The sequence below is a fragment of the Sorex fumeus genome, unplaced genomic scaffold (genome assembly GCF_029834395.1).
Source record: "Sorex fumeus unplaced genomic scaffold, SorFum_2.1 ptg000026l, whole genome shotgun sequence".
Classification (NCBI taxonomy): domain Eukaryota; kingdom Metazoa; phylum Chordata; class Mammalia; order Eulipotyphla; family Soricidae; genus Sorex; species Sorex fumeus.
Window position 1 is genome coordinate 11625696 of NW_026606083.1, and position 129305 is coordinate 11755000.

A 129305-nucleotide genomic window follows, 5' to 3' on the forward strand; every position below is an offset into this window, starting at 1 on the left:
ACCCAGCAATTCCACTCCTGGGAATATACCCCGGAGAGGCAAAAAAGTATAGTTGAAGCGACATCTGCAGTTGTCTGTTCATTGCAGCACTGTTTACAATAGCTAGAATCTGGGAAAAACCTGAGTGCCCAAGAACAGATGACTGGTTAAAGAAGCTTTGGTACATCTATACAACGGAATACTATGTAGCTGTCAGAAAGGATGAAGTCATGAAATTTACGTACAAGTGGTACTACATGGAAAGTATCATGCTAAGTGAAATGAGTCAGAAAGAGAGGGATAAACATAGAAAGATTGCATTCATTCGGGGAACATAGGTAAAGGTAAAAGGTAAAGGCCCTCCCATTGATCGTCGATTTGCTCGAGCGGGCCCAGTAACGTCTCCATTGGAGACTTTGTTGTTACTGTGTTAGGCATATCGAATACTCTCGGTAGCTTGCCGGGCTCTCCGAGAGGGGAACATAAAGTAACAAAATAGGAGACTAACACCCAAGAATAACGGAGATAAGTACCAGGAGGATTACTCCATGGCTTTGAGGACAGCTGCATATGCTAGGGGAAAAGGCAGCTCAGATAGAGAAGGGAGCACCAAATAAAGGGTGTCGGGAGGTTCCTCTCAGGATGGGAAATGCGTGATGAGAGTAGACTATAGTCCAAACAAGATTGCCACTCAATGTCTCTTTTGCAAACCACAGCACTCAAAAGGAGAGAGATAATGGAGGGGAATGCCCTGCCACAGTGGTAGGGTGGGATGGGGGGATGGGGGTGGGAGGGATACTGGGACTGGTGGTGGTGGAAAATGGGCACTGGTGGAGGGATGGGTATTCGATCATTGTATAACTGAAGCCCAAGCACAAAAATCTGTAAGTCTACAACTGTACCTCATGGTGTTTCACTAATAAAAATTAAAAAAAAAAATTTCCGGGGCCTGGAGAGATAGCACAGTGGGTAGGGCGTTTGCCTTGCACGCGGCCGACCTGGGTTTGATTCCCAGCATCTAAGATGGTCCCTTGAGCACTGCCAGGAGTAATTCCTAGTGCATGAGCCAGGAGAAATCCCTGTGCATTGCCGGGTATGACCCACCCAAAAAGCAAAAAAATATATATATTTTCTTAACCAAAGCCAAGCGGACATATAATATTATATTAGCTTGGGGTGTACAACACAAGCGTTTGGTGATAAGCCTAACTGGCACCCATTCCCATACATATTGGCATTCTTTTTTTGTTTTTTTGTTTGTTTTTTGGGTCACACCTGGCAATGCACGGGGGCTATTCCTGGCTCTGCACTCAGGAATTGCTCCTGGCGGTGCTTGGGAGACCATATGGGCTTAGCTGTCAGCCCTGGCCATGGCCCCTCACCCTACGCCAGAGGAGCCCCTGTCAAAGCCATATGGGATGCTGGGAATCGAACCCGGGTTGGTCGTGTGCAAGGCAAATGCCTTACCCGCTGTGCTATTGCTCCAGCCTCTACATTGGCATTCTTTTTCTCTATGAGAACTTTTAAGATCTACTCTCTTAGCTTTCAAATCAGCACTTCAAAATGGTAAGTGATGTTCATCTTGCTAGCCAGGTCCTTACGTGGAGTTACTTGTTTCATCACTGACAGTTGGCTTGGTTTTTGCATGGAGTGACTAAATGGTACTAAACGTTTGTGTAAGGGTTGTATATGAAAGTCCTTGCACACTGTCTTCTAACTCCAGTTTCAAACCTGATGAGGCTGTCACCTGGGAGGGATGTCCCTGTGAGTTCAAAGAGCTGAGGTTTTGTTTGTTTGTTATTTGGGAGTCATAGCAGGTCTTGTTCAGGGCTTACTCCTGGCTTAGTGCTTTCGGGTCACTCCTGGTGGTGCTCAGGGACCATGCCATGTCAGGGATGGAATTGACACATATGCTTTAGCCCGCTGAGCTCTCTCTCAGGTCCAAGTATGGACCCGTTAGTGTGCTGAGATATTCGGGACCCGCTTAGTTTCTCTGCTTTGCAATCTATTGGCGGCCTGGGACTTTGAGGGGGGAACCTGCAGGGTGACAGGGCTGCGGTGGCTACTGGCACCTTCCTTGTGCAACCCCATGAATGGTGTGGCTGGAATTTCAGGAGACTGACATGCAGGAGTGGGTTTGGGCTTGGGCAGATGCTTCTCATGGTTCTCCTGGTTCTGGAAAGAGCAGAGCCAACTCTCACTGAAAGCAGTCAGCGAGGCTTGCTCCCTAGGTTAGCTTAGTTCTGTCTGTGCCTCTTCGTGGCACACAAGAAGAAACCAGAGAACGGAGTCAAAGTCAGTGTGACTGCCGGTTGCAGCAGAGCCATGGGACAGGAGGAAATGGAGCAGGAAACATTTAGAAAATAAGCAGGTATGCCAAGAGGTTCTTAGGGATTTGGGGGAGCGCCAAGGTGAATATTGGTGAAGGCTGGATCTGTGAGCAAGAGAAACGCACATTGTCAGTTGAGGAAGCGATCCAAAGCTGTGGGAACATAAAACTCTCAAAAATCTCCTAGTCAGAGACTAATACCCAAGAATAGCTGTGATAAATACCAGGAGGTTTACTCCATGGCTTGGAGGCCAGCCGCACACTCTAGGGGTAAAGGCAGCTCAGAGAGAGAAGGGAGCACCAAATAAAGGGTGCTGAGAATATCTGCCCAGGATGGGAGATGCATGCTGAAAGTAGATTATAGACCAAACATGATTGCCATTCGATGCCTCTTTTGCAAACCACCACACCCAAAAGGAGAGAGAGAACAAAAGGGAGTGCCCTGCCACAGAGACAGGGTGGGATGGGGGAGTGGGGGTGGGTGGGAGGGATACTGGGATTGGTGGGGGTGGAGAATGGGCACTGGTGGAGGGATGGGTACTTGGTCATTGTATAACTGAAACCCAAGTACAAAAATTTGTAAGTCTACAACTGTACCTCATGGCGTTTCACTAATAAAAAAACCCCAAAATTTTAATAATCTAAAAAAAAAAATCTCCTAGTCAGGGGACTGGAGTGACAGCACAGCGGGTAGGGCATTTGCCTTGCACACGGCCGACCTGGGTTCGATTCCTAGCATCCCATATGGTCTCCTGAACACCGCCAGGAGTAATTCCTGAGTGCAGAGCCAGAGCCAGGAGTAATCCCTGAGCATTGCTGGGTGTGACCCAAAAAGAAAAAAAAAATCTCCTAGTCAGGCAGAGCTTGGACCAGGTGACAGGTAGAACACAGCTTGGACCAGGTAAGTCCAGAACACTGAGCTAATGGAAAGGAAATGCCTGCAAGAAAATCCAGCCAGTGCCACAAGGGAGATGGGGGTAGGAAATGTCACTCGCGTGCTCGGGAATCCATGGGCGTCCCCCTGTCTGAGTGTGAAGTGGCAGTCTGTGGAGAGCTAATGTCTGTTGCAATGTTGTGGTGCGATGGTGGAGGTGATAGGGGAGGAAGGAAAGAACATGCTAGAACGACTTTGAGGGCGAGGGAGTGCTGGAGGCAGGAAAGTAGGAGCAGAACCTTGGTGGGGTATTGAGGTTGGTCAGAGTCAGTTGAGTAAGTACCTTGCATGGGGTGGGACCTAGAGGTACTGTCCTGGAGAGGGATGTGGGGAAAGGTGTCGCCTTCACTGTCAGGCTGAAAATCTGAATTTAACACGGGGGCCGCCAGGGTTCACATCAATGTTCTACTCACTCGGCTAGGTAGTTTCACCGAGTTTTCCCCACAAGAAGTATCTGGAAAACATCCCTTCCCCCTTGCCTATACCCTAATATCAGTTTTGTTTGGGGGGCCGTACTTGTGTTGGTCTGGCCACTACTCCCAGCTCTGTGCTCAGGAATCCCTGAGAAGTTGGGAATTGAACCCAGGCCTCCTGCATGCATAGCATGCATGCCGACCCTTCCGCTGTCTCCCTGCCCAGGGCTGCAAACAGGAAGTTCTGTGTGCAACACAGTCACGGAGGCGAGGGCTGCTTCTGTGAAAGCTCTTTTTTTTTTTTTTTTTGGCGATTTTTTAAATTTTTCACAACTGGCAATGCTCAGGGGTTTCTCCTGGCTCTGCACTCAGGAATTACTCCTGGCGGTGCTCAGGGGACCATATGGGATGCTGGGAATCGAACCCAGGTCAGCCGCGTGCAAGGCAAATACCCTACCTGCTGTGCTATCACTCCAGCCCCTGTGAAACCTTTTTTTTCAAATGCAGCTATTTATTTATTTATTTATTTATTGTAGGAGTACTTCTATTTATTCAGCCACTGATTAGCTGATTGAATTGTGCATAAACTCCACCTTACTTTTTTTTCCCCGATTTTTTATAATTTTATTTATTGAATCACCATGAGAGCAGTTACAAAGCTTTTGGGTCTAAGTCTCAGTCATACAATGAAACACCCGTACCTTCACCAGTGCCCATTCTCCACCACCAAAAATCCCAGTATACCCCCATCCCACACCCTCCCCCTGCCTGTGGGGCAGATGATTTCCACATTACTCTCTCTCTACTTTGATCACTTTCACTATTTCGACACCACACCCACCATTATTTGAGATTTTACCCCAACACTCAGATCTGCTGAAAAGGCAACAATAGACAATTTGTGTTCTATTGCTGGTTATGAATAACATATGATGTCGCGTGGCTGCAGTAGGGCCATGTGGTTTTGAAATTCCGAAATTTTAACACTTAAATCTGGAGGGATTTCTGCCAAAAGCCACTGAGTTTAGAGATCTGCTCCTGAGTCTCTGGGATCATGACCGTTGAGCAGCTTGATGAGGAGCCAGAGAGGACATTCGTGGGCGATGACTTGGGGTCTAGTTGGGGTGGGGAGGACAGGCCCGGCTCCCTCCGCCCCCCATCCCGTGAGGCCCAACAAGTTTCGTCACTGCGGGCCCAAGCCTGACTGTCCAATGGCCTCTGGAGGATGACAGCCACCAAGTCGCCAAGAGGGAGCAGGTGGAGGGACAACACCCATTCCCCCCTGGGGTGGCCCGGCGACAGTAACCTACTGCAGGGTCCGGACACATTTCTGCCAAAAGTCGCTGGGTTTCGAGATTTGTTTCTGAGTCTCTGGGATCAAGGCCGTTGAGCAGCTTGATGAGGAGCCAGAGAGGCTGTTCGTGGGCAGTGACTTGGGGTCTCGTTGGGGTGGGGAGGACAGGCCCGGCTCCACCCCCCTCCCCCCCCATCCCGTGAGGCCCAACAAGTTTTGTCACTGCGGACCCAAACCTTACTGTCCAATGGCCTCTGGAGGATGACAGCCACCAAGTCGCCAAGAGGGAGCAGGCGGAGGGACAACACCCTTTCCTCCCTGGGGTGGCCCGGTGACAGTAACGTACTGTGGAGTCCGGATGCATTTCTGCCAAAAGCCACTGGGTTTTGAGATTTGTGTGAAACCTTTTTTGATGGAGCATCTGGTTTAAGAAATACAAACTTTACGCAGGGTCATTTCTATTCTGCAGAATCCACCTGCTGCCGGTGACGAGGTTGAAGTGTTTCAGTGAATGTTTCCAGCTGTGCCTAAGGGAGCTGGCGTGGAGCACCCCAGCAGTGAGGGGAACGGGCCAAGGAAGGGAAAAGCATGGCCGGAGAGGGCGGCCCCGCAGAGGCCTCTGGGAGCCCACCACACCCCAACAGTGTTGAAGGTGGAGACTGTCACCACCTCTGTGGGCCAGCTGTCTAAACAATTCCAACAAAGTCCACAGTATTCTCATGCTTACGAGCACAGACTCCATTTTCTGTGGAACACGCGCCTGCCTAGAGCTTTGCACCTGGAAGGTTTCGTCCGGGTCTTATTCGAATAAGAAGTAAATATTTGGATTGTAAAATTCAGAATGGTTCCTGCAGGAGAATAAAATCGTAATCAAGTTTCCTTCTTTTTTAGGTCTTTTTAGATGAGAACATAAAGTGTGTGTGTGTGTGTGTATTTTATATATATATATATATATATATATATATATACAACTATATATGTCTATATACATATAATATTCCTTTTGTTGTTATTTTGGGGGCCATACCTGGGGATACTCAGGGGTTACTCCTGGCTCTGCTCTCAGGCATCATTCCTGGTGGTGCTCGGAGGACCGTATGGGATACCAGGGGTTGAACCTGGGTCAGATGCGTGCAAGGTGAATGCCCTACGTGCTATACTGTTCCTCTGGCTCCTGTTTTTCTTGGTCCTGATTGATTTATCTTTGCAACAAGCCCCACACATCCCAGGGAGGATGAGAAGGTGATCCAGACACAGAAGGAGACTCTCAGAAATGTAGGACCTGAAAACAGATAAAATCCTGTTTAGCAGTAAAATTCCTAAGAGGCTGCTTCCAAGGGTGCTTGGGACTCTGGGGCCTTGGACGGTCCCTGCTGTCAGAAGTCCACACCGTGCTGTGGTTACAGACCCAGAACCCCAGCGGCTTAAGACAACTGGCTGGAGTGTGATGTTAGCCAACCCGCTCCCTTCCACTTTGGGCCCGAGAGTCTGGACCACCTAACAGAGATGGCACTCGAGTCACGTGCTTTCGAGAGCAGGGGACAGGAGAGCCAGAGCAAGCATGATGGCCTGGCAGGCTTCTGGCCAGACTCTCAAGTGGAACCCAGCATTTCTTTCTGCATTGCCTCTGATGAGAATCGGGGTTCCTAAGCTCCGCCTCAGTGCAAGGGAAGCTGGGAGGTGCGTGTCGCCTACCTCGCTTTCCTGCCTCTCATTGCTTGGATTGTGATGCTTGGGGGTTGACCAGGAGGTGGGGTGCTCACACTCCCAGCTGAGGTGTTTACACATCTCATAGTTTGGGTGCTAACCGGGGACTGCACCCTCTTTCATTGCAGTGACCTTTCATGCACCTGGCCGAGCTCCGGAGACAGCAGAAGGGCCAGGAGTAGCTTGTCACGTGTGGGCAGCACAGGGGTTCAAACTCAGGGCCTTGAGCTTCCATAGCAGGGGTTTCCAGCCGCTGAAGAGCTTCCTGTGAAAGCAGGAAGAAGGACATAAATGGGATTTGGTGAACGACCATCATGTCTTGGCTAAACACTCGCAACTTCTACGAGACTTTTCAAATTACCCAGCACACACGAGATGTCAGCAGAGATGCGGAGCAAGTCCTCCCTCGACTCCAGCCTGTTCCCAGTGCTCCTTCCGGTGGCTCTGCCTCACGCTCGCCTTGTCTGGGGAGCTGCAGGCCAGCGGCATGCACCCGCAAACTGGAATCGGGAAACACCTTGCGGGAGGGGGCAGCACTTGGGGCTAATGAAGGTAAATCTCACCCCCAGGTGGCGGAGGGGTGGTTTCTCTGGAACCCACCACCCGGCATTCTGGTTTCTGCTTTGGCTCGTTGCGTTTGGCAGCTGTAGGTCTCAGCCGTGGGCCCAGTGGGCTCTGGTTCACACCTTGCCTCCGCCCCTGGATCTCTGGGATGCTGGACAAGCCCGTGCTCCTCTGTACGCTGTTTTCCTCCATTCGGAAATGGACATTTGGTCCCTCTCCCTCATGGTATTTTATTATTATTTTTATGGAGATGCCGTGATTGACAGTTATGCCTAGGTGGGTTTTAGGCATACAGTGTTCCAGTTCTGGGCCCACCCCCAGTCAACTTCCCTCCACCTGGTTTTCCCCACCCCCACCCCGCCACATTTCAGGGGGCACCTTTTCCTCTGGGTGATAAAATCTGCTCCCCTCCCCCTTCCCCTCCTCCTCCTTCCCCTTCCCCCTTCCCCTCCCCCCTCCCCTCCCCCTTCTCCCCCTCTTCTTTCTCCCCCTCCTCTTCCTCCTCCTCTTCCTCCTTCTTTTTTCTCCTTCTCTTCTTTCTCCTCTTCTCCCCCTCCTCCTCCCCCTCCTCCCCATCCTTCTCCTCCCCCTCCTCCTCCCCCCTTCTCCTTCTCTTCCTCCCTCCCCCTCCTTTTCCACCCCCTCCTTTCTCCTTTTTCTACTCTTTCTCTTCCTTCTCTTCTTTTCCTGCTCCTCCCCTCCTCCTCCCCCTCCCCCTCCTCTTCCTCCTCCCCTTGTCCCCCTTCTCTTCCCCCTCCTCCTCCTCCACTCCCTACTCCTCCTCCCCCTCTTCCTCCTCTTTTCTCTTCTCTTCTCTTCTCTTCTCTTCTCTTCTCTTCTCTTCTCTTCTCTTCTCTTCTCTTCTCTTCTCTTCTCTTCTCTCTTCCTCCTCCTCCTCCTCTTCCTCCTCTTCTCCCCACAGAGTCGTACCCTGTTCTCAGTTTTTGAATTTTATTTACTTGTATTAATTCTTTCTTTTTTTAATGTCCTGCTTTTTGGCAGGAAGGGGGAGGGAAGGGAAGGCAGTGGCCTTCAGCTTATAATACTCCTCCTGCCCCAGGGGCACCTCTTGGCAGGGGGCATGTCCCAGTCCCTTTTGGCTGGCTCTCCCAGGCCGGGCAGGCACAGAATGTCCGTGGTTTGGCCACGCATCAGGCTGGTGGTGGGTTGGGTGGGGAGCTTCTGTGTTGGGTGCCTCCAGGCAGAGGGACACGGCCTGTAGCTATAAAGTGGTGTCTATAAAGGACGCCGTGGCTGACCAAGTTATGCCCAGGTGAGTTTTAGGTATAGTGTTCCAGCCCTGGTCCCACTCCCAGTGGAGTGGTGCCTCCCAGCTGACCCCAGAGGGCTGGTTCCAGAAGACCCAAACCACATCAGCCCTGCCTGGTGAGGACGCCCTTAGAGAAGTCCTCACACCCACCCCACTGCCCCAGCCCGGCTCTCTGCCGTCTGTCCACTGGGCTTACCCCCTGCCCCCCTCCTTTTGGGTCACACACAGCAATGCACAAGGGTTATTCCTAGCTTTGCACTCAGGAATTACTCCTGGTGGTACTCAGGGGACCATGTGGGATGCTGGGAATTGAACCCGGGTCGGCCGCGTGCAAGGCAAACGCCCTACCCACTGGGCTCCAGCCCCCCACTGGGCTTTCTTATCTCTGAATTGGGCTTTGCTTATCTTCCCTTTTGCAAAATCTTGTTTTGCTGCTGGTCATCTCCTGCGACCCTCCCCTGGCCAACTTTGCCCTTTGGTGGCATTTTCTGGGTACCGGGGTTTGGACTGGCCTTTGGCAGCAGCCACAAAGGGACGGGGATTTTTGACAACCCCCTTTTCCTTTCCTTTTTGGGGGCTTTTCCTGCTGTCCAGCAGTTTGGCCAGTGTGCTGGCTTCTGAATTTGCTTGTGGTTGGGGCATGGGGAATTTCCGGGTGGAGATTAGCTGTCCTGGTGTGTCCAGGGGCTGGGGAAGAAAGGAGCTGAGGGTGATGGCGTGCTGACACTCATGCCTGCTGTCGTTGAGGCCAATCGATTTCAATTAAAGAGATTAAAAGCCCGGAGCGCGCGGGCAAGCTTGAGGCTGCTTGCGGGGTTCCTGGGCCACTTGGCTCCCCGGCAGCCTAGGATGGCCGTAGACCCAGAGCGCAGGCAGGTGACCACCTTAGGCCCCGTGCCCGGAGAACAGCATGGGCACAAGAGCCGGAGAAGCTTGTAAAGGGCTGGGCTGCTGCTGCTGCTGCTTTTTTTTTGGGGGGGGGGATTGGGATAGGTGTTGGGTCACCCCCCCACAGTGCTCAGGGCTCACTCCTGGTGGGCTCAGGGGATCATATGGGATGCAGGGATCAAACCCGGGTCAGCTGTGTGCAACCCTCCCCGCTGTACTAGTGCTCGGCCGCTGTGCTTCTTCATGAGACTTGACTAGCTCTGTGGCGGGATGGGTCAGCGCAGAGCAGGGGCTGAGTGAGGGTAGGAACGGGTCCTGGGGACCACCCCCACCCCCAGCCCACTGCTTGCCTCTTTAGAGTTGGTTTCATGGGGGTTTTCCCCAGACTGCCCGCCTGGGGCTTTCTCTGTTGGGGTATACGGTTCCGGGGACTCGGGGGCTGCTCCCACCTTCATCTCTGCCTCTCAGTGGGGCTCCTGCCTCATACGGTCGGGCTGCTGCTAGGGGGACTGATTTTTTTATTTTATTTTAATTTTTTTTTATTAGTGAAACACCATGAGGTACAGTTGTAGATTTACAATTTTTTGTGCTTGGGTTTGATTATACAATGATCAGATACCCATCCCTCCACCAGTGCCCATTTTCCACCACCATGGATAATATCCCCCCACCCCCATCCCCCCATCCCCCCTGCCACTGTGGCAGGGCAATCTAGGGGGACTGATTTGACCCACGTCTTGGTTTGGGGCTTGCACCCTGACAATCCCCCATCTTCCTAAGCCGAAAAATATCCTTCTGAATCCCTGGGACAAGACGTGTCCTATGTCTGGCTGTTCTGAGCAGCGCTGCAGTGAGCGTAGGAGTGCAGATGGCTCTTCTGCCATGTGTCTTGGGGCCGCAAGGGGGTATTCTCAGGAGTGGTTTTGCTGGGCCATTTGGAAGCTCAATTTCTAGTTTATTTTATTTTATTTTTTTTTTTTTTAAGGAATATCCGTATTGTTTTCCAGAAAGGCTGGCCCAGTTGGCGTTCCTACCAGCAGTGAGTGAGAGCCCCTTTCTCCTGCATCCACGCTGGCACTGGCTGTTCTTTTCGGTTGTTGTTATTGTGTGCCGATCTCTGTGGTGGTCCGTGGTAAGAAGCCTGCCAATAAGGGGGAGGGGGAGGGCAGTTGGGACAGAGAAGTGACCACTATGACAATGATAGTTGGAAACGATCACTCTGGACAAGAACTGAGTGCTAAGAAGAGGTAAAGGGATGAGCACGATACCCTTTCAGCAACTGTATTGCAAACCGCAGTGCCTAAAAGGAAAATGAGAGAGAGAGAGAGAGAGAGAGAGAGAGAGAGAGAGAGAGAGAGAGAGAGAGAGTTGGAGGGGGAATGTGGGCTGTGGAGGTGGCGAGAGGGAAACTAGGGACATGGGTGGTGGGAAATGCACGCTGGTGAAGGGATGGGTTTTGGTACATTGTGTGACTGAAACCCAATCGTCAATCATTTTGTCACTGGGTATCTCCTGTGATTCAATAAATAAGAAATAATTGTCCTGGGGCTGGAGCAATAGCACAGCGAGTAGGGCATTTGCCTTGCACGTGGCAGACCCGGGTTTAATCACTGGCATCCCATATGGTCCCCCAAGCACTGCCAGGAGTAATTCCTGAGTGCAGAGCCAGGAGTAACCCCAGAGTATTGCTGGGTGTGACCCAAAAAGCAAAACAAACAAACAAAAAACCCAAAATAAAAGAAATAATTGTCTTAAGCCCAAAATGCATTTAGTACTCTGGAATGCAGTGCTCTCCAAGTCTGCGCTCTCTCTCTGGGGTGCATGGATACATGTTCGCCAGGCCTGGTACATGTGAGCGACAGTCTCGGTGCTTGTGGGGGTCCCTCACAGAGCTCAGGGAAATGAGCTACAAGTGGCACCACCGGGGCCATACCCTTTTGTGGTGCTCACACACACACACACACACACACACACACACGACTTGTTGTGGTTGCCTGTGGTGTCAGGGACAGTAGCTGGCAGAGCTTCCAGGAAAACACGGCAGAGCTCCCAGGATCTTGCTCAGCACATGTGGGGCACCAGGGATTCGAACCTGGGACCACATGCTGGCAAGGTTTAGAACCCCTGCACTTGTCCTCCGGGCCCGCTTTGTGTTCTCACGTTCTGGATGCCCTGGAGTTCGCCTGCATGCCCTTCGTAACTCAAACCAAAGTGGTCTGCTGGGGCAGAGGGCAGAGGTGGGCGCTTGCCTTGCATGTGACTGACTGGTCTGATCTCCGGCACCGCGGTTGGCCCCCTGAGCACCTTTGGGCGCAGCCCCAAACAAACAAAAAAGTGACTTGAAGAAATGTTCCATGAAGTGGCAGTGAAGAGCATCAGGCACTTCCCCACACTCTTCCCAGTTTCTGCTGTGTGGGACCCAAACGTAGAGGTGTTGGGAGAACGCAGTGCCAAGGATCTGCGTTAAGGCTGGAACACAGCGTTTAGGAGGATACATAATCTTTTTTTGGTTTTTGTTTGGGGGCCACACCCAGAAGTGCTCAGGGCTGACTCCTGACTGCGCTCAGGATCACTCCTGGCAGGCTCAGGGACCGTAGGGAATGCTGGGGATTGAACCTGGGTCAGCTGCGTGCAAGGCAAACACCCTCCCCGCTGTGCTATTGCTCCAGCCTCAGGATATGTTATCATTTTCTTCTTTTCTTTTTTATTTTTTTTTTGGCTTATTTTTTGGCCACACCCAGCAGTGCTCCGGGCTTACTCCTGGCTCTGTCTTCAAAAAATCACTCCTGGCAGTGCTCAGGGGACCCTAGGGAGTTCTGGGATTGCACTTGGTGGGCCGTGTACAAGGCAAGTGCTCTACCTGCTGCGTTCTACCTGCTCTGGGTCCCTCCAGATGTTACACAGACTAATGCTCAGCCTAGAGCTACGGAGCCTCCCAGTCAGAGCAGAATGTCTAACCTGGACCCATGCAACCTTTCCAGTTAAAATGAATTTATGAAGCACGGGTAATGAAAATCCCATCTCTGCATCTCCAGAAGCATCCTGTGCCTTCAGTTCCGCTTTCGGCAGACGTCTGGGATTCCACGGAACAAGTCAGTCCTGGACCTGTCCCCCTCAAACAACAGCGGGAAGAACAGGCAACGTGTGCAGAGGCCCTGACAATGGGGCTGCATGGGGAGCCCCGTGTGATTGGCTGGTTCTCCCCAAGATCTAATAATATGCCTGATTCAGCTCCACGTTCCATTCCCTCCACTGGTCTTTGTCAGGAGCTGAAATTCCTGGGGACAGACGGAACTGGTTTTGCTGTCCTTTGATATCTCCCAAGCAGGGCGTGTTTTTGAACACAAAAGATAGTGAGTTTTCTTTTGGGAAACCCAGGCAAATGTTGGGGCGGTGGGGGTGGGGAGGACCCTTCTCACTTCCAAACAAAACAGGAAACTGTCCTCAGAAGCGTTATTTGATCTCCAGTCTTTCTGGGTACTGCTCAGTTTTAGGGAGTCATTCTTCACACTAGTCAGCTCCAAAGAAATCAAAAGAGATGGTTGATTCTCTGGAGGGGGGAAGGAACCTGGGGACACAGGTGCTGGGAAATGCACACTGGGGGAGGATGGGTGTTGGAACACTGCATGACTGAAACCCGACCATGAACAGCTTTGTAAGCTTTGTAAACCCGACCATGAAAGCTTTGAATCAACATCTATCATGGTGATTCGATCACTTAATCACTTAATCACTTAACTTCCCGTTAGTCGTGGATTTGCTCGAGCGGGCGCCAGTAACGTCTCCATTTGTCCCTGTCGCGTGCTAGTGTAGCCCAATGGCATCTGTTCGCTCTGGGAGCATGAAGAGCCTCAAACCGATCGTTCATGATCTTGACGAAGAAGTCTGACCATCTGGTAGGTGGGCGGCCACGCGGTCTTTTGACATCCCGTGGAATCCAGTCGGTAACAGCTCTAGTCCAGCGGTCGTCTTTAAATCTCATTACGTGACCAGCCCATCTGATTTTCGACACCTTGGCAAATGAGACACCGTCCCTGATTCTTGATCGTCGACAGATGTCAGAACTCCGGATTCTTCCTCTCATTTGAGTGAAACGTGATATTCCAAGCATAGCTCTTTTTATTCTTCTTTGGGAGACCTGAATAGCGTTCTCATCTTGTTTGCGTAGGGCCCAGATCTCTGAGGCATAGGTTAATGCAGGAAGAACAGTGGAATCAAAGAGATGTGCCCGGAGCCGGAGGTTCTTCGTCCTCTTAGCTATTTCTTCGACGTTCTTGAAGGCGTTCCAAGCCGCTCTCTTCCTCCTGCGCAGCTCGGGTGCCAGGTCATTTGTCATGTTGACCTCTCGACCTAGGTACACATAGCTGTTGCATTCGGAGATGGTCGTTCCATTGAGAGCGAATGGGGCGTCAGGAACGAGGCTGTTTCTCATAAACATTGTCTTCGTAAGATTCAGCTGTAGTCCTACCTTTCCACACTCACGGTCAACGTCGGCCAGCATTTGTGCCGCTTGGCTGATGTTTGGTGTTATTAAAACAATGTCATCAGCAAAGCGGAGGTGGTGTAGTTGCCGACCATCTATCTTCACTCCCATTCCTTCCCATTCCAGTCGTCGCATGATGTTCTCGAGGGTGGCACTGAAGAGTTTCGGTGAAATGGTATCACCCTGCCGCACCCCTCTCTTGACGTCAACGATCACTTCTTTGTAGAATGGTGAGATCCTGGTAGTGAATCCGCAATACAGCTCACGGAGGATCCTGATGTATTGGGCTTGAATGCCCTGATTGGCTAGGGCTTCAATGACCACTTCCGTCTCAACAGAATCAAAGGCCTTCTTTAAATCAATGAACGTTAAACAGAGCGGCATCTTGAACTCCCGAGAAACCTCAATGAGCTTGGTTATCGTGTGGATATGGTCGATGGTGCTGAATCCTTTGCGGAACCCGGCTTGCTCGCATGGTTGTCCTTCATCTAGTGTTCTGCCAATCCTATTTAGGATGACTCGAGTGAACAACTTGTAGATGACAGACAATAGGCAGATCAGGCGATAGTTGCCAATGTCATGGATGTCTCCCTTCTTGAACAGTAGTACGGTCCTGCTGGTTTTCCATTGGGACGGAACCTTGCATTCAGACAGGTAGCGAGTGAAGAGCCGAGCCAGTGTATTAATGAGTACTGACGGCAGGTTCTTCAGGTGTTCAGGTCTGACCTTGTCTGGGCCGGGTGCTGTTTGTTTCTTTACTGACGAAATGGCGTGTTGGATTTCGGAAGGGAGAACGTTGGGAACGACATATCCATCCTGTGGAATTTGGTATGTTGGCAAGTGGACATGGCTATCGAAGAGATTTGAGTAGAAGTCATGGATAATCTTCTCCATTGCTGTATGGTGATTCGATAACAAAATAAAAAAATAAATAAATAAAGATAGCTGGGCTGGGCTAAGCCTGAGCATTTACCTTGCATGTGTGAGACCTGGGTTCGATTCCTGGCATTACTTGGGTCCACTGGGCAACCCCTGGGAGTGTCCAATCACAGCTTGGTGTGACTCCCAAACAAAACAAAACAGATCAGAGAGTAACAAGCAAAAATATGTAAGGAAAACTAAAATCTGGAAAGAGAGAAGTCATAACACAATAGTTCACAGAAAGAAGGTGTTTATTTTTTGTGTCAAATAAACTGCTTTTCGATTCTGTGGAGTCATTTTACGTAATGCTTCAAGCGCTGTGAGGCATGAACAGAATGGTTAGTGTTCGAGAATAAGTTGTTCCTACCAACTTGTGAAAAATCATCTTGAGAAAGGGTTTCTCCCAGGGGGAAGCTGGTGCTGACATTCAGGCGGTTGAACTGCAGAGCGTAGAGGCGGGCTTTCAAAGTCTTCCTGGTTTTGGGGTTTTTGTTTTCATTTCTGGGCCAATCCTGGTGTTGCTCAGTACTTACCCCAGGCTCTGCACTCAGAGATCACTCCCAGCCGGGCAGTGGGGACCAAATTGAGTGCTGGGGATCAAATCTGGGTCGACGCACTCAAGGCAAAGTCCCTACCACTGTCCTACTGTTCTGAATGAACCCTTAAGTGTCACCACGGAGGGTGAAGAATCTCAGCTCTGGGGCGAGGTTATAAGACTCATCTGCCCACTTTGCCTCCGAGTCTAATTTCTTCCTTTCTAGAGCTGGTTCTAAAGTCGGGCTCTTTATAAACACGAAATGGGATAATGCTGAGAGACAGTTTCACTGAATCCAGAATCCAACAAATGTCAGCACTGGGGCTGGAGCGATAGCACAGCGGGTAGGGTGTTTGCCTTGCACGCGGCCTACCCGTTCGATTCCTCCGCCCCTCTTGGAGAGCCCAGCAAGCTACTGAGAGTATCCCACCCGCACGACAAAGCCTGGCAAACTACCTGTGACGTATTCCATATGCCAAACACAGTAACAACAAGTCTCATAGTGGAGACTTGACTTGTCCACTCGAGCAAATCGATGAACAACAGGAGAACAGTGCTACAGTGCTACTGCTACAGTCCACCCCAGGCCTCCTCTGCGCGTTTACATTTTGTCTGTACAGAAGTCAAGAGAAGAATAACGTTTGTGGAAGAAAAAGGGTAAGTGGATCTGCGTGGCGGGGTCTGAGAGTTTGAAGAGGCTGTGTGGAGCGCATGGCTAAGAGTTGCTGTGGGAAATGAGAACTCTCATCCTTTGCTGGCGGGACTGTGAACGTGGGGCCAATCTTTTGGAAAACTGATGCTTCTCCAAGAGGCAAAGAGACAGCCATGACAGGACCAGCATCCCCACTTCCTTGTGTCCTAATAGAAATCCGGAACCGGGGGCCGGAGCGATAGTCCAGTGGGGAGGGCATTTGCCTTGCATGTGGCTGACCCGAGTTCAATCCCCAGCATCCCATATGGTCCCCCAAGCACCACCAGGAGTAATTCTTGAGTGCAGAGTCAGGAGGAACCCCTGAACATCACTGGGTGTGACCCAAAGAGGAAAAAAAAAGAGAGCAAAAATTTGGAACCGATGTTCCAGCAGTAACTTTTCTCCAGGTGCGGTGCACAGACCCGGCTGGCTCTTAGTGAGGAGTGGATAAAGAAATTGTGGCAAGTGGCACAATGGATGGAATCTCATTTGGCACAAGCAACGATGGAGGCCCGTGGGGCAGCAGGGACCCACCTTGCAAACATGCTGAGAGGAACTGGTCAGCAAGCCGCCCGCTACTTATTTCTACTTTGAGGGAACATCCAAATGGGCAGGTCAGAGGGCAGAGAACGGGTGGTGGGTGCCAGTGACTGGCCGGTCCCTGGGTGCTCACCCATTTCCTGTCCTTCCCTGCTCAGACTTTCTCAGGTGCAAGGGGTGGAGAGTGAAAGTACACCCTCCATATTCCCCCCTCCCCCCCAAAAAAAACCCGACAAAACTAAAACCAGGAAAGGTCTCAGGTCTCCAACTCATAACCAGCTGTTTGTTTTGAGACCAACCCCAAAATGTGAGTGGAAGAAGTTGCACCACGGACCGAACCCAGTTCCAGCCCTTCAGGGCCTCTCCCAGGCCTAAAACAGGTTATTTTTTTGGGTGGGGATGGAGGGCACACCCAGTGGTGCTCAGGGATTCCTCCTCACTCTGTGCTCAGGGCTCACTGCTAGCAGGCTCAGGGGACCATATAGGGTTCCGGGAATTGAAACTGGGTCGACTGCACGCAAGGCAGGTGCCTGATGTCACCCCAACTGTGCTTTTTCCTGAACTGGAACAAGGCGCCTCGCTTCTTCTCTCTGTCCTGTTAGAATAATAACCACATCTGCTTCCCAGGGTGGCAGTGGGTTGTGTGAGATTAACTGTTCTCTGAGGCATCAGAGCAGTGCCTGGGCCTCAACAGTTGTACTCGGTGGGTGTCCAGCCTAGGGCAGGACAAGTGAGGGGCAGAGAGAACAGACCGTGGCCTGAGCTTGAACTCCTGGAATCACCCCAGGGGTCCTTTTTTCCGGGAAAGCCCTTTCTCCAAGTCCCAAAGACTTTTTAGTTTTTTTTTTTTTTTGCACTGATGTGCCAGGTGCCATCATGCCTAGGAGAGGTGTCTTCTTGTCTCGCAACTGACACATCTTTTATAATGCCTTTTCTCTGCTTTCCTTTCAAGCTTCCGAGAGGATATTCTTTTCCTGTTAAGCTGCAGAATGAGTCTTCTGCCTTCAAAGAAAAGCACCAACCTCCAGAGTCTTGTAAATAGGTTCTTGGGGCATGTTGCTGGCACCGTGAGCTGATGTTTCTGTGATGTTTTAGAAGCATATATTAGAGGGTTCACGAGTGTCAAAGACATTCCAAACTGGCCCCAAGAGCAGGGACAACATATATCCACATGTGGAAGTTTGGTTTTGTTTTTGATGTTTGGGTCACACCTGGTGGTGCCTAGGGGTACTCCTGACTCAGTGCTCAGAGAATATGTATTGTACGTTAGAAAGTCAGTTGGGGGCACCACAACAGTGCATTTGGGCTACTGTGAGTTATTTTGGTTTGGGGTCACACTGGGGGTGCTAGGACTTACTCTGGCTCTGTACGCAGAGATCACTCGTGGTGGTGTTTGGGGGCCCTTTGGGATGCTGGAATGTTGCCAGGTGAGTGCCCTCCCTGCTTTGCCATTGCTCTGGTCCTGGGTACTGTGTCTTATAGTCAGCAGCCAGTGTCCAGGACTTAGCCAGACATTCAACGTTTGGCCTCTTCCCCATGATGCTTGAGAGAGTCCCCCTGGGACAAAGTGAGGGCAGAGCCAACATGGCAACTCTCTTGGGGGACATCGAAACCAAAGGTGGGCAGCACCAGGCACAAATCTCTAGAGCCTGAAGCTATAACAAACATTAAACACAGTCCAACTTAAAAAAAAAAAAGAAAAAAGAAATGTCCAGAGTTAGAAAGCCCTGCTGAATGTTTAGTCATACCCAGAGGAAGCACCGTCTAGTAAAATGTCTCCTCTTCCTCCTCCTCCATAAATAGACCAGAGCCAAAACTGTTTCCTCTAACAGAACCTGTAATTGATCCACCTCTTCATTGAACCAATTTAGGATGCTCAATTTCCCTTGTGGAAATTGATTTTTTGCTCTGTAGTTAGAGTGAGGAGAACCCTTTTGGAAGCAGTTATGGCCTTGGGGTGAGGAGTTTGTACAACTAGAGGTCAAGAGAGCTGGTTTTATTTATTTTTATCACTTTTCCACTAATATGTTCATATTGACTTCATTTTGAAAGGGCGTTTTATTCTTTTTTAAATTTTATTTTTGGGTCACATCTGGTAGTGTTCAGGGCTTACTCCTGGCTCTGTGCTCAGGGATCACTCCTGGGATGCCGAAGATTTAATTAACCCCGGTCAGCCACTTAGAAGGCCCTATTCACTGTACTAGCTCTCTGGCTCTGAAAGGGTATTTCATTATTTTTTATTTATTATTTTGCTTTTTGGGTCACATCTGGTGATGCTCAGGGATTGCTCCTGGTCCTGCACTCAGGAATTAGTCCTGGCATTGCCTAAGGAACCATATGGGATGCTGAGGATGGAACCCAGGTCAGCCATGTGCAAGGCAAATGATCTACCAGTTGCATTATCAATCTACCTGCTGTATTATCGCTCAGGCCCTGAGAGTGTATTTTAAAGGAATTATCTACAGTAGCTTTGTTTCAGAGTTTTGCTTTAAAATGCCCTTCTGGGGCTGGAGCGAAAGCACAGCGGGCAGGGTGTTTGCCTTGCATGCGGCCAACCCGGGTTCGATTCCCAGCATTCCATATGGTCCCCCGAGCACTGCCAGGAGTAATTCCTGAGTGTATGAGCCAGGAGTAACCCCTGTGCATCACCGGGTGTGACCCAAAAAGAAAAAAAATTAAATTAAAAACAGCAAAATGCTCTTCCATTTCTTTATTAACATAAAAATGGTCCAAGAAAAGCCCCTTAAGTATCAGACTGTTTGAAACACCAGTGTGTGTCAAATTCAGCAGCAGCCCTGGGCACCCCAGGGTGCAGCAGATCAACCTGAGCTCTGCCTGGTTCCTCAGTTCCTCTGCCCGCACCCTTTCCACCTCACTGAGTGCACAGTGGGAAGGAGCAGCCATTGCACATAGGTGGAGGGGTTGGGGAGGGGGGAGAGCTGAAGTGGGGGAGAGCTTATGCTTCTGAGGTGACAACAAGGTCGGAAGAGCAGATTTGTGTCAATTCAGAGTTTCTCTGACGCCTCAGTCAGAGCATCTCCTTGTTGGTCCCACTAACAGCTCCGGACACAGAGAGCGGAAGTGCCTGTCCACGGGGCAGGGAAAACGGGGAGGTGGAGTCAGTCATCTCTCAAATCCTCAAAGCTCTCAAAGTCGGCGAGGTCCTGGCCGCTCCTCCGGGCACCTTGAAATCAAGTCTTCCCCACGTCTCTGCAATCTGAAAGGTCTTTCTCGAAGGATCCTGCACACAGCATGGCACAGGCTCCGCTGAAAAAGCAGAGAAGCAACAACCAGGCAGATAACCTGAGAGTGTCAGAGATGGCAGAATGGAACTGACAGCGGCTTGATGCCCATGATGGCTCCTTCCGAGCTGATGGTCCTGGGTCCTTCTGCCACGGTGAAGCGATTAATGTGGAATAACTCAAAACTTGCTTTTCTCTGTTTGGGCCAGCATTACCAAGTTCCCTTACAAGTCCTGAGTCCCCTTTCCGCACCCCCCGCCCCCCGCCCTCAACCTCTCCACACACACACCACTTCTGTCGTTCTGGGACACAGTGTGATTTGTATGCTGGCATTCTTTGGGGTTTTACACATTGCATGCGAGCCCCACTCACAAGCAGGAAGGCGGGCTCACGGCTGTGGGGCACCAGCGCCAGTCACACCCCAAGGACCCAGCAAACGCTTATTGAATGAGCAGGTGTTGGGACAGCTCAACAGTGACAACTGTCCTTCCCTCTCCTAATTGCTCCTCCCCTGGTTTCCTTGCCCGGCACAAAACAAAACCCCTGCCCACAGGTGCTCAGTGAAGGCTGGCTCAATTGCCTCCCTCCTCCCTGTAGCTGCACTTATCTTTTCCGTATCAGGACGCCCAGTGCTGGTTTGTTTTCTTATGCGTGTGCATCTGGGGTCCCTGGTGGTCCCTGGTGGTCCCCACGGTGCCTTTGTAGGACTCCCTACCTTGGCTTAGTTAATGTCTCACCCCTGCGGTCAGTTGGGCCCATGTAACAGAACCTGACCAAGATTACTTAAGCTGCCCCCAAGCCTCCCCGCTTGCGTCTTGTCCTGGGAGGCTCTGGCCTGGCACCCCAGCAGTATTGGGCAAGCTCTTCATCTCTCCACGGCAGGGAGCTAGGCTGGACTTGGGGTGCAACCAGGAAGTGAGCCAGGTCAGCGATATCCAGACCCTTAGCTGCTCGTGGGAGCAGGAACTGCCTAGGGGGGCCCTTGGGCCAGCTAACAGCATGGTGGGTGGGGGGGAATAGAGGGGGGCTCCTTCATAAATGTTTTTGTGGCACAAAGGATTACTTGAAGCTTGGAGCCTGGGTTGTGCAGGATGGTCCGACTCCTGCCAGCTCCGAGACCCTACGAGGGCAGGATCTGTACAAGGCTCTGCGGCAGTTAGTATTTTGCTTTTTTGCAAGCAACTCACTCTCACCTTGTCTCCTGAAGTCCAGCCACTTATCACGTATTCCCCTGACAGCGGTGAAGCAGCTCAGGGCAGAAACCAGGAAGCCAAGAGCTGGGTCCTCGGACCCGCCAGGAGGTTGCTCTAGGCTAGGGAAAGGGGCCAGTGCCCTTTGGAGGCGGGAGCAGGTGGACCCCAGAGGCTAGCGCCCTCCGGTGGCAGGAGAGGACATAGAGACGTCAGGGCCGGGGTGGGCACTCTGGAGGCTGGCCTGTGCTGCTGATGTGTTGTTTCCATAGAAGCAGGGCTTAACCTTTTAAGTGCAGATTATCAGGCTCCCTAATTCATTTAAAGTCAGGTTTCAAGCATATTGGTACTTACCGCTCAAGTACTGCCCGGGGGCCTGTCGCAGCACGGATGGGACTGCCAGGCACAGCTCTATGCCTCTCCACCTGCAAGGATGCTCTCGGGTGCAGCCAGGCGGCCCGTTTCTTTAAAAAAAAAAAGGAACTGACTTCATGAGGAGAGCAAACTTTCTGGGGGAGAGCATTAGAATATCAAGAAACGCCTTGTAGGGGCTGGAGCGATAGCACAGCAGGGAGGGTGTCTGCCTTGCACGCAGCCAACCCAGGTTTGATCCCTGGCATCCCATATGGTCCCCCGAGCACCATCAGGAGTAATTCCTGAGTGCAGATCCAGGAGTAACCCCTGAGCATCACCAGGTGTGACCCAAAAAGAAAACAAACAAACAAACAAACAACAACAACAGAACCTTGTAATGATGGACGCTGGACAGTCCCGAGGTACAGAACAGGCCTGTTCAGTTTAAGTCGTTTATTGTATTCTTCCAGAACAAATGTGAAGAGCATCTCGGGAGTTGATCTCACAACACAATGTTATACACCATTTTCCACAACTAGCCTTGCGCTGAATTTTTTAAAAGAACATAGTCATTTTAAAAAAATCTAAATATTTACATATTAATAAAACATATATACATAAGATTGGAGACATTATCCATAGATATGGATTTTTTTGTAATGCTAAGAAAGCTTATAAAAAACGATTTCTGGGTAGAATCTGCACAGTAGTCATAGTCAGTGAAACACAAATACAGTTTTGACTTAGAAAACATAATCTTCCCGTGAGCTGCGTTTCCAATATGTGGTCCCGTGGCACATACCAGGGAGTTGGGCAATGCCCCCTCCCCAAGCACTGAACACTCGAGCTGTGGCCCCGTCTGCCAAGGTTTTTGCCAGTTTCTGATCTGGCGCATCTATCAGGGCCCACAGTTGGAAGATAAATGCTACGGCCTTTATTAGCAACACAGTGATCTCGGACAGGCCACTAATTGATCTTTTCAATTCCCTTGAGAAATACTTCCTTCGGAGAGGCCCAGGACAAGTTTAAAAACCCTTTGCAGAAGAACAAAACCTCTGGTTCCTGGTACTTCATCACATCATCCCAAAAACAAAGGGGCTGGCTTCAGGGGGGAGGAATCCTAAGGGTCCTGAAATGTCCACGGCCAACTAAGGTTGTTATGGAAACTCTTTCCCCCTTCTTCCTGCAAAAGGAAGGCAAGACAGCACAGGTGCAGCAGTCTGGGACTTGAGGCGAGACATGCACACATGTGTAGGATGTAAGTGTCCTTCTGTACTTAGACCCCTCAAGCGGCACCTGTGGCCAGTTTTGTCACATGACAGGGCAACCGGATGGCTGTCTTCAGAGGAACACGGACCCACATAGACTTCTTTCTTAATTTAGGTGTGGCACCGCACCTCGACACAGTAGGAAGGAATTTAGGTTCGAGGCCTGGCTAGCCAACAGGGTCACCAGTCCCTGAGGAGTCCTGGGCCTCATCTGAGCCGATGTGTCCAGTGTGTGTGTGTGTGTGTGTGTGTGTGTGTGCTGGAGGGGTGACTAAGGAACCCTTTCTGATACTGATTTGACAGTGCTAGGGAATGGCGTGGAATTTCTCAGCACTCCGAATCTCTTCCAAGACTTTGGGTCAAGCGTCAACAACTCCAACGAATTTGCTTTGTACCCCAAATGCAGTCATTCTGGATAAACGGTATTTTAAATACGCCATCAAAGAAAGGAAATCTAGAGGTAATTTTTTTTTTCCTGTAGATCAAAGGGCCAAACGTGGCAAGATACCACTTTAAAATTAATTTAACTTTTCATGTCAGTTGTATATCAAGTGAAGGGCAAGTGCCCTAGGAAGCAAATCAAGTATATACTAGTGATTAAGTGTGTTTGTGGCTCATTGCCACATCATGCCAAAGCACTGGCTCATTCAGAGTTAAGCCCTCTGTTAAAACACTTTTTTTTTTCCCTTTATGGGTCGCACCCGGTGAAGCTCAGGGGTTACTCCTGGCTCTGCACTCAGGAGTTACTCCTAGCGGTGCTGAGGGACCCTATGGGATGCCAGGGATTGAACCTAGGTTGGCCACGTGCAAGGCAAATGCCCTACCCGCTGTGCTATCACTCTGGCCACATCTTTCTAAGAATTTATGTATCATTTGCACTTAGTTACAAATAGTTATTTGGAGGGGAATTGATGCCACAGCAGATTTTATTTAGATCAGAGCTGTCCTGTCGCCATGGATAATATTTCATCTTCTAATCCAATAAAGACCTAATTAGTTTTGGCCTTCCCAACTGTTCTCTCAGGACCGGAGACAGACATTCTCCTTTACACTTGCATCTAAACAATTTAACTGAAAATAAATATGCTTCAGAAGTCCACATATTCACATTAAAGGTCTGGGAAAAACAAACAACAGGAAAGAGAACTGCTTTCTTTTTTGTTGTACAATAAACCGGATCACATGTTGGACATTTGAAGGGTGATAAATCAACTCTGAAAATGATCTTTAAAAAAATATACCAAATTGAAGGCTTGATTATCACATGTTACAAAGGAAGTGCATGAAAAAGATTCCAACATGACGGGAAACTTCACAGAACACCCACTCTCTGCGGTCACCAGGAAACGCGCCGTGGCTCTCTGAGGAAGTTCCAAGAGGAATGTTATACGGCGAACGAGCGGCGTCATGGAATGCGGCATCAGGCGGTGAAATCGGGCGCCGAGTTCGCTGTGTTTTCCCTCCTGGTGTCAAACATGTTCCCTACAACAGAGATGACAAAATGAAGGGGCGTCACTTCCAAAGGCACCTCCGATCTTTAATGGCAGTGACCAGAGGCAGAGTTCCGAGTGGACGAGGAAACTGTATTTCCTAGTCCCCTCATGGAGGTCCAGCCTGCGCCCCTGGGAGTTTGTCCTGATTACTGTCAAAGGCAAACCCATGGCGAGGGTTACTACAAGCTGGAGTCCATCCGTTGCATGTGCCGGATTGGAAAACGCCTAAATAAAGTGGTTTATCTGGAAAGCAGGAGCTTTATGCAGATGTTAAAATATGATTGAGGGGGCTGGAGCGCTAGGACAGTGGGGAGGGCGCTTGGCTTGCATGTGGCAGACCCGGGTTATTTTCCTGGCACTGCACAAAGTTCCCTAAGCCCACTAGGAACAATTCTTGAGCAGAGAGCCAGGAGGAAGCCCTGAGCACCGTCAGGTGTGGCCCCCAAGCCCAAACCCAGGCCCCCAATACCACGCAGGGAAATGCTGGCCTTAGGTGGCAGATTTCTGTGTGATGGAAAGGCAGGGAACCCAGAGGCCAGGCCACCAAACCCGCGTGAGAGCCGGGCAAAGTGTTTTCGGTCTCAGGTTCTCCTATCTGGAACCAAAAGGACTGGGTAGACCACAAGCTCTTTAACGTCCTTCTGATTTCCTGAATGTCTTTTCAGTTGCATAAGATGGTTCTCCCATCCCTCCTATACCATTCTGAAACATTTCTCTGCCTTATGGGGTAGAAAAAGGCAAAGGAATCATTTCAGGGGGAATGGCTTCCCGATGATACTATCTTTGGAATCCACTGGGTCAGAGGACCTCAGGAATAGCAGTGCAAATGCCCTGGGGCCCCTGGGGAAAGGTTGGGAGGGTGGGACTGAGAAATCCTGTGGGCACGACTAGAGCAGCTTGGGATTCTTCCAAAGGGCCCCCTGCCACGCAGTTTCATTATTAGAGATAGAGTGACACATGATTTCACTGTCAGAGGTAGGATTTCAGGCCTCTGCTGGGAAATGGCCAAGCTACGGAGAACACGGCTGAGGTGAGCTGTCCTGATATTCAGGGAAGGAGCCCCAGAGCCAGGGCACTGCAAGTCTCTTCATTCATGAACGTGGAAATGAAGCCGGAGAAGAAACCTCATTCATAACAGGACTCTGCACAGCAGGATCCTGGGGGGAGGGAGCTTCTCATCCGCTGCCCACCCACGTGACCAGCTGTCCCTGATGGAGACGTTTCAGACTGTCCACAGCGCTGGGTTTCTCTCAGCTCTGAAGTTCAGTTCTGTGTGCCTGTTCCTCACCGATGCCCTCCGCCATCCTTGCCACCCCAGAAGTGCCATTCGTGAACACAGCTCCCAGCCGAGCCACCCCCGCCCCGACTTCGTAAATACTTACTGAACCTTACTCTCACTGCCCCAAATTGAGAAGAGAAACACTGAGATTTTTCATACTATTTTTTGTTGTTGTTGTTGAGTGGAATTTTTTGTGGGCAGAGACTCATCAGTTATAGGAGGGCAGCCAAGAAGAGCCCCGAGGCCACGCACAGGGAATATATTGCCACTTCATGGGTCATATTCCAGGTGGGGAGCAATGCCAGGAGCGAGGCTGGCCAGAAGCATCACGTGAGCCCTAAGGCAGGAGGAATCCAAGCGATGTGAATGGCTCGCGTCACAGCAAAGGTGCCAGTGAAACGCTGTGTGGAGCCAATCCCGAGACAGCAAGCAGGAAGGGGCCACCCTCTGTGCTACGACCAGCTCATCCAATGAGTTGGGAACATAGCATTTGTTGGCTGCCCGTGTTCGGAGGAGCAGGACAGCCAACCTAGAGCGCTGTGGGGTGTGGGGGAGATCACAGAACTGCACCCTAAACCTGGGATTCCTGTTCTAGAAAGAACAAGTTAATGGGCAAAGGTTTGGGGGAGCAATATGTTGGGCCTCTCAGCTCTCAGGACTCACTAGCCTGTGTTTTTCCCTTTTTTTTTTTAATTTATTTTTTTATTTCTTTGCTTTTTGGGTCATACCTGGTGATGTTCAGGGGTTACTCCTGGCTCTGCATTCAGGGATCACTCCTGGCGGTGCTTGGGGGACCATATGGGACGCCAGGGATCGAACCCAGGTTGATTGCTTGCAAGGCAAATACCCTAACTGCTGTGCTATTGCTCCAGTACCTGTCCTGTGGTTTTTAAGACTATGAAACAGTGAGAAAACTGGAGCTTTTTATATTTAATAGGAAAAATACTGAGGAACATAAGGGCACTGAGCCTGTTGCTTGGAGGGTCGGCGTTTGCACTTGTAGCAATTTGCTGGAGGTCTGCATCTGTAATGTTAGAAACCTTAATGCAAATATTTTCCTGGGCTGTATTTTCCTGCAGTGATAGAAATGTAAATGTGCTTTTACCTGTTGGTGGTAGAGAAATGCTGTCCAGCCTTTCATCACCGTCAGCTACCTCTGCTGGTTACAAACATAAAACACAAATCTCATTAGTTTCGGGGCGCACATTCATTTTACTGAGTACAGTAATACGATTTACAAACTCTAGTATACATAATAGCTTTCACCTTTCTTTTCCCTTCAATAGGCTCACATTACAGATTCCAGTGCCATGTTTAAATAAAATATATTTTAAGATGAGATAAAGTCGCTTTTCCCGGATACAATAGATTTTACGCCTTATAAATCTTATTCCATCAATCGCTGGTAATTCCAATCCATTTTCACTCACTTGCCTCAAGCTTAACATTTGCCCAGAATCAGGAGTGAATTGTTTAAATATGACATAATCAAAGGGCTGGTCAGTGAATTCCTGTGGAAGGATTTTACTTGTTACGCCCAGGGCCATTTTGCTGAGCGGGCTTAGGAAATATGGAGCATGGGTCTCTCCTTGGAGCTGACCAGAAATTCAGATCCTGGCGCTGCTAACCTAAACACTCAAATTCAGTCATAAAGAAAAGCAGGAGGAAGGAGCCTTTCTTCAGGAGATACACTTTATGTTTCCCTGTTATCTGCCACAGCTCCTCAGAAAGTGCCTTGCATGCTCACAATCCCTCTGTGTTTTGAAAGTACAAGCCATCACTCTTCTCTGATGCTTTGATCTTTTTTTTTTTTCCTGCTTTTTGGTCATATCCGGCAGTGCTCAGGGGTTACTCCTGGCTCTGCACTCAGGAATTACTCCTGGCGGTGCTCGGGGGACCATATAGGATGCTGGGAATTGAACCTGGGTCAGCCACGTGCAAGGCAAACGCCCTCCCTGCTGTACTATAGCTCCAGCCCTGATGCTTTGATCTTTGTAGATGTTTCCTCCAGACAGTTACAGAAAAGGGGGTGCCCATGGGGTTCCTGATAACCGTGGGCTTGTCAGTCTTCCAACAAGCTGGCACAGGCTGGCACATTTCCCAAGGCCATGTGTGATGCGCCCCACGTCCCAGCACCCCGTGCCCCCCCCAGCACGTGGGCAGGCACCCACCCCTCTAAGGCACTGCCCTCGGCCGCCCACGGTCAGGCCACACGGGCGGGAGCTCACTGAGGCTGTTTCTGTTTTCATTGCTGTCCCTTTCAGACACTATCGGGGTTCAGCTATGGCTGGCAGCGTCCAGTGATTCCCTCTCTAGCTCACACCTGACATCACGTCCTCAGACAGCTACAGGTGGGCAGCAGTGAAAGGCCTTTTGTCTGCAGGCAGCTAAGTCGGCCCCAAGGAGGGAGCACTGGGCAGAGATTCTGAGCAGAAAGCTCTAAAATCAATGATGGAGATGAGCTGCAGGAGGAAGGGCAAGATGAAAACTCTGACTAGGTCTCTCGGTGAGTCGCTAAGATGTTCACAGCGCTTCCAAATGACAGGCGTAGAAAAAGTCTTTAAACTGTTGGTTTTTAAAAAGTGAATTAGGGGGCTGAGTGATAGTACAGCGGGTAGGGTATCTGCCTTGCACACGGCCGACCCAGATTTGATCCCGGGCATACCATAGGGTTCCCCAAGCAATGTTAGGAGTAATTCCTGAGTACAGATCCAGGAGGAACCCCTAAGCATCGCCAGGTGTCACCCAGAAAGAAAAAAGAAAAAAGAGCACAGCGGGTAGGGCGTTAGCCTTACAAGCGGCCAACATGGCCGACCCAAGTTCGATTCCTCCGCCCCTCTCGGAGAGCCCGGCAAGCTACCGAGAGTATTCGATATGCCAGACACAGTAACAACAAAGTCTCCAATGGAGACGTTACTGGGCCCGCTCGAGCAAATCGACGATCAACGGGAGGGCCTTTACCTTACCTTTACCAGGATCCAGAGAGAGAGTAGAGAAGGTATGGTGCATGCCTTGCATATGACTTGGGTTCGATCCCCCACACCCCATATAGTGCCCGAGCCCTGCTAGGAGCGAGCCCTGAGCACAGAGCCAGGAGTAAGCCCTGAACATCGCCGGGTGTGGCAAAAATAAATCCTATATATTTAAAAATATTGAATCTAGGATTGATTCTTTTCTGGTGAGCAACAAAGTTTTGATTGGAACTTATTTAGAAATATGTGGGGAGAGAAAGAGAGAAGCGTGCGCTTGAGAGAACCCCCACTTTTCTGGGTAGAAACAGGCCAGTGAAGAGCCACGGATGAGCAAGTGGGATGGCGTTCCAGGGAGAATGGGCTGAAGGGTCTCTTGCCATTCACAGTTGGAGTGTTATTTCCTTCCGAGTGGTCTGAGTGACTTTAACAGGGAGTTGAACGCAATCGGACTTGCATCACTGGGATTAAAAAAAATTCTTCAGAAATATTAAGAGCAATGGTAACTTGCATCTCTTATCAGAGGAGTACTTTATCTACATAGTCATTTATCAACCTTGTCATTTAATTCCCCCAACCCCCCGGAAAAAAAAAACCCATGGAATTGGGGTTTTTTAATTGTTTTTTATTATTATAGTTTTTGCTTTTTTGGGTCACACTTGGTGATGCATAGGGGTTACTCCTGGCTCTGCACTCAGGAATTACTCCTGGAGGTGCTCAGGGGACCATATGGGATGCTGAGAATCGAACCCAGATCAGCCATGTGCAAAGCAAACACCCGACCCACTGTGCTATCACTCCAGCCCCTGGAATTGCATTTCTTACAATATTCATTTTCACAAAGGACGAAGCAGAGACTTTAGGAACTTAAGGAACTAAGATATTTCTGCCACTGACACCAGCTGCCTTGAAGTGGGGTGCTACTGGGCTCTCTGCTGTTACCTCTTTGCTATGATCACGTGCATTGCTATCAGCTAAATTTCTATCTACAGCTTTTTTTTTTTTAAACTTTTTGGGTCACACCTGGCGATGTTCAGGGCTTACTCCTGGCTCTGCACTCAGGAATTGGTCCTGGCGATGCTCGGAGAACATAAGGGATGCAGGGGATTGATCCCAGGTTGGCCACATGTATGGCAAATGCCTTCTCCTCTGTGCTATTGCTCTGGGCCCTCTAACTACGTAGTTTAGCAATGCTTTATACACTTTATACTTTAGCAACGCTCTCCTTTGCATGTATAATTGCTCTTCATCTGGCTATAAACACGTGTTCTTCGCATCTGGGTATAAATCGATTTTCCCTTTGTTGTTAAGCTAGACTCAGTTTTGTTGTTGCTTGGGGGCCACACCCGGCTGTCCTCAGGGCTTGCTCCTGGCTCTCTCTGATCAGGAGTCACTCTGGCTGGTGCTCAGGGGATCTTACACAGTGCTGGGTACTCATCCAGGACTGATTGTGTGAGCAAGGCAAGTGCCTTAATTCCTGTACTATCTCTTCAGCCCCATGCTAGGTGCATTTAAAAAAAATGGCCCGTGTCTTGAGCATCACGGGGGTGTTTCAGGTAACCTTGCACCCCAAGGTCTGAGCAGCACCATTGAACCCATGACCTGGCTGGCTGAGAACTGGTAGGAGGGGTTCTTAGACCACTTGAGCACCACTTGGGGGAACTCCCCCCAAAAAAGCTACGCTATCAAATGCTTTAGTAAGAAAACAAAGAACAAAGAAATGTATATTAAGACATAATTATTATACATAAGTTATATGGTACTGTATGAACAGGACAAAGCGTCGTGTTGTCTGAATTTAATTATAACATTGGTCTATAATAACAACAAGCTCAAAATCTTTCTTCCCTGGTGACAGGCAAGTTGTGAAATTTGGAAAAGATGGAGCAAGTTCAATAAAAATTTAATAGCACTGACAACTTTACTTCTAGATCTAATATAGACACAGACACACACACATTCAGCGCTGAGGAAATAATCTAATGAAAATGATAAAAATCCACACCAGGAAAGAAATTATTCCAGTTACAAGAAGAAAATTGTGACATGTCACGAGCGCCCAAATGAATTTCTATTTGAATTCACGTAACCTTTCAAATCTGCACGGGGCGTTTCCATTTTTCCTAGGTGGCAGGCAGTGTGGACTTCTGGAACCAGTGGGTTGATTAGCTTTGCCCACTTAGAGTCGCACCTAATTCTAGGACCTGAGCCAATTAGGATAAATCAGGGTGAACATGCAGAATATCTGTGAGACCCTGTTTCTATTATCCCAGAGACTAAAAAGAATCAAGACAAAAAAAAAAAAGGCACGACAGCGAGCAGGATTACTGACCCTGGGCCCCTGTTTCTGTCTGTGTCATGAGGAACGTGTGGCTGGAGGCTGGGACCCACTTTCAGCTGCTCAGGGCGACAAGGTGTATAAGGGGCTGGGCACCTCTCCTGGCAGTTCCTGATCTCAAGGCAGAAAAGACGTGGGCAGGTGCCAATCTCAAAGGCCGACTCGAATCGACTCGAATCACCCCCACCCCGCTGTTGATAGTGAAAGTGTCCTGCACCAAATACAAAGCTGAGTTTATGGGTTTATGGTGGGTTGGTGGAGAGGTGTAAGTGTGGGGAAAGCTCTGACAGGAGGGGACGTGGGACTGGTCCTGTCTGCAGAACTGGGCTTCCCCCGTGTGTGGGATGGAACTTTTCCGGAACTGCACACGAGGCTGGGACTTGGTTGAGGACTGTGTTCTCCGGACAGTTTGCAGGGGGGAGAGAGAGATCCTCAGGGAAGCCTGTGGGTTTATTGGGGGCGAGGGGAGCAGAGGCTAGGCTGAACTCGAATCGTTCTTCGCATCTGGAAATAGGGCCGAGGGAGAGGTGTGTTCCTGCAGGAAGTCCATGTTTTTTGTTTGTTTGTTTGTTTTTTTGCTCATACCTGGTGATGCACAGGGGTTACTCCTGGCTCTGCACTCAGGAATTACTCCTGACGGTACTCAGGGACCATATGAGATGCTGGGAATCGAACCCGAGTTGGGCTGCGTGCAAGGCAAATGCCCTACCTGCTGTGCTATCGCTCCAGCCCCAGTCCACTGAATTTGGAAAAGAGGAACGTCAGCAACACTTCCTGCCTCAGTCATGGGGTATGTTGCCAGCAGGGTGTCTCTGCATGTGAGAAGAGCCTCTCTGAGAGACACAGTGAGAATAAAGTCCACAGACACCCCTGGCCTGCTCCTTCCTTTTTATGTCTCCTTCCCTCAAAGGGTTCTCTTAGAACTGGACACTGATGGGGTCCTGCAGGAACGTGGACCCCTTGTCCTCTGCTACAGCCACATGTCCTGGAACACAGTCCTTCCCCGTCTCTGCAGCACCTACATGAGCAGAATCAGAATTCTGGATCCAGCTGGTTCTTTCCCGTCCAGTTCCAAGAATTCCTCACACATTCCTTTGACTCTCCCAGCCCCTGTGAATCGGGCAGGAAGGGCCCAGGCATGTACGTGTCTGTGGGTACCCCAGGGAGGGATGGTGCCGGGGATCCAACCTGGGTCAGCCACGTGCAAGGCAAGAGCCCTACCCACCGTGCTATCTCTCTGGTCCCCTACTATGATTGTTTTTACTCTTAGCAACCAGCATCTTTTTATGAAGTCATGCAATTCCAAGCAAACAAAATAAACAAGCAACAGAAGCAACTCATGAGAGAAGACTCTTCAACTGCAGGCACAAGAGAGCACAAAGAGATTAGCAACATGTTCTGTTTGTCTGATTAAAGGTAAGCGGCACCATATAATCTTCACTATTTAATCTTCCAGTCATTTCAAAATGCACTGGAGTAAGACTTTCAAAAAAAATCCATGGCGCAGGCTGGAGCGATAGTACAGCGTGAAGGGCGTTTGCCTTGCATGTGGCCAACCCCAGTTCGATTCCCAGCATCCCATATGGTCCCCTGAGCACCGCCAGGAGTGATTCCTGAGTGCAGAGCCAGGAGTAACCCCTGTGCATTGCCAGTGTGACTAAAAAAAAAAAAAATCCATGGCACATTTTACAGAGCTTCTCCTTCAGAAGACAAGAGCCAGTGAAGAACTCCAGAGCAAAGGAACAGACTGCACAGCCGAAGAGCTTCATCCGGGACCCTGTAATTAGTTTTTGTCGGTATATTCATACCTGAGCCTCTTTTCAACCTTCTTCTGGCCAGTTTAATCTGATCCTGCAGGATCTGGACCCAGTCTCGTGGGCCAGGAAGTTTATCCACATGATTAGCCGTACAGTATTTTTCTGTGAAGACTGAAAGAAAACATGAAATAGTGTTATTTTAACACACAAACTATGCAGATCTGAAACAGGAATATATTCTAAGATGGAAACAGTCTATTTCTAGAGGGTGTCAAGTGCTGTGGTGCTTGTCGATATTCCTGGGGACCCTCCACTGGTGGAGACAGAGCTTGATAAAGGAAAGTTGCATGGATAATACTACGTCTTTCTTAATATCTGATTTAAGCACCGGATGTCGAGTTTTGCTCCTCCCAGACCGGAGTATAAAATGAGACTCCCAGAACCATGCTACCGGACTCCACGCCAGGCTGTGGGGCGGGTGAGAGCCCTCCCCACCCTCCCCAGTCCCATCAGCCGACCTCCACTGTCCAGCCACTGCCATGCTCCAGGACGCTTTCCAGACACATTATAAGACACTTCCTACCCATTTCCCACAATTACTACACCATATCTGATGAAGTTCAGACAGTACAACAAATCGTAGAGAAAAATATATGAATATATGCCTCTCGGAGAGCCCGGCAAGCTACTGAGGGTATCTCGCCTGCATGGGCAGAGCCTGGCAAGCTCCCTGTGGCGTATTCGACATGCCAAATACAGTCATGACAACAGGTCTCATTCCTCTAACCCTGAAAGAGCCTCCAATCCTTGGGAAAACACGAGTAAGAAGAGGCTGCTAAAATCTCAGGGCTGGGAGGAATCTCAGGACATTACTGGCGCCCACTCGAGTAATTTGATGATCCACTGGATGACAGTGATACAATAATGCCGTTATTAATGTTTTGTGGAAACACTCTTTCTGCACCTTTGCACTCGTGTATCTATGTATTGTGAACAGGGAAGGAAAAGCTTCCAATTGGGTCCACTGGCTCCATGGCATTGCTCAGCAAACGCATTAAGAGGTTTCATATCTGGGTTCATTCCAAATTGAATGCAAAATCATCGCACTGCACTGTAGCAATGTCCTTCCATTGTTCATCGGTTTGCTGGAGCGGGCACCAGTAACATCTCCATTGTGAGACTTGTTACTGTTTTTGGCATATAGAATATGCCACGGGGAACTTGACAGGCTCTGCCGTGTGGGTGGGATACTCTCGGTAGCTTGCCGGGCTCTCTGAGAGGGACGGAGGAATAGAACCCGGGTCGGCCACGTGCAAGGCAAACGCCCTACCCGCTGTGCTCTCTCTCCAGCCCAAATATGCAGAATCAAACCCAGAAAAAAAAAAGAGAGACTTTCTCATGATGTCTTTGAACTCAATCAGTACTCATATCAGCACCATGCAGTGTACCTTAGTAAAGTTAATCAAGTTCCTGATCGGGGCTGCAGAGAAAGTCCAGTGGGCAGGGTGCTTGCTATGCATGTGACTGACCTGGGGGCCTGGGTTTGATCCCCAGTATACAGTCCCCCGAGTCCCACCAGCAGTGATCCCCGAGTGCAAAGCCAGGAGTAAGACCTGGAATGACCAGGCCTCCCCAACCAACAACCCAAGCCCAAAGTGCTTCAGATTGTTGCCTAGCCATGCCATTCATAATGTACTAGCCTCCAGGAGAGAGCCAATTCTGAAGCACAAAGACGTGATGGAGAATCATGTGTTGGGACAAAGTGGGGCAAGACCAAGAACTTATGAAAGCTGTACCACATGTGACCTGGAGCACGGGTACTGCTGCTGTTTTGGCCTCCCTTTCCACCCCCGGGCACCTCGACACTCTGACTCGTCATCTTACTCTCTGGAAGGATGGGACCAGATGCGCAGTCACATTGCATTGCTGACTTGTTCTTGAAAATATTGGTCATTTTCAAGTTTTTAAAGGCTTCCTTTAGAGAGAAGTAAGAGTGGCGCATCTTGGCAGCTTTAACGATTGAAAGCTGCATGTTTTCAATGCGGTGAGAAACAAATGTTCCGCTAGAGTGAGCCAAGCTAGTAGCATTAAACCTGGCAGAAAAGGTTCAATATCTACCACCACCTAAAGAGCCCATTCAGAGAAGAGGCCAATTTCAAAAGTCACCATGTGGATAATGAACAAAGTATATTTAGCAAAAAACACATTAGGAAACGTGTTCAACTAATAGGTCAGCCAAAGAATGTTCACAAACATATGCTCAACCAACTAAAACAGTCACTTAGACATGTACACCGGCAAAACCCTGTGGGGGAAATAAGATGGCAATCTGTAATGAGACACATGAAAAGCCCTATGCCCTTGGTAATCTTTCTTCTAGAGACGTATCCTTAGGAATTATTGAAAAAGAAAGGGGAAAGTCAGATAAATATGTAAATAATCCAGTTGAGCCCGAAAAGATGATAGGAAGGAAGAGGAGATTCGAAGCATGTAGCCACTGCAGCCATCTACTGTAGCCATCTGGGAGAGGGAGATGTTAGGGTGGAATGCACATGAGCCATTCTAGATAGTTCTAGATAGTTCTAGGTAATTCCCCCTCAGTTCTTTGCTGCAAGCATCTTCACCACACATATTTTTGCTGCGTGATTGTTTAGGCAGTTTTTCTGCACAAGATAAAACAACAGGGTTGCTAGTTCAGTTGCGTTCAGGTCTGTCTTAGAGAAGATGGTGGTACATCCTTCTCACAGGTCTCACTAAGAACCCAGGATCGAATGTCAGACATAAATTCTTCACACTGCAAAGCAGTCTGCTGTAAATCTTTTTCAATTTTACTGGAAATAAAATGAACAGACAGGATCTTTTTTCTTATCATTCTGCACAACATTTGGCATGTAACCAGCCCTGCTCTCTGCATGCATTAGAATGTTGCGTGAAGTAGAAGTCTTTTGAATTCACCAAATTCTTGAAGTCAGGTGCTGTGCCAAATACCAAAAATTCTGTCCAGAGCATGTTCTTTACTATCAAACAGAAGCAGATTTTGAAGAAGCCACATTAAGAATCACGTAACTATTTGGGGGGAGGGTTGGATAAAGAGGAGGAACTTGATTACTGCCCCCCGCACCCCCGAGTTCTACTCTTGTGTGACAAATTGGGTAAAGACAGCATTCGAGAACAAATGTTGTATCTAACAGACAAGGACCAGATTCAGCTGGGGAAGTGATTCAAAGGGCTGGAGCACTTGCGTGGTATGTGGGAGCAACAGGTTTGACCCTTCATCCCTGACCACCAACCCCCAAGCTGGACATTGCCCCCATGGACTGCAGGGCGTGCCCCTCAGTCTCCCACAGAAAACGAGAATGGATCATTAATGCTCTCAAAGCTTGTGGACTGGGACTAGAGAGATAGGATAGCGGGGAGGGTGCTTGCCTTGCATGTGGCTGTCCTGGGTTCGATCCCCGGCATCCCATATGGTTCCCTGAGCATTACCAGGAGTAATTCCTGAGTGCAGAGCCAGGAGGAACCCCTGGGCATTGTCGGATGTGCCCCTCCCCCCCAAAAAAAACAACAAAAACCAACAATCCAAAACACCACCACAACAAAACTAGAGCAAACCAAACTTTTCCATTGCTAGCTACTCCTTTCGTCCTTGTCAGGGAAACTTTGGGTTTTGGTGACAGGAGTGATGACTGCTCTCTCCATAGACTAGCAAACCGCTAGGCTCTCCTTCTCAAACAGAGTAAGGGAACACGGAAACCAACTGTTATCTTTTACAGAAGAACTGCCTGTAGCCAGTTAGATGGTGAGAATACGAGGAGTGGAGAACTTCCTGTGGTTCTCTCTCCAGGTTGCGGATCAGGGCAGTGTCTGGAAGCAACACCTTCTGCTCTGGGGCGTCACGTGCTCTGCTAGACCCAGAGGGCTCGGGAGGCTGCTGAGGGCACCTGTGGTCTGCACAATGGTGCGTCCACATGGAGAGGGGAGCAGAACTCTTCCTGCGGGAGCTACAGCAAAGCGGAGGCTACCACTCAGCCTGAGAGCACAGTCACAGCAGTGAGAATAGTAAAGTTGAACGCCGTGCCCTGGAGAATGTGTTGAATGCATGGAGCACTGTCTTGGAGAGCTGGCGAAGCCCAGCATCAGAAAGAAGGGCGCATGGGACAGCGAGTGACTGCCTGCCGCCCAGAGCCTGCCGCCTGCTCTGTTTGGGAAGAAGGGCTTCCAGAGCAAGGCAGTACACTTGGAAAACTCTAGAATGATTGGTGTGGGTTGGGCTGGGAGGACAGCAGAGACAGACTCCAGAGCAGTTCTAGGCACGAATGCTGAGCTGAGGTTGGTGGCTTCCGTGGAGGGATCAGACGCTCAGCTGGGGGTCACGAGGGTCTTCCATGAAGCTCTTCAGAGGGCAGTGGGCCTTGGGGGCGAGAGGATAAGGCCTCCTGGAGGAGGGAAGACCGCAGAAACCAGGGGGTACCCGGGCAGGGGTGCTGTCCTTCCCAGCATGAGGAGCTGGACAGCTTTCGGGGTCTTCGTTTGTTTTTGACCCTCTCAGTGCCAGTGAGGAGCCAGTAACATTTGCCACCTAAGCTTGTTTCGCACTGCAACTCCTCACGGAAGCCAACACAAGACTGCCAGTTTCTCCCCTGCAGACCAATTACGGGCGAGGGGCTCCCGAATAGGTAGGAAGTCTTAATTAATAGAATTTTTTTTAAAGAACACCATTGAGTAGATTGCAATGCCCACAATCAAGTTTCCTAATCAGAGAATTGCCGGCTAATTCTTGGAGTCCTGTTTTAATGAAGAGGAAAAAAAATGTTTGTACTTAGCACCTTATTAGTTTATATGAAAATGTGTACCCAGAAAATGACTGAATACATTGTCTTAGCAGGTAAACATCTTCTTTCCTTGTAATACTATTTATATAATCAATTTCCATGGCAACCCCTCTTTCCTGAGATTACAAAATGCATGTGTTCAAATTAGCACACATTAGAAGTAGCGCTTCCAAATTAGCACGGTAGGTTTAGGTTCTGCCAACCAGTGGATGAGTCCCGGCATGTATGTGTGGCAGGCGCCAGGCGTGAGCACTGTGTGGGGTGGGCACTGGAGCATGGCCCTGGCTCTGTGAAGGATTCACAGCGGAGATTTCTGAGAGAATCTTCAGGGGAAGCATCCTATCTGTCACTTCCTGAAAAGGCAACAATTTTAGTTTCCTTTTATTTGGTGGATAGAATGTCCCAAGCAGTGGTTAGGGGTCTTTGGGGATATCTGAAGCCCTGGCAGCCCACTCAGACAGATGTCTCAGTGCTAAGGTGGGTGGGTGCTGAGCCAGGGAACACCAGGACCACCCCAGGGTCAGGATCGAATCAGGGTCCCACACACAGCTCTGCTGAGCTTGTCTTCCCAGCCCCTGTGGCTAATTTATTTCCTCTCTTTTCAATGAAAACTTAGAGGTTGCAGTAAGAAGCCAGGGAAATCTGTCTGCTGGGTCCGCGAGACCTTTGAAGGCCCATGTTAGGCTTTCTGAAAAATACCTGTATAAACAAATATTTCCACTGGGTGAATTCCTGACATTCTATTTTGTGAACTCCATTCACGCTTCAAAGAGACTTTTAACCAGACTGCGCACGGAAGATGAACTCCCGTTCTCTGCAGATTTGTGCAGATGCGCCTTGGAACAAGGTCCAAAGCCTGCCCTTGTATTGATCCAAAAATGCTCAATAAGCCAGGTGAATAGAGGTATCGATGGGCAGAATATATTTCCCCTATCTGAATCTACAGCTAAAGGTCAAGCTATTATCTGGGTAACAATGACGTCCAGTGTAATGAAGTGAAAAGAGGCGGAGCCTTAATGCTCTGGCTTCCCCTTTGTTAATGAGTCATTACAAAGGATAGAATCACAGTTTGCTTTCATCCTTAGAATGCAATAGGTCCGAAGAAACATTTCTCCATTTCCCCTCTCAGTATATTCGGGGGAGGCAAGGGATGTGTTTAAACAAGTCCCAGTAATGTGAACAGAAAGATTGAGGCCAAGAAATAAACTCAATAACAGAGGTAAAGCATCTACTCTGCATAGTCTAATCCGGTGTCCTGAGGCAGGGAGTGTGCAGAGTCACTGGGGAAATGACTGGTCTTCAATTGGATCTGGACATGAATAATGACTTTTCTCAGCTGCCTGCACTCATCTGAACAGTGCCCTTTAATTGTATATAAATAATGAAGAAGTCACCCCGGGAAGGAGGCATTTAACAGACTCTTGGGTGGACACCGTGGTGCAAGGGGAGGGAACGTGCTGAGAACACACGAGAACACAGCTGACCGGCTGAGGATTCCCTTGACAGCTCCTCGTCCCCCAGCACTCCTAGAGATCTCACCACTGGGCAGAGTCGAGCATGGGTCTCTACAGGAAGTCACTCTTGCAGACCCCGGGGAGGCAGGAGAGTGCGGGCAGAACTCCTGCTATCAGTGCTCACCAGGAGAAGACTGGCCAGCAGTGCCAGCCTGGCTCTGAGGCCGGAGCTCACCACGGGGCGAACACAGAGTCAGATTCAGGCAGAACTGAAAGCCGGGTCCTCATTGGATCTGCCCAGCATCTTGCAGGGGGCTAGGGATGGGGTGGGACACAGAGCTCCCCACTGCAAAGGAGCAGGCTCCTGGGGGACAGTCTCTGCTGGGCGCATGTGCAGGGCTGCCAGCCCTCAGGGCCCATGCACTCTCCTCTTTGCTTTTGCAAGCCGTTGTTTGATCTGTTGACACGGCCCCCAAAGTCAGCACCTTCTTTCATTGGGTCTCTGAAGTCACCTGATGGAGCTGGTACTGTGAGCCTGACATTGCAGATGATGTGACCAAAGCTGGGGAAGGAACTGTACCTGGACCGCGAAGCTCAAAGGCATTATTTTCCACATAAATTATTTAATTTTTAATTAAGTCGTAGATGAGCCCATAGATTCTGCAAAAGAAAAATGACTGAACTCCAAATATAAGCAAATCAATAGCGAGTTAATAGTTCCAAGAGAGTTGTGAGCATTGGTTCTACTTTCAGTGACAGGAAACAAGGCCTGGTGGACGTAGGGAGGGCCGGAAAGAACCAGGTGGGGTCTGTGATACGCCCCAGTTGGCCTTGGGCAGGGCGAAGAGCGGGCAATTGGACGAGGCTGGGCTGGTGCCTTTGATTATGACACGGAGGACTCCAATCCACCTGCTTCTAACAGAGCCTGGATTTTCTTTTCTTGTCACTCTTTATTTTTTGTCTCTTTTTTTGGGTCACACTGGTGATGCTCAGGGGTTACTTCTATTTGTATTTGCTTTTTGGGTCACACCCGGCGATGCTCAGGCCTTACTCCTGGCTCTGCACTCAGGAATTACTCCTGGCGGTGCTCAAGGGACCATATAGGATGCCAGGGATCGAACCCGAGTTGGCCTTGTGCAAGGCAAACACCCTTGCCACTGCCCTAGCTCTTGGGCGTGGAGCCTGGATTTTCACGAATGCTATCCTGTGCATCTTTCTCCAGTTTTCCAGACTGGTCATTTATAAATCATTGCTCTGATGTCCTTTCAAATGATTCATCAAAATAACACACGCAGAGGCTGAGTTTCTATAATAGAAAAGGAAAGAGCAGGACTATGATCAGTGTCCGACGCGAGGCCTTCCGGAGCATCCTGAGCCTATTCTCGAGCCAGTTCCTGCCTGTGCAGGGCCAGAAATGCCATCAAAACCCTGGGGGGTTGGGAGGAGGGCTTCACCTACTGAGAAACAGCTCCCTGTAACTCAAGCTAGAGAGAAGGACTAAGTAAATTCGGATGACAGTTGCAATGGGCACCCGTCTGCCTGCACCGAGGAGCAGAGTGCTTGGAGAGCACAGGGTTAATTAACCCAAAGGCAGCCCCAGGGGTAGGGTCCACTCCTGGCCCGGGCTGCCCAGCTGGAGGGGCTACTCATGACAATGCTTTCCAAGCCAGGGTGTGGGCACTGCCCCGTGAGAAGCCTGGCCTTAGGCTGCAGACACAGTGACTTGGAGGAAGGAACAGAGAGGGTGACAAGGTCCATGGCATCAGGACACTTAAAATAAAGATACAGGGAGCCCTGAAGGGAGTATCGTGCCAGCCAGTACCTTGAGGGAAAGAAATGAAGGTGGAGGGAGGTGCTGTGGGGAACAGAGCGAGCCTCCCATATAGGTGGGCCATGAGAGACAGCATGTGGGCAGCCCCACAAGTGGGCAGCACTGCCCGTTTCCCCCTGCAGACGCACGGCCTCCCGGAGCTGTCAGCTTTTTGGCTGCAGATGCTGGAGGAATGTGGCCATGGTGCTGAAGCGGATTTCTGGCTTCTTGGTGCACAGACCAGTTGCACTGCCTCTACACTCTCGTATGTTCGAGATGTACCAGCAGAGTGTCTAAAAAAATGGATGAGGTCCATAACTTTACAACGTTTTATTATAAAAATGTTCTAGATGAGTGTTTAGCCGGTGTCTGTCTCTGGGTGGCCGGAGTCGTTGTTGGTGCTGGTTGGAGGATGGCTGAAGACTCAGGTCACTCTTTCTCCATGTGAGGCAGCAACGGTGTTCACTGCGTGGGTTAATGCATCCTTTCTTGAAAGATTTCTCTGCAGCATGCACTGCTCTGTGCCAGCACTTGACCTCGAGTCAAGCCTCTTTCGGAATTGCAGTCGGCTCGTGCCATATTCAACTCTTCAACCCTGCCGGGGCTCTCTCCGCTCAAGTCGTATTCTGAACCCTTCATTGTCAGTTCAGCAGTGTATTGCTCACAGCCTCTTCCGGAGGGGCTGGGTTCTACCTGACAGACCCATTTCTTTGCTCCTCCATAAACAGCAACTCCTCACCCATCCACATTTATTCTCCAACTGCGGTTCTTCAGTCAGACCCGTGGATTTGCTTCCATATTCAGCTCCTCATTTCTACCACAGAGCCTTGCTCTGCTCAAGTCTTTAGCCCCTCAAACGTCAGCTGGTGCTGTAGCTCTGGGTTTCTCCCATGAATCACAAACGTTCCCTGTGGCATCTGCAAGGCTGAATCCTTTCCAGAAGGTTTTCAGTGGACTTGGCCCAGATCCTTCAGAGGAACTGCCAAGCTGGCAGCTGTAGCAAAGTGCTTTTTCTTTATTATTGTATTATTTTCTTTAGTTTTGGGGCCACACCTGGCAATGCTCAGGGGTTACTCCTGGCTCTGCATTCGGGAATCCCTCCTGGCAGTGCTCAGAGAACCATATGGAATGCCGGGGATCCAACCTGGGTTGGCTGCGTGCAAGGCGAGCACCTTACCCACTGTACTATCTCCCCAGCCCTGAAAAGAATTTTATTTTTCTGAACAGCGGTCTCAATAATAGGCTTAAAAGATTCAGTAAATCATGTGGGCAGTCAGCTGTTTCCAGGCTTTGCTGTCTGTTGGTGGAGTATGGGCAGAGAGTAGGTTTAGCATGACTCCCTACAAGGCTAGGATCTTCAGAATGGCATAAGAGCATCTGTTTCAAACTGAAAATCCTCATCAGCTGCATCTCCTAATGAGACGGTCACTGTGTCTTTTGAAGCTTTGAGGCCAGCACTATCTTCCTGCCAGAGAAGTGTGTCACCCCTGGAGAAAATTTGCTGTTTACGGCGACCCCATCACGGGCACCTTTAGAGCCTGCTGCGGTCCCATCAACACTTGCATGTTAGTTTCAGCTTCCTGCCATCTCTGTCATGCCCACAATTTTCCTCCTTCCTCAACGTCTTCACCTCTTTCAGTCTTTGAAGAACCGAGGAGCATTAGGGCCTTGCTCTAGACTGTCTTGCGTTGGCTTGAGGGACTGTTGTGTACGGTTGGACCTTTAGTCTCCAACCTTTGAACTTTCCCCTTAGTTGCAGAAATGGCTGTTTCACGTTACCATTTCGTGCTCACTGGAGTAGCCATTAAGAACTTTCTAGAACCTTAAGAACCTTCTAGAACCTCTCTTTTGTGTTTATACCATGGTGACGGGTGCTGTTTGGCACAGGGGCACAGTCTTTCAGCCCACCTCAGTGTCGACCTGCCAGCCTCGTACAGCTCTGTAGCTCCCGGCTCCCAGTTACAGTGAGAGACATACCCTGCTTCCTCCCCGACCTGGACACTTGGGTGAAGAGCCAAGCCCTGGAATGGGTGGCAGGTACAAGTAGTCAGCACCCCGTGTTTAGGAGTCGTCTGCCCTCTTATCTGGGCACTGTTTGCAGCACCAGAACAGCCGTGACTACTGACCACAGCCTAGCAGATACAATGAGGTCACGGTCCTCCCGTTATTCATCGATTTGCTCGAGCAGGCCCAGTAATGTCTCCATCGTGAGACTTGTTGTTACTGTGTTTGGCATATTGAATACGTCACGGGTGGCTTGCCAGGCTCTGCCGTGTGGGCGAGATACTCTTGGTAGCTTGCCAGGCTCTCCGAGAGGGGCGGAGGAATCGAACTCAGTTCAGACATGTTGACTGCATGCAAGGCAAACGCCCTACCACTGTGCTATCGCTCAAGCCCAGCAGATACAACGAGAATAAAACAAAAATCTAGACATGGCAGGAGATTGCACAGTATGATGTGAGACATGAATGGCAAGAGGCTGGGGAGAGGTGGGAGAGCTGGTCACCACCCTCTGGATAGCCTCCCCAAGGGGGTTGGGGTGACCTGACTCAGAGACAGCGGTCTCCAGAGGGAGTCGGAAGCCTTTTTGTTTTGTTTCGTTTGGGGGCCCTACTCAGTGCTCACACATGGCGGGCTCGGGGGACCTTATGGGATGCGGGGATCGAACCCTAGGTCCAGCGCGTGCGAGGCAAATGCCCTTCCCGCTGTCCCAGACTGCTCTGCCCAGCCCAGGTCCAGAACCCCAGGTCTGGCTTCTCACCTGCTGTGCCTCATGCCCTGTCCAGGCTGACGGGGAGCTCTCTGCTGCCACTGGCTTTCCTGCACTCCAAGTTTCAGGCATGTGCCACCCTGCCTGGGGCCGCCAAGGGGCTGAGACCCCAGGACCGGGTCTGCCTGTCTGTCCTGAGGCTCACGAAGAGCAGTTCTGGCGCTGGTGATTTCTGCCCCTGCACACCGAGCAGGCCCCTAGTCTGAGAGCAGTCGCCTCCGTGCAGGAAGTGCTGGCTGGGACGTCGCGAGGACTTTGGGAACAAACGGTCCCTTGTCTACAAGAAACGCTCGGTGAAGCGAGGGAAAGGCAGGAGGAGAGAGAGGAGGAGCGGACGGCCCAGCCTGGAGTTTCACACACATGAGGAGACAGGAAAAACTTCACCGGGTGCTGTGTGGGAGGCCCGCTCCTCAAAACGAAACAGGATTTCAGGACTGAATCTCCAGGCCACACGGTGGCAGGGTACCTGGGCTGCCCCTCCCCGGGTCCCTGCCCACCCAGTAGACTGACTGTCATGCCCACAATTTGCCTCCATGTGCCATCTTAGCGCACCAACAGCCCTGGCCCAGAGACTCCCAACTGAATCCCAAAATGGATTAGTGGCATACAGAGATGTCTCTGGAACCCAACCATTTACAATCTAGAAACTTACATTTTACAATCGCGGCCATGCAAGCTCTCATTATATTCAAAACGAGCAATGGAAAATAAATTATCTAGCATCTGCCCCTGGCAGGTAGGCATGAATGGTGATGGGAAATTTCGAGCAAGACATCATGCCCCAAATTAGAGAGAGAGTATTGGGGAAATTGTCTGCCACAGAGGCAGGGTGAGGACTGGGATGTGGGTGGTGGAAAATGTGCACTGGTGGAGGGATGGGTGTTCCGTCATTGTATGGCTGAATCTCAAACATGAAAGCTTTGCAACTCTGTCTCACGGTGATACAATTAAAAAAAAAAGAAAAGTAATGTGGAGTTCACGCCCAATTCAACCAGCTTAATCAATGGCTGAACAAAGAGCAGTACTCCTACATTATTTAAAAAAAAAGAGAAAGAAAGAAGTAGGAAAATCAAGTCATGGACCCGAGTGAAGGGTCAGAATGGAAGCCTGTGGGTCAAATAGAGACTGCCACAGGCCTGCACAGCAGTGAAGGGGTGCGTCTCCCCACCGACGGGGAGCACTGTCCATCTCGCACAGAGGAAGGGAAGTTTCCTCAGAAAACTCCAGGTACTGGGGCTGGAGAGATAGTTCAGTGGGGAGGGCATTTTTCTTGCACACGGCTGACCTGGGTTTGATCCCCAGCATTCCATATGGTCCCCTGAGCACCTCCAGGAGGGATCTCTGAGTGCAGAGCCAGGAGTAAGCCCTGAGCATCGCCAGGTGTTGCTCAGAAACAAAAGAAAACAAAAAAGAAAAACCCAAATGCCTGGACCTCATGCAGGCTTGAGAGCTGAAGTTACAATCTCTCTGTCACTGAACATGTCCCTGGGCCCAAGACTAAAAGCAATGCAGAATCCCTCTGAGGGGAGGCTGGAGCAGCTGGACCACCAGAGGAGACAGCACAGGACGGTTATATCACAAAACAATCCACCACAGGCCCAGGGTCAAGTAACCCCCCCCCCCAAAAAAAAAGGAACAGATGTCCACTAACTTAGGGCAATGGAAGGGAAGTAAATCCACTGAAAGTAGTAAATGAGGGGCTGGAGTGACAGGACAGCAGGGCGGGTGTTTTTCCTGCATGGCAGCCAACCCTGTTCAATCCTCGGCATCCCATATAGTCCCCCAAGCACTGCCAGGAGTAATTCCTGAGTGCAGAGCCATTGTTACCAGGGGTAGCTAATCCCTGAGCATCATTGGGTGTGACCCAAAAATCCAAATAAATGACTTCATAAAGTGGTGAATGAGGTGTCGGAGTGGTAGTACAGATGGTAGGGCGTTTGTCTTGTATGCGGCAAACCCAGGTTTGATATTCAGCGTCCCATACTGTCCCCTGAGCACCGCCAATAGTCATTCCTGAGTGCAGAGCCAGGAGTAACTCCTGAGCACTGCTGGGTGTGGCCCAAAACAAAACAAAACAAAACAAACAAAACAAGATGAATGATATCAAAGAAGGACTTAAAACATCAAGAAAAGAAGGCTGATTTCAAAAAGAACCAGAAGGAAGTTACAGAAAACATAGTCCCAGAAAACTTAAAATCCTCAGGACAGGCTAATCAAGAAATTAATACCCACGATTAGGGAGTTGGAGAATTACTCAGAACGTAGCACAGAGAGAACAGGTGGGAACAATAACAAATTAAGAAATGTGGAGGACAGAATAAGACAGATCAGTATATACCAACAGATGTTTCGGGGGCACGGGGGAGAATGAAGCAAAGGCCAAAACTGAAGAATTAGAAGATGGAACCTTCCATAGTTGGTAAGTCACCAACCACTGGTCTCACGAAGCCTAAGTCCCAAGTAGATTGGCAACAGCAAGTCCATACCTAGACTGACAAGGAGGGACTGGGGCGTCTCAAAGTCAGGGAGGTCATAAGCGATCACGACCATCCTGTTGTTCATCGATTGCCTCGAGCAGGCCCCAGTAACGTCTCCTTCATCCAAGCCCTGAGATTTTTTAAAAACTGCCACATTCAAGGCTCTTTCAGGGTTAGGAGAATGAGACCCATCATTGTTACTGGTATTTGGCATATTGGGTACGCCACAGGGAGTTTGCCAGACTCTGCCGTGTGGGCAGGCTACATTCGGTAGCCTGCCAGTTTGTTCAAAGTAAGAATGAGATAATAAGATGTCGCGGGGCCGGAGACTCTGCAATGATCATAAGCAATGTGTACTGCAAAATGAGAGACCACTTCTCAGCAGTGATGGGGTCTGAAAAGCACAGGATTGCCAGGCTCCGCCAAACAAACACGCCTCACTCCAGGATGTTACCCAGTCAATAATCTCCACATCATTTCACAGTGAGGGTGGGATGAAGAAATGTCCAGGCCAACGATGCAAAGAATGCACCCCAGGACCACACGCACACTTGCACTTGAAGATGACACTGAAATTAGCACAAACCGGCAGGGGCACGTGACTGTCAGGTATTAAGGCCCATCACAGTGCCAAGCTAATGAAGTATATCTAACGGGCTCAGTGAAGACCAAGTTTAATGTTATAATACGTGTGTGTGTGAAGTGGGTATGAAACACAGCCCGGGAAAGGTATGGACAGAGAAGAAAAACATTTCAATCCTGTCCTACATTTATTTATTTTGTTATTTGGACCACGCTGAGTGATGCTCAGGGGCTACCTAACTTTACATTCAAGGGACCGACTGTCTGGGGTCCCAGGGATTGAACCCATGTCGGCAATGTTCAAGGCAAATGCCCTACCCACTGTGCTATCTCTCTGGCCTCACTTCCCCACATTATAGGCAAAAGCCAATTTCAAGTAGAAGAAAGACAAGAATATGAAACTTATAATTATAAAACTCTTGAAAAAAAACCCAAAAAGAAGAATACCATTATATTATTAGAGAAAGGAGAGTTTCTGAAAATGAATGCTCGCAAGACACACAAAGCACAAAGAAACCTGACTGTTAAATCAGAACTCTGGCATGATAAACGACATCATAAGTGAAGTTCCACAAGTTGGAAAACAAGAAAAAATATGCGTAATGTATAAATGACAAAAGAATTCATGTCAGACAATAAAAGTACAACCTGATGGAAAAATCCGAGACGGGTAGAAATTGAAAAAGAAAATCAAATAGGGGCTGGAGTGATAGCACAGCGGGTCGGGCGTTTGCCTTGCACGCAGCCAACCCGGGTTCGATTCCCAGCACCCCATATGGTCCCCTGAGCACCGCCAGGAGTAATTCCTGAGTGCAGAGCCAGGAGGAGCCCTTGCATTGCTGGGTGTGACCCAAAAAGAAAAGAAAACAAATCAAATAAAAGCCAAAGGAGGAAAATCAAATAAAAGCCCTTCCATGAAATGATGCTCAATCTCATTAGTAAGTTGAGAATATCCCTCCCAGTAATTCTAGTATGGGCTATTGGCAAACATGAGAATAAAAATAAAAGGGTTTCTCACACGTTTCTGGTGGGTGCATAAATGCTCTCAGGCTATTAGTCTGATGAAGCTGAGGAAGCTGCCACCTTGTGACTCAGTTCCACCTAGTGGTGTCCCCGACAGAACCCTTCGAGCCCCACCCCCCACCTGGGGGCCTCCAAAACCGTAAGTAATTCCTAGGAACCCTCAGGAAATAGCACAAGTGTTGAGGGAGACTTAGGAGTCTTACCGCCCACCCTGATCTCTGTCTTGCGTTTCCATGTACCTCTCCTTTCTTCATTCTGTAGGGAGATCTGTGCCTGAGGTTCACCGTGGTGAATTCTGGGGCTGTGGGCAGCCTGGGTTGTACTACCCCCACTCGTGACCTCATTTGCCTTTTCAACAACTCTGCTTTGACTTGGACCAAAAAACTAAAAAGGATATGTGAAAAACCAAAATTAGGTCTTAAAGGGGCGGGGATGATAGTACAGTGGGTTGGACGCTTGCCTAGCACCTGGGTTTGATCCCCAGTTCCTGTTATGGTCCCCTGGACCCTCCAGGAGTGACACCCTCGAGCTCAGAGCCAGGAATAAGCCCTGAGCACTGCCTGGTGTGGCCTTCAAATAAAAATATATAGACTGAGCCCAGCTGTTCATTTCTGACTGAATCAGATTTAGCATTAAAAAAAAAAAGGTCTTTTGGTTGTTTTGTGCTGGGATGGAGCCCAGGGCCTCACACACGGGCATGCACTGAGCTGCATCCCTGGCTAAAAGCTAAGTGTTGGTTTTCAGTTTTGTTTTTGCTTTTGAGACACACTTGCTAGGGCACTCAGGGTTTACTCCTGGCTCGGCACACGGGGATCATTTCTGGTAGATTTCAGGGGATTGAACCCGAGTCAGCCAGGTACAAGGTCCTACCTGCTGGACTATTACTCTAATCCCTAAAACATGAAGGCCTGGGTGTGGCTCAGTAGTGGAACGCATACCCGTTCTGGTTCGAGGCCCTGAGTTTGATCCCCAGGACTGCAATGTATGTAAACCAAGGTCAAGAAAGCACAGAAGCTAGAACATATTCGTGGCTGAAGTCGGAATATCCTGCTGAACCATTGCCTCAGAGCACTGCCGGGCTGTCTGACGGCCAGAGGGAGTCAGAGCTGACCACAGCAACATCTAATCCTGACCTTTGGATGGGGCGGCTATTGTAATGAAAAAGGCCCGAGAGAGTGAACTTTTATAGAGTTAATTAAAACCCATTCCCATATACTAAAAGTTAACACTCTAGGCTTACTTCTAAGAATCCGGGCTAAAATTACTGAACCTTGCAATTTCTGAGCTGAACTGAGAGTTTAAAAATTGGCCAAGCCGTACTTTCTCTGCTGTGTTTTCAAGAGAAGGTAGTGTTTCAAGATCTCAAATGGCAGAGAAGAGTAAATCTGCATTCCTTTCATTAACCCCACACCGGTGGGACCTGGAGGTTTGAACAGTCTTGTTTAATCATGATTCTGAAAGATTGGAGGGTGGAGGGAGGCAGAGGGAAAGAAGACTGTTCTGGAACTCTTTCATCCAGCTTTCGCTACAATGGCAGCTCTGTCTAACAAGAAAATGCCTTTAGAGGTTTCTCAAATTAAACCAAGTTAGTTTTAATTTACTTCCACTTAAGAAAGCCCACAGAGGAGCTCACTTATAATATAACTATTGGGAAATAATAACACTTAGGCTCGCTGTGCCAAATGCACCTGCAGTGAACATGTCGGTGTATTTCAAAGCACTGCACTACGTCTGCGGGTAATAACAAGCTTTGGGAGAGTGGAGATTTAGTCTGTGTTTACCATTTTACTCCCTATGACCAAAAGAAATGTTTCAAATCACAGCTGTCCAGACATTTTGTTTGCAGGGCATTTGGTAGATCAGAAACTGAGAATTAAGCCAAATAAAACGACAGAGCCTGAAAGAGGCCAAGGGCCATCAGATCCCACAGTGGGCAGGGGGCCGGGCCAGCCACCTTGACTTTTCTGTTAGAAATGAGCTGGGAGGGAGGACTATTTCCCCTGACTGCCGTTAACACTGGGACAATTTCCGGTTCCAGGAGATTTCCAGATCCTTCCATGAGAAGGCCCTGAGCTCACCCTGGCAGGAAGCCTGAGGGAACTGTAAGAGTAAGTGAGCAGATCTGGAAGCAAGGGACCTCCCTGTCCCTCGCCATCGTCTGTACTCCGAAACAGCCAGTGTTGGCACTGGGTCCTCGGGCTGGGTGCAGGGCCCCAACACGTCCCTCCCCGTCTGTCTGTCTGTCAGCTCTCGGGTGCCCACCCAGGCAGGGCAGGCTAGTGCCTCAGAGGCAGGACGGGAGTTTCTGATCTGTTTGAATGGGTCCAATCCCGCCCCTCCTGGGGAAACAGGAGAAGGAAGCTGGGGCTCACAGTAGGAGGCTGATGAGGAAGGCTTCTAAAGCTTCTCCTGGATGCCTCTGGGAGGCGCAAGCGGGTCTGATTCCGAATGCCAACCACATGCATTCCAGAGGGGTGGAGAGCTGCTGTGCATGCAGGACCCCCAGGCTCTAGAAGGAAGACCCCCTAGAGTTCAGGAGAAAGTGCCACATGCCCCCAAGCTACCCTCTGGCTGGGAGCAGCCCCTACATACCTCCAAGTTCCCCCCCCCCCCCCAAAAAAATCCCAAAATACGAAATCATCAACAACAGCGAAACAGGCATGACGGGTAACTGCACCGACAGGGAAGAAGGCTGTGCTTGTGAACACTGCAGATGGCATACTCAGCCTGGCTGTGGAGCCCATTTTTTTTTGCTAATATTGACGTCTTGGGGAGGTTTGGTTTTGATTTGGTTCTATGTTGGGGTGCTAAGGATTTATTCTTTTTTTTCTTTTTCATTTTTTTGGGGGGGAAGGGGGTCACACCTGGCGATGCTCAGGGGTTACTACTCCTGGCTCTGCAATTCAGGAATCACTCCTGGCTGTGCTTGGGGGAACCATACGGAATGTCGGGGATTGAACCCGGGTCAGCTGCCTGCAAGGCAAACACCCTCCCTGCTGTCCTATAGTTCCTATCCTAAGGATTTACTTTTGCCTCTGTGCTCAGGGATGACTCTTGGCAGGGCTCAGGGGACCCTATGGAATGCTGGGAATCGAACCTGGGTGGGCTCGGGCAAGGCAAGTGACCGAACCCTGTAGGACTGCTCTGGTCCCGCCCTATTTACTTTTCTAAGATGATTCACTCCCCATCATTAGTGAAGGGACGGAAAGCTATCTCTTGCATTTTGTGGAGGTTGCTCTTTGGGGTTCAACTAGGATTGATGCTTTCAGGGACCCCAACAGATAAAAGATTGGTGCTCTGATCAGGACCACTCTGAGGCTTTGGACAGACCAGATGGTCTGGGTGTCCAGTTGCTGGGCACCCTGGGCCGGTTGCTGCTGCTGCTTCTTCTCTTCAAACTTGCTGTCCCCCTTGTCGAATTTCAGCTGCTCTTCTGCAGTGTGAAATGGAGATGTGTGGAGGTTACCGTCTTATTCTTGCCTGAATAGATCCAAGGCTTCACACTTTCCTTCCTTTTCACTGAGGATAAACCTGACTGCCTGATTCCTTTCATCTGCTGCTTTCTGACAATCCTGCAACTGACATTAGATGAGCGGCAGCATTTCAGGTGCCAGGGGACAGGTACAGAGAACAGGACTGACCGCTGCCCCCAGGGAGAGCAACCCTATGGGAAGGGAGATGCTCGAGCAGAAAGGTGATGGCCACAGATCCGGTCTGCCCAAGGTAATTCAAAATACTGTTTTCCTGTTGAAATTATTCCTCCGCCCCTCTCGGAGAGCCCGGCAAGCTTCCGAGAGTATCTCGCCCACACGGCAGAGCCTGGCAAGCTCCCCGTGACGTATTCGATATGCCAGACACAGTAACAACAAAGTCTCCAATGGAGACGTTACTGGGCCCGCTCGAGCAAATTATTATTATATTATGATTATTATGGTTTGGCGTCACTCCTGGTGATCCTTTGGGCTTACTCCTGGCTCTGTGCTCAGGGATCACTCCTGGCGATGCCCAGGATTTGCATGCTGGGGATTGAACCCAGGTCCACCACACACAAGGCACATGGCCAACCCCTGTACTCTCTCCCAGGGCCCTGCAGAAATTATTATTTAAATATATATATTTTTTTGCTTTGGGTCACACCCGGTGCTGCACAGGGGTTACTCCTGGCTCTGAACTCAGGAATTACCCCTGGTGGTGCTCAGGGGACCATATGGGATGCTGGGAATCAACCCGAGTCGGCCGCGTGTAAGGCAAATGCCCTACCCACTGTGCTATCACTCCAGCCCCCCCCCCCCCCCCGTGGAAATTATTAACAGCACTATTTCCACACTCAAAAGTGCCCTGATTTGGGCAATAAACGAAAGAATCTTCCTCCATAAAAGCTGTGAGTAATGGAGAAAAGGGTTTAGGTTTATTGCTAAACTACTCAAAGGGAAGACATGCTAGAGGGATTCTAAGCACGGTGTGATGTCAGCATCAGCCCCCATCTACGAGGTGGGACGTCAGTGGCAGCCCCCCCCCCCCCCCCCCGTAGCCCCTGCCCGTCTCCCGAGGGCACCAACTCTCTCCATTCTGGGGGAATAGCGTAGAACATAACTTTACCCAGTGTGGACTTAATTCACAGAGCAGGTCCTAAGGGAAAGGCTAGATAGCGAGATGGCACAGCCCTGGATGCTGAGAACTCAGTGCAGAAAGGCCGTGCAGATCACGCAGGAGGGCTACGCAGGCAGGGGCAGCTCACGCACCCCCATGTGTGCAACCCTGGGTGCAGCGAGGAGCACCACAAACGACAGTACCCAGTCCTCAGCCAGCCCCAAGGCCAGTTTACAGAAGGCCCCAGCCCGGTGTGGGATCCCGGTGGGCACCGCAGCCAAGTAGGCGAGTCCTGCCACCGTGTGTAGACTTGGGTCACCGCATGAGGAGAACCACACAGACGTCAGAGGAAGGGAAATAGAGTAATACATTCTTCTTCTTTTTTTTTTTTTAAAGGAAGGATGCTGGGCTGGAGTGTTAGCACAGCAGGTAGGGCATTTGCCTTACACGCGGCCGACCCGGGTTCGATTCCCAGCATCCCATATGGACCCCCTGAGCACCGCCAGGAGTAATTCCTGAGCTCATGAGCCAGGAGTAACCCCTGTGAATCACTGGGTGTGACCCTAAAAGCAAAACAAAACAAAACAAAAATAGCAAAAAAAAAGAAAGGATGCTGTGAGGCTCTCAGATCAGTTGCACAATCCTGATCCAGGGAATAAATGGCAAAGGAAATGGGCACAGGGGGACGTGCCCTGGCCTGGAGCCTGGCGAACCCATCCGTACCAGTATGCCGCTGCCTGAAAACTGTCTCCAAGTGCACAAACCGACACCGTTCCCGGCCAGCAGCCCTGTCTGGGCTCTTTCTGGCAGGAGGCAGTTTCCGGTCGACTACTAACAGTCTAAACAGTGATGCTGAGATGCACGCTGTAGAGCCAGAGGGGGAGGGAGCAGGGGCAGGGAGGCCCTGGCAGTGACCACACACCCAGCCATCCCTGCACATAACGAGACAGGCAGGGACAGGACCCTCCTCTCCGTGTGGCCCGAGGGAGCAGGCAGAGGGCCTTGCCCTGGCGGAGGAGGCAAGTCCTATTCGGAGCTTCCGGAAGAGCAGCCAGGATCCCTGAGAGGAAGGGACATTAGGAAGCACAGGGCGGATGAAAACCCGCGTCCACTTCATTGACCTTGAATCCCCTGAGTTATGCTGGTCACGGGATCAGGCCCGTCAGAACTGCTTTCTACCAGGACTGGCGGCAAAAACGCCTCTCCCGGCATCATTTTCGACTTGGATTTCGTAGTTGGCTTTCCCTGTTCTCTCTGCCTTGGATACACTTGTCCGCCATCTCAGGCCAGGCCGGGGGACCCCATGCACTCGGGAGTCTCTTGCGGAGGATTTACATCCCTGAGCCGCTGCCCGCAGGAGGAACACTTGGCCCTGAGCTCATTCCATCAGGGAGGAGTGGGTGGGCTTCTGCCGGGACCATAAGTGTCGCAGCACCAAACCTGGCTCATCTCCCGGGGGCAGCTCTGGCTCTTGGGCGCCAGGCCACAAACACTGTCATCAGACGGTTCCACAGCAGGTGGATCCCTGGAAACACAGCACGTGGCAACTCTCGAGAACAGCAGGCGCGGGAAAGCAGCGCGGGCGCGTCTCTGGGTCATGCCGGGGCCCTGCCTCGCCAGTGCGGTTCCTCAGCTGAGTCCTGGGACGGGTGTGTGGGCACCCCTGGAATTAGGGCCCTCAGGGAACCATCAGCGTCAGACCCAGAGCAGGGAAGGGTGGGAGCTGACATGTGCTCCCCGGCCCACTGGGCTCTGGAGAGCGGAGTGGCCTTCGGGGAAATGGGGTGCTCTCAGGACCCTGGGGAGAGGCACATTGTCCCAGGACACCCGTCTTAGGCCCAGCAAGTGTGGTCTGAAAGTCTTGGGCACTGCAGTGGTCTCACTCCACCTCAGACTTCTGGATCCTACACAGGCTGCATCCACCTCTGAGGACAGGGCCCAGAAATCTGAATTTTGCTTTTGGGCCAAACCCAGCAATGCTCAGGGGTTACTCCTGACTCTGCACTCAGGAATCACTCGTGGTAGTGCTTGGGGGACCATATGGGATTCCAGATTGAACCCAGGTTGGCCACATGCAAGGCAAATGCCCTACCCACTGTACTCTCGCTCCGGCCCAGAAATCTTAATTTTGAACCAACATGTCCAGTTTCTTTCATTCATGTGATACAGAATGATACAGAATGGCCAAGTTTCAACACAACCTATCACTAGGCTTTTGTTTACAAAAGGGAAAATACAAATAACTAGCAATTACACTATGGTTACAGACAGGGGAGAGAGAGAGAGAGAGAGAGAGAGAGAGACAGACAGACAGACAGACAGAGAGAGGTAGAGATAGAGAGATTATGTTTCTAATGCAATTCAGTGTCTATATGGTTTCCTGTTACCTATTATTCAATCATGTCTTACACCAATTTGATATGTAAAAACTGTAAACAGGTAAGTGATCAAATGATTATTCATCTTCCAAAAAGGATTCTTGAGTTAATGTGGTCAGCATTTAGTTCTGACTATCCACCATTCAATGGAATCTGACTGGCATACAACTTTAAAAGACCCCTTATGTCCATTGTCACTTTCACACATATATTCTGTATGGTTCCATGCACTGGGATTCTCAGAAATGTCCTCTCAGAGAAGGCCGCATGCAGGGCAAACGCACACAGAGAAGGAACCAAACCTCTTTTTCCCTCCCTAGTATAATGAACAGATTCTCACACTCCTCCCAAGCCCCACTCTACAGGTGAAGAAGATGAGCTGAAGTGTAACCATACCCAGATACTCAACTTGCATATTCTTTGCTACACAACCACCAAACTAATTAGCACGGGCAACTTCCTAATTGAATATATATGCAATCTCAAATGATAAAATTGGAGAGAACTGTAAAGTTGGGGCATTTTCTTTTTAAGTCCTCTTGCTGAAAGGAATAATGTGTGGAGCATGGCAAGGACACTGGAGGCTGCAGCAGAGGCAGACACTAAGCCTGGCTCCACCTTTGACCGGTTGAAGGAGGTGAGTTTGCTTAACGTCCATGGCCTCAACTCCCTCTCCTGGGGGTGGAAATCAGTGAGACTGGGGAGACTGAAGCCCAGCTTGGCGTTTCATCTTGCTTCTCCCAGGGAGTCCTGATAACACCTAGAAGTTGTTGCTCTTAGACGGAATAAATTAATAAATTAGCTGTAAATTCCACCCAGAGTCATAATGAAGTCGGTGTAAGATCAAAGAGAAAACAGCAATTTCCTTTTCCTGATCGAATCCAAGGACATGAATGATGATGTCCAGGAAAAACGGAAAAATACAGGAAGTCTGCAGAGGCAAACTGAGACTCTCATGAGAGTTCCTAGTGTCAAAAGAGACTGTGGTGATTGGGTCTCTCAGTAGAGAATGGCACTTCTGACCTCGTCACAAGCTGAGCTAAGATCAGAGAACGAGGAGCGGAGGGTGCAGTACAGAGAGTCAGGCACTTGTCTTGCACGCTGCAGACCTGGGTTCGATCCCCAGCATTACACATGGTCCCCCTGGGCACTGCCAGGACGACGTCCTGAGAACAGCTGGGTGTAGCCCCAAACCCAAAAACCAAAATACACAAAAGATGAAGGAACCCCAGGGATCCTAATCCCGGTGGGCTGTCTTGGCTGTCAGCATGGACCTCTCCCCTGAAAGCAGTAACTGTAAAGCTGGGAGGAAGCAAGAGCAGTCAACAGACCCTTGGACGGGTACGGTCTGATGGCGAGAGAGTTCCAGAATTGGGGCAGTGTGATTAGGAACGGCCTTCCTTCACTGAGGAAAGGCTCGGAAGATGAATCCAATTCTACAAGTGGTTTGACTGCCATTGTTTTTCCTTTTTCCTCCCCAAAGAGAATGCAGAGAGCTGATGACCATATCGATACTTAGCTCCCACTTAAGTAAACTGTTCCGCAGGTGGGTCACACCAAGAAGTTGATGGTTTTGCCAGGTAAAGCCCGAAGAGAGGTGAGCACAGTGGGAATTGCCCAGCCATAACTGAGTCCTGAAACAAATTTGCAATGCCAACAGTTCTCAGCGTTCAACCCGAGACCCCACTGCGCTGGACAATCTTCAGTGGCTCCAACACAGCCGTAAACTCAGTATTTAGGTGTTTCTCATAAACACCTCCGCACCTTGATCACACTTATCGATGAATTACTGATAGGTGCCAGCTCCCACAGACCAGACTGGGATATTTGGAAAATATAATCTCTCTGTTTAAGGAGGTTTACATTTTATTTTTAAGATATGCTCAGAGGGGATATTAACTATGAATAGATTTGTTAATAATTCCACACACTTTTTCCTCCGTCCATTTCTGTTCCTATTTTTAAGCACTTTACTAATTTTCATTCATCTGTTTTCCCAAGACTGTCCTGATCAACCAGCTGTTATTTTTACTTCAAGATTTAAAAAAAATGGGCTGATATCCATATATTCTTAGGTTACAGAACATTTCAAATTAATATAATATTGAGGCAGCATCCCATAAAGCACAGAGTAAAAATGACTCAATATTTGCAAAATCTTTTCAAAGTATATGACAGCAACAGTAATACTATGATAGAGAAAAGAACCATTTTGTTATTTTTTCCAGATTACTCAGATGTATCAAAGTTGAACTAGAGAAATTTCTTATTATACTTCTCAATAGCAAGAAAAACTGGGCATTGTAATTTGATAAAACCTTCAATTAATAACTTCTGAAAATCATTTTATATTATCTGGACTAATAAACTTCTAGTTTGTGAAATATAAAATAAGGGCCAGAGGGGTGAAGTGATAGTACAGGAGGGTAGAAAATTTTCCTTGCATGCAGCTGACTCAGGTTCAATCCCTGTTACCCATAAGGTTCCCTGAGCCCACCAGGAGTGATGCCAAGCACAGAGCCAGGAATGGTCCCTGATCACCGCTGGGTGTGGCCCCAAAACAGCCAAAATACAAACCCCAAATGGGTCAGAGAGTTCAACAGGCTGAGCCAATGCTTTGCTTTGCATGTGGGAGATCCATGTTCTGTCCCTCCTGGGACACAGGAGGAATAGACACAGGAACTTCTGAGGGGTTACAGAGGTATTTTAGCTTCAGCATGTTCTTTCTCTTTCTCCTTTAATGACTTGGATCTGTTTTACAAACATGTGTTATTTTTGTAATCAGAGAAAAATTAATATCTATGTCAATGTGTAAACAATGAAAGGATATAAGTGAATAATAGTATTTAACTGGGACTGTTGGTGGCCAATAAATAATAGAATTTAACTTGGACCATTTTGGGTAGACTTCTGTGGGTTTTTTTTTTTTTTTGCTACATCTGGCAGTGCTCAGGGTTTACTCCTGGCTCAGTGCTCAGGGATCACTCCTGGTGATGCTCAGGGTCCTGTGGTGTGCTGGGGACTCAGCCCAGGTCAGCTGTGTACAAGGCAGGTGTCCTATCCTCTGTACTATCTCTTTAGCCCCCTTGGATTTATGTCTGCTTTAAAGTCATTTTGTTGTTCTAATAGAACCTTCAGAAAAGCATATGGAAAAGGTGAGCTCTGTGATTAATCTGCTTTATTAATTTAGTAGGAGCAAAAGTCTTATTGCCCCGCTCCCCTTTTTCCTGTTTTAGGCCACACCTAATGGTACTCAGGCTACTCCTGGCTCTGTGCTCAGAGGATGGTCCTTGGCAGTGCTCAGGGGACAATGTGATGCTGGGATGAACTGGGGCTTCCTGCATCTAAGCCACATGCTCCAGCTGGCCAGGGGAGTGCTGTCCCCCTCTCTGGCTCCTCAGAGCCATTTTTACTCTAGCTACAGAGAAGGTTAGACAGAAAATTCAGGCTTATTTTCTACTTCTGTTTGTAACAGTTTTTCAAACAATTGTAGAATGGCCAATCTAGATTGAACACAGCGGAATAAACCCACCCTACTTGTAAATCAGATTTCATTACTGTCTATTATCCGGTGACTTCTGTCATTGAGATGGAACGTACTCATTTGGGGTTCCCTGATGTTCTTGGGTGGATGGGGCACGCCCAGCAGTGCTCAGGGTTTACTCCTGGCTCGGGCGACCATACGAGATCCTGGGGATTGAACCCAGGTCCGCTTCATGCAAGGCAAGTGCTTTCCCCACTGGACGGTCACTCTGGTCCCCAAATGCTCTCACAGTCTTAATAAATCACCCTGAGAGAAAAAAAAAAAGCAAGCAAACAGCAAGAAGACCTGGGCAGTTGCTGGTGACTGTTTAGTATATTTAGAAACTTTGGCGTGCAAGCACTCAGTGGGAGCCTTTGTTAGCGGAAGCCTGTGTTAGCGGGAGCCCGTGTTACTGGGGAAACACGTTAGCAGGACCCATGTCACTGGGGAAACACATTAGTAGGACCCGTGTTAGCGGGGAAACATGTTAGCAGGACCCGTGTTAGTGGTGAAAAGTGTTAGCAGGACTCTTGTTAGCAAGGAAACATGTTAGCGGAGAAACATATTAGTGGGGAAACGTGTTAGCGGGAGCTGTGTTAGCGTGACCCCGAGTAAGCAGGCCCCGTGTTAGCGGGGGTGTGTGTTAGCAGGGACACGTGTTAGTGGGCCCCGTGTTAGCAGGATGCTGTGTCAATGGGCTTCCCTTGCCACGTGGATTCTGGATGGAACTCTCTTCACTTCAGCCTGTCCATGGCCCGTGAGTGCCATTTCGGGGCCCGTGATCTTGTTTGCAATGTCGCTTGGGGCTGAATCACCTTTTTCAGAAACAGCACCATCTGTGATATCTTTGTTCCTTTTCTTACTTAGCACCAGTCAGCTGCTGCTTTAGGTGAAAAAGTTGAGTGGGAGAAGGAGAAATGTCCTATTCATAAAGGTTCCTGCCCCTGAAGAGAGGGTGCCTGGCACTCAATAATTTCACTGGAAATGTGGGTTATCCTATAACGCTGACTGTGGGTTTGCAAGTGTCCTTTCAGCAGGATTACACCCATCATTCACTCTGCCAGCTCACAGGGACTGAGTGGGGGAGAGGCCACCAAGCCATCTCACACTAAATTGAGATCCGTGAGCTCGGAAGGCCTGATTCAAACCTACACTTTCTGGGTGGCTGTGCTTTAGTACTTAGAATCCATTTCTTTTCAGTTTTGAAAATAACCTTTAACTACTATTATTACTGGAAATCAGGATTACTAGAGCACCAAGAACAACATTTTAAGATGAGGACATAATTCTAGGAAGTGGCACAGCAAATAAATGAAGACCTGCTCGCGCTGGACCCGCCGTGCTCCCAGCACTGCCCAGGGGACCCCGGGCATGTTGCCTGGAATTGTGACTCCAGGTCACAAGACCAGAGGTGACAGATGTGGCTGGAAGTGCAGATGCAAAGGGTTTGGCTTTACTTAGGTTCCAAATATCTTTAGGAACACTGGCCTGGTAGAGCCATTTCTGAACTTCAGAAAATGTTTTGCTTTATTTTAAAATTTAATTAAATTAATGGTAGGGTGGTGGTGGTGGGGGGAGGGAACGTCACTCTTGGCGGTAAGAAAACCTCAGACCTCTTTCACGCATTCCAAACCATTGAGCTATCTCTCTGGCCCTGTTTTACTTTACTGTTATCATTTTTATTTATTTTTTTGCTTTTTGGGTCACACCCGGCGATGCTCAGGGGTTACTCCTGCTCCTGCACTCAGGAATTACTCCTGGCGGTGCTCGGGGGACCATATGGGATGCTGGGAATCGAACCCGTGTTGGCCATGTTGGCTGTGTGCAAGGCAAATGCCCTACCCACTGTGCTATCGCTCCAGCCCCCTGTCATCATTTTTAAAATCATTATTTTATTCACAACTAAAAATTTCAGTGGGACTCACATTTTGATTAAGTTCTTATAGAACTGAGGAGAAAAACATCTTTGTTTTATTTTTAAATTTTCTTTCGGTTTTTGGGCCACACCTGGAGAGGTGACTTTGATTCCTGACTCTGTGCTTAGGAATCACTACTGGCAGTGCTCAGGGGGCCATATCGGATGTTAGCAATCAAATTTGGGTTTGCCACATGCAAGGCAAGACCCCTACCCTCTATATTATTGCTTTGGCCCCAGAAAGACCTTTGTTTTAAGTCATTTAAGGGAAACATTAGTATCAACATCACTTTTTTGGTTCTGCAGCAAATCACATTGGCTCTTCAAAATCAGTTTAAACAAAATTACCATTACCTTGGAATACCAAATCTTCCTGGTCTTTGGGGTGCTGAATCACAGGACTCACACCCCAAAAGCCACACCAGGGGAAGGACTGCCAGTGACCGATTAACTTAGCCTCCTGTGAGAGTACCCCAATTCTAGCTGCATTTGAGGAGAATGAAGGCAAAACTCAACCAAGAACCCATTAGAAGGAAACGATGCAGACCAACCTTTTATTGCACCCACAATATTCTGGTCTAGGCCTTTCCGGTTGTCATTGAGTCCTCTTTTCCTCTTCCCATTGGGTAAGGAGTTAGCCAAAGTCTTGTCATCAAAAAACGCACACACCAGTTTTCTAAACAGAAGGCTTCCTGAGCGAGTGTAGTTTGACAATATAGAGTCCAGCTGAGATTTTGGCATAGACACATCGAAGCCTTCAGCAAGTTGCACTTCTGGCTACCAAAAGAACATAAATATTTCATTAAAGCAAGATTTGAAGTATTCAACCTAGGGCATACATGCAACAGCAGAAAACACATCACTGGCCACTGACATGGCCGCCCGCTGCTGCTGGACACAGCTTTGCGTGCCCGTATCTTCTATTCATAAAACCGACAGCTGGTTATGGGTCATACGAAAAAGAGGCTCTCATTCCAGTGCTCGGTCTCGTCAAAAGAAACGGATAGGCATGCGCTGAGAGAGCATCCTTATCTGCAGAAACAGTCACGAGAAGGCTGGACAGCCACAGAATCACGGAGTTCTAGAGTTATTGGGACTTGGGAATTCAGATTAAACTATTCTCATTTATTTTATTGGGGGGGCACACCCAGTGACGCTCAGGGATTACTGCTGGATCTGCACTCAGGAATTACTCCTGGCGGTGCTCTGGGGACCCTATGGGATGGTGGGGATCGAACCCGGGGCGGCCGCATGCGAGGCAAACATCCTCCCCGCTGTATTATCGCTTTAGCCTCCCTCTTTTTTTTTTTTTTAATGAAGAAACTCTGGACCAAGAGCCCCTCAAAGGATTTACAATAGCGTGCTCAGGGTACTGCAGCTGACAGAACCCTTTGTCCATTAGCTGAGGGACATGGTAAGAGGCCCGCAAGGCTTCCTTGCTCTTTTTGCTCTTTTTGGCTCGGCCAGTTATTCTCAATCATATGTGTTCCCCAGTGAAAACCTACATAAGGTAATAGGTGAAAATGAAGAGCAGATAGCCTAGTAGGGTTTAAGTGCTCGGGGGGGCATATGGGATGCTGGGGATCAAACCTGGGTCAGCCATGTGCAAGGCAAACACCCTCCCCACTGTACCATCGCTCCGGCCCCAAGTTGTTGTTTCTCATGCATAAGCTTCATCCTGTGTGGGCCGCAGATTGGGTTTCCTCCCCCTCATCACTTGGCAACCAGTTCCCACCCTCAGTGCCCTGTGCTGCCCCCATGTACGGCTCTAGGGATAACTCCAGACGCTAAAGGGGTCCAGCCCTCGGTTGTTTGTTGGTTGGTTTGTTCTCTCTCCCGTAGGTCTCCCGAATATTGTCAAGGGTGGGCAAATGCAGTCCATGGACTGAATCTGGCCTGCTGCCTGCTCTTTATAAATAAAGCTTTATCAGAAAAAAAAAAATCCCACCCGGCACTGACGCTTCCTCTGTCATGCACCATGGCTGCCTCAAAGGGCCTTGGCATCATCCGACCCCAACAACAGGGGGTCCTTTTCAAAACCCTTCCCAATTCTTCCTTCTAAAGGGTGCAGATGGGCACGTGGCATCACCACTCTTGGCTTACCGTACTTCTGGGACTGGCGTTATTAGAATGTCTTGAAAGTCTCACAGACGGCAGCCTTTCCCGTGACTGCAAGTCAGGGCCATGCCACCAGGGTCGCGGGCACCCGTGGGCACTCCGTATGTTTGCATCATAAATTACAGTTCAAATTCACTAGTCATCATCTATACTACAGAGTCCTGAACTCTTGAGTATGACGTGATGGCTGTCAGCCACTATCTTTAGGACAATTAAATGAAATTGGTAATCTCATCAGAGTCAGGAGAAAAGCTCCCTGAAGTCAGAGGGCTCCCAGAGCTCACACTCTGTCAGACTGCTTTGCAGGCCTGGTCTGAATTCATATTATTTTACATCAGACTAGAAACCTCTGGACGTGGGATGAGCACTGTTCTGGGAGAATTGGAATGATTGTTTCTCTCAGCAAGGGCTGAAGTCAAGAGGACAGGATAAGACTCAGGCTTCACTGAGAGGCCCTCACACTCTCCCTCTGTCCCCCCTGGCCCTGGTGGAATTCTCCACTGCAGGATGTAGGCAGTGGAGGCTCATGGGAGCCGGGGTACTGAACCCCATCTCCTAAATAGAAACACACGCCAAGCATGTTTGATGCATATTTCTTGAAGGATTCCATGTAGGAATATTAGGATGGGGAGAGTTTTGCCATCATAATCTCAGATGAAGTTTCATTCATGGCCAGACTTTGACTTTGCACATTTCATGGCAGCGTTTTGAACTTTAATTTTAATCGAATCTATCTCTGAAGCCGGCTAAGAGCTCTTACAGCCTTTTGTTTTGTTTTTAGTTTGGGGTCACATGTGGCGGTGCTCAGGGGGTCACTCCTGGTGGTGCTCTGGGGAGCATATGGGTTGCAGGGGACTGAACCGCCATCAGCCGTGTGCAAGGCAAGTGCCCTCCCTCTGGACTATGTCTCCAGCCCCTATTTTACTGTTATGATCTTATCACGACGCTGGGAATTGGGCTGGGGCATAGTATGGCAGGCCCTGTAAGTACCACTGAACTACTCTTTGGCCCGAGAATCTAAAACAACAAAAGTTGCAGTTTCTTTTATACAGAAGTAGCTCCTCTCAGCTGTTAGGGGTCACAGGGGATATGGGAAGGCTTTAAATTTTCATGAGGGGATGGGGTATGGCACCCCCTGATCTTGGTTAGACCCTCAGGAAGCTGGTGCTGTGGAGCATGGGTGAAACCTCGACCACCTGAGAAACGGGTCTGAGAAACGTTCCCATCACCAAGGGTCGGAGTGTGTATTTCTCCCTCCTGGAATGCAGAGTGGAGCAGCCCATTAGAGCCCAGCGAATGGCATTTCAGAATCAACAAAATGTGAGAGGAGGGCTCCCCGCCCAGGATGGGATCTTCCCTCCCACGGAGGGGAGGTTGGTGTGGGGGGTGGGCCAGCTCCTCATGGGGCCACTTGGGGCCTCTGCGGGGGAGAGGAGGCCAGCAGCTGTGGGAGGGGCACCGCCATCGGGCAGGGCCGAGCAGTCCTGGCGTTAGGTGCCCCGAATGGAGGGGGTACAGGGCTCAGGAGGGCACAGAACAGCAGCCCCTGGCGCCAGCAGGGCAAGATGTTGGACTGGAGACACTGCTTCCGGCACCACTGCCTGCATGGATGTGAACTTCTGGAGGTCTCTGTGGAGGACAGAGTGCCCTGAGAGTGTTTTGGTTTCTGAGCTGTGACTCTGGTTTAGAAGCTTCTGGTGTTTCTGGCCCCACTGCAGCCCCCAGCAGCACTGTACCCCGGCTGCGCTCTCTTCACACCCGGGCACAGGGCAGTGCCAGTCGGGGTAGCAGCGGGCCACCCTCTGCCCCCTCTCACACACCACATTTTGAGCAGGTGGACAATAAGGCAGTGGCCAAGTCTGCCTCAGGCCAGTGTCCCCCCCACTCCCCGCACAAAAAAGAGGGTCACTTCTTGTTCAAAGTCCTGGGGTGACTAATCCCCCACTCGCCCCTGGGAAGCCCCCTTATTTCTATCACTTACTGAAGATAATCACAGTAGGTAACTGGTGGGTGGTATGATCTACCATTTAGTACACATATTTGAAAAAAGACTCAAAGGGCCAGAGCGATAGGACAGCAGGGAGGGTGTCTGCCTTGCATACAGCAAGGGGTTCGATTCCTGGCAACCATCTGGTCCCCTGAGCACCGCCAGGTGTGATTCCTGAGTGCAGAGCCAGGAGCATTGCTGGGTATTGACCCCAAAATAAATAAATAAATAAATAAATAAAAAGGGTTCAAACTGGGGGTGCTGCAAGATAATGCAAGAGCATATGCCTTAAGCGCAAAAGTCCTGGGTTCACCTCCCCCGGCACCATTTGGTCCCCTGAGCACTGTGCTGGGTGTATCTCCTCTCTCAAGAAGGAAGGTTAAAAGTGCATCAGCTGAATCCCTTTACAGAGCAGCTATAGTTTCAGGGATATCTCTCAGCTCACCGGTGATGGCTCAGATGGAAACTTCCACCATCCCGAATGAATTGCATTCTGAAAACCAGATGTTCCCTCAGAGCTACACTGGTGGTGTCTGCATCAGGCAAAGGTGTGGTGCCTTAAGGAGTCTACTGATGACAGATGTCACTGCATCTTTAAAGGAGCCAGCATTTGCAACAGCCACCAGCTCAGGAATCAGGAGTCTGAATCCCGTGATTAGTTGGCGTTCTGACCTGCGCTGACTATTTGCAGTATCTCTGTTCTCAGCGCAATAAGGTGTCACGTGGAACTGTCCGTATCTGGTGGTGTTACATCTCACACCTGGTGAAGCACGGGTGACCAAAGGTCAGGCAGTCCACGGACTCTCATGAGTGTCCTACCCGAGGCCTGTTTGGTTTCTCTCTGATTTTCAGATGTGACCTGTTTGCTCAGAAGTAGCAGGGGTAGGATCTAGTTTGGGTGGGGATCCCTAAACCCTGTCAATGAAAAGACTTCCCCAAAGTCTCATGAGTCTATTGAGCAACGCCCCATATAAAGTATCTTTGACGATTTAAAAGTGATCATACAAATTAATCACCGAGGGCACATTTCTGAGATCAGCTATTTTATAGAAGGCATTGATACCAAATTATAGTAAGATGAGTAAATGTGGCCATTAAGTAAAAGGAAAACGAAGAACACTAATATTCACACTGGGGATTAGCCCATGACTTTCAAGTGCAGATGAATAAATTACACAGTAATTTGTAGTCTTGGGTGGTCAGCTGATTTTCAGATGAGCTCAGGACTCAATTCTGTTGAATAAAAATTGATTTTGGAGACCAGAGTGATAGTACAGTGGATAGGGCATTTGCTTTGCATGTGGCCGACCCAGGTTCAATACCTGGCATCCCATATGGTCCCCCAGCACTGCCAGGAGTGATTCCTGAGTGCAGAGCCAGGAGGAACCCCTGAGCATTGCCAGGTGTGATGCAAAAAGCTAAAAAAAGTAAAACAACAACAAAAACACAAAACCAACTGATTTTGGACTAAAAATATGCAATAGAATTGATGAAGTCTAAAGACAGAGAATTTGTCTTTCTGTTCAGAGTGTTATCATATACATTCATTGTTTATTCTCATTTAGTAATTTTTCCTAGCAGTATAGTTAATACATTTCTAAGAAATGAGTTTGTGAAAAGAAGTTAACAAAAAATCCACAAAGCCCCTTTATAGCTGGTTTTATTTTGCTCACATAAGAGAGTGGCCCCTGGCAGGAGGAAGGGGAAGACACTCCCACGAGTGTGTGTGTGTGGGGGGGGAGGGGGTTGCTGAGCAAGGCACAGGGATCCTCTGTGAGCAGCTCTGCCAGGACCAGGGTCCATGGGACTGAGAGGCAAGCTTGACCAGCTGGCAGGGTTCCAACAACTGTGAGCCTGTGTTCATGCATGTATGTGCATGCATGTGTATGTGTGTGAGCATGCGCGCACACAGGTGTGAGTGCATGCATGTGTACAAGTGTGCATGTGTACATGCACACACACGTGTGTGCACTCAGGTGTGTGGATGTGTACGTGTATATGTATGTGTGCATGCATGTGTGCACATGTGTGTGCATGTGTGCATGTGTTGTGTGTGCACGAGTGCACGTGTGCTGGAGGCAAAGGCTCCACACTGGACAGGATTCAAGACGAGGGCCAAAGACAGCAGCAGGTAGAAAGCTTGCCTTGCACAGGGCCAACCTGGATTTGATCCCTGACACTGCCTAAGGTCCCTTGACCCCTGCCAGATCTGGTTCCCAAAACCAACAACAACAACAGCAAAAATTAAATTAAAAGGAAAAAAAGACTCAAAATGTGAAAGGGGTGCCTGGTTGCCCCTGCAAAACCTTCAGGCAGACGGTTCCCTGGGCGCGTGGCCTCTCTGCTCTCACGCACGTGGTGTCGGGAAGGAGGAGGTGAGGGCATCATTAAAGAGGCAACCCTTCACCGATTTATTTCTTTGATCAAATTTTGGTACAAGTAAGAATTTAATTTTAGAAGAGACAGTATAATCTGGCCCATGGAAACTTCTCTGGACACATGCTTGAGGAGACCCCTTCCCGTCTTGCAGGATGCGTTTCCACTCCCTCCTTTCCCCGGCGCTAACTTAGTAGATCTGATGATGGTGCCTGATCTATGTTAAAGATACTGGAAACAAAACGCATAAAATGGGGGTGGGGCCCAGAGCACAGCGGAGAAGGCACTTGCATTGCACACGGCCAACCTGGGTTTGATCCCTGATACCCCACATGGTCCCCGAACTGGGCAGAAGTGGTCCCCGAGTGCAGAGCCAGAGTCAGCCCCTGTCCCAGTGGGTGCGGCCTCCCCACACCGAGAGGAGAGTTTAACCACTGCTATTTAGTTTCCTCCAGCCCAGCTCCAGAAACTGCTCCTCCCAGCAGTTCACCCTGCCTGCCGCCTGCTCGTGCTCTCAGGCCCTTCACGTTGCCTGTCTGTTCTAGAACTTTCCTCCTATACACTATTCTTTTTCTTTCTTTTTTTTTTTTGTGGGGGGGAGGGTCACATCCGGCGATGCACAGGGATTACTCCTGGCTCTGCACTCAGAAATTACTCCTAGCGGTGCTCAGAGGACCATATGGGATGCTGGGAATCAAACCCAGGTGGGTCACGTGCAAGGCAAACACCCTACCTGCTGTGCTATCGCTCCAGCTCCTCCACTGTATTCTTGAGTTTTTCCCTCATTTGCTTCTTGGAGGGTAAGAACCGTTTTCATTCATTTCGGTACTGCCCGGATAATAGTCACATATTAACATTCATTGGCTCCAAGTCTGTGACCTGAGTTTTCGGATTTAATTCTCACCCTACGCAATGGCTACTCTCATTAGTCCCAATTCCTAGATGTGAAAATGAGGGCCCGGCGGGAGGGGCGGTGGGGGAGAGGGTTGGTGACTGCTTCAAGATAGTTCAGCCAATCAGTGATGAGGCAAGATGTGATACAGTTTGCAAGATCCTCAGTGTGTTAGTGAGGAAGTGAAAAAAAAAATTCATTTGCTTTGTTGGTTGGCTTTAGTTCTCAATGCATTAGTTACTGGGCCAAGAAAGTGTTTAGGAAGCAGATTCCGAATTCAGAACCTAGTTTTTGAAAGTATCAATATTTTATGCCACTTATTTGACCGAAGACATAGAGGTGTTAATACAATTATCTTTGGGCAGAGGCGGGCAGGGCAGGGGAGGGCTCCAGGTGGTGCTGAGGGGGCCTGAGAATCTAGCAGGTCTGGGGTTTAATGAAGGGCCCGAGGGGATGCTCAGATAAAAATCACAGAGAGCTGATGGACTGTCATAGTCTCCTCTTTTGGTCCCTCTTTAATTTGTGTGGTTTAGAGTTAAAGGAAAATATTTATATTAACTACAACAAAACAGAAAAGTGGATGGGCGGGGGAGGGGAGGGGAACTTCCAAGTGATGCTTAAGGGGCCTGGGGCCACTGCTGGTGAGTGGGGCCCACAACGCAAGCAGTGTTGCTTGGGCCCTGTGGTGTAGAGGGACACCTCCGGCCTGCTTGGGGCCTTCAGGGCTGCACCTGGCCATGTCGGCAGCCTGTGTGATGCTGCAGCTCATAACCGGCTCAGATGCAGGCAAGCACCTTAACCCTTGGACTTTCATTTTTTTTTACATGTTGGGGCCACACCTGGCAATGCACAGGGGTTACTCCAGGCTCTGCACTCAGGAATTACTCCTGGCAGTGCTCGGGGGACCATATGGGATGCTGAGAATCGAACCCGGGTCGGCCGCATGCAAGGCAAATGCCCTACCCGCTGTGCTATCCTCCAGTCCCTGGACTATCTTTATGGCCCTCTAGAAACATTGTAAAAAAATGGATCTGTGTTTCCCCAAAGCCCCCAGAGAAGCCAAACAAAAAGCAACAACAACAAAATAAACATATGCCTTATAGGTGGTCCAGAGAAGCACAGATGACCCTAGATACATAGGAGAAAACAGGGACCATTAAAAAAAATAAAAAAGGATTCCACAATTTCCTAAGTCTCACTAGCGCATTAGGCTATGGGACTATTTGGGACTCAAGTATCATTTTTAAATCTAAAATTTTGGGGCTGTTGTATGATTGAGGTTTGCTCTTTAACAGGCGACTTGAAAATGGGGCAAATAATCCTGCCTTGCCCCCTCCTGTCCCACCCCCACCCTCCATCAAGACGGTTCTGGCCACTCTTCTCTTCAGAGTGGTATTTGTTCACATGTGTGTGCTCACTTAAACACACAAAGAGGTTTACTTAACAATATATATTTATATTTGTCCCTGCAAAGGGACTCAGGGAGGAAGCTGAGGGTTATTTAAAATGAAAGCATCTCTGCTGTGTGGCCAGTGGAATTCGTGCATGGCTGACTTCAGCCACCCCAGGCCAGCCCTACTACTCTTTTTGACTTTTTGCGTCACACCCAGCAATGCTCAGGGCTTACTCCTGGATCTGCACTCAGGAATTACTGCTGGTGGTGCTTGCGGGACCATATGGGATGCTGGGGATCAAACCTGGGTCAGCCCCGTGCAAGGCAAACGCCCTCCCCGCTGTCTTATGCTCCGGCTCCTGCCTGCTACTCTTTAGCTCCGTGTGCTGAGGAGGAAACAGAGGGCAGCAAGTGTCCATGTGCCGGCATGGGTCAGCCCTGTGCTATTCGCTCAGGGAGCTGGACCCCAGAGCCTGCAAGAACAACCAAGTTCCCCCCGACAGTCCTGAGTCAAAAGGAGAAAGCGTTTTTGAAAGCGTTCACCTTCCTTGCATACCAACTGCCCCCAGCATCTGAGCACTGTGCGTCCCTACCCTGAGCTAGGAGAACGCGCCCGCGGCCCAGGCGTGGGGACCTGCTCATGTTCAGCAGGCGACGTGGCCTTTTGTGCCTGCTTCCTCTTCCCTCAAATAAGCCTGACGATGATCCCTTGGGCCATCAGTGCCTGGGAATCAGGTGCTGCCCGGGCTGCAGAGGGCCACAGACAGTCTGATGCAGGAGGAGCTTCAGGTGGAGCTTGTGGAGGAGAGGGAAGAGGGAAAGGGCATCGCAGGCAGGTTAAAGTTTGAACCAAGGTGGAGTTCTAGGCCCAGAGTCTGACCTGAGCCTGGTGCAGCCTTTTGCAGACTAAAGGGCTGTTGACCCAGAACCTTCCCCCTATGTCCTGTGTCCAGGACTTGCAACACGATCACCCGCTGTGGCAGGTTTTCGCTGGGTTGCACCGTTTCTAGACAGAATGGGATCTGGTGGTCATGGGCTCCAGCCCACGGGGCGCTTCTATGGGCGAGTTTGCGGATACAAGTTTACTTGGGGACCCTACAAGTCCAAAAGTGTTAGAAGACTTCCCCTTCAACACACCACGTTCCAGAGGCTTGACGGCAAACACTTACTATTTATAAACGTCTTAAGTGGCACGTATCCTGTCTCTGTTAACTTCTACCTCTGACCTTTCTCTAGAGTGCCGGCATCTAGCAAACGCTTGGATGGCACTGGCACTGCCCATCTGGGGCAGGAGACCTGCCTCTGGTCTTGCCCTTCAGACCCGAAGAGGTCAGTACACAGAGGCAGAAACTTGGGGCTCCCCCCGTCTCTGTGTGCAAGCCTACGCGGTCTCATTTCTCCTGTTCCCTGACGGGCCTAGAAGGCTGGTCCTGGTCTGTCTGACAATCGGCTTCCCCACCTGTCACCCAGCTGTCAGTCTGAAGCCAGCCAATACTTCCTGAGCCGGCAAACCACAGTGGTTCCCCACTGCCCACAGGACAAAGGCCAACAGCCTCCGTGAGTCTCACCCCATCTGACCATGCAAAGGCCCATTGGCCCGCTTGCTCTTGTCCAATCCCACAGCTCTGGGCCAGATCGTCTAACCCTGGGAACTGCCCAGGGTTCCTGCCCACACATTCCTGTATTTCATCCAACGTGGCCTTGACATTTTCACCAGACTTTTGAATAAAATCACCCCCATGAGATGACCATACACCTTCTGCTTTCCGGTCTTAATTTCCACCAGATTTTGAGAGGCTCGTGGATAAGAATTAATAAAAGACTGGAAGCACCTGAGTTGGATGCCTCCATTTGGATGGTCCCTTCCCTCAAGGAGTCAGTGCCTGCTTCACCAACCCTCGTCCCCAGGGCCATGCAGGGCAGCGCTCTCTAAGCACAGATCATACAATCAGATTTCCTTGGCCTCGTTTATGATGACTAGATGAATCAAATGGTATACCTCTGCTGGAAGACCATGGAAAGGGAATATCCATATATATTTTGCTTTTCTTTAGAAACATGTTACTCTTCAAAGACTATAGCTTTTTTTTTTTTTTTTTGCTTTTTGGGTCACACCTGGCAATGCGCAGGGGTTACTCCTGGCTCATGCACTCAGGAATTACTCCTGGCAGGGCTCGGGGGACCATATGGGGTACTGGGAATCAAACCTGGGTCGGTCGCGTGCACGGCAAATGCCCTACCCGCTGTATTGTGGCTCCAGCCCCAATAGCTGGGTTTTTTTTTTTTTTATGGATAATTCTGAATATACTTTGTTTAGCAGCTCTTGTTAGCAAGAATCATCATAAATAAAAAAAGCAATCCTTGGAGGGTAGAGAGAGAATATATGGGTAAGGTGCTTCACTGAGCCCAACCTCGTTTCAAAGCCTACATAGACCTATATGCACTGCCGGAGTAAGCTCCAAGCACTGCTGGGTGTGGCCCAAAATGGAGGAAAAAAACATCAATACTCAGTATTTCAGTAAAATTATATTTATAAAGAAAAATTCTATTCCATTTTTTGTTGATTTTGGATTCATACCTGGTGACACTCAGGGCTTATTCCTGGCTCTGGGCCCAGGGATCATTCTGGGTGGTTCTCGAGGGACAATGTATGGTGCTGGGGATGGAGAAAGGCACAAGCCCAAGTGCCTGACCCACTGCACTACTTCTCCAGCCCTTCTATTCTACCTTGCTAATATTTTTATTTATTTATTTAGTGGGCTGGAGCGATAGCACAGCATTTTCCTTGCACGCAGCCAACATGGCCGACCCGAGTTCGATTCCTCCGCCCCTCTCGGAGAGCCCCACAAGCTACCGAGAGTATCTCGCCCACACGGCAGAGCCTGGCAAGCTCCCCGTGATGTATTCGATATGCCAAACACAGTAACAACAAGTCTCACGATGGAGACGTTACTGGGCCCGCTCGAGCAAATTGATGAACAACGGGAGGACAGTGACCGTGATTTATTTAGTGTTTTGGGTCACATCTGGCAATGCACAGAGGTTACTCCTGGCTCTGCACTCAGGAACTACTCCTGGAGGTGCTCAGGGAACCATATGGGATGCTGGGAATCGAACCCGGGTCAGCAATATGAAAGGCAAATGCCCTACCCGCTATACTATGGCCCCAGCCCTATACCTTAGTAATATTTCTATGGCCTTAATTAGGTCTCTCTCAATTTACCTCTGAAGTATACTTGAGACCTAAAAGTCTTTTTCTTTTTTAAGGAGAAAGTTGTTATTAGCATTAGATTAGCCATTTAGAAGATGATCGATGTGACTTAATTATTCCCGAGACTTCAATGCGCATCAGAAATGAATCCTTAGAAAATTCAAGAAAAATATTAAGAGCATGATGAAAATGACTTAACATTAAATGTATTTCTGTTGAACAATAATCGACCTGTTTATAGATATGTAATCTGTGTGGGTTTCACAAACTGAGGTCGTAATTGCAGTAACAAGTATCATAGGATCTAATGAGCTGAGTAACCCAAGCTAACACATTACTGTTAATGACTTTTTTTGTTTGTTTTTTTGGGCCACACCTGGCAAAGCTCAGGGCTTACTCCTGGCTCTGCACTCAGAAATTATTCCTGGCTGTGATCAGGAGATCATACAGAGTGCTGGGATCGAACCCAGATTAGTGGCATGCAAGGCAAACACCCTACCCTTCTATACTATCTCTCCAGCCCCAATTTATGACCTTTTTTTAAAAAACAAAAACCAAAAAACAAAAAACAACAAAGTTTTTAGCCAGGGAGTCATAGTACAGTGAGTAGGACACTGACCTTCCACGTGGCCAACCCTGGTTTGATCCCCGGCATCCCATATCCTGAGCACCATCAAGAGTGTTCCCTGAACACAGAATCAGGAGTAAGCCCCGAGCACTGCTGGGTGTGGGCTCCCAAGCCCCCAAAATAAACTAAGTTTTTAGCCTAGAAAAACTTCTAAGCAATTGTAGCAGATATTCAGGGATGAAAAGACGGACAAAGACTCTTTAGCTCCAAGGACTGGATGAAAGTTCAAATGATTTTCTTGTCCAGAAATGTCACAAGATCGCTATTTTTGTCACCTCCCTTTTTTTTAATGACCTCCGTGGATGTATGCTGGCGAATTGTCTTTCTGCAGTTGGAAAGCGAACACTTTATTATTATTTTTTTAAATAGCAATTTATTTCTTATTTCAAGTTTAAAAGGTAGGGCCAAACTCCAATCCTATAGAGGCTGTGGGAGTTCTCAGCGGGAGGCTCATCCTATGCTATCGGATAATAATAGATCAGGCATCTCTTGTTTATTTTAAGAATTCTCAACAAGTGGAGAGTGTAAACAGGGTGCAGGTGCCAGGCAAGAGCACGGAGCTAGGGAAAGGGGCACCGGCCACGGGCGAGACCCACCCGTCAGCGGCCAGTTCCCCTGTCAAAGACCCGCGTTGGGGACAGCACCGTGGACGGCTCTGATATTAAAATAGAAAAAAAAAAACCTTTCCAGCGTGTTAACCTATCATTACACAGACTAAGTGGCACGGCTCCTCACCCTAATTAGCAGTATTGCTTGCATCTATAAAATAGAATTAGCACTCCTGCTCCTTTTTTATTATTAGTTTGTGTTTCTCGAAAGGTGTGACCTTATCTGGAAGGCTTTGTTCATTTACGCCCCTCTACAAAGGATTTAATTATGTTCTTTTAGCTCTCTAAGCTGAGGAAATTGAAAACGGCCACTGCAAAATTAAAGATGTTACAGAAATTAGGGAACAGGTTATTAATGCCTTCCTCCCCCCCCAACCCCTTCCTGCAGACACAGAGAATGGAAACCCGTCGAAATAACGAAGGCAGAGAAGAGCTCCCCAGGAGAAAAATCCGAGTCCAGAATGGAGCCAAATGCCTGCCTTTCCTCTTTCCCTGTGTATCCTGCAAGTTTCTCTGATTTTCTGGGGCCCCCCGCGCAGAAGCGAAGGCGGAAGTTGCGCGCAATGTGGGGGGGAAGTGCATTCTGACTATAAAACTCCTGGAAGTTCTGTCACATTTACGTCAGCAGCCAGGAAAAAAAAAATAATCAACTTACATCTGAGGAAGGAGATTCTAGAACAATGCCAAAGCCGAGTAGACGCTTCTCCTCGGCGGGGCTGTGCTGGGCGGCCCGGGGCCCAGGCTCGGGGGTGTTGGCCCTTTGCTCCGACCCCGTCGCGCTGGGCTTGGGCTTCACAGTGAGAGGCTCCGTCTTGGGAGGGACTTTTTTCTTTTTGTTTCTCTTGCGTGACACAGCCGCTCGCTGGGAGCACATGAGGGAGAGGGGGGGTTGTTGTCGACTTTGGCTTCCTGCTGAGGGGACAGTAAACAAAAACACATCAGGGGAAGGTGATGCCCTCGCCCCGTCATGGAGCTTTTTTCTGCACCAACAGGAGGCCCATTTTTATTTTGTTTAGTTTTTTGTTTTGGGGCCACACCTAGCAATGTTCAGGGGTTACTCCTGGTTCTGCACTCAGGAATCATTCCTGGTGGTACTTGGTGGACCATAAGGAATGCTAAGGATGGAACCCGGGTCGGCCGTGTGCAAGGCAAATGCCCTGCCCATTGTCCTATCGCTCTGGCCCCAACAGGAGACCCATTGAGGATGAAGCTAGGCTGGACATACCTTGAGCCCTGGCCATGGGATAGTTCAAAGGCAGTCAAGACTGATGCAAGCAAATAGTCCCACCATTCTGCGGTGGGAAGGGTAGCGAGTGGCGAGAAAACGTGTGTGGTTTTATTTGAAAGGTACCAACCAGGCAGTTTCTTATCCATGAGAACCTGGAACTTAAACAGAGGCGTCAGAGGCCCATGTTCTGGTAAAGCTCACCTACGGAACTGCCAGTTGTACTTTAAGGTAAAACTCGCCCATTGCCAGCAATCTCCAAAGTCAAAGGAGACAGAACAAGGATAGTTATTCAGGCAAGTCCGGCCAGAAGAGACCTGCTGGGCTGATTCTCCGATGGGTCCCCAAAGTAGGTGGGCAAAGTCTGCTGGTCACTTACAGCGGCCGCTTCAATCCTTTCTCACCACACAGGGCTGCCCGCCTTCTAGTGACTCCTGGAGCACTGTACTACTAATTCAGACCAGGCCACCATCACAAAAAATAATCCAATTCTACGGACAGAGAGAGAGCACAGAGGGCAGGGCACGGCCAACCAGGGTTTGATCCCTGGTAACACAAACGGTTCTCCACGCACCGTCAGGAGTGAGCCCTGGGATCAGAGGCAGGAATAAGCCCTATGCACAGATGGGTATGGCCCCAAAACTGGGAAAGGAAGAAAAGAAAAGAAGAGGAAGAAAAGAACAGAGTCCTTAGCAAGGCAAGCAAATTAGTAAAATCCAGAAGCAGCTTGAATTTCAAAGAGGAAAGGCATAAGCATGGAGAAGTTCTAATACTGAATCTAATACTTACCACAGGGAGTAATTACGGTTTTCACAGGTGCACTCTGAGAAGTTTATTAAGCACTTAACAACACTCAAATGGAAAGTATACAGTACTCTAATAGGAAAGTATGGCATTATTACGTTATTTTTATTATGGGCTAAGTGTATCAGTATGGCTTGCCCAAGTACCCATTGCACATACCTACTTTTTTTTTTTTTTTTTTACAGAGACACAAAACTTTAAGCCAAAAGAAAATGCAAGTCTTTAAATGCTCGCAAGTGTGGATCAGTTCCTATCCCTTTGCAAATAAAGACTGTTGACACTTGAAACATGGTATTTTTCATCCCCAGATGGGAGAGAAAATTACAAATGAGCATTAGCTGTTACTGGTGCTGTAATGAGCGCTGGAAAGTTTTCTACCTATGTAGTGAGTAGACTAGCTCAGCGATCCTCTACCCTGGCTGTGTGTGCAAGTCACTCGGAGCTTTTACAAAGCACCTTTGCTTGGGCCTTGCCCCAGACCAGAGGAATCGAATTTCCGGGTGGGCTCTGGGCTGCAGCCTTGCTTTCAAAACCTTCAGTGAATCCAGCCTAGGAGGGGAAAACTTTTCCTGGTTTTTTTTTTTTTTTTTTTTGCTTTTTGCTTTTTGGGTCACACCCTGCGATGCTCAGGGGTTACTCCTGTCTCTGCACTCAGGAATCACTCTGGCGGTGCTCTGGGGGCCATATGGGATGCCGGGGATTGAACCTGGGTCGGCCACAAGCAAGGCAGACTTCCTCCCCACTGCACTATTGCTCTGGCCCCCAACTTTTCCTGTTCTATCTGAATTTTCACCCAAGGCTAGATCTCCATGTCTCACAAGGTCACTAAGCTGCTGTCTCCCAGAGACCGCTTCTTTCCAAGTTCCTTGCTGCCAGTGAAAAGTAAAAATACTTTTGCACCAAAGCGCTCGGGGAACTTCTCGTACTTTCCTTATCCTGAAACCGTGAGCACAGCTCTGCCTCTGGCATCCAGACCTTATGGTCCTCTCCCTACAGTAAAGGTGAAACTTTCTAAATACAGTTTAAATCCAAGCCTTATATGCAATGGAGCTTAAGTAAATCTACCCACACAACACCAATTCTTAAGTTTAAGAAAATTAAAGGAGACTCATTTATTCAGTTTATCCTTTCGGCTATTCTCCGGCTTTGGAATCGTTTACTGCCCTAATCTGCAAGGTTCAGGAAAGAAAACACGGTGACAAAGTGGCATTTACTTAATAGATTCTAAAAAGGCTTCAGTCAAGGATTTAAATGGTTGTAATTTGTAGTTTGCCATTTCAGTAGTAAGGAGCTTAAGGAACAAAATAAATCATTACAATTTCATGTGCATATTTTCTTAAGTGCTAACAAATTCTTCCTCCGTGAGAGAGAGGGGGAGGGAGAATCCGCACATAATGAAGTAACCTTTCTTCCTGAGCGCCTTATTTAGGGGATGTTAACCTTTGCTAGGTTCGTAAGAACACAGATTATCGTGACTAAGCAAGGCGGGCTGATGCCTACTGGCCTGGCGAGGGGGCTTGTGGCTCCCGGGGGTGCCACCAGTACGTCCAGAGCATTAATCGGTGCTTTCCTGGGTGCCTTCTGTGCCCTCACTTTAGGTAATCTCAGAGGCCGACAAGCCTAAGTATTAAGTTTTTATATCAAAGCCCTATCACCGAATATTAAAGTTTTGCTAGGATTTTCTCCCGGGCTCTGGGTCGTCTCTGCTTGCTGCCTTTCCTGGATGCCGACCCCTCAGGCCACGGTGGGCTCACAGGTGAACTTTCCCTGCCGAGGGGGCGACAGCGGTGAATGCAGATGAGAGGACAGGGCCGTGGCAGTAGCGGTTTGACCAAAGGTGCCGAGAGGGCGCCCTACGAGGGGAAATCTGGGACTTGGAGAAGCCACACAGCTCTGAGAGGGGACACGTAGACTGGAGCACCCTGAAATGAAGCACACGGCTATTTTGCTGGTTGATGAGGGACGGGGACAGCAAGCGAGTGGACGGACCATGCACAGAGGCCCGAGTACCCCCATGGGGTCCCAGATGCGGATGTGCCTCCTCCACATTGAAGACTGGGTGGCTTCCGGCTCGGGAGCCCACACTGCTAAGCCAGATGTGCTCCTTCCGTCCTACAAAGAGGACGGATGCCAAGGAGGCAGTACAGAGTGCTTTCCAAGTGTCCAGAACCCATTCCTGAGGGCGTCGGGGGGGAATGTGAGAACCGCAGGTCATAAGGACCCAGTGGTCAGACTCCCAAGAAGAAACCGTTTAGATGGGCTGGGGCAGAGGGGCCAGACAGCATCGATGGGAAGGAAGGAGCCCAGCGAGGCAGCCAGCTGGAGAGAGAACTCAGCACCCAGCACCCCCCGGTAGGGTGAGGGAAGCACGGGCACGAGACACCTCATACCTGCCTGGATCTGCATCAGCTTCCGCATGGTCCTGAGCTCCTGCAGGATGGCCTGCAGGGTCGACTGGCAGTTGCAGGTGCAGCAGTTAGAGCCCACCGACGGACTCCCCACCGGGAGTTCTCCTGAGCAAGAAAGAAGAGAATGATAGACTCCAAACAAGGGAGTGTACAAAGCAGGGGACAAAGACACAGGCCTGGGAGGGTTTGCAGCCACAGAGAGCACGAAGCCGCCTCAGAAAAATGTGCTCCGTTGCCTCCACCACCTGAGTGCTGTGCTCGGTCACCTCCACCACCTGAGTGCTGACCTCAGTCGCCTCTACCACCTGAGTGCTGTGCTCAGACATCTCCAACACCTGAGTGCTGACCTCAGTCGCCTCTCCCACCTGAGTGCTGTGCTCAGACAACTCCAACACCTGAGTGCTGAGCTCAGTCGCCTCCACCACCTGAGTGCTGTGCTTGGTTGCCTCCACCACCTGAGTGCTGACCTTGGTCGCCTCCACCACCTGAGTGCTGGCTCCTGTGAGGAGCGTGCTATGTCCCAGGGCATGGTGCCCGTGAGCTTGTGTGCATACGACGGCTGCAGCCTGCACCCTATGTCAGCCCAGTTCATTTCCACTTATGGGGCCATGAAAACTCACTAGACATGCACAGCGGTGCACTAAACTGAGCCCCAGCATGGGCATAGCAGAGTGACCTGTCAACTGCATGTGGGATAAGACTCATAATCAGAATTAAATGTCAAAGGACAAAAAAAATCAGAGTTCCAGTCTGGACATCTGACTGTGGCCATTAGAACTGTGAGCGTGCGGGAAGCTCACCGAGGCCTGCTGGTGTGGGTGTCTGGGGCAGGCAAGAACAGGGGGCAGGGAGGAGGGACTAAAGGGTATTTTGGTTGGTTTTGGGCATACTCCACAATGCTCAGGGATCCTAGTGGCGGGGCCCAGGGGCTGTTTGGGGTGCTGGGAATTAGTGACCCCACTGGGCCATGTGCTGGAGGCCTCAGCTGCTGTGCCGAGGCTCTGGCTCAAGCCCCATTGGCCGGCGCTGTCCTGCGACTTAATCGGGAGATCCTCTTGCATCCTTCCCCATTCCCCATCCTCCCTGTTTGTCTCGCCTCACGGTTGAAATTCAATCTCTTCCTTAATGAGCTGAGTTTGATGTGTCTAGGCCAAGATCCCTGGGACTTTGGGAGACTCACCTGCTCCTTCCTGCCATCACATGAGCCCTGCTCCTGAGAGGGCCCCCAAGGACTCCCCTCATGGACACACAAACACACACACACACATGTGCACACGCACACACACACATGCACACACACAGACACACACACATGCACACACGCACGCACACACATGAACTCACGCACGCATACACGCACACACAGACACACAGACACACACACAGAGACACACAGACACACACACGGGTTCTGTCCCAGTGCTCCATCTCGTTGTACACCACACACACGAAAAACAAACAAAAAAAAAAAACAAAAACAAAAAAACACCTCCAGAACCAGCCCGGAACTCCTACATCCTGGAAACACAAAGGTGCCACGGAAGGCCGAGAGGGGTTTGCTTACTAATACGTGCCAGAGCGTATTTGATTCCTCCTCTTATTTCTTCCGTGGCATGAGAATTAGGAGGGCCGCGGGGAATATTTCTAGCTGCGGAGTACTATTTTTATCGTTTTTTAGAGGACAAAAGCAACCCTTTTTATCTTGTTATAAATCATTCTCTAATTTTAAAGAGAACTGACTTTTTCGTTGTCTGGAGGAGTGTTTAAAGTGCGATCTCCCTGGCCTGGCAGCGGGCCAGCCGTGGATCTGATACTGGCTTATGTAACTGGAGCCACGAGAAGCCCATCTGTCCTGGGCCCCGGGGGCCCTCACAGCAGCGTCCCGGATGGCTTCAGGACTATTATAACCTCTGAGAGATCATGTTTAGGGAAATCAAAACGTGGGTCCAAGCGACAGCACAGCAGTAGGGCGCTTGCCTTGCATGTGGCTGACCCAGGTTCAATCCCTGGCACCCCACGAGGTCCCCCGAGCACAACCAGGAGTATGGGTGTGGCCCCAAAATAAAAATAGTAACAAAAAAGATCAAAACTCAGGGCCAGAGAGAGAAAGTAGAAGAGATAAGGTTCGTGTTTTGCTTTCACTGCTGTGGCTATGACCCTGGTTCATAGCCCAGCACCACTTACGGTCCCTCAGTACAGAGCCAAGAATAGCCCCTGAGCATCACCAGGTGAGGGCTAGACCCCCACCCCATAAAAACAGGAAAAAAAAATCAAAATAGTGTGCATTGTTTTGAAGGACACTGAACTGGAAAAGCAATCCTTAACTTTCCAAGGAAACCAAAAACACATTTTTTTTTTTTTTAAAAGCACATCTGGCTGTGCTCAAGGCTAACTCCTGGCGCTGCACTCAGGGATCACTCCTGGCAGGCTTGAGGGACCATATGGGATGCCGGGGATGAACCTGGGTCAGGCATGCGCAAGGCCAGCGCCCTCCCCGCTGTGCTATCCCTGCCCTGAAAACACATTCTTCCTCTCTTGTTCTCTGGGTGGAAACTGGAGACCAGCGCATCTAGAAATGATCTTTAGAACAAGGAAAGTCCAATATCACTGGATGGAAAATTAAACCAACTTAAAAAAAAAATCTACTCTTTCCTTAAACTTGGGGGAGAAAAATGCCATTTGGGTTTTTTTTTCTACTTAACAAGAATTCACACGAGAAACTTTTGCTTTAGAAGAGTAATTTCCAGCCCTCATGGAACAGGTTCTAAAATACAGATCAGGGGGCTAGAGTGATAGCACAGCAGGTAGGGCGTTTGCCTTGCACCCGGCCCAACCAGGTTCGATTCCCAGCATCCCATATGGTCCTCCGAGCACCACCAGGAGTAATTACTGAGTGCATGAGCCAGGAGTAACCCCTGTGCAATGCTGGGTAAAAGGTAAAGGCCCTCCCGTTGATCGTCGATTTGCTCGAGCGGGCCCAGTAACGTCTCCATTGGAGACCTTGTTGTTACTGTGTTTGGCATATCGAATACTCTCGGTAGCTTGCCGGGCTCTCCGAGAGGGGCGGAGGAATCGAACTCGGGTGGGCAATGCTGGGTGTGCCCCTCAAAAAACAAACAAACAAACAAAAGAAAAACAAAACAGGTGGCTCATGGGCAAGAAAGTGAGAGAAAGGGGCTGTCCGTGACCTGGGTGTGAGAGGGCTGGGCCTGACCCCTGACAGTGTCCAAGCCGGTCATGAACTGACACATGAGTAAGAGAATGTTAATTCGGATGTTAATTACGTGTTCCGTAACAGGAAGTTGCTTTAATGACCAAGGTGGCTCTTCTGCCCACATCTTCACTCCTTTGTGATAATATCTGCATAAAGTTGGATTGGAGTGATAGCACAGCAGGTAGGGCTTTTGCCTTGCACATGGCCAAACCGGGTTCGATCCCCAGCATCCCATATGGTCCCCCGAGCACCACCAGGAGTAGTTCCTGAGTGCATGAGCCAGGAGTAACCCCTGTGCAATGCCGGGTGTGATCCAAAAAGCAAAAAAAAAAAAAAAAAAACTTCGTAAAGTGAATAAGAGTTTTAACTTTCTTTTGGGGTGGGGGAGAGAATGGGGGCACATCCAGAAATGCTCAGGGCTTTACTCCTGGATCAGTGCTCAGGGATCACTCCTATGGGGCTGAGATAACCATATGGGTGCCAGGGATCAAGCCCAAGCTGGCCACATGCAAGGCAAACCCTCCCCACTGTGCTATCGTTCCAGCCCTGCTTTAGCTTCTTAATAAAGCAAAATTCTCTGCTAAGCAATCACGTCTGCTGACATCCCGGTCTTGCCTCTCGGCCCTGGTGATTTCAGACGTCTCGATATTCCCTCATTCTTCCTCTCAAAGTGAACTCTGCTAAGGCTGACACTAAGGATGGTTATAATCCACACACCGTATTAACTCAGAAAACAGGCGGGATATTTTTCAATAAGCCACCCTCGCCCTCAACCCCTGGGCACATGCTGGATGCTGATAATGGCCGTACCGTTGGAGCTTCCAGTGGAGGCGGGTTGGGTCTGGAAGGTTCTAGAACGGGTGCCATACTGCCCTGAGAACTGCCCGCTGTGGGGCGGCAGCTCGTTCCAGGCCCCTCGTGTCGAGGGCGGGAGGTTCTGGGGGTCTGCGGGGGTGTTCAGACGCGGAGGCCAGAGGGATTCCAGGTCCTGTGGCTCTTCCTTGAGTTTCTCCCCTTCCTTGCCGACGCGCTGGTAGATCCTCCCGGTGCTGTCATTCAGTAACCTTCTCATTCCTGTAACTTGTTTTTTAATTTCCATGCTTTCATCTCCTAATGGAAACAGGGCCAAAGATATCACTGTAAATTAGCAGAAGGGAAAACAGTCTGCAGAGAGACAAAACCTTTCTTTGGAAACAGGAAAGATGGCTGATTGCAGATGCAAGCATCTAGAAACTTCAGCCATCCCTGAAAAAAAAAAAAAACGGGCTGTGGTCTGCAGAAGCCATCATTTTCCTGGGGCATCTCTTTTTTAAAAATCTCCATATCGCGGCCGCATGGGAGCCTTGTGGACAGCAGGTATGAGCCGGGGGTGTGGGGGGCGACTAAAACTTCACGAGAAGGGGGGCATTCCGGTCCGTCCTTCACGCCCTACCGAGGTCAACAGTTGCCCCCCACGAGCGGCTCCCCAGCACGGCCACAGTCCCAGAAGCACAAGGACTTAATGCAGAACCCAGCAGCTTGGAGCAGAAAAGTGAAAGGACTATGCGTTAATCCAGGCCATCAAGTCTGCCGGAGGGGAAAGGGTGTTGCCCCATTCGCCCTCTCTTCTCTGGAAAGAAGGATGGCGGCCGCATGGGAGCCATGTGGACAGCGGGTATGAGCCGGGGGTGTGGGGGCGACTAAACCTCATGGGAAGGGGGGCGTTCTGGTCCGTCCTTCACGCCCTACCGAGGTCACCAGTTGCCCCCCGCGAGCGGCTCTCCAGCACGGCCACAGCCCCAGAAGCACAAGGGCTTAATGCAGAACCCAGCAGCTTGGAGCAGAAAAGTGAAAGGACTATGCGTTAATCCAGGCAATCATTTCTGCCCAGAGGGGAAAGGGTGTTGCTCCCTTCCGCCCTCCTCCCTCTGGAAAGAAAGATGGCGGCCACATGGGAGCCTTGTGGACAGCAGGTATGAGCCGGGGGTGTGGGGGCGACTAAAACCTCATGGGAAGAGGGGCGTTCTGGTCCGTCCTTCACGCCCTACCGAGGTCACCAGTTGCCCCCCACGAGCGGCTCCCAGCACGGCCACAGTCCCAGAAGCACAAGGACTTAATGCAGAACCCGGCAGCTTGGAGCAGAAAAGTGAAAGGACTATGCGTTAATCCAGGCCATCAAGTCTGCCGGAGGGGAAAGGGTGTTGCCCCATTCGCCCTCTCTTCTCTGGAAAGAAGGATGGCGGCCGCATGGGAGCCTTGTGGACAGCAGGTATGAGCCGGGGGTGTGGGGGCGACTAAAACCTCATGGGAAGGGGGGCGTTCCAGTCCGTCCTTCACGCCCTACCGAGGTCACCAGTTGCCCCCCACGAGCGGCTCCCCAGCACGGCCACAGTCCCAGAAGCACAAGGACTTAATGCAGAACCCGGCAGCTTGGAGCAGAAAAGTGAACGGACTATGCGTTGATCCAGCCCATCAAGTCTGCCGGAGGGGAAAGGGAGTTGCCCCATTCGCCCTCTCCTCTCTGGAAAGAAAGATGGCGGCCACATGGGAGCCTTGTGGACAGCAGGTATGAGCCGGGAGTGTGGGGGCGACTAAAACCTCATGGGAAGGGGGGCGTTCCGGTCCGTCCTTCACGCCCTACCGAGGTCACCAGTTGCCCCCCACGAGCGGCTCTCCAGCACGGCCACAGCCCCAGAAGCACAAGGGCTTAATGCAGAACCCAGCAGCTTGGAGCAGAAAAGTGAAAGGACTATGCGTTAATCCAGGCAATCATTTCTGCCCAGAGGGGAAAGGGTGTTGCTCCCTTCCGCCCTCCTCCCTCTGGAAAGAAAGATGGCGGCCACATGGGGGCCTTGTGGACAGCAGGTATGAGCCGGGGGTGTGGGGGCGACTAAAACCTCATGGGAAGGGGGGCGTTCTGGTCCGTCCTTCACGCCCTACTGTGGTCACCAGTTGCCCCCCACGAGCGGCTCTCCAGCACAGCCACGGCCCCAGAAGCACAAGGACTTAATGCAGAACCCAGCAGCTTGGAGCAGAAAAGTGAACGGACTATGCATTGATCCAGGCCATCAAGCCTGCCGGAGGGGAAAGGGTGTTGCCCCATTCGCCCTCTCCTCTCTGGAAAGAAAGATGGCGGCCACATGGGAGCCTTGTGGACAGCAGGTATGAGCCGGGAGTGTGGGGGCGACTAAAACCTCATGGGAAGGGGGGCGTTTCGCTCCGCCCTTCACACCCTACCGAGGCCACCGGTTGCCCCCCGCGAGCGGCTCTCCAGCACGGCCAGGACTCCAGAACACAGAAACCAATTTCTTAACTATCTGACTTTCAGTAGAAATACTTCCAGGGTCAATAGGTAAAAGAGCAGAAATCCAAAACCAACATTTAATTCTTGAACCCAGCCGTAGAAAGCAAATCACTTCACAATGCTTTTTCAGCATTGGGGGGGGGGGGGGTAAACTCTAAATAATAGTGGTGAATCTTTTATTGAAACAATGAATCTAATCAAAGCAGATAGAGTGTTAACTAGAATTCATCTGCCTCACAGGGACGGGGAGGGGTGGGGGGTGGGGTTTTATTGGGGTTCTTCATGGTAAAAAATAAGTATTGGTAAAGGGAAATGTGTTTGATATTTGCATGACTGAGACATAAACCTGAAAGCTTCGTAACCTTTCCCACAGTGATTCAATAAATAAATTAAAAAAATTAAAAAAAAATCTCCATATCCGGGGCCGGAGCAATAGTACAGTGGATAGGGTACTTGCTTGCAGTGGATAGGGTCCGATCCCTGGCATCCTATAGGGTCCCTTGAGCACGGCCAGGAGTGATTCCTGAGAGCAGAGCCAGGAGGAACCCCTGAGCATTGCCGGGTGTGACCCAAAAAGTAAAAAAAAAGAAATAAGAAAAAAAAAACCTGGTCAAACGATAAAAGAGATTCCCATCCCCACCCCCACCCCCCAAGTGTGTCTCATCTGGCTTGAGCTTTCAGCTGCCTCTTTGGAAGCATTTTCTGAGTGAGAATGTCATAAGAAAATTGTTTGGGACTTAAGGCCAAGGCTCAGGGGCCAGAGCCAAAATCCACTACCGGGATCTGTCACTTGAGAGGGAGATCAAGGTTCGAGAAGGGTCGGTCGCCTCACCACCACCGTGCAGATGCCAAGCAAAGCCAATACCAGATGGCAAGAGCATGGGGGGCCCACCCATAGAGGGTCCCCGCCGTCCCACAGCCCTGCCACGCTTGTGTGGGAGCAAGACCACCGTGCCATGAGAGGCAGCCTTGTTCTGCACCGTGCCCCGTGACGGCAGAAACCTCGCCCCTCTCCACGCAGCTCTGCACTGCACACAGGTTCGTGACACGGAGTGACGGTGCCATGCGAACATCTCCAGACCTTTGCCATGAACGTCTTTTAAAGATCTCCTTTCCTATAATGGATTAACAACAACAGTAACAATTTAATCTGGGGCTGGAGAGATAAGACAACGGGTAGGGCACTGGCTGGCCCACAGCTGGGCTGTGCTCCGTCGCTAAGACCCCATGTGGTTCCCTGAGCCCAGCCAGGAGTGAGCCCTGTGTGCAGAGTCAGGAGTCAGCCCTGAGCACACCCTGTGTGGTCCTCACACCAAACAGTTTAAGATATCTGTGTGCTGGTCGGGGATGCTTAATACAAATGAAAGGAGACCCTAAAGTCATGCAGGTTGGGAACGGAGTATGAGAACAGTGGATAGGGCATTTGTCTTGCACACGGCAGACCCATTGATCCCCGGCATCCCCTAGGGTCCCCCAAGCACCACCAGGAGTAATTCCTGAGTGCAGAGCCAGAAGTAACCCCCTGAGATTGCTGGGTGTGACCCAAAAAGAAAAACAGAAGATTCACACAGGTAGATAATATTTTCTGTAAATAATAATACGAGATGCTGCCACTGTTTGGCCATTTCAAACAGCTCCCCATTCAGCTACACCTTCGCCAGTACCAATCCCCGATTGTGTCCCAGCCTGGACGGGCAGCCTGTGTCTGATGCAGGAATGAGCACACACATGCACGCACACAGGGCTGCGACTCAATGCCTTGAATTTTAACGATGAGGAAAAGGAAAGGTCAACAGAATGTCTCTAACTGGCGAAACTCAGCTCCTGCAATAAACGCCTTTAATCTAACGACGCTTTAACATGGTCAGCGTCGGACACGCAGGATCTCTGCAGAACTGGGAACTGTTCAATTAGTCTCGGCATTTTGTGTTGTCCAGCGGAATATAAGCTGAACTATCAGGAAACTTACACGTACATTTTTTTTTTCAATTAAGGGGAAAAAATGGTTTTTTTTTTTTTTTTGCGATGCTGGGGATGGAACCCAGAACCTCACACAGTAATACACATGCTTTATCACAGAGCTACATCCCAGACCCTTTCACAGACTGTTTTAAAAGAAGTACCTCCCCTTTAAGGTGTGGATGACAGGGTGGATACTATTCTTGAGGCCCTCAAGGGAAAACACAGAAATGACACCCACCTTCCCACTGACAGACCACCGGGGGCTGGCATGGTCACGGGAGATCTTTTCGTGTATGATAAAACTCTCTGCACGCCAAACACCTGTGAGCCAATACTAGCGACACAATAAATCAGCGTGCGGAGAATGGCATTCTCTGAGGAGAATGGCGCTAGGCAGCACAATTCCACGAGGAACTGTGGGGAGTGGGGGGTTCCATGGAAGGGAGGGGGAGGGGTAGATCATCGAGTGTGGGACGAGGGTGCCAGATATGAGCGGCTTTCTTGGAAGCCTCTTGGCCTGGTCTAAGGTAGCAGCAGCTTCTTCCCAGGGGGGTTCTCTGTCCCTGACCTTTGAGATCGGGCCATCACACATGTACTGGTGCTGGTGGAACCCTTGTTTCGGGGACACTGGTGGGGAACAGCACCCCCCTCCTGACTCCCTAGCACGGTCTGCCTCCTACGGCCATGCTGCCTGAGACCTGCCTGGTGCCCACTCCCTCCCCCTGAGAACCCCCGAAGACCCCAGGAAAAGGGCACTGGGAAACTGAGAGCTACCAGAAAGCACCATCTTTAGGGAGAGGAAAAAAAAAAGGTCACTGCAGTTCTGGAACTTTCTAAGAGTGAGTCATGACCTCATGTCATAGAGGTCTAAAAAGATTAGAACTTCTGACCTAAAAATCACAAGGCAGAAAAGACATCTGAGGTTTGCTCTAGTTTCTCTTCCTGGTTGAGTGCCAGAAGCCTGAGGTGAAAGGGTACAGAGGGATTCTGTGGTGAGCCCAAAGGTTTCTGAGGAACACTTCAGCCCATGGCAAATGTGCACACACACACACACACACTCACACACACACCCCACACTCTCAGGGAGCTGCAGGCCAGGGCAAGCACGAAGGTCCAGGTCCACCTGCCTGACCTCCTGTCTCCAGCTCAAAGCAGAGACGCTGCCCACGGCTGGACTCTCTCTCTCTCTCTCTCTCTCTCTCTCTCGGAGCTGGGGGCCACGGGGGGCACGAGTGTCCAGGTTCACCTGCCTGACCTGTCTCCAGCTCAAAGTAGAGATGCTGCCCATAGCTGGACACACACACACACACACACACACACACACATACACACACATACTCTCTCAGAGAGCAGGGGGTCATGGGGGGGCGTGAGTGTCCAGGTCCACCTGTCTGACCTCCTGTCTCCAGCTTGAAGCAGGGATGCTGCCCACGACTGGACACACATACACACACACACACACACACACATACTTGGGAAGCGCGAGTGTCCAGGTCCACCTGACTGACCTCCTGTCCCCAGCTCAAAGCAGAGACGCTGCCCACGGCTGGACACACACTCTCTCTCTCTCTCTCTCTCTCTCTCTCTCGGGAAGTGTGAGTGTCCAGGTCCATCTGCCTGATCTTCTGTCTCCAGCTCGAAGCAGGGTTGCTGGGGAAGGTGCAGTGGGGACGTGGGCTGAGGGCCAGGCTAGCTTCCTCAGGGTCACCTTGGCTGTGTGTGGGGTCCCTGAGTCACTTCTGGGGACCAGCCTGGGTCACTTCCTTTAGCCACAGGGTGAGTGTGTAGAGCCCACTCTCGTGGGTTGCCTGTGTAGACCCTGAGGCAGAGGCTCAGGGCTGAGGCATGACTGTCCAGCACAGGGTGAGAGACACCTGGTTGGCCACGGCGTGGGGTAAGCCACAGGGCTCGTACACCAGGAGCCACTGCCGGCCTGGCGGGGGTCCCTGAAGCCCGACCTCCCGCTCCCTGACAGGGGGTTGCCGCTTCTGGAACACATGGCGAAGACCCGGTTCAGTCCAGTGCCCGCCTCACTGAGGAGGGGGAGAGAGCAGGCAGGTTCCCACAGAGCACCCCAGGCCCCACAGAGGCACATGCATCCTCCTCACAGCAGGGTGTAAATTCTGTCTGACACGAGGAGCCAGAGTTCTTTAATTGTTTAAAAAGTGGGAGGTACAGGAGCTGAGAGATAGCACAACAGACGGGCACTGGCCTTATAATGTCTCCCAGGTAGCTGATGGGTGCCATCCCCAGCACCACATTATGGTCCCCCGAGTCCCGAGTGCAGAGCCACGAGCAGGTCCCGAGCAGCTCTGGGTGTGGCCTCAAAACCAAACCAAGAACACAGTGGGAAGCGTGTGAGCAACAGGGCTTTGGCATGCTCGGGATGGCCCCATCTCCCGGGCTAGGATTAGTCAACGTCTAATTCCCATAGGGAATGCCGGGGACACAGGTGGCACCGATGGGTTCTCCGCAGACACACGACTCTCCAGAAACCTTCCTGCTCCTGGCTGGTTTCCAGATCGATCTGCGTCTTTGCTTACACGCGGCTCCACGAGATCTCATCATTTGGGAAACACAAAAATCATCTTACCAAGGATCCAGGCTATGCGACAACCTTGGAAATCAAGACCTCAACCTTCAGAGAAATCCTTTGGAGGGGCCGAAGCAAAAGTACAGAGGGGAGGGCATTTGCCTAGCGACCAGCATCCCATATGGCCCCCCGAGCACCGCCAGGAGTAATTCCTGACTGCAGAGCCAGGAGTAACCCCTGAGCATCATTGGGTATGACCCAAAGAGACCAAAAAAGAAGAAAGAAATCCTCTGAAGTGCTGAGAAACCACCTTTCCTAAGCAATCTGCTCTTTGCTAAATTTTACTAGCTCACTTTCCCTTATTGTAAATAGTGCAGTCTTGACATGCAGAAGGCTCTCCCTTATTTGGTCAGGAGGGAACAAGTTTATTCATGGTCTGGGATGAGAAAAGATAAAAAGACAGTGGGACCGGAGTGGTAGTACAGCGGGTAGGGCGTTTGCCTTACACGTGGCTGACCCAGGTTCCATCCCCAGCATCCCATATGGTTCCCCGAGCACTGCCAGGAGTAATTCTTGTAATTCCTGAGTGCAGAGCCAGGAGTCACCCCTGAGAAGCGCAGGGTGTGACCCAAAATAGACAAAAGAGAGAAGACAGTAATGCCCAAATCGAAGTGTGGGTCTGTGTGTGCAGGGGAGGGTCTAGTAGCCACGTGCTCTGCTACCACAGGTTCTCAAGAGGACTCACGAGCAACAGCTGCTCAACTCTGGCCTCAGTGGTGGACACTGGTGACACAAGGTAGGCATCCTCTAGGCCCTTCTTTAGCAAGTGGGAGGAACGGTTGATCAAAATAGCAAGAGTCCAATGGAACGAAACACCTGCTGACGCTCGCAATAGTCTCAGGAGGCTGAAGAGAAAACCCCTCGGCATAAACGCCCCCCCCCCCCATGTTCTCCAGCACCTCCTGGGCCCAAGACACAGACGTAACCATCATCAAGCCTCCCTGCATTCCCCCACCCACCTCCCTCCACACTGACCCGGGGTTTCCAGGCCTCCTGAGTGCGACCTATCTTGGGTTTGCTGATTGCCGAGGCGGGGTGATGAGCAAACGGTGAGACCCTAGGGAGGGGCTCCTGCTTCTGCAGCTGCATGGAGAGGCAGCCGCTCCCCCCAGCCCGGTTGCATGTGGTGGCCTGCATTTGCACCCCCACCCCCCACTCTCCCTGCCTGGGAACACAAGATCCCCTAGAGAGAGTCCATCTCTCCTCTGTTTATCCTGAATAACAGTTCTGTGCCAGGAGCTTAAGATTCACAGGGGCCACCTGGGAAGTGGCACTATTCATATATACATGCCAGAGATGTGAGACTATCACTTGGGAACCTTGGAAGTTGAGTCCCTCCCTCCCTCCTTCCCTCCCTCCCTCCCTCCCTCCTTCCTTCCTTCCCTCCCTCCCTCCTTCCCTCCCTCCTTTCCTTCCTTCTTTCTTTCTCTTTCCTTTCTTCCCTTTTCCCTCCCTCCCTCCCTCCCTCCCTCCCTCCCTTCCTTCCTTCCTTCCTTCCTTCCTTCCTTCCTTCCTTCCTTCCGTCCTTCCTCTCTTCCTTGCTTTCTCTCTCTCTCTCTCTCTCTCTCTCTCTCGGAATAAGAATTGCAGATGGTCTTGCCCTTTTTACCAGCTATTCTGGCCACAGCAGGTGGAAGTGGCATACGCAGAGAAAGCCAGCTAGAAGGTTCTGCCGGAGCTCCAGGAATGACCGCAACTGTGGGTCTCGGGGTTGGGGTACGGGACTCAGGAGAGAGGGAGGCAGGAGAGACACAGAAGACATTTCCTCAGGGACGTGCGAGGAGAGGAAGGTGGACTCTCCACTAGATGCACTCTGGGCTCCCGAGCTAGGTGACCGAGCAACCCCGAGACCAGTCTCAGGTGTAGGAGAGAAGGCTGGACAGCAGCTAGGCGCTCATGAGGAAACTGGAGCTAGCCCTGCGCTGAGCCACAGCCACGGGCAGGGGGCTGACACGGGGTGCACCCTCTCCCCCGCCACAGGAGACGGGCCCCATGCTGAGGAAGCGCCAGGGGCCCTGCAGTTCAGGGTTGCAAGGTCTCCTGGCACAGAGACACCCCGTTGCCTATTCGAATGAGCGTGCAGACAAAGGTCAAACCCTTCACTTAAGAGACGGGTGCCCAGCCAAAGTAGGTCAGCCCACCGCCCCCACCGCCCGGTCCCCGCAGCGAGTGGCAGCCACGGGGCGGGTTGGCCAGAGCAGCGTCACCAGCACATTAGCTCCAGCCACCCCAGGGCCATGCTTGGGGACGGCGGGTGGCAGAGCCCAGAGCTTTCCACCCTACGCCCGGCACAGGCCATTTTTTTTTTTTGCTTTTGCTTTTTTTGGGTCACACCTGACGATGCAGAGGGGTTACTTCTGTCTCATGCACTCAGGAATTACTCCTGGTGGTGCTTGGGGGACCATATGGGATACCGGGGATCAAACCTGGGTCAGCCGGGTGCAAGGCAAATGCCCTACCCGCTGTGCTATTGCTCCAGCCCCGCGTTTTATTATTATTATTATTATTATTATTATTATTATTTTTGGCGTGTCTGGTCCAGTTAGGGATCATTCAAAGAGGCTGTTGAGAAACTCGAGGAGATAATGAAGAAGTCAACCAAATAGATGAAGGCACCGAGGCAGGGCTGCCGGAGAGGGGAGAAGGGCTGGGCTGTCCCTCAATACTCCTCAGAGACACCCTGGGGGATCATGAGTAGCGCATTGTTCTCTCTCAACCAGGGGGAAAATGGACGGGGACTCAGCTGCCAGCAGGAGGTTGGGCAACATCGCTCAGGGGGTCCCCTCTGCTCCACCAAGCCTGCACGCAGGGCACCCCCAGAAGCGTGGGGAGGCGTGCACGAGAGGGACAATGAGGCTTTTCTGTCCCAAGGAGGGTTGTGCAATGCTGCGAATACGTGTGGAAGAGAAAGACAGCAGGCTTTTAAAACGCCTTGCTTTTTCTTGGTGACAACACCTCCAAAGGAACACATGACAAAGAAGCTATCAGGGGGCCAGAGCGATAGGACAGTGTGTAGGGTGCACGCATGAGACCTGGGTTCAGGTCCAGGCACCTGTGTGGTCCCTTGGGTAGAGGCAGGAGTCATCCCTGAGTGCAGAGCCAGAAGGAAGCCCCGAGCTGTACTGGGTGTGTTCCAACTGCAACCCCCACCCCCACACACACACACATACACACACACACCAACAACAAAAAAAGAAAATTTATCAGTGAGAAGTACTAATATGACCAGGACTTAGGAGGAGGGACCAGAAACCCACAGCAGCACATGCAGACACAGAGCCATGTAGAGAATGTTCCACGGGCACCCGGGTTTCGTCCCCCACGTCCCAAGTTCCCCCAAGCACCACTAGGAGTAAGCCCTGAGCCGGTGGGATTGATGATACAGTAGGGAGGGCGCTCGTCTAGCAGGGGCCAACCCCGCTTCAATCCCCAGGACCCCCCGAGCACCGCCAGGAGTGATCCCTGAGCGCAGAGCGAGGAGTAAGTCCAGGACTCTTCTGAGTGTGCCCCCAAACGCAAACAGCAAAAGCCTCCATGCTGGAGTGTGAGAGGAACAGAAGGCGTCTGTGGCGGATGGGGGGAGGAGGGGGTGTGGCGTTCGCTATCGGCCTTCCACGTGGCCGCCCACAGCAAAAATGGCCTGGAATGCCTTGGTCCACAGAAGACGGCCATGGCTTCCAAAAGGGCATTGGGTGAGGTGGGGGGAGGGGACAGGAGGGCCCAAGGAAAATGAGCAAAGTGTTGGAAAGAAGCAGGCATGTGAGAACCAATGCTTGAAGCATCCCTGGGAACATTCCAGAACATCCAGGGTGCCAGTGAGTGTGGCTACATGTGCTCTGGACAATGGACGAGGGAGAAAGTCGCTGCCAGCATCTCGTGGTTGACCCCAAAACCACGATGGGGCTGTGTCTGGGGACATGTGGTGAGTGTCTGAGAGTTCTGGGGATGGAAACTTCTCGGTGGGAAAAAAACAGCCCAGTGGGTGCCTGGTGCTTACAGAGAAAGGACAACTAAGCTCCTTTCAGGTGCTGTCAGGGTCATTCACGCGTTCCCTCGATGTTTCTTGTATGACAGTCCCCACCTATATGAGATTGTGCGTGAGCAGAGGAGAGTAATGAGAGATACAGGCTAAGTCTCTCCTACCGGACTTCACAGCCTCGCCTGGGTCAGTTCTGGGATGGTTCTAGCACATCTGTCATCCTGGGAAAGGACGAGTCAGCCGCTGGCCCGAGGCTGTGGCAAGCACTCAGGAGAGAAACAAGGTGAGATGGCCGGGGAATCCAGCTGGGAAACTGGCCTTTGGAGCCGAAAGGTCAGGCCCCCCCCAGCCAAGGAGCAAGGAGAGCTGGGAAAGGAAGCCCACAGTGGGGGCGAAACAGGAACGCGCGACTCAGAGAGAAACGGCCATTTCAGTCTCTTCCGCTCCCTGATCCTGATGTTCACGGAAGCTATTTGGCCAAGAGCAGAGACTCACAGAGCCCATTTTTTGGAGGGGAGAAAAGTGTCATTTGGAAAAACAACTGCAGTTTCAATGACAGGAATTTATCCCATAGAAAAATCCGAACCAACGCAGAACGATGCCTGTGGCAGCACCATTCAGTATTGGAACGCTGGGAACAGTCCAAGCATTTATCAATAGAGCATTAGGGAAATGAATTCCCATCAGTGTAATGAAATGATGGCCTATCGTTACCTATCGGCAAAGCGCGGAGCAGACCGGGGGTGTTTAGAAGTCTGTGCAAGATAAACGGTGAGTCCCCGACAGATGAGGGCACGATTATCTCACCCAGTCCTGGGTAACGAGGCCGAAACATCTGTCCTCACTGCAGGTGTGTGCACGTGTGCGTGTACACACACACATACACACACACGCACACACACACACACCACACGCTAGACCCTCTGGGGTACAGAACAGACATTGACGTCATTGTTCTCTTCTTTCTACACACACACACACACACACACACACACACACACACACGCTCACGCATGCACTTTGCACACTCCCTACTGGTCATCGTGGGAGTGTGACCAGGACAGCAGCTTTTACTTCCACTTTAGACCTTGCTGGTGACCTTAAGCTGGGTTTGGAATGGGTTCGTGACCCTCCTTGGTAGCCAAAAACAGTCCAGGATTCGATGCCATTTTCTCCCTGGGCACTGCAAAGCCGGCCGTGTGAGCAGAGCAGGCTCATGGATGTTTGGGGCGTCAAAACCCCTTCTGCAATGCTGTCCAGGAATGTGGACGGCGTGGCCAGAGGAAAGTCAAGAAAGGTGGAGTGGGGCGTGGAGGCTTTTGCCAGTGCCGGGGTACATGCCTGAAATGACTTTCTCGGGAAGCTCCTTCCACTTACCAGCAGTGCCCGTTTTCCTTCAGGGCCGTTTTCATGGAGGCATCATGCTTTACGGGTGGTCGCATGCTTGCTGCTCTGTTGGCCCACCCCTCCTTCACTCTCCTCCTTCCCCCAGGGCACCCCGTTCACCCCCCAGCCTGCACCCAGGAGCATCCAAGCCTCTGTGGACAGCGTCTCCCTGTGTCCCAGGCCCTCTGGCATGCACTCGGCCTCTGTTTAATGCCGGTAACAGCCTCTGATAGCAGCCAAATGGTTTACCCAGGAAAATGGACATTGGGTAGCTCAAGATTTCACTCTCCAGCAGGCAGTGAGCGTTGCCAGGCTCGCAAACGTCTCCTTAGCGCCATCACCAAGCTACGGGGCTTGTGGGTATCCAGGGAGCTATTGTGACAGGTGCTGGGTGCTGTCCGAGTCACATGACTGTCCAGTGATGTGAATGCATGTGCTGGGGGGAATGACCCCCACTGAACCCCATTTTTTTGGGGGGGGACACGCAATGATGCTCAGGGGTTACTCCTGGCGGGGCTTGGGAGAACATACGGGGAATCAAACCCAGGTCAGCAACAGGCAAGGCAAGAGAGATACCCCACTTTACTATCGCTCCAGTCTCCATACTCCTTTATTGGATTTGACTTGGCTAAGAACAGGCACAGAGGCTTCCTTTCGCCTTGGGTCCGTGGCTCGTGAGAGGCCTGTTTGTTTTACCTCAGTCAGCCAAAGTTTTAAAATTGAGAGAGGCAGGAGGAAAGATTTGTGATCGGGATTCTGTGAAACATTGAGCTAACATCTTCCAAGGCACCCTGAGGAGAGACAGAGCCAGACTGTAGATTGAGCCACTTCCAAATCCCTGCAGAAGGATAACCAAGTTCCCGCCTGCATCCCACGACACAGAAAACACTCAAGATCTCCAGATCTCCAGAAAAAGACGTTTCTTTTCAGTAGGACTTGAAATGCTGATCTTCAGCTAACTGTACAGAAAACGACCCGCAAATCTGCCTCCTCCCAAGAGGGAATTTACTTTTTTTGGGGGGGGGGAGTCACACCCGGTGATGCACAGGGGTTACTCCTGGCTCATGCACTCAGGAATTACTCCTGGCGGTGTTCAAGGGACCATATGGGGTGCTGGAAATCGAACCCGGGTCAGCCGCGTGCAAGGCAAACGCCCTACCTGTTGTGCTCTCGCTCCAGCCCCGTCCAAGAGGGAATTTACAGAGAGCTACACCCTGGATAGTCCCAGGCTGGATGAAGCCCTGGTTCTAAAACATTCCCCAGTCATTCAACATTTAAAAACATTCCAAGTTAAATACATCTACACGCCATCGCACGGTTGCATCCCCGATGTAAGTGATACTAATGACGGTGCAAAATGGATCACATTTGCCTCCCCTGGACCTTGAGGAACTGGAACGCTTGGTCCAAGGCATGTGGACAGCAGTAAGTCCCCCTCAAGTGAGATTAAGGGCTGGAGGCGAGGTGGTGAGAGCCTCAATGGGTGATTTCATGATTTGTGACCACTGTCAGGGATAGAAATGCATTTTCATGATTACCTAAATATCCTCCCTCCCTCCTCCCCTCCCTCCCTCCCTCCCTCCCTCCCTCCCTCCTTCCTTCCCTCCCTCTGTCTCTCTTACACATATACAGACATCCCATGAACATAACCGAGTTTCATGAATTAATCCTTCCTACATGCAATGCATATAAACCTTCGTTCCCTTCCTTCCTCCCTCTCTTCCTTCAATGCCTTCCTCCTCTTTCCTTCCTTTCTTCCTTATTCCCTCCCTCCCTTCCGTCCCTCCATCCCTCCCTCCCTCCCTCCTTCCTTCCTTCCTTCTTCCCTCCCTCCCTTCTGTCCCTCCATCCCTCCCTCCTTCCCTCCTCCCTCCCTCCCTCCCTCCCTCCCTTCCGTCCCTCCATCCCTCCCTCCCTCCCTCCCTCCTTCCTTCCTTCCTTCTTCCCTCCCTCCCTTCCGTCCCTCCATCCCTCCCCCCCTCCCTCCTCCCTCCCTCCCTCCCTCCCTCCCTCCCTCCCTCCCTCCCTCCTTCCTTCCTTCTTTCCTTCCTTCCTCTCTCTTCCACACTTGGCCATGCTCAGGGATGACTCCTGGTTCTGTGCTCAGGGCTGACTCCCTGTGAGGCTCAGGGGACCATGTGTGGTGCCGGATATTGGACCTGGGTTGGCCGTGTGCAAGGCAAGTGCTGTTCTCCCTCTAGCACCCTGCTAGGCCTCGCAGGTACTTCTCACCTGTTCATTCCTGTCACTGCTACTGTTATTGTGGTAGCTAATGTTGATCTCATGGCCACGGTGTGAAGCCCTATTTTGTTCAGGACTCTCCGGACACTGCCCTGGAATGCTCCCTTGTCCTGACTGCTCCAGAGTGCTCCATTCCACTGCCCATGAGAAACCTCACCCAGCAATTCAGAAGGGACCCAAAACCATGCCCAGGGGCTGGCGAGAGTTCAGGGGTGAAGGCACAGGCCTTGCATGTAGCTGGCCCTGATGTGGTACCTGCGACCCATGGTCAGAGCCTGCGCCTCACCCAGAAACTCTTTTTTTTTTAAATTTTTTTATTAGTGAAACACCATGAGGTACAGTTATAGACTTACAATTTTTTGTGCTTGGGTTTCAGTTATACAATGATCAAGTGCCCATCCCTCCACCAGCACCCATCCCTCCACCAGCACCCATCCCTCCCACCCCCCATCCCCCCATCCCACCCTCCCTCTGTGGCAGGGCATTCCCCATTGTTCTCTCTCTCTTCTTTTGAGTCCTGTGTTTTGCAAGAGAGACACTGAGTGGCAGTAATGTTTGGTCTATAGTCTACTTTCAGCATGCTTCTCCCACCCTGGGAGGATCCTCACAACACCCTTTATTTGGTGCTCTCTTCTCTATCTGAGCTTCCTTTTCCCCTAGCACGTGTGGCTGGCCTCCAAGTCATGGAGCAAAGTTCCTGGTACTAATCTCAGCCACTCCTTCACCCAGAAACTCTTAAGAATCCCTGGGAGGGATCTCTGGACCCCCTGAGCACTGCTTGGGGCCCCACCCCACTCCCAAGACAAACATGTCCAAAGTATGTTTTGCGATGACCATCCCTAAGCTGACCATCCCTAAGCCTTAGTACACAGCACCAAGCAGCTGGTCCTACCCACCTGGAAACGTGGATCTCATCTCTCCCCGCCCTTACTCAGCCAGTTCCTCTGGGCCCTGTTGGTGACAACTTCTGCATGACTAAGGACTCACCCATGTCCTTCCCCCAGCCCCAGGACGCCCTGCTCGCCCAAAGTTAGTCTCCCCCACCTGCACCCGCCCCAGACCCCGAGGGGCCCCATGGGGGCAGGGCAGAGGGGCCGCCTCCACCTGGGGTGCTGGGTGTGGGCAGTTCTCAGTGGTGGCGGTGCTGGGGGATGCCGAGGACGGGATGTCTGGGACCGACCCAAGCCGGCTGCACGCAAGGCGAAGGCCTTCCCCGCTGCACTGTGCTCCGACCCCTAGAAGGTTGCTTTTTTTTTTTTTCATTAGTGAGACATCATGAGGTACAGTTGTAGACTTACAAATTTTTGTGCTTGGGTTTCAATTATACAATGATCAAATACCCATCCCTCCACCAGTGCCCATTTCCCACCACCATGGATCCCAGTATCCCTCCCACCTCCCATCCCCCCCTCCCACCCTGCCTCTGTGGCAGGGCATTCCCTTTTGTTCTCTCTCTCTCTCTCTTTTTTTTTTCTTTTTGGGTCACACCTGGTGATGCTCAGGGGTTACTCCTGGCTCTGCACTCAGGAATTACTCCTGGCGGTGCTTAGGGGACCATATGGGATGCTGGGATTCGAACCTGGGTTGGCCGCGTGCAAGGCAAACGCCCTATCGGCTGTGCTATCGCTCCAGCCCCTGTTCTCTCTCTCTTATTGGGTGTTGTGGTTTGCAAAGAGGCAATGGGTGACAATCATGTTTGGTCTATAGTCTACTTTCAGCATGCTTCTCCCATCCTGGAAGGATCCTCCCAACATCCTTTATTTGGTGTTTCCTTCTCTATCTGAGCTCCCTTAACTTAGTGGGGTTTTATTGGAGGGGGGGCTCCATGGGACGGGGGGGGGGAGGTCCTTCCAGTTACTCTCACCCTCCAGGCAGGATGGTGCCACACTAAGCACTGTTGGGCCCAGTGGTCCTGGGGACCATCAGGACCATGCTCGGTGTGGGGGCCTCCAGGGTTACACCCAGCAGTGAGGAAGGGGGCCATGCAGTGCTGGGCCTCCAACTCTGGCCCGAGCTCATGCAGGCAAGCGTCCTGCACCTGGGCTCTCTCTCAGCCCTGGCCGGGCGGGTCCTCAAGGCCTTGGCTTCATACTGACCAAATGGAAATGAGCACTTGGAAAGCCTCACCCAGGACAGCCGGGGGCACACGCAGGCCTGTTGGTTGAGAGGAGGGTCGCTGTTAGCGGGTGGCCCTAGACCCCCCCCTCCCCCCACAGATCTGACATCCAGGCCACTCTCCTCAGGCAGCACAAGACCTCGGCAGTGGCCAGGGCCCCCTGGAGGACCCAGTTACACGTCCCACAGAACCCCGGGACCGGGGTCTGGGGGGGGGGCACTCAGGGCCAGCCACGGCTGACCCAGCACCGGGAAGCAGCAGCAGGAGCCTGGCCCAGTGCTCGCCACTCTTGCCCTCCATCGTATTTCATGCCGTGCTTATTAAGGTGCCGATTAAAGTCTTGGTAGTAATTGAAAAAATTATATATGTGCAATGAGGATGAGTTAATGGGGACAGAAATGCCTTTGCTTCTGCTTCTCCTGACTTTATTCTTTTTACTTTTAAGTTGTACCTTCACCTTGCATTTCTGGTGGGGATCTTTGCGTTTTATAGGTAGGTGTTAAGTCAGACTTGAGATATAATTCCATTAGCCACCCAGGCAACTTCATAGGCTATTATGTTGCATCAACTTTTTCTGTAAAAATAAATTGTTAAGGATATTATTCCTGGAACAGAATAAATTCTTGGAATTACTGAGTAACTTATGTACCGCACCACTGTTCCAAGAACACATTACTTATTTTATCATGACAAAGTAAAGTTATTAATCTTCTGGCTTCCATTTCAACAATGAGAAATGCAGAGAGAGGCACAGACACCTGCATTAGATTTTAGTTCAACTTTATATCATCCATAAACATCTCTGTTTTGGACACCTCGTCCAAACAAATGCTCGGTATACACCTCCGGGCGGCATTCGGTTTTATGAAATGATAAAAGTTCCTTGCTGTTAATTACAGAGACAAATGTCTCATCACACATTTGGTTACCAGAGAGCATAATTAGTTTTTGCCATTAACCTTTCAGATAAAAAAAAAAATCTGATTTCCAAGTTGGGAAAAAAAAATCATTGTAAGGACTTGGAATTCAAACAACAACACAGTATATTTGTGCTCATGGGGGGGGGGCGGGGGATGCAATGCTAAGAAAATACTTTTATGGCTTCTGATTTACAAGGACACGGCTTGTCTGGAATTATTGAAAGAAAATATGTCTCGAGCTTCGTAATGATTCTCGAGTGCCGAGGCAGGCACGGAGCAAACTGGCTTTTGTCTAGGAAGCAGGTGCCCGCCTGGCCCGATGGAATGTGCCCCCTGACTCCTCTTTTCTCAGAGCACTGTTGGGGCTTCTAGCCTGTTACCTTCCCCCTCCCTGTCCCCAGGCAGGGCAGGGTATACAGGCCCTGGTTGCACCAATTAGGTTTCCTGCCCGACTCAAACGGCCTCTGGTGCTCTGGGGGGGGGGGGGGGGGGCTGTCTGGTGGCCACAGTGAGCAGAAGGGACTGACCAGAGACTGTTTTGATTCGGATGTTGCAGCTTTAAAAAGCATCCACGCTGTGGGGTGGTGGGTGGAGACCCCCAGGACACTGGCACAAAACAACCGCCTCCACTCGGCCGACAGCCCTTGTGTGGCCAGCCGATGCCCAGGAGGCGGTGCCCTTTGAGGGGGTTGTACTGGGGGATGGGGGGACTTGTTCCTTCCCCCCATCATCACCCTGCCGCAGGGTGATGATGACAGGGAAGGGAAAGACGTACCCTGTCTATCTGGGCTCGGCCGACACTCGGGGCAGGACAGAGCAGGCAGGGGCCAGCAGGATCACCATGTTCTAGGGGGCCCCAAGCAGAGTTCGAGGACCTGGGGGTGGAGGTGGAAACACAGGACAGGCACATCCTGTCTCAGAGCGAAACTTTAAGTGGGGGGTGCTCGCCATTTCCTGCGGGGATGAGCCCTGAGGAAGCAGGAGGGGGTGGGCATCACCTCAGAGTGGAGGAACCTATGGCTGGTTCCTCTCTGTAGTGGCCCCTTGGAGCTGACATGTGTCTCTCTGTAGTGGCCCCTTGGAGCTGATCTGTCTCTCTGTAGTGGCCCCTTGGAGCTGATCTGTCTCTCTGTAGTGGACCCTTGGAGCTGACCGTGTCTCTCGCCCCCAGCTCCCACGGCTGTCTGTGATGTGACTGGCATCCCGGGGGGGGGGGGACACGTGGAGGTGGGCTATGGGGAGCCGAGAGCCCCAAAGCAGAGAGAGATGCGCCTGAGGGGGTTGAGGAGGGAGATGCAGGGGGCTGAGGAGGGAGAGTGGACAGGGAAAATCCCAGAAGAAGGCCTGCAGGAAGCAGCATCAGCTCGTCACCTTTTGGGAGCAGAAAAGATGCAGCGCGGGTGGAAGTATGGGACCTCCCCTCCCTCCTGCCCAGACTGGGAGGCGGCATACAGCAACTGTGGGGGGTCAGAGAGACAGACAGAGGATGTTGGGCGGGGAAGCCCTGGAAGGAGCCAGGGAGCTGAGGAGAGGTGGGAATCCATGCAAGGCCGGTCAGTCCTGACCTCAGAGCAACGGGGAAGCTGTCTGCATGGGCCCAGGTTCCCTGTGGCACCCCTGGGATAAACAGGGGCAGGGTCCACACCTGCCCCACCCCTTCCCCACGCTTTCGATGTCAGGTGAAGAAGTCCCTCCCAAATCTCTGATTTAGGAGACTAGTAGATTTGCAGTTGCCCCATCCCCTCCGTCTATTTTTAACTTTGAGATGCAAACACACTGTTCCCAAATCCTTATCTCTTAGAGGGCCGGATTGTTTCCTTTCCAGGAGAGAAAAATCCATATTCCCATGGGAACCAGAGCAGCTAACTTGTCACGACATCCCCTGCGTGTCTGGCCTTCCTTCGTGGAAGTTTGCTCTTTATGGTCCAGTGATGATCAGTGCAGGGAAAGCCGCGGGCTGCAGTGGACGTTTCCCTGTGTGTGTGTGGGGAGGGGGGGGCTCTGTGGGGAGCAGGGGGGTGGCTCCTTCCCGCCTGCTGGCTGAGGTCCCAAATAGTTCGGTGAGCGGGCTTTCTCATCCCGGTTTAACGGTTCCACCTTGCCAGTTGTCTCACCAAGCTTCCTGTCCCACTTTGCTTGCTTCTTGGTCCCAGGAAAAGGGTCCCACCTTGCTTCCTGTGGAACCTGAAGCAACTGTGCCAGCCAGTTGAGACACTTGTCTGTAGGACCATGCACACCTCTGGGGAATCGAACCAGTGCTAGAGAGGATTTATTGTGGGTGCTGTTGTCTGTGATGCTCAGGGCTTACTCCTGGCTCTGCCCTCACGGTTCCCTCCTGGCAGTGGCCGGGTCTGCCAAGGCAAGCGCCCTCCCTTCTGGCCTGTGGCTCCAACCCGTTACTGCGAATCTGGGAACCAGCCGAGATTCTCTTCACTTTCAGTTTTGTTTTTCAACCTGTACCTGCGGCTTTCAGGAAGATTTCCAGGGCTGGAGCGATAGTACAACGGCTACGGCATATATATGCCTGTACGTGGCCAACCTGGGTTCAATCCCCCCGCGTCTCAAATGGTTCCCCACGTGCCACCAGGATCGGTGAACCCAGGAGTAAATCCTGAGCACTGCTGGGCGTGGCCCCCATCAAAATAAGTGGTAGGTCCAGAAACGCCCCGTTTCTATGCCAGTTTAGTGTCTTACAGGAGCGCTGGCCGTGAAGGGAGCCTGTTTCAGGCTGACTCATGGAGAAGGCGTAAACCCATCCCATCCCGGCCCCCCTCAGCAGCACCCAGGTGGCCATGTGCTGAGAACGTGCGTTCCACGGTGCTGGTGCTTAGGGAGCCACCACACACCAGGAGGACGTGGAGGCAGGAGTCACTGGTCAGGGTTCGGGCCGGACAGGGGCAGCCTGTAGGGATTTACAGGAGATGGCACAGGCCCCGTGCTTGCCCTATATGTGCAAGGACCCGAGTTTGATCCCCAGCCACGTGGCATGAGGGCTTCCGTGGCCGTGCAGCAGTTACGAGGCCGGCCTCACACACAGCTGACCCGGGTTCAATTCCTGGCGCTGAATACTGTCCGTCCCAGCCTTGCCACCGCTCAGCAGCCTCCAAACCACCAGCTAACACACAAGGGAAAGGCCATTCTGACTCAGGAGAAGGCTCCGGAAGGAGAACAGCACCTCTTGCTTCGAGACAGTGCCTGGAAACACGGGGTTTCTTCCGTGCACTGTGTACGAGGGCTCTGTTCTCTGCAAAGAGCAGGGAGAGGAGCCAGGCCCCTGCCCCTGAGCTTCCTGGCTGTTACCCGACTTCTCTTGACACTGCCCACAGGCCTCGGACTCTCAGGACAAACTAAGTTTGAATCATGCTTGAAAATTCAACATCAAATAAACCCCCCCCAGCACAGAAGGAAGTGCAGTGGGGTCCCCGGAAGTGAATGAGAGCTGCCAGGGACTGCAGTGAGCTAAGGGGGAAGGGGAGGAGCAGCTGGGGGACGGGGCGCCCCGCAGAGGGAGCTGGGGTCTGAGACCAGGCAGGGTCCCTGAAGGGCAGCAGGGGCTGTGTCTAGTCATGGGTCCTGCAGGGTGACTGGGCACTGACTGGGAGCCCTTCCTTCTCCACCCAGACATAAGAGACAGGAGGGTGGGATGGAGACGGGGTGGGGTGGCACTGAGGGTTCGCTTCCTCGGCCGGTTCTAGAAGGCAAGAGAAGGCAGTGACGGCCCAGGGGCCAGGCCAGCTTGTTCCCACAGATGGGTGTGGAGGGGCAAGTACAGATGCCTGCGTTTAACACATGGGTCAGTGACAAATGTCCTGTACCCTGGGCGAGTGCCCCTCCCCTTGGGATCCAGCTTCGCGTCTACCCACATCCTCCTGCCCTGAGGTGAGGTGACATGGTGGAAACTCAGCACAGCGGGGACAGCACCCCCATAGGCCCAATGACAGAAGGACAAGGTTTGTCTGCAGCCTGGAAACACATTTTCTTTAAGGGGGGTGAGGGTGGGATGCCTAGCAGAGGTCAGGGGGGGCCTAGGGGCCATGTCCGGTGACATTTGACCAACCAGGTCTGACAGTCTGGGCCCACTACTTCAGGCTGTGCGGGGGGTCTGCAGGGCTGTACCCGGAAAGCAGTGCTCTGACCACTGAGCTCCCTCCCTGGCTCCAAACACATGTCTGTGTCCATGTGCATGCAGAGATGCTCCCTCAGCCCCAGCTTTGCTGGCAACTGTTCCAGAAGCCACTTTCCGACCTTCGTGTGCCCAAGGAAGCTTCTAGATCATGTGATGGGGAGGGCACCCTGAGAGGCGGCCCAGGCCCCAGAGGACGGGATGCCGAGGCGACAGTGCTGAGAGAAGAGCATGGTATGCTGGGCCTCCCACCCCCTCCAGCATCCTTACATGGCCCACTTGTTGCACAGACCAGGGGAGGGTCCCCCAAGGGGTGCGCCCAGACAAAGCACTGTCTGTGGCCACAATGCATCCTGGTTCTCCTCAACTCCTCACCCAGGAAGTGGAACGATCATCACTTCCTGGGCCTGGGAAGACAAGCCCCACTGCGCGTCTCACCCTGACTCCATCCCTGGCCCTGCCTGTGACTAAGCCCCTCGGGCACCCCCCCAGACTACCAAGGGAGCTGGAGGGATGATGCGGGCTGTTGGGGCCGACCCAGATGGATCCCCAGCACCATATAGTCCCCGGGGCACCTCCAGGAGTGACCCCTGAGCACTGCCAGGCATGGACCCCAAAACCAAATGACAATGATGCTTGGCAGGCAAGACACCCATTTTTTATTATAGCACTGGGCAAAGGAGTGGGGGCGCTCTGCGGAACAGCCCCACGCAAACCAAGGCCCTCAGCCGAACCCTCCATCTGAGACCAGCGTCGGTTTAGAGGCTGCTCCTCCCACTGTGAGCGCCCACTGGGGCAGCCTGATCCCAGCTGCCTCTCAGGGAGGGCCTGAGGGGACTTCTCTCCTTCAGCTGGATGAGAGCCATGAGTACTGTGTCATCTTTGGGGTGACCCTAGGAACCCCTATGGGGCACTTTTGATCAGGAAAGTTCCAAGAAAGAGACCCCAAACTCCAGAGAGCTCAGCCCTGCTCTCTGGGACCCCCGGAGACCTGCCTTCACCTCCCCCAAATGCGGAGATGGAAGTTCCCAGTGAGCCCCGAGAACAGGGCATGGCCAGTCTCCAGAGCTCAGAGAAGATGTGCAGGGACAAATGAACAGGCTAAAGCCCTGGGAGAAAAAATGAGGTGCTGGGGAGAAGACAGGAGCAGATGCCTGCTTAGCACACAGCTAGCCTGGGACCATCCCTGGCACTCCAGAGGGTCCCCTGGGGCTCACCACCAGTGATCCCTGAGCACAGAGCCAGGAATAAGCCCTGAGCCCCCACATCCAAAGCCAAAACACCTATAAAATAGATGCCTCACATAAGATAGGAAAAAGTGTAACAGAAAAAGAGAAACATACTATAGGAGAAGTGTAACAGTAAAAAAGAAACATACTATAGGAGAAAGGGTAACAGTAAAAAAGATACTTAGTAAACACCCTCCTACTGTTTTGATACTAAAAGTATCAAGGAAAATCCTGCGGGAGTAGTTGGTCAGGCAGGGAGGATGGTCCTTGCACTCATCAGGTTCCAGGCATAAGTTCTGTGGATAGGACACTTGGGAGCCGGTACCCAGCACCCCCTGTGTACTAATGGAGAGATTAGAAAGACACCACGAGCAGACACGTGTAAGCGCTTTCGGATGCCAAAAGGCACCCCCCAGGATACACTGCTCCCCCATCCCCAGGGCACCCCCCAGAAGATACACTACTCCCTCAGGGCACCCCCAAGCCACCCCCCCCAGAGGACACACTGCTCCCCCATCCCCCTGAACCCCTACTCTCCCTGAAAGGACGCAGGGCTCCCCAGGCCCCAGCACGCCACCACCTCCACCTGGAATTCCCCCCACCCCTGCCCCCAGGTCCCTCGGTCCAGATCTCTGGTGCAGGGGAAGCTGACCCCCCCCCCCCCCCCCCGTCCTGCCATCACATGAGCCTGCACAGAGCTGCCCAGGGGTCACAGTGACAGACACTTGCTGGAAGATTCACTCAGTGGCCCGGTGAGAGGCGAGGGGAGCCTCTGGGGCCCTGGGACATCTGAGCGCGCCAACGCCCAGGAGCACAGCGCTGCTTTTTATTGGAGTCTTATCGCCGCAAGTCAATGTCCACAGGGCCGCGGGCTCTCTTCTGACTATTTAAAAAGGACATGTCTGAGGTGGGTGAGTCACTCCAGCCGCACTGGCCGGGCCACTTGTGCCTCTGGGCCTCCCACTGCTCGCCAGGGGGAGAATCCAGAACACCAGATCTGATAAGAGCACTTCTGCTGAAGTCGGTCACACTCCTTCCCGCCCAAGACATGAACTCTGACCTTGCAGACATGAACTCTGACCTTGCAGATGAACTCTGACCTTACAGGTACCCCTCACCTCCCACCCCGAACACCCCATACCCAGCGCTGGGGCAGCGCTCCCAGCCTTTTGCTAATGACCCACCATACTCAGTACGACGGGGCAAGGACAGACTCGGACCCAGGACAGATATGAGTTAAGCCCACATTTCTAGGAGAGCACTAGCAGCGCCAAGTGGCCGAGCAGACACGTCACCACACACAAGGTCCTTCAGCACCCCCGCCACGGTTCCCAAACACTCTCTGGGGGCTGGACACAGCCTCTGCTCCGGCACTTGCTTCTGGAAAGATGGTCCCAGGACAGACGGATCTTTGGGAGCCACAGAATGAGCCGAAGCCTGAGAGACGCCCAGTCTCCCTGCCCGCTCCACCCTCAGCTCCCTTGGACCCACCCAACATCCTCCATCCCCTGCAGAAAGGGGAGAGGCTGCTTGGGGGACAAGGGCAGAATCAAGGATGTCATCTTCGGTTTGTTTTTGTGAAAAAAAAATGACAAATGTATTTTCTACTTAAGCACAAATTCTTCGTGGCAAATGACTAAAGGAGCAGGACAATGGAGACGCAGAATTCGCACTCAGCAGGTCTAAGCACCGAAAAGCCAGGATCTGTCTCAAGGGTGAGGGCGAAGGTCCGTTGCGTCTCCTCAGTTGTCACTTGGGGCCCAATCTTTACCTTCTGGCTTTCAGCTCTCTAAACAGGAAGCCGAGGCCAGGACCGACCAGCGCCAGGTGTGGGACCCACTCCCTGGATGCCAATGGCCATCTGGATGGCTCTTCCCACCCACCTGCCAGGGTACAGTGTCCGACTTCTCAGTCTGTGCGCCCCTCCTTTCTCCTGAGAGCAAAGGAGCGCGTCGTGGGGCACAGTGGGGGGGGGGTGCCCCTGTACTGACTTTCCCCCGGCTGTAAGCTGTGACACTATGCACACTGGGCTCAACAGCAACCCTGCGGCCATTCCTAAGCTCCAGGAAACACCCCTAGATGTGACAACTATAGCCTTTGTTTATTAGCTGGGGGGTGTAAGGGGGTCAGAGAGGCTGCAGGAGAACACTTGGTCAACCGGGCTGGAACACCAGGTCCAAAGCTTTGGTCTTGCTTTAGCCCAGGGCTAGAAGTGCTGGGAAGCCAGCATGTCACCCCAGCAGTGCCTGGGACCCTCGGGGCCACACCCTGCAGTGACAGGGGGGCGGGGGGGGAGCGTGTGAGGCTAGAGACCAAGTTCAGGACCTCACACATGCCAGGCACGGAACTTGCTTTTCATGAGTCTTCCTGATTGTGCAGCACCCAGCGCTTTCTTCCCCTGCCACCTCCCCCCCTCCCCCCCACTCCTCCAGGGGTCCACCAGGTGTGAGGTCGGGCAAGGCTGAACACCAGCCCCACCAACTAGCTTGGCCTGATCCTAAAGGGTTCTATTGGGATTCGTGGTCTGCAAATACCAAATAGCATGGGGTGTTTCGTGTGTGTGTGTGTGTGTGTGTGTGTGATGGGGGGTACACCAGTCCCTGCCCCCCAAACAGTGGCCTGTCCTTGGCCACATACTCATCTCCACCAGGCCAAGGGAATTACCGAGGCAGCCTCTGCCTCGAGCTCCATGAGGGCCCTGCACGGCTGCTCCCTCGGAGCCCGGACGCCGGTGGCCCTGACCACAAAGCCAGGAGAGCAGGAGCTGCACAGAGAACGCATCCTGGCAAGGGGTGCTCCGGCGGACCCATCAGACTTTTCCTTCCGCTTTTTGACTGTCGACTTAATTTAATTTTGTCATGGCAGGATTAGCAACCAGGCCACAGAGGTGAAGGGACATTATAATAAGACAGCACATTAATCCTCTATCCCACCCAAGGCAGAAGCAAAACCAAACAAATAGCGGCTTCCTGGAAATTGAATTTCTGTTATCCAGATGTCAAAGATGTAATACCCCAATTACACAAACTATTGCCAGTGAAGCATGCCAGGGAATATGCGATGTAAATGGGGTGAGCGCAAGGGACGGAGCTGCCGAGTCAGCACCAGGCGCGGGAGGGAGTGATAATTAGCACTGTGCGTAGACACTAATAAACATTTATGTCTGAAATTACAACTTTTAGCAATGTTAATAAGGGATATATTGGCAATCTGTAAAATAAAAGGTCTTGAGAAGAATGTCAGACTTGAAGCAATGGCAGACCATTGCCCCTGCTGGCACCCCGCCTCCCACACACCCGCAATTGCAAATGGCCACACTGTTTGGCTGAGAGATTAATTGACATAGGAACCTACCTATAAAAATGGGTTGTGTCTCTTTGGCCTGCCCATTAACATCGTTGCTGAATTCTGAGATCTTATATACCTCATGGTGATAATCTAGATGAGAAAACAACCAAAAATTAGAATTCTAATGACCTGCAAAATAAGAATAAGCAACAAGGGCTAGAATTGCCTTATGAGCATGAACAGTCTGTATTTTAATTTGCAAATAAAATGCTAACAAACTTGATTAATCACAGATTTTGCAGTCAAATAGGAATCCCTGAAACTCTGCTTACTCTGAGGAAGTACAACAAACTTGAAATATGACTTTGATTTTAGAAAACAGCTTCACTTGATCCTACAGTTTTCATAGTAAATCTGACCACAGATGCCAATCACTAGGTTCCCTGCCTTTCAGATGATGACTATGTTTATAAGAAAGAGAAATCCTCACCCAATCTCGGGGCAGGAGAGGATCCCAAATTCCCTCCCCCACCCCCCACACACAACCCACTTTCATAAGTGTAAAAGCAACAGCACTCTTATCAGACGCTATTTTCTTAGTTTGCACAGACAAACGGTGGCCTTTTCAAGCACCTTACAGGCAAGCACATGGAAATGGAAAAAAATATGGACTTGCTATTTCAAAAACAATATAATTTGGATAAAAAAGCAAGAGGCTCACGGTTCACACAAGTAAAATTTATTCATTGAGCCAGTGCATTTAAACACGCAAACCTTTACTTTCTAAAAACTGCAACCGCAGAGAGGAGAATCGGGAACAATTTAAATTAAAAGAGTATTTTAATTAGGAAAAGAGAGAAAAGCCTGCTACATCAGTCAAACTTTGAAGTACAATCTTTTCCCGAGTTTCTCGGTCAAGATGATTTCGTTGAAAAGTGCCTATTTCTACAGAACAGACTCTCTTAGGTTTCTTTCACCACAGTTCCAGTTTGCTTGGGCTTTAGACTTCCCAGGACAAGGTCTCTCAAAATGTTTTCACTTTTTAAGATAGTGTGTTAAGTTCCCTGAGGTCCTCCCAGAGGAAACAGCCTGCAATCCTGAGCTGGAGTCAGACAGACCGGGCAGACCAGTCGCATATGGGAAGATGTAGAGAGTACGAGCGACCGGAGAACCCACATTGCTGGAAGAAAAACAGAATTCACATGGCAAACAGGAAGGGCCCAATACTGTAAAGACGAGAAAACTACGCCAGCCTTTTCATTCAACAGTACCACCAGGGGCAACAGCTATGAATGCGCAGATCTTCCAAATGTCTATTATCAAACTCTCCTCAGAGCCGCTCTGAGGCCCTGCTGCAGACTTTGCAACTGTTTCCATCAGCCAGTCCCACTTCTCCAGGTGGTTCCAACCCTTGCCTGGCTCTGCTCACATGCCAGGGGCTGGCCCCAACCACTAGGAAAAGCCACCGGCCTCTTTGCTGTGGTTGTGAGCTCGAGTTCCTTCAGTAGAGACTAAACCCTGTGGCTCCTAGTCCTTGGGTGGAAGTGTTAGGGTTCCACCGAGGTTGGGGGGGGGTCCCCCGCACCTGCTTCCACCAAGACACGTGCATACACGCGTATTCGGGGAGACATATTCTGAAATCTGCTCCGAGCTTGAGAGTTTTTTTTTCCCCCAAAGTCAGAATGCTGGGGTAATAGGGGCACAGTACCCACCAGAACAGTGCCAAAGAGCCGTGCAACTTTCTACACCCTCACAAAACCACCCTGGCCCAAGCCTCGGGCATGCACCTGTTAAATCTTCAGGAACTGACTGTTGGTTTTCATCCCCCGTATTTTTTTTTTTAATTTCTAATGCCACTTATCTGCGGGAGAGGCGATCTACTCTAAAGCCTCTTTGCCCACCCCAATCACGTAGCCAGAGAAAAGAAGAGGCTGGATGTCAACAATTCTCATTTGGGCCCGGCACCTAATGAGCTGCTTTCTCCTTCCCAGCAGAGCCAGCCCCCGGCGTTTCGCCGGCTCCTTGGGGGAGAGGAAGCGGGGGGCGCGTGCCAAGCCCCCCTCCAAGCCGCGATCGGGGCTCACGGCCTGCGGGAAAGGCGGGCCCCCCAGCCCGGGCACCCGGGGCGGACGAGCCGGAGCGGCCGCGGGGGCTCCCCAAGTGTCATTGTTTACGTTCGCCGCCACCCCGCGTCCCCCCCGCACAACTTTGCCGGCCGCCGCGCGGGTGCGGCCGCCCCCCGCCCTGCACCCAGCGGCGGGAGGGGACTTTGGGGGGGGTCCCGGGCGGGCGCCGCCCCGGCGCAGGGTGCCCTTACCTCGGCTCACCACTTTGAAGCTCTGGGATTTCCGGCTGCGTTTCCTCTCCGAGAACTCCATGGTGGCGGCGGGCGCGGCGGGCGCGGGCGCGGCGGGAGCGGCGGGAGCGGCAGCGGCGGGCGCGGGGCCCGGGCGCGGCGGGCGCGGGGCCGGCAGCGGCGGGAGCGGCGGGAGCAGCAGCGGGAGCGTCGGGAGCGTCGGGAGCGGCTGCGGGAGCGGCAGCGGGAACGGCGGGAGCGGTGGGCGCGGGGCGCGGGGCCCGGGAGCGGCTGGAGAAGCGTCGGGAACGGCCAGCGCGGGGCCCGGGAGCGGCGGGAGCGGCGGGCGCGGGGCCCGGGAGCGGCGGGAGCGTCGGGAACGGCCGGCGCGGGGCCCGGGAGCGGCGGGAGCGGCTGGAGCGGCGGCGGGCGCGGGGCTCGGGGCCCGGGAGCGGCGGGAGCGGCGGGAGCGGCGGGCGCGGGGCCCGGGAGCGGCGGGACCAGCGGCGGGAACGGCCGGCGCGGGGCCCAGGAGAAGCGTCAGGCTCGTGTCACCCGGGCCCGGGAGCGGCGGCGGCGGCGGCTCGCGGGGCTCGGCGGGAGGCGCCTTCCCGGGACAAGTTGCGCCCCCGCGTCGCGGCGGCCCGGGCCCCTCGGCGCGCGCCCCCCGACCCCGCGGCGCCGCCCAAGCCCAACTTTCCGGGGGGAGCGGGCGAGTTGGGGGCGGGGAGCCCCGCGCGGGCCTGGGCGCTGCTCGGGACGCGGCGGCGGCGAGCGCGGCCCCGGGGACGCGGCGGGCGGGGTGCGAGCCGGGTCGGGGCGCTGACCGCCCCCGGGGAGGAGGGGCGTCGCGGAGGAGGCGGCGCCGCCGGGACCCCGGGGCCACCTGCTGGCCGAGCGCGACCGCCGCCGCCGCGCGCGCCCCGAGGAGCCGCCGGAGGCCTCGGCCCTCCCGCTGACCCGGGCACCGCGGGCACCGCCGCCTCCCGGGCCCCTCCGGGTCGCTGCGTGCAGACGGCGCGGGGACCGGGGACCCAATCCGGGGGCCGGACGGGGTGCGGTGGGGGGAGGCGGGCGCCAGACTCGGGTTCTAGGCAAGTTTTCGGGGGCCCCGCCCCCAAACTTCCCCGTGCGTGCTTTGCACGGAGGGGATGAAGAGGTCTTAGAGCGTGCAGGGGGAAGGCCTGGGAGTTCCGTCCCCCAGTGCCCGGACGGACGGACCCCAGAGGGAACTTGCAGAGTTGAAGAAGGGAGGGGTGTGTGCACAGCTGCCCCTGCTGACGTAGGGAGGAAAAGGCCCAGCAGGTGCCAGGGGGACCCCGGATGTGGACAGGACTCTGCTGCGGCGGGGTCCATAGCATCCTCTTCTGGGGCGCTCGATTCACCACCCCGCACCCCATCTTTAGGGCGGGAGGGGAGGGCTGTGTCCACCGCCTGGGGAATGACAGCCCCGAGCCAGCAGGAAGCATGTGAGAGCCGCTTCCAAACTGATCGTGGCCAACAGCCCATCAGGCACGTACGTGGCCAGCTCCCGGGAGCCCCGAGGGGTGAAGAGGAGAAAGGAGAGTCTGAGGGAGGGCACGAGGAGAGAGTTGCGCCATGAGAAGTCAGAGGCAATTTCACAGCTACCTTTATGGCATAAACGGAACCAAGGATCCCCCCCCCCACGCCCCCTTCCCAGAGTGGGAGCAGGACCCGTGGAGTTCCTCTGAGTTGGTGGGAGGCTGAGGGACCTTTTTAGGGACCTGGTAGAAGTGACCCCTCATTTCTAATGCGAGTGTAAGCAGGGTCATCGTCGCCTTCCAGATCATAATTCAAAGCTCAGGGCCCTTTTTCCAAAGTGGGGTTGGGGGAATGTGTTTAGAACAAGCACAATTTTGTACAGATTTCTTAGAACCCTGTAGTTCCTTGGAGCTCTGAGAGGTGGCAGGCGCCATAAAAGTAATAACAAATGCAGTCGGTTACCCTATCCAGATGCCCCAGGCACTCCTGATCACAACAAAATAGATAAAACAGGAAGATGCTTGAACTGTCTCTTAAGAATCAAAGCCTGCTGGGTTTTTTTTTTTTTTTCTCTTTTGGGTCACATCCAGTGATGCTCAGTAAAATAACACCCAGGGGTTACTACTGATTCTGCACTCAGGAATTACTCCTGGCAGTGCTTGGGGGACCATATGGGATGCGGGGAGAGGAGGCTTGAAATTGAACCCAGGTTGGCTGCATGCAAGGCAAACACCCTACCTGCTGTTCTATCACTCTGGTCCCTCAAAACCTGCTGTTTCGCAAACTCAGCTGGGACCATTTCTTTCCCGTTGGTAATGCCTTTTTCTTTTAAATTTTATTTTTTTATTGAGGTACCATGTTTTACAAAGCTATTCATAGTACCGTGATGTATGAAGTTAATCATAAACAAGTTTAAGGTAAATAATTTCCCAACACCAATCTGGTCACTAGAATCAGGGATCACTCCTGGCTGGGCTCAGGGACCATATGAGGTGCCAGCGATGGAACTCAAGTCAGCTGTGTGCAAGGCAAATGCCCAACCCACTGCATTACTGCCCTGGCTCCTTTAATGCCTTTTAAAATGTTATTCCACAATCCACAAGACTGAGTACTATACAGATTGAGGAATGCTTAGGATTGTTCATTGCTTGGAGCATAAAATGAGGTTTTATTATATTTAAACTCTGATGAAATCATCAAAGGTGGCATACCAGCAGGTAGATTCTCTGGGGAAATATTAACACTTAGCCTTTTATTTATTTTTTAGTTCAAGTGGGATATGAATTCTATTAAGCGAAGGCGATACTTTGTATATAGTTAAGGATAAAACATGTCAAAGTCATGATATTTTATTATTTATTTATTTTTTGCTTTTTGGGGGGTCATACCCAGTGATGCTCAGGGGTTATTCCTGGCTCTGCACTCAGAAATTACTCCTGGCAGTGCTTGGGGGACCATATGGGATGCCAGGGATCGAACCCAGGTCGGCCACATGCAAGGCAAATGCCCTACCTGCTGTGCTATCGCTCCGACCCCAGTCGTGATATTTTACCTGATCATTTTTCCTTGACCCTATCCCCCATTCTCCAAATCTGGCCTAAGAGTAGAATTCGGTCTGCAGATACCCTAGCCAGGCATTCCCTATGAATACAGAAAAATCAATAAATATTGTTTACTTTATAAAAAACTGCCATGCCTTTATGTAACAAAAGTGTAAATATTCAGAAATGAAATTAATAAAAATCATGACAGCTAATAAAATCTAATTGCTTTAGTGGGGTGGGTCCCATTTTCCTCTCTCAGGTAAACCCCCTACAGAGTCAACCTGGTTAGCCTGGAGACAAGACATGACTTTTGTTGTTGTTTGGATCATATCTGGTGATGCTCAGGGGTTAACCCTGGCTCTGCATTCAGGAATCAGTCCTGAAAATGCTTGGGAGCACCATATGGGATGCTGGGGATCAAACTCACGTCGGCTGTATGCAAGGCAAGCACCCTACCCATTTGTACTATCATTCCCGCTGCCAAGACAGTGGTATCACAAAGTTCTAGCTGCAATTTGAAAGACTTCAGTAGGTGCAAAACCCATAATAACTACGGACCTCCGTTTTCTGGTTTATTGGATTAGTAACAGACGTCTTAGCAACTCCGAAAAGTCTCTGCACAGGCGAACCTGCATGTGAAAGTGATTTGCACTTCGTTTAAAGTCTCAGGTCGTGCAGCAGGCTCCAAGCCAGAGCTGAGAATCTACCTTCTGCCCCCGTCCTCACTCTTGCCGCCAGGTGAGCTGGCCTGGGCAGACCCCTCCTTCCTGCAGCCTCTGAGGTGTCCAGTCTGCAGGGGCATCAGCCTGGATTTTTCTACCGGATCTGTGAGTCTGTGGAGCATGTTGTTTGAGTATGTCCACTGGTATCACTCCCTGTGGCTGAAGCCCACCGCAACTGTTGCCCGTGGAACCATCATTGAGGGCCACTCAGGCTTTTCTCTGATCTAATGCCATCTAGGCATCACATCAGACACTATTTCACGTGACACCTTGGGCTTAGTTTGGAGTTCCGTTTTCTTGCTCACCCCTTCCCTTTCCTCTAGTTAACACTGTGGAAGGGACGGAGGGTCTCACGCAAAGCATGACTGCTGGCCCCGTGTGCCCCCGAGCCACGCTGACCCGTGGTCCTCATGCTTTCCTGCAAGAGTCCCACTCCCGCCTCTGGTGCTTACTTACACACACCCAGCTGCCTATGGCCATGCGTGTGGCCCATCTCAGGCAACTGGCACGTGCAGTCCTGAGGATGGGAAGCAGGTGTTGGGGGTCCTGCCGCCAGCCGCCTCAGCCCAGGGCCGCTCCCTGACATGAAGGACTGGCTTGTTCTTGACTGCAGGAGGGGGATGAGCACTATAGCACCCCAGGGTGCTGTCATTCGCCTGGGGCAGGGGCGGGGGAGGGGCACTGTCCTCTTCACAGGAGTGACCATCAGGGGGCACTGCAGCTGGCCACATCTTTCTATAGCTTCTGCAGGATCAGTCACTGTGAGGACACGATGTCCCAAGGCGTTGGCTCTCCATGCCAGCATCTGGCTCCCTGTGGAAAGATGAGGCTGTGGGGCCAGCCTGGCAGTGCCCCCTGGGTGCCCTCGGTGGCATCACCTGACATCCTGCCACCCAAGGCCAGGACGGGAAGGCTGGTGAGGAGACACATCCACCCAGTACTTGCTTTGGGTTTTTCAGTTCTCGAATATCTCATGTTCTTCCTCTGAAAGCTGGGTAGAAGATGTGTACCCTGTATGCAGTAACTGCAGAAAACAAAGCCTGTGCATGTGCAGGCTGGTGGCAGTGCCACATTCTCGGCTGTTCCCAGGGACTCTTGTTTGTGACTCAAACCAGCTCACGCCAGGCTGATCTCAGAGAAGGAGGCGCGCTTTTGTGAGCCCGTCTCCTGGGGTCCTGGTCCCAAGCAAGAGCTCCGGTTGGTTCCTCCTGCAAAGATGGAGACTGTCCGACCCTGCCTTTAGGAATTCAGACTTCTTCTCACCATGGAAGTAGCTTAGTTTTAGAAATCTCACCCTTTTTTGTGTGTTTGTGGCGGGGGAGGGGGACACACCTGGCAGTGCTCAGGAGTTACTCCCAGCTCTGTGCTGGGGACCATATAGGGTGCCAGGGATAGAACAAGGGTTGGCTGCGTGGAAGGCTGGTAGTTAGTTCCCTGTGCAATCACTCTGGTGGTAGCAGAAAGACTTGCACATTCCATTCCCGTTTGCTTCCTGGAGGAGAGAGATCCTTCACTCCTCCGATACTCATCCACTGCCTGCCTTGGCCTGGTGGTGCTGTTGTTCCTGAGAACACTGATGTGAACAAGGTGAAAGAGCTTCTAGTTGCATCCTCATCAGGGTTCCAGGGCCGGGGATGGGAGAGATAGGCCAGAAACAGCAGACAGAAAAATAAGAATGGGGGAGGGAGGGGATGGGGGTGGGGATGGGGGTGGTGGGAGGGGAGGGATACTGGGAACATTGGTGTTAGAGAATGGGCACTGGTAGAGGGATGGGTACTTGATCATTGTATGACTGAAATGTAAGCATGAAAGTGTGTAAGTCTGTAGCTGTATCTCACGGTGGTTCATTAAAAAATTTTTAAAAAATTAAAAAAAAAGAAAAGAAAAATAAGAATAAAGTGAAAAAAAAGTGATGCAGGAAAACAAAACTGGGAGCAAGAGATTGTTGTTACTGTGTTACTGTGTCTGGCATGTCGAATACGTCACGGGGAGCTTGCCAGGCTCTGCCGTGCAGGCGAGATACTCTGGGTAGCTTGCCGGGCTCTCCGAGAGGGGCGGAGGAATCGAACTCGGGTCGGCCATGTTGGCTGCGTGCAAGGCAAACGCCATACCGCTATGCTATCGCTCCAGATAAAGATGCTTTTTCATGATTCCCACTACTGCTGAGGCGTGTGCAGGAGCGTGGGCGCGATACTCATCGGATGCCTGCTCCTCTGTTCCTGCGCTTCCTTGCAATTACCCTCGTGGAAACCAGACACCCAGAACCCCCCACAGGCTGACCGGCTAAGCTCCCCTTTCCACACTGAGCCCGGCTGCGTTGGAGTCAGGGTCTCCTTTTCTTACCTTCATGATGGCATGAGCACGCTTGCATCTTCCTCGGTGCCGCTTGGCTCTGCAGGCCAGTGTGTCCACTCTCCTTGGGTCTCCTATCCTGTGGCCACCAAGCCATGTTGATGGTAATTATGTGTGGGGAATGACTGAACCCCGTCTCTCACCTCTTTGCCTACACTTCCAACACCATAGCTCTCAGGAGACCTCTGTGCTCAATTTCTCTTTTTAAAAAGTTCTTTCTTTTTTAAATATTCATAGAAATGGCTGATCTCCAAGCAGTGAAATGAAACTAGAAGTTTCTGACTAATCTCTTCCATCTAATTCTCTCCCCCCACCTCCAAAGACTTTAGAAACAGGCCTGAAAATTATAGGAACCACAAATTTTAAAAAAGTGTTAGTTTGATATGTCTGAAATTAATGCTTTAATTTATTCACCACAGAATGTCTTCACACCTCGCTGTTTGCCATGATTTATACCATCCACTGTCTACTTGAGTTAATGTGTGAAGCATGGTTAAATTATGCCTGAAATGGAGTATGAAAACGATGATAGGGTGATGGGAAAAGGGTCTAACTCGGAGTCAGGGGGCAAAATTTAAATAAGACGGCGTGAAATCCAAGTTTCAGGTGAGCTGCAAGAAGAGGCGTCCACCCAGAGTAACATTCTCAGCTGCGGGCCGTGGATACTTAGAGCAAGTCTAGACTTGGACACAGATCTAGAAAGTGTTTCTCTTGTGAGCGCACACGTGTGTCTGTGACCAGCTTCGGGAGGCTTCTCTGTGTCTCCCGTGACCAGCTTAACTGTCTTGGGTCCCTCAGGTCATTGGTCTGAGAGAAAGGTCAACAGGACAGCACTCCAGGACAGAGTGGCCGACCTTGGTCAGGCTTCACGTTGTCCTCAGCCCTAGTGTGGACAACACGCCGGCAGGACCACCGAAGATGCATCTCTGAATAAGGGCTGTCCCACCCACCCCACAGGCCCCGGGAGGGAGGTTGAGTCAGGACATCCCCAATGCCAACTGGTTTTCCTTCCTTCCTTCCTTCCTTCCTTCCTTCCTTCCTTCCTTCCTTCCTTCCTTCTTTCTTTCTCTCTCTCTTTCCTTCCTTCCTTTCTTCCTTCCTTTCTTTCTTTTTCTCTTTCTTTCTTTTTTCTTTCTTTCTTTCTTTCTTTCTTTCTTTCTTTCTTTTTTCCTTTAAAGCCATCTTGTATATTCATTTTTATTTCATTATTTGTCTTTTGGTTTTGGGGGTCACACCCAGCACTGGCTCCTGGCTTTGCACTCAGGAATCACTCCGGGTGGTGCTCAGGGGGCCATATGGGATGCCGGATGGAACCTGGGTCAGCCTCGTGCAAGACCAATGCCCTCCCCACTGTCCTATCTCTCTGGCCCCGGTTTTGTTTTCTTTTTATGTTTGTTTGTTTCTTGGGAGGGCATACCCGGTGATGCTTAGAGTTTACTCCTGACTCTTGGTGGTGCTCAAGGGTCATGATGGGATGCCAGGGATCAAACCCGGGTGGGCCACGTGCAAGGCAAACACCCTACACTCTACCATGGCTTGGGCCTTGGTTTTGTTCTCTTTTATTTTGAGACCGAATCACACTCCTCATGAATGTTTAAAGTGCTAACTGCAGGGCCAGAGCGATAGCACAGTAGGGAGGGTATTGGCCTTACACACAGCCAACCTGGGTTCTATCCCTGGCATCCCATATGGTTCCCTGAACACCCCCAGGAGTAATTCCTGAATGCAGAGTCAGGAGAAACTCCCAAGCATTGCCAGGTGTGACCCAAAAAGCCAAACAAACAAACAAACACCAAAAACCCAAAACAACCCTCCCAAAACCCAAGCAATAAAATGCTAAGCTTGGGGATTAAACTTGTCCCTCTATGCAAGCGTACCTGCTTCTAGATTTAATCAATGGGCTGGGCTGTTTTGGGAGTTCTGCGCTCCTCCTGGGCTCCCCCTGGCTCAGTGCTTGAGGATTGTCCTGTGCTGGGGCTCAACCCCAGGTGCATAAGGTACATCTCCTCAGAGCTGTTTCCTGGCCCCCTTCTGGGTTGTGGCCCGAGGGCCGCTTCCTGGCTCTGCTGGGCAGGGGTCCTGCGAAACTGCTAAGAGCTGCACGAGCTGCTGCTTCCTGGGCGCCCCGCTTCTCAGCCATAATTTATGAAAGGGGATCTGGGATCTGGAGAGGGGGTGGGGAGAGGGGGGTTGCAGGCAGAGGTGCGGGTTTGCACCCCTCTGTGATGGTCAGCAGATGGACTCTCACGCTTGAGTGTGTATTTGGGGCTCCCCGAGAAACAGACCCTGTTGGAGAGCTAGAGACGGGGAGACTGAGACACTGCTGTGGGGCCCTGGCCTGTTCTCTGTGTCTGTTCTGATGCAGGAGAGCCAGTGCTCTAATTCCATCCAGGTCAAAGGCCAAGACCCGAAAGAGCCAGTGGCATCAAACCCAGTACAGTGGCAGAAGACGTATATCCTGCCTCCAGCAAGAAGGTAAGGAGCAAAAGGGGCGAACTTCCCCATCTGCAGCTGCAGGTGGGGCCCCTGACTGGAGGCTGCATTACGGGCGAATCTGACCCCCGACCACACACTAGTTGCTCCCCGAGAAGGCTGCTCCTGCCCCTCTTCACAGCCCCTCAGGTGCCCCAAGACTCCCCATCCTGCTCCTCGCCCACACAGGCCCCTCCCAGACTCCAGCCTGTGTTCAAGACCCTGTGGGCGGGAGTGTCCCTCACAGGGTGGGGCGGCAGCTGGACAAAGCCCCACAATGAAGAGAATGGATGGACTGAACCTAGATCATCTTCTGCTTCCACAATTAGGTGATTGGTAATTGATGATCAGAGGTTCCCAAACATACTTGACTAACACCCCCTTTCCAGGACTAAAAAAAAAAAACAACCCAAAACAAACCATTCTGTACCCTGAATATAGCCCTCCCCGTCCTCCAAACCACTCAGTGACTCTGTAAATCTGCCTTCCTTTTTGCGCTCAGGGACCACTCCTGGTGGTGCTTGTAGGTTATATGTGCCGGGGGTCAAACCCAGGTGAGCTGCGTGCAAGGCAAGCTGCCCACCATACTACTGCTCTGGCCCCAAGCCACCATTTTATTTTTATTTTATTTTATTTTTTTGCTTTTTGGGTCACACCCAGCGATACACAGGGGTTACTCCTCACTCATACACTCAGGAATGACTCCTGGCAGTGCTCGGGAGACCATATGGGATGCTGGGAATCGAACCCGGGTCGGTCGCATGCAAGACAAACGCCCTACCTGCTGTGCTGTCGCTCCAGCCCCTCAATCCACCTTTTTAAAGCAAATAAACAGAAAGTCTCTATTGTCTCTGTGGCTGCTGTCCTCCCCCATGCCCCCCCAACCCCCCCATCCCAGGATATCATGGCCCACATGGGGAAAGAATGTTCTAGACAGATGCTGTTGCCTGGGGAAGCCATATATAAGTAGCTCAGATTGGAATCTTCAATACTGTAAAGCACTGTCCTTCTGTTGTTCATCAATTTGCTCGAGTGAGCACCAGTAACGTCTCCATTGTGAGACTTGTTGTTACTGTGTTTGGCATATCGAATACGCCATGGGGAGCTTGCCAGGCTCTGCCGTGTGGGCAGGATACTCTCAGTAGCTTGCCGGGCTCTCTGAGAGGGACTGAGGAATCGAACCCGGGTCAGCCGCATGCAAGGCAAACACTCTGCCCACTCTACTCTATCACTCCAGCCCAGAATCTTCAATAACCTCACAAAAATGTAGACCGATGCCAGGTTTGCTCAGAATAATGCCCAGGTTCCACCAAACACCAGTGCAATTGGTTCCACTTCTGAGGAGCTGGGGGGATGTTCCCTCTGTCCTCTTTCTTGAGATAGTTCACATGCAGGAGAGTAACGTGAGAATTCGCTTGCTCAGACTCTCACTCCTCACTGTGACTTTGGAGCAGGGCGGGGTTCACAGGGCCAGAGACAGGCTTGGCATGTGAGAGCCCCTGGTTCCAGCCCCCCCGGTCCCCCCTGGTTCTCAAGTTCTGCTGGATATCCCCCACCCTACCCCCCTCATCAAAAAAAAAATTACATTGCCACTTACCCACTCAATCTGTGTTTTTCAAGGATAAGAGAAAGTGCAAGAACTTGTGAGCACGTTGGCCGATGCCCACTATCCCTGCCCCCACCCCCACTCCATACCCTCTTTCACCGCTCTCCTTTTTGCATTTGTTTCTGGTCTTTTCTGCACTGGCATTGCAGATTTCTGAGTTTTAAGCATTCCTGCAAGCACTTTGCTCTGAAAGTCGCGACTCCCTTTCCAGGAAAGTGAGGAGGGGTTTGCGTCTGTTGGGGTTGTGCTGACAGGCGCTTTTCCTGAGCGCTCTCCAAGGACACGCCAGCTCGGGCTTCGTCTGTAGTTCACAATCGAACAAGGCCAGCTACTTACCCTCTTAATGCTCCAGCCGCCCGGCGGGTCCTGCTGTGTTCAGAGATTGCTTTTTTCCCAATAGTCTGATGAGGTTTTTGGTACATTTTGTTCATGTATGAGCAACATGAAGGGCAGGAGAGACCCAAGAATTCCCATTTTCGAGCCTAAGGCATAAATTCCTGTGGTTGATTTTCCTCTCACCGGTCACCATAAATGAGAGTTATCAATCTAGGGAGACGGGAAGGGGACAGAATTCAGACAGACCCAGTTAAATCTGAATTTCAAAAGTTAGTGCAAAAAAATAAAAAGGATTCCTATGGCCCATTAATACTGGGATAGACTTGTTCTAAGAAATAATGTGTGTGTGTGTGTGTGTATAAAATTCTACTTTATCTGCATTTTATTTGGCAACCAATCTATCATACGTGGGAATGTCTGCTCCCCCAAACTTCCGGTCAGGGAAAAGAGGGGATGAAGCTGGGGCCAACAGACTGTCGTTGGAGACACGTGGCAATTCTGGGCCTTCAAACCACTGTGTAGGCAGCAGAAAGTGGTGCCGAGGTACCAGGTAGAAGGAAGGGGACCCCAGGAAGGAGACCTGGCCTCCAAGTGAGCTAATTCCTCATGGGACATGCCCCTCCTACTAAAATCTACCTCCAGGCCCCAGCAGGGCCCCGGGACTGTGTATTCGTGCTGTATGCCCCCTGACCCATCTGTCTGAGGTCTGCGGCCAAGTTGTGCTGGCCCACAGGTCTGGCGCTGGAGTTGGCCCAGCTCCCTGGCCCTCTGCTACGTTCAGGGCCGTGGCCGTGGTACAACCAGGGGAAACCTGGCTTTGAGGATTCCCGGCCTCTCCCATGCTTCCCTGGGGAGGAAAACTGGCCACGGGGCTGCAGACTGCAGGACAGCCAGGGCCCCGGCTCACGGCAGGGGGAAAAAAGTGTTCCAAGGCCAAGGGGAGAAAGATTGATCTCAGGGAGACAGCAAGGGCCCCACCTAGGAGATGAGAAAGTGCTGGGGAAACAGAACAAGGCAAGGTGTGTGGAGGAGTGGGAGGAGGCAGGGAAGTGGGCAAAAGGCCCCCTTGGTTTCTGCTGAGCTCCCCGAGGTAGCAGGAAGGAGGAAGAGACGTTCAAGTCATCTTGCAGTGTGTTGTCTGACTCTCAGCACTCTGCACCTGGTCGACATTGGTGTGTGTCCGCTGGCTTTTCTTCTGTTGGGATGGCTCCTCTCCTTGTGAGTCAAGCACCCAAGGGCAAGTTCTACCTGTTCCCTATGCAGTGAGAGCTGAAGAAGGTTCTGGTAAAACACAGAACTGGGTCTGCAGAAACTCACGGTTGCATTCCCCGGGCAGAGCTGGAAGAGTGACGACCGCAGAAGCATCACACTATACGTGGACATCATCTGTATAAGTCTCATGATGTAGGGTTCTCTCTCCTCTCTCCTCGTCCTCTCTTCTGCCCTCTACTGTTGAATATACGCGACAAGCCGGGGGCCAGAGATATCTTATGTTGACACATGTTGGCAGAGTAGAGCTTGAATCCAGATGAACACGTCTTCTTTCAAAGTAGTCACTGTAATGCAGAAATCTTGACCACGGTGCTTCACTGCATTGCCTGGTGTCGTTCAAAAACATCAGGTCCTCTTGTTTATGTGGAATTATTTTACGTTGGTATTTGGGGGGCTACCTCTGGCAGCTTGCAGAGCTATTCTTGGCTCTGTGCTCTGGAGTGACCCTTGATGGTGCTCAGGGGACCATTTCTGATGCCAGGGGTCAAACCAGGGTTGACCAGAAGTGGCTGCATGCAAGGCAAGTGTCTTATCTCCTGAACTGTCTCTTCAGTTCTATGTGGAATTATTGGAATTGTCATCAGTAAGGGACAGTATCCCCCCTCCCAACAGAAAAATATTTATCCTTCTATTGTTTTAAAAATTTATTTCTTCATTTATTTATTTTGCTTTTTTTGGTCACATCTGGCAATGCACAGAGGTTACTCCTGGCTCTGCAGTCAGGAGTTACTCCTGGTGGTGCTCAGGGGACCATATGGGATGCCGGGGATTGAACCTGGGTCGGCTGCGTGCAAGGCAAATGCCCTACCTGCTGTGCTATCACTCCAGCTCCTATTTATCCTTCAAGGGGCATTGACTTTCTGTAATAGCCAAGAATCATTTGAAACAGCTCTAGATGGTAAACTATGTCATCATCATCAGAGATAACACATCTGGATCCAAACCAGATAGGAAAATTAATAAAACTTATTGTATAACTCATAAGCCAAAAATAACTATTTCAAAAGAACTAGGGCGTTTGCCTTGCATGCAGCCGACATGGCCAACCCAAGTTCGATTCCTCCGCCCCTCTCGGAGAGCCCGGCAAGCTACCGAGAGTATCTCCCCTGCATGGCAAAGCCTGGCAAGCAACCCGTGACGTATTTGATATGCCAAACACAGTAACAACAAGTCTCATAATGGAGACGTTACTGGGCCTGCTCGAGCAAATCGATGAACAACGGGAGGAGAGTGGTACAGTGCTACTGTTTGAGTAACTACACTCACTCAGGGTTTATCTGTCCATTCACTTAACATTCACTCAGCACACCTGCCCTCAGGACATGCTCAGTCTTTAGACACTGCTCAAGAAGATTGAAGTGAAAAGATTTCTTTCTTTTACTTGAAAAAACTTCTGAGTCTATTGAAAAAGAGATGTATTAGAACAGAACTTTTTACCTGGAGACCTTTAGTGAGATTTGTAATTCAAACTATTTCACCTTTCTTTCTTTTTTGGGGAGGAGTATACCCAGTGGTGTTTAGGTCTTACCCCTGGCTCTGTGCTCACTTCTGAAGGTGCTCAGGAGAGCATGCAAGGTGTCAGGGGTAGAACTCAGATTAGCTGTATGCAAGGTAAGTGCCCACCCTCATCCTCTCTCTCCTGCCCCATTCACCTTTTCCTAAGATAATCAATGGAAGTCTACCTATGATGGAACAGTTATCACCAAACTTCCTGGCTGAGAGCTGGAGAGAGAACACAGGGGTTGGGCGCTTGTCCTTTATGTGGCCGGTCCCAGTTCCATCCCCAGCACCTCATGTGGTCTCCTAGGCACTGCCGGGGTGACCCCTAAGCACAGCACCAGGAGGAAGCCCTGAACATTTATTTATTTGATTTCGTTGGGTGTGACCCCCAGATAAAAGAACCTTGTACCTTAAAAGAACAGGAATGTTTGCTTTTCTCATGGATATGCATTGGGGGCAGGACATGGTAGTTCCGGCTTGTCTTTGCTCCACTTGGGGAACAACTGGGACACCCAAGCTGAGGCAGATGTCATGTCTGTCACTTCTCCTGGGCTGGTGGCTGAGAACTGGGCTGGAGCCAGAACCCCCGTCCAGGACCTGACCATGGCTTCCTCCCAGTACGGTGGCTGGGTCCCAAGGGCGAGCACTGTGAGAAAGAAAGAAAACCAGGCAGTAGGCAATGTCCTTCGGTGACCCCACCTGGGAAATCACAGTGTCACCTCATCAAGGTGAAATGGAGGACAGCAAAAGTTCTAGAAAGTTCTAGAATAGCTTATGGGACAAGAAATAATGCAGTGGCCTTACTGGAATGGCCCATGGGTGTGTATGTGTGCATGTGATGTTCAACCTGCTACCACTCCAATATGAGACCACTGGGCCCAACAAAATGAACATCATACAAGGGGGCTTAACTATCACGACCACGATCATCCTGTTGTTTGTCGATTGCCTCAAGCAGGCACCAGTAACGTCTCCTTCGTCCTAGCCCTGAGATTTGAAAAAGTGCCATATTCAAGGCTCTTTCAGGGTTAAGAGAATGAGAGGCATCATTGTTACTGGTATTTGGCATATTGGGTATGCCACGGGGAGTTTGCCAGACTCTGCCGTGTGGGCAGGCTACATTCGGTAGCCTGTCAGGTTGTCCAAAGTAAGAATAAGATAATAAGATGTCGCGCGGCCACATTTGCTTTTGGGAGCTGGGTTCTATAGTCTCTGGGTCTTGGCCATTGATGGGATCACACGGCGCCAGGGGGCCAGTTGGTGGGTGAGATCCCTGCCTACTGGAAGATGGAGGATCTGGGTGGAGGATGCTCAGCCCCGATCCGAGCAGGCTTGGAGATCTCAGCCCTGGGACCCGCAGGCCTTTGTTCCTCTGCCGGCACGTTCATGCGTGTGGAGAGTGGTCTTAGCATGGTTGTGGCTGGTTCTGGAGGTCTTCGGCTGCCGGAGCTCTTCGTGGGGCAGTGAGGGAAACTCAACTCGCCCCCCTGCAAGGGGGGCTTAACTATGCTGAGTGTCAACAGTGACATTCTGGCTTCCCAGCAAGTGAGTTACCAGCCAATATTTCCATTTCCATTTCCTTCCTTCCTTCCTTCCTTCCTTCCTTCCTTCCTTCCTTCCTTCCTATATTTCCATTTTCTTTTCTTCCTTCCTTCCCTTCCTTCCTCCCTCCCTCCCTTCCTCCCTCTCTTCCTTCCTTCCTTCCTTCCTTCCTTCCTTCCTTCCTTCCTTCCTTCCTATATTTCCATTTTCTTCCTTCCTTCCCTCCCTCCCTCCCTCCCTCCCTCCCTCCCTTCCTCCCTCCCTTCCTTCCTTCCTTCCTTCCTTCCTTCCTTCCTTCCTATATTTCCATTTTCTTCCTTCCTTCCCTCCCTCCCTCCCTCCCTCCCTCCCTCCCTTCCTCCCTCTCTTCCTTCCTTCCTTCCTTCCTTCCTTCCTTCCTTCCTTCCTTCCCCATACCCGGTGATAATCAGGAGTCACTCCTGGTCAGGCAGGCATGTTGTGCTGAGACTAGGCACAGGGCACAGTGCTTTCGGTGTGTACGTGTTCACAGCCGGACATAGCACAAGGCAGAAACTTGAAGGCACTATGCCCCGTGTCTTGCCTCTGCCCAGCCCGCCTCCCTGCCTGCGTCCACTCCCAGCCCTCCCAATGGTTTCTTCTGGGATTACGCCTACCCCCGCCATGATCCAATAACGTTCTGTCCTGTTATGGATGCAGACAGCAGAGTGGGTGACCCAGATGGGGATGGAGGAGGGCCCGGCTGGCGGGATCCTGACAGACCAACCCATCTAGCTTGCAGATGGCAGAGACGGCATGTGTGCTTCCCTCTCAGCTGCTTTTCACAGAGCACGAGGCTGATGCTCAGGTTCCAAGCAGGAAAGGAAATCAATGGAAGAGGAAGGGCTATTTTTTCTTGTGAGTCTTGACGTGGCTCTCTCTCTCTCTCTCTCTCTCTCTCTGTGTTTCTGTCTCTCCCTCCCTCTCTTTGGGTCACACTCAGCTCTGCTCAGGGCTTACTTCAGGAATCACTTCTGGTGGGCTTGGGGAACCATATGGGATTCCAGGGACCGAACCCGGGTTGGTTGCATGGAAGGCAAGCACCCTCCCAACTGTGCTTGTCCCTCTGGCCCCTGCAACCCCACATCTCAGACTGCCCTCCTTTCCCAGGAGCTCTCCAGGCCCTCCCACTCCTGTCCCCTCAGCTGACACGGCCACCTGCCCTTTGCCACTGTTCTTCCGCAGCTCTCATCCCTCCGCAGGTGGCCCCTGTGCACTGATGGGCCAGGCTGGGACCTCCCTATTCTGAGTCCCCCTCCTTGTCCAGCTCTGGCTAGAGGGAGTGGGGGGCAGGGCTGGAGAGACCGCGATTCTCCAGTCTCACTAGAACCGAGAGTGGATATGGTGGTCCTGAAAACTTTTGTTCTTCTCCAAATTGTATTTTATTAAAGCATAGTGAGTCACAAAGTCACTCATAGTGGGGTTTCTGACACACAATGTTCCATCACCAACCCCACACCAGCATCAGCCCCCCTCCACCGTGCTCCTGGGTTCCCTCCCCTCCCCCCACCCCAGCTCCAGCCCCAGCCTGCATTTTGAAGGCGCCTTTTAAATCCGGTTGTTAAAGTTTGGGTCTCCCGATTTCAGTGCTGTTGGCTCTGTGGTTTGGGCATTTGGCTCTGTCACTCCTTAACTCCACCCTGTGTCTGAGTGCCCTTGACCTCTGTTGCTTCCCGTCTATCTCTTCTCCCCTTCCCTGTCATTCTATTTCTTTTTCTTTTTTAAATTTTATTGAATCATCGTGAGATAGTTATAAGCTTTCATGTTTGGGTTACAATCACACAATGATCAAACACCCATCCCTCCCCAGTGCACATCCCCCACCACCAGTATCCCCAGTATACCCCCCCTTTCCCACCCTCCCTCTGCCTCCATGGCAGACATGATTCCCCAGACTCTCTAGTTTTGGGCATTATGTTTTGCAATACAGACCCTGAGAGGTTATCATGTTTGGTCCTTTATCTACTTTCTGCACACATCTCCCATCCCGACCGATTCCTCCAGCCATCTTTTTCTTAGTGATCCCTTCTCTATTCCAGCTGCCTTCTCCCCTTTGCTCATGAGGCAGGATTCCAGCTATGGAGCAATCTACCTTCCCCGTGTGTGTATCTACTATCCCTAGGTGTCAGCCTCATGCTATGTTGTTTTATAGTCCACAAATGAGTGCAGTCCTTCTATGTCTGTTCCTCTCTTTCTGACTCATTTCACTTTAGCATGATACTCTCCATGTCTATCCATTTATAAGCAAAGTTCATGACTTCATCTCTCCTGACAGCTGCATAGTATTCCATTGTGTAGATGTACCAGAGTTTCTTTAACCAGTCATCTGATCTAGGGCACTTGGTTGTTCCAGATTTTAGCTATTGTGAACAGTGCTGCAATGAACATATAGGTACAGATGTAATTTCTACTGTGCTTTTTTGCATCCTCGGGATATATTCCCAGAAGTGGTATTGCGGGTCATATGGAAGCTCAATTTCTAGTTTTTGAAGGACTGTTTATATTGTTTTCAGAAAAGCTGGACTAGTGGGCATTCCCACCAACAGTGAAAGGTGTCCTTTTCCCCCACATTCACTCCAGCACTGGTTGCTTTTGTTCTTGTGAATGTGTGCCAGTCTCTGTGGTGTGAGATGATATCTCATTGTTGTTTTGATTTGCATCTCCCTGATGGCTAGTGATGTGGAGCATTTTTCACGTGCCTTTTGGCCATTTGTATTTCTTTTTTGAAGAAACTTCTGTTCATTTCTTCTCCCCATTTTTTGAGGGGTTGGAGGTTTTTTTCTTGTACAATTCTACTAGTGTCTTGTATATCCTGGATATTGATCTCCTATCAGATGGGTATTGGGTAAATATTCTTTTCTATTCTGTGGGCTCTTTATTTTGGTCACTGTTCTTTAGAAGTGCAGAAGTTTCTTAGGTTGATGTAGTCCCATTTGTTTATGCTTGCTTCCACTTGCATGGTCAGTGCTGTTTCATCCTTAAAGATTTTTTTTTCTTTTTGGATCACACCCGGTGAATGCACAGGGGTTACTTCTGGCTCTGCACTCAGAAGTTACTCCTGGCGTTTGCTCAGGGACCATATGGGATGCTGGAATCGAACCCAGGTCGGTCGCGGGCAAGGCAAACATCCTACCCTCTGTCATCCTTAAAGATGTTTTTAGCTTCAATGTCGTGAAGAGTTCTGCCTACATTTTCCTCTATATACCTTATGGATTCATGTCTGATATTGAGGTCTTTAATCCACTTTGATCTGACTTTTGTGCTGGCATTAGACAGAGGTCAGCGTTCTTTATTTTTTGCAGGTAGCTATCCAGTTTTCCCGGCACACTTGTTGAAGAGGCTTTCTTGTTCCACTTCACATTTCTTGCTCCTTTGTCAAAGATTAAGTGGTCATATATTTGGGGGTCTGTGACAGAATATTCAACTCTGTTCCATTGGTCTGCAGGTCTGTTTCCAGCACAGTATCATGCTGTCTTAATTACTACTGCTTTGTAGTACCCTTTAAAGTTGGGAAGGTGATGCACCTATCTTCTTTTTCCCAAGGATTGTTTTAGCTATTTGTGGGAATTTATTGTTCCATATGAATTTCAGGAGTGTTTTGTCTATTTCTTTGAAAAATATCTTGGTTATCCTGATAGGGACCGCATTAAATTTGTATAGTGCTTTGGGCAGTATTGCCATTTTGATAATGTTAATTCTCCTATCCATGAGCAGGGGATGTATCTCCATTTCCTAGCGTCCTCTTTCATTTCTTGAAGTAGTGTTTTGTAATTTTCCTTGTATAGGTCCTTCACCTCTTTGGTTAAGCTGATTCTGAGATACTTGATTTTCTGAGGTACTATTGTGAACGGATTGTTTTTTATTTTAAATGTCTATTTATTCTCTTGTTATTTGTATATAAGAAAGCCATGACTTTTGGGTGTTGATTTTGTAGTCTGCCACTTTACTAACCGACCTATTGTTTCTAGGAGCTTTTTTGTAGAATCTTTAGGGTTTTCTAAGTATAGTATCATATCGTCTGCAAATAGTGATAGTTTGACCTCTACCTTTCCTATCTATATTCCTTATACCTTTTTCTTGCCTAACTGCAATGGCCAGGACTTCCAGTACTATATTGAATAGGAACCCTGTCACTCTATTTCTTCCTTTTCATTTGTAAACTCGGCCAAGGGCGATCTTGGCATCCCCCTTTAAAGCATTGCATTCCTCACCCGGTTACTCTAAATATCACATACAAGCGAGATCATCCAGTGATGTCCTTCCTTTTCTGGCTGACTGCATTTAACATGGTATCTTTCTTTTCCCTCCATGTTGCAGCAGATTGCATGCTTCCATCTTGCTTCCAGCTGTGCGATCTTCCACTGTG

At 51.0% G+C, this 129305-nt stretch overlaps 1 protein-coding gene across 1 annotated transcript; it reads right to left on the reverse strand.

The window, feature by feature from the left end:
* Nucleotides 1–24022: 24022 nt before the first annotated feature.
* On the reverse strand, nt 24023–110174 carry BEND7 (BEN domain containing 7). Its single transcript, XM_056114649.1, has 9 exons — nt 110094–110174; nt 107843–107926; nt 81467–81766; nt 77425–77547; nt 73661–73917; nt 60344–60569; nt 32490–32609; nt 26480–26530; nt 24023–24084 (listed from the first exon to the last, which is right to left on the reverse strand). The coding sequence occupies exons 1-9, from the start codon at nt 110152–110154 to the stop codon at nt 24023–24025; spliced, it is 1284 nt and encodes a 427-aa protein (XP_055970624.1). The 5' UTR covers nt 110155–110174.
* Nucleotides 110175–129305: the final 19131 nt, after the last annotated feature.

Excerpts from the sequence above, each read along its gene's own strand:
- BEND7 (XM_056114649.1), bottom strand. The coding sequence starts at position 110,154 with ATGGAGTTCTCGGAGAGGAAACGCAGCCGGAAATCCCAGAGCTTCAAA. Across the intron at positions 77,548-81,466 it reads CTCCACTGGAAGCTCCAACG|GAGAACTCCCGGTGGGGAGT; the intron begins GTACGGCCATTA and ends TTTCTTGCTCAG. Across the intron at positions 26,531-32,489 it reads AAGGTTGAAAAGAGGCTCAG|AGGTAGCTGACGGTGATGAA; the intron begins GTATGAATATAC and ends TGTAACCAGCAG.